Source organism: Anabrus simplex, chromosome 6 (genome assembly GCF_040414725.1).
Source record: "Anabrus simplex isolate iqAnaSimp1 chromosome 6, ASM4041472v1, whole genome shotgun sequence".
Classification (NCBI taxonomy): domain Eukaryota; kingdom Metazoa; phylum Arthropoda; class Insecta; order Orthoptera; family Tettigoniidae; genus Anabrus; species Anabrus simplex.
The window spans coordinates 271,362,826-271,484,721 of record NC_090270.1 but is presented as its reverse complement, the minus strand read 5'-3'; the positions used below and the strand labels follow the sequence as shown (position 1 = coordinate 271,484,721).

Below are 121,896 nucleotides of genomic sequence, written 5' to 3'. Positions count from 1 at the left end.
TTAACAGAACAAGCTATAAACTCCCACATTGGACTATGGAACTCCACATCAGGCCATTCACCACATTGTCAAATGAATATACTATCTGGGCATATCAAGGCACCGGTAGTCAAGAGAAACTTCTTAAGGCTACTCAGAAACTGTTTGGTGGATTGAGAGAGCCTATTGGGGAGCTTATTGGCTTATTGTGTGAATATTGTATTATTAAGATTATTTCCTAAGATATGTCTGTATTAGCCATATGCTAAATAAAGAGATACCCTTGATTAGTTGCAGGTACTTTGAATGGTATTCCATCCCTCATTTTCTTAGACACTCATTATTAAGACAATATACATTCCAAGATAAGCTTCTGGGCTGTCTTTATAAGGACAGGTATTTCAGGAAAGCAAACAAAAAGTTTAATAAAGTAAAATTTATAAGAGAAGAATAAAGTTGAGAACAATTTATTACACGTTAGTATTAGTATAAATTAATATTGAGATCTTTCTTACTCTAAGCAACTCAGCTAAATTAATAGTTTGTACTTATGAGGTATTCAAGGACTCATTTACATTCTTTAACTATGAGTGTTATTATGTGGATCTTTGTGTCCAGAAGACAGAAAGTCTGTTGGAAAGATAGTAACTGGCTGTGCTGATGTAGTCTTCATGGTGGGCTGTGCTGGTGTAGACTTCATGGTGGTCTGTGCTGACGTAGTCTTCATGGTGGTCTCTGTTGACGTAGTCTTCATGGTGGTCTCTGTTGACGTAGTCTTCATTGTGGTCTGTGCTGACGTAGTCTTCATGGTGGTCTCTGCTGACGTAGTGTTCATGGTGGGTTGTGTGACTCCTGGGAGGGGCACTGCTTTTGTTGGAGTGACAACACTGGAAAATGGCAGACATGAAGTTGTCATTGTCATATTCTGAGGTTCAGACATTGTTGTAGTGACTGGCTTGATGGTTGTAGTCGATGGTCTCTGTGTCGTGTTCATCTTACAAGGTTTGTAAGAAATTAGGACATCATCCAGGGCAATGGTCCCAAGTTTGTTGGAGTCATTAAATGAAGATATGAAGATGAGCTGAAACATATCAAAATTATTTTAGGATTCTGATGTGATCTCTAACAAAAGATATTAGAGAGGAAATATTTCATTTGAAGGAAGAATAGAGAAGACAAATATTTATTGAGATAACAAACTTGTAAAAAGGAAAATGTAAAAGTCTTGATGTCATCCTTAAATACCCTCCAGTTCTTGATTTTCGTTTGAAAGATTTTTCCATATTCTATATCCTGCTCTGTTATCACTGAACTATTGGCCATGCATGTTAATGCATTATGGCTATGGAGCAAAGCTCTGCATTCGAGAGGCAAGTGGGTATGAAACCCACCATCAACTGTCCTGAGAATGGTTTTCTGTGGTTTCCCACTTTCACTTCCAGGCAAATGTCGGAACAGTTCCTATTCATAGGCCACAGCCGATACCTTCTGCATCCTTACCCAGTTTCATTCACCATCATTCATTTCATCTTCACCAGCTCCTCAAATGAGGTTGGTGTTGGGAAGGGCATCGGCCCATAAAATCATGCCATATAATTTCATCTCACCTCATCCCTAGAAGCCATATCAAGAGACAAGACTAAACAGTAGACATACCCTATGTACATACATACTGTACGTACATACCTTGTTCTTTTATCATGCTCAGCCTTAAATCTTCATTGACTTCTTTCTGCCATCAAAGTTTGCCTTTGAGCACCCAAATTTTTCAGAATGTTCATCGTTAGCCTGTTGTCATTCATGCGGAGCACATGGCCAAAAAAAGTAAGCCTTCTTTTCCTAATGGCATTTGTTATCTTTCCCACTTTGTTATGCACATCATTGTTTCCTGTTCTTCCTTGCTCCTTTTGTTTTTGTTGTTCCTAAGATCTTTCCCCCACCTTTTGTTCTAGCTTCTCGCATTCTTGCTCTGAGGTCTTATTTTTCAAGCTCAGTGCTTCTGACCTATATCTAGTGTTATAGTAGAACGCAACCTCTTAGTTCGATTCCAGATGATAAGAAATTTCTACACAAGCTCCTTCTTACTATGCAACACGTACCGACACAGAGAGGTCTTATGGCGATGATGGGATAGAAAAGGTCAAGGAGTTGGAAGGAAGCGGCTGTGGCCTTAATTTAAGGTACATTACATTAAGGTACACTAGGCATTTGCCTAGTGTGAAAATGGGAAACTACCGAAAACCATCTTCCGGGCTGCCGACAGTGGGATTTGAAACCACTATCTCCTGGATGCAAGTTCACAGCTGCGTGCCCCTAAACGCATGGCCAACTCACCCGGTGATATGATTTTGGGTTGGGGTTTATCTGGAATTAGTGTCGTCAATTTCCTGACACCATTGTAACCATGACAACCAGTGTTCATCATCCATGTATTAGGTCAGAAGCGCCATCTATGCATTGCTATAAGAATGAAAACTCTTAGTTGCATGTTGTTTATACGTTGATATCAGAACGCAACCTCTTAGTTCGATTCTAGATGATTAGAAATTTCTACACAAGCTCCTTCTTACTAAGCAACACGCACTAATGTTGACAGAGGAAAAGTATTTGGATCTCGCATTGTACATGGCACAAAAATTGATTGGTTTGTTGCGTGATGAACATGCTGAAGAGATTTTGTTTCCAACTACCTACATCAGTGAACCAAGTACTGTATATTCAAGATTGAGCACATCACTCTGCTTATGATGACTACAAGTGAAATTCATGGACAAAACAGACATAGAGTAAAACCTGAGCCTCTGTGGATCAGGCGGCAGCGCGCTGGCCTCTCACTGCTGGGTTCCGTGGTTTAACACCTGCTCACTCCATGCAAGATTTGTGCTGGACAAAGCAGAGGCAGGATAAGTTTTCCTCTGGGTACTCCAGTTTTCCCTGTCATCTTTCATTCCAGCAACATTCTCCAATATCATTTCATCTGTCAGTCATTAATAATTGCCCCAAAGGAGTGCGACAGGCTTCGAAAGCCGGCACAATTCCTATCCTCACCACAAGATGCGGGCTTCCTTCATGCCATCCCTCACCCAGTCACTGACTGGAAAACCGGTTGTAGATTTTCTTTTCATAGTAAAACCTACATGGCGATGAAGATTATGCATATCAATTTGATCAAAGGTTTGTTCACCATGTTTAAAACCACCAGCGATACAGCAAACCTTACTCGCACTGGCATAGAAGACAAGAAATTTGTGGGTAATTTCTGACAAAAGAGTAGCATTACAAAAATGTTGGAAACTTTGGGCAAAGAAAAATTAAGAGTAAGGAAACAAGCTGTTTGACTGTGTGGTATGTTCAGAGCTGTCAGTGAAGAGATGGCATGGAATTACATTAGTATAAAAATAATCTTGAGTGGAGCTTTAAAATGTAGGAAAGATTGATCTGTTGCACACATATGGACCCAAAGTTGGTAATGGAAATTTTACAGTAGAACTGAACAAATGTGTCTACAGTGTAAAAACTGCATTTCTGTATTTTGACTTCTTGCACTATCTATGTTTCTTCTTAACAAACTAAGTTATGCAGCAGTGCAGGTTTTGCCACTTGATGTCATGAAAACTTTATACAATTGCTAGGAAAACTAGTGAAACCTGTAATTGAGCTTTTCTAAAAATACAGTTTCTTTAATAGAAACAGTCAATAATTAATATCTTCTGAAGTATTGCACCGAAGCATGAACTCTTTTTTTTTTTTTAATGCTCTGTAACTTATGCCATTTTCAGAACAACACAAATCTCAAAAATGAAAAATCTTACTTTAGGTCACTTTCCGCGCAACAGGCCATATATGAAGATAAAATTGGAATTCAAGAGGAAAAATTGGGGCAAATATTTTATAGGAAGAGGAATTAAGGATGGAAATAATTTATCAAGTGAAATGTTTGATAAATTTCCAAGTCCTTCAATTAAGAAGAGACAAGATAAATAACTTATAGGGAATCTAACCTAAATGTAGTTCAGTGATGAATGATGACTCATTGACACATTTACTGTGTTTCCACCTTCATTTTGATAACATATTTCTCCTCTCTACTGTTGTAGAGATATAAACCATCAGTCAAAGAACCCACTGACTTACAATATGCGGGCCAGCTCTTACCTTAAAAGGATCAGCGATTTCTAGTGGAACTTCAACAAGGTTCCACTTGTCATTAGGTTCACTCATTTCCCACAGATCGTAGACATCCTCTGTGCTGTACGACAGTTGCGTTACGTTGTCTAGGTATATCTGCGAGACCTTCAACATAGAATATGTATACTGAGGGAGGCCATGGTAATTTGGATGCATCTTTGCAATGATACACTAAAATTTCATCTGTTAATACAAAAATAAATGTTTAGCAGCCATTTAGGTTTTGTTCAAGGTTAATTTTGAGATAAGTACACATTTTCAGTTATGAAATAACCAGCATTTCACACCAGTGTGGCTCACTAGCTGCCAGCATCTTGGAGTGTTGTGGTGTCTTAAATTATGATCCTGCTGCCCCAATGAAGCAAAATGCTGGTCATTTCATGATTGAAATAGCCTCAAAGGCCTGAATATTTTCAATTTTTCTTATAAGACCTGAAATTAAATTACAGTTCCCTGCGCAGACTTAATTTTTGATTAAGGATATTGCCTAGCTTTCTTTACAATATTCCCCTACTAAAATACCAACTTTGATGCAAATCAAGGCTGTAAATTTGTCTGTACCAAGTGTGATTTTCACCTGAAGTATTCCATAATCTTATTTCAAGTTCAGGAGCACCTACTCAAATTCTGGCCCTAATATACAAATTACAAACACAATGCACACACTTCTGCAGTCCAACCACAGCATTACCACTGGTTATCGGACATGTTTCAACATACTCAAGTGCATGAGAGCAAAGGTCTTCAATGTTCTAAAGGCCCAAAATTATTCAATAATAACAATATTTTGTTTTGTATAGGTTTAATGTTACACTAACACATTGAAGGTTTTTGGCAACATAAGGATAGGAAAGGGCTAGAATTGAGAAGGTAGCAGCCATGGCCTTAATTAAGGTACAGCCCAAGCATTTGCCTGGTGTGAAAATGGGAAATTATGGAAAATGGATTTAAACCCACCATCTCCCAAATGCAAGCTCACAGCTACATGACCCTAACCAAACAGCAACTCGCTCAGTACGATAATGTAATAATAATGTAGAGGCCTACAGGGCATACAGAGGAGTGAGGTAGTTTGCCATTGCTTTCCTCACAGGGTCAGAAATTTCCATCACAGCACAACCTTTCATAAGGAACAGGTGCACTAATCATGCTCTGAATATCATTACTCAGCACCATCCATATCCCAGCAGCTTCCATATTGTCACAGCCATAGACTGATGACCAACTGAATTAGAGAATAGTTGTCATTGGCAAAATGGCCCTGTGGTTGGTCTAGTGAATATAATAGTTTGGGCTGGTGTGAAGTAAGGAATATATGAAACTGTGGACATAAAGTCAATATCAGAACCAAATATTTCTTAGTTCAGGCAGTTGCCACATGATGACATTGCAACATTGCGCAGCCTTGAACTCCATGTGGGATTTTCTCATGTGGCTATTCAATTGTGGTAATGCGGGAGGGGCTAATGCAAAACATTTCAAATGAGCTAAGAACACTTTTTATATAAATAAAGTGTAGATTTAACTATGTTGTGTGTTAAAGACACTATATTATGTATGGTACCCTTTTCTGCTTTTAAACCATGCCATATTATGTGAAATTTTCACCTATTATATCCCACCCAAAATTTTTGAAGTCATAAAGTCTGATACTGGTTGTATAGACAAGGAAATTTCCCACAGAATTCAGGCAGGTAGCAACTTTTACAAAATAGTTAAGACATAATATGGAACAAGAAAATACCAGCAAAATGTAACAGAGACTTATATGAAACCTATCATGTACCAATCCTGACCTATGGTTTCAAAACATGGACCACAAGAAATAAAGATGTTAGTAGAATCCAGGCAGCAGAAATAAGATTTGTCCATAGCATGATCGGTAAAACACGGAGAGACAGAGTCCGTGATGAGGAAATCCACAAGCAGGCTCAAGTTGTAAGACTGCAGGACAGAATAACAGTGCAGCGACTGAGATGGTATGGACATATGTGACGCATGGGAGATAACAGATTACCAAAACAAATGTATGATCTAAAACTTGAAGACAAGAGACCAAGAGGGCGACCAAGGCTCAGGTACGAGGACATGGTGAAGATTGACATTCAACAGCAAGGACATACTTTGGAAAGCATCAAAGAAGGAGAGAAGTTCAGAGACCGCAACTGGTGGAGAAGCCTTGTTTGCCAACCCATCGCTTAAGATGAACGACGTGGGATATGTATTGTGCCATTTCACCGTTCTATAGTTGCAGTATTAGGAACAAAAATGGCGTTCCAGCTATTAATGGATCAATATAAAAGCAATTAACAGCGGTACGAGCCGAAAAGATAATAATTTCAACCGGCAATCACGGAAAGAACCACTCTTAGAAGGCGGTGAGAAAGAATGACGAGAGCGGATTATTTAAACTGATTATTGAAAAAAGACTTCCATTAGAACAAAAACTCAATCCAGCACTGCATCGAAGAAAGGACGGAGTCGTGTAAAGAAACGAGTTACTTATCAAATTATATAATCAATTATTGAAGAAGAGATTAAATCCGCGAGCGCGCTCAACGTCAGCTGTAGGTTGACATATATACGTGAAACTATAGACCAGCTATAAAGAAACGTCAAGTTTGGTTCAGTACTACGTCACGGTTGGGCTCGGAAACATTATATTTTTGCCCGATACTGCACAACGTGGAGAGAGCGGAATTCAACTGGATATAAAGTGCAATTCTAAAAGCACATAAAATTTACATCTGTTCGGCAAGCAAGGCAGTTGACAATAAGAGGACATTTAGAGCTGTTATAATCAAATTAGACGGCCCAGAACACGTATATTCTCTTATCATTAGCACTACGAAACAGATTACAGCATGTATAAATTAACTAATGCCTTGTGTTATTCTGTCCCTGATGTAATGAAGACCACTATGATGTTCTAAGAGGCTGAGGCAGAGACTACTCCGGCTATGGTGGCGCTTCACGAGATTGATGACCCAGGAGGGTGGTAATCAGCTGAGAGGACGAGATGGACCCGATTACCTAAGCCGAACCATGGAGTGAGGCTTACCATTCCCGATGAACAACAGCGAGATGGGAGTCACTACCCAATAAGCAAAGTTAAGTCCCCTATGAGTCGTTTCATAAGTAGAAACCTTTATTCTTTTGGCTAAATGTGATAAGCTTTATGACATTGTGTGTGCGTAGTTAATATTCAAGTGTAGTTACAAGGAAGTAGGTATTCATCTGAAGTTACCGTTAATCCCATACATAGGTGTAAAATACCAGTGAATGCCGTTCGTAAGTTTATCAATATGGTGTTAGAGAAGTGATTGATATTTTTTAAACCGATGTCAGTGAAGTGTTAGAGTATTAAGTGGAAGTTAACATACATGCGTGATGGCTTTAACAAAATAACAAGCGTAGAAATCGTATTTAGGGAATGTTTACGACAAAATATAGTAGCACAGTTTAACGTTGTGATGTGCTGTTCTTTGATACTATGACAGTAATGATAATGGTTTTATATGTGTAGGTTATGGCACATATGCTGCGTATTTGATGAAACGAGTGCCTTGAGATGCACTAATATGAATACTACGTGATAATTGAAGTGATAAATGGTGAATGAAATAATGATATGAGTTGATAGTAGATTATGATGGTGATAGTTATTGTTATTTAGAAAGTTGGTCATAGTATTCTTCGAGAGATGATAGTATGTGTAAATTGCACATGCTAAGGTATATATTGAAACGTACTGTTTTCAATTGCTATATTTTATTTCCTAATATATAATATAGATTAGGATACGATCTCAATGCCATCAATATAGAATTAATTGAGTATATAGGATCATCAGAAGAGCCGAGAGGCCAATAACGTCAATATTTAGGCCTTCACTGACATATCTACGATTGTTTTCATGTATTCTCACATACGGCAACTTAATTTATGGTTTTATGGGAGCAGTTTGACATATCACTGGTAACTTAGTCTTTCATATATGGAGTTTAGATGAAGGTAGAGTCTTCTAATTTGTCAATTTTTCCACTTATGGTATCATTTGTTGGAAAGTTAGTTAAATACACTTGGCAATGCTACATTCAGCCACATACGCACTTTAATTGAATTTCAACCATGAATTAAAATAATAATTGAGTGATTTTAGCCACATAAGCCTTACGATAGAATTAATTTGAGATTACTTACGACTTAAAGTGGACTTGAATTTGCTTATATGGAGATCAATCCACATGAAATATGAAACATTATGAAAATTTGCAAACTCAAACTAGTGGAAATCCCTAATGAACAAACATTATTTTCTCACACGATTTTCCTACTGTGCATGGACATTGATGTGAAGTTTTCAGCCAAGTCATATGCATTTCTCTAGTCACATGTGAATTTAAGTCCAAATGATTGAATTTTTGGTAATTTTGAGGAGCAATCCAGCTCAATAAGGAAAGATTCCAGATCTTAATTAATTAATTAATTAATTAATTATTGGCTATCTTCACTGCATTTTCACATTCTTAATTGAAACCACAATTTGAAATACTGTATATAGTATGGAGTATAGTTTTGTTTTCACTTAAACCAATTGGATGCATCTGATTGTTACAACTATATTGAATAATTTTTCACTTAATTATGTATAATTTAATTTTTCCTTTCATTTAATTTTCACAGATATTACTTAATTACAATATAGTTTTTCGACAGGCCAGGATTAGCGTATCGATGAATGAGGCCTAATTTCCATTTATTTGTTAAAGGTTTTCCAAACCTGTTTTCTTTCAATGCCACATGATTACGGCACTTAGAGATGCTGATTGCGTATGAAACCAGCTACATTGTATAAGATAATTTCTCACGATACTCTACGTGATTTTCAAATCATACTTAGACTAATTTATCAATAAAAGCCGAGTAGTGAAAATATAAAAATTCTTTTAATGCCTACTTAGGATAAGAGCTAGATATAAGCCTATAATGACTCTATTTCTGATTGCGATTTCGATGATAACATGCACGAATTTCTTGAAATGCCGTTATAACCTGGATTTTGAGATAAAATTTCGGCAACATGTAAGTATGGTATCCGACTGATAGCGTGTTGGAGACGTCCTTCTACGTAGGTTGGAATTTACCATAGGCCATCGGTGTACTTTCTCACGCGGAACTCACAACCCAGCAATATTAGATAGATGGAATCGTTATTAAGAGCTAGTCTGGAACTCATGTATCCCCACCTGGACGCGGGAGCGGTGCAGTATGTATGTATGAATGTATGTAATGTATGTATGTATGTATGTATGTATGTATGTATGTATGAATCTTACTATATATAAAATGGATGTGTGTGTGTATGTATGTGTGTAAATGACACATCTCCTCCTAAACCACTGGAGCAATTTCAAGCAAACTTGGTACACGTATTACTTACTATTAGGAGATGAGCACTGTGGGGGTAAGCCATCCCTAGCGCCCTTAAGGGAGGGGGGTCGGTGGGGTTAGTTATAAAAATAATCGAGAATAGTGTCGAATTCATAGTTTTCGGGGTCGCTGAATTGAAAAGTAATACCCCAGAATTTTTTTAAGTCCTTTTAGGTGGGGAGTGAAGGTGGGGGGGGGGGGGGTGAGATATAGAAATAATTAAAAACAGTTTCGAATCCATAGATTTCAGGGTCTCTGAGATGAATAGTAATACTTCGGATTTTTTACATCCAAGTAGGGGGCAAAGGGGGTGAGGTATAAAAATAATCGAAAAGCTATATATACAAATCTTATCTTCTTCTTACTATATATAAAAATGGATGGATGTGCGAGCGTGGGTGTGTGTGTGTGTGTGTATAAATGACACATCTTCTCCTAAACCACTGGAGCAATTTCACCAAACTTGGTACACTTATCAATTAGTATCAGGAGACAAACCGCGTGGGGGTAAGACACCCCTAGCACCCTTATGGACAGGGGGCGAGGGGGGTGGTATAAAAATAATCTAGAATAGTATCGAATTCATAGTTTTCGTGGTCGCTGAAATGAATAGTGACACTCCAAATTTTTTAAAGTTCATGTTCAGCCCCCTTTGGGGTGAGGGTGAGGGGGGAGTGAGATATAAAAATTATCAAAAACATTGTCGAATCTACAGTTTTTGGGGTTACAGAGCTCAATGGTGACAATCCAGATTTTTTATCTCTGGATAACAGTCTCATTGACAGTTGAAATCCTGTACATCGTATCTATAGTGCGACGGCTAAATACATACAGTTATCACTTATTAATTTTTGACAGGATCAAATACTTCCCAGTCGATTTGAGCTTCCGTAAGGACAAAGTTTTACTCCAAAATTAAATAATTCAAAGCTTGAAATCAAACACATCCAAATAATTCTAAAACTACATTATGGATCGTAACATATCAATCTGCAAGTCAAAAAGTAATTCTATAAAAATTCACTTCATACATAACTAACTGGTAATGCAAATCTTAAAGGTAGGCTAAATATTCAGAAACTATCCGGGCAATGCCGGGTACTACAGCTAGTTAGGAATAAAAGAGGGTTGTTATAGGTGAGGAAATATGGTATCTTCCTAAGACAGGATCCTCTGATGGCTTCCTTTCTCATCACACCAATATATTTGACACTGAAAGATGTTCTAAAACTAAAACTCACCCTGAAGTAACTGCCATTCCCGTGCATCACGTACCGGAAGCGAAGACAGCCTTCTCTATCATCCTCTGTGACGTTATGCATGTTGACTGAAATAAAATAGCCCGGAGCCGAGCCCATGACCCTGGAAGAGCTCTGCATGTAGCCTTCTGTGAACAGTGAATCAGTTTCTATGTCAGTTAGTATCAGCTCTCTGCCAAGGACAATACACAGACCAATCATAAACAGGTTAGTGTTGTCAGTCAGATGAGAAAGAAGGAGAATGAACAGCTGCATGGATGGGAAAAAGTTAGAAGATATCCAGTGATGGGAAAAGTACAAAATTAAAGTAATTAGGCTCAATTACAGTTACCTGAGAAAAATCACTCCATTACAATTACCAATTACTTTTTTAAGAAATAATCAGAACAATTACTTCACAGAATGCAAGTCTTTAGGGAATTATTTGCATTTCTTTCACACTGGCTGGAATTATATCAAATTTTGCAAAGAAAATACATTATTCCAACACCATTTTGTTTTTTTCTAGCATAGAGACATTAAGTGACTATTGTTACTGGGTGAAACTAATCATACTTTCCCTCCCAAACAAAATTTGCATGTCACTTTCGTGTTTTCATTATTTTCAGGAGATGTATTCAAATAGGGGAATGAAAATGCCTTAAACCCTTCACTGTCACATGTTTATTTCAGCTCAGTTCTTGACCACGTAATCCCTGTGGGTGGGGATAGTAGAATAACATCTACAATATTTCCTACTTGCCGTAAGAGAGACAAAGGGCTTTCAACATGAGAGCTTGGGCTGGGGACTATGGTGCCACTAGGTGAGTCTGGTATTCCTTCCACTTACTCATGTCAATGCCCTCAGTCAATGATTGTTCTTTCCTGACCTCGATAGTATTAGGATTCTGAGGTCTAGGGAATCTTTCCTTTTCACACCCTTCATGACATAAAAATGTGTCAGTTTATCCATTTTAGTCATGGTATCACACCTAAATTTGAAATTCGTAGCGATCCCGAAAAATGGCCTTTCTCTTTCTTTTGCCGATACCTTCACTTGACAAAGTGTTGGCCCTCCTCCATTTTTCCTTCTTGTTAGTGTTAATAGAGGATGGTTGTCCAGTTGTACTTCCTCTTAAAGCAATAATCACCACCATCACCATCTTGACCACATAGTACACGATTAAATCTCAACCAGTAACCACGACAACCTGCGAGTAAGTGAATGAGTGCACATCATATCCTGGAATTATAACCTTGGCGCGATGCCTTACAAGTGCTGGGGCTCCAAAGATGCCAAGCTATCAACACGATGAATATCGATTAGTGGAATGTAACGATTATAATTTTATTTTCAGAAGTAAATTATGAGTAAATATTATATTTTGTCAAAAGTAACATTTACGGGTAAATATTACAAAAGAAATAGTAATGCAATTACTTTCACTCAATTACTTCCCAACTCTGAAAATATTAGGTAGAACCGTCATAGAAAATAGTCAATGCCGTGCAGAGATTGTTCACTGAGTCCAAAAGGGAGCAAATCCTTTCACCTTCAGGTATGACAACTCACATAGGAACCTCCCTCTGTGGATCAATGGTGAAGAATCAGCCACTGGATCAGAAGATCATAGATTTAACCTTTAATTAGTCGCTCACGGAGATTTCCTCCCGGCCGATTACATTTTGCACGGTACTGAACTTCCCAGTTGAACTGTGGGGCTCCCCATCCCTATACCATTCTCCTTGTTCATTTGGACTAGTCCTGTCAACATTTTGGCGTGACTGTGCATCCTGTGTACGAGTGTGGGATCATTGTTGTGATGAGTGACATCACCTGGACATTTCCTCCGTGTGCGATTAAGTAAATTACCTTATATTTTAGTGCATATATTTTTTATTTTGGAGGTCGATGACCTTGTTGTTTTATTCTTCTAAACTTATTTTAGAAATATATTATTTCATATTTCATATGATGTGATTATTGTAGGTAATGGCGAGTCTCACGAATTTAATATCATAAGATCATTTGACATAGTTAAGGTCTACAGTATTCTGCGTTTAGATCAAACAAACTGTGTTGAAATAACCTACTAGTACTTAAAAGGGTTTCTTTTAATTTTACTGAAGAATACTGCAAACAAACATGCCAAAACAACATCTCAAAGGATGAAAATGACACTCATTTTTAACCCGGAGGTTACATCCGTGCGTGACTAGTAACGTAATAATTTTCGCGCGATTAGACAAGGGTTAAACCCATCTGGGGGAGCATGGGTGCCCATACCTGGGGGCAAGAGGGGTCGCCCCCCGCCCCCAGCTCTCAGGGAAAGGCAAAAATCTAATGCAGTCAGGTGTTTTTCTTTCAAGAAAATTATTTCAAAGTCGGTATTACGTAGAAGTAGTAGTACCGCCCCTCACCCCCCCCATCAACAATCAGGGGATATTATGGGTGTTATTCTACCACCTTTCATGTTCCAAAATACTACATACCCCCAGGTCTAAGCCCCCCCTACAAACTGTCATATGGGCGCCCATGTGGGGGAGTAAGATCTCTGAAAGGTAGAAAAACATCCATCACTACTCCAAGTCCTGCGATATTGGCATGTAAATATCTTTGGTCACACATTTGGTGTTTAACTGACAAATTTTCTTAAAAGTTATTATTATTGTTACTCCAATGTGGTACTGAAATTACAATAAAATTCATACTAATAAATAAAAAGAATCTGTGAGTTTGCTTGCATGTAATGGTTAATCTCAGAAGCTACTGGACTGATTTTGACATTTCTTTCACCATTTAAAAGATAATATCACTCCAGGTAACATAAGCTATATATCATCCCAGAATATTATAGGTTTCACACAAGAACTTTGATTGAAGAAAAAATGGTATGGTAGCAATAATAAATCTCAATGTTTGTATGTTTGCCTGTCAGAGTTTCTTCACATAAAAACTACTTGATTGATGGAGCTCAAATTTGGAAACCTTATAGCTGATAACTTGACTTAACATACAGACTACCATACTTACTATCATGCTATCTTTTTAATTTCATTATCATCTTGAGTATTCCCAATATTTTATATGTGACAATATTTATACTTAATATAGATTTTTCAAGCTGAAGATGTTCCAAAATGGAATGAAACATGTTCTTGTAATGTTTAGCTAGAATTTAAGCATAAAAACTAGTTATTTACCGGGCAAGTTGGCCGTGCAGTTAGGGGTGCCCAACTGTGATCTTGCATCCGGGAGATAGTGAGTTCGAGCCCTGAAGATGGTTTTCCGTGGTTTCCCATTTTCACACTAGGCAAATGCTGGGGCTGTACCTTTGTTAAGGCCATGGCTGCTTCCTTCCCACTCCTAAGCTTTCCCTATCCCATCTTCGCTATAAGACCAGTCTGTGTTGATGCGACATAAAGCAAGTTAAAAAAATTAGTTATAAAAATAAAATAAGTATTGGACGGTGGGAAAAATCCTTTGACCTTAGTTGTTAAAGGTAATACGGGATAATAAAAATGAGATTTATAAGTTGTAAACTGTGGAAGGAGGGGCTGCCTGGTCGAGGCGGTAAAGCCGTGCTCGGTTCGCCCAGAAGGACGTGGGTTCGAATCCCCATCAGGAAGTCATAAAATTTAAGAAACAAGATTTCCACTTCCGGAGGTGCATATGGCCCTGAGGTTCACTCAGCCTACACCAAAAATGAGTACCAGGTTAATTCCTGGGGGTAAAGGCGGCCGGGCATAGAGCTAACCACTCTACCCCATCACGTGCCGAGTTTAACAATGGTGGAAGCCCTTACCTTCCACTCCTCCATGGCCTGTACAGAGGTGACTTTGCTTTGCTTTGCTAAACTGTGGAAGTAGTATAAAGAAAGAAATAGAATGAAGTAATTTAATAGATATGTACTTACCAGATATTATAATAGGAGTTGAATCATGGCTGAGAAATGATATAATGGATGCAGAAATTTTCTCACGGAACTGGAATGTTATCGTGGAGACAGGATAGGATTAGTGGAAGGTGGGACTATTCATTCTGGTGAAAGAAGAATTTGTAAGCTATGAAAAAGTTAAAGTTGACAAACATGAAATTCTAGGTGTAAGGCTCATCTCTAACTTGATGTTTTTAGAGTGTACAGATTTAGAAAGGGTAACACAGGCGCTGGTTCAGAATTATTTGATAAGATAAACAGCTATGTGGGAAACGATACAAAAAATGAACGTGATTGTAGCGGGTGATCTCAATTAACCAAATGTCAATTGGGGAGGTAATACAAATGAGAGGAAGCATGAACAACAAATGGCAAATAAGTTAATCTGAATCAGAAAGTGATGGAACATAATAGAGAGAAAAATATTCCAGATGTGGTTCTGATAAAACCAGTTGAGGTTTATAGAGAAACTGAAGTAATAGATGGTATTAGCATTCATGAATCTGTTTTTGCCATACTTCAAAATAAATGTGATAGAAAGGAAGGTCTTAAAAGTGGGACTGTTAGCCAGTACCATATGGCTAATAAGACAGGGGTGAGGGAATTTAAAAAAAAAGTAATTGTGATCAGTGGAAAACAGTAAATAAAAATGCAAACAGACTGGTAGATGCATTTAAAGCAATTGTTGAGGAATGTGTCAACAGGTATGTAAGAAATGGTAAAGAAAATACATAGAAGTTAGAAATTTTGTTTAGAATGTTTATAGGGAGGTATATTCAGCAAAATGAGATGGAATAGGGAGTGGTGATAAGGGCATAGGGATTTGGAAATCAAGTGGGGATGACATAAAAATAATCACTAATTTTAATTTTGGAGCGCACACACACACACACACACACACACACACACACACACACACACACACACACACACACACATACATACATACATACATACATACATACATATGAAGGTCGAGTCATAAGTCATGGCAACTATTCTTTTTCTCGCGAACAGGAGAAAACACGGAAAATCTAAGATATGCATTTGGAAACGTATGGTATGTACTTGTGTATGATGCCACTAGATAGTGTATGTAAACAACAGTGCCCCCAAATTCAGTGTGTGAGTGAAAGCATCACAAAATGGAAGTCAACAAGCAGGAGCAATGATCGTATATTAAAATCTCCAAAGTCAAGAAGCCATTACATGGACAATGGTTTGCTAACAAAGAGGACATCGTAACAGCACTTTGGAGAGAGATGTCACACATTAGCGATACATGTGCAGCAAATGGTATTCAGCGCCTGCCCCACCGCTGGCAACGCACAGTGGAAATCTTGGGTGAATATTTCGAAGGTCTGTAACCAGTGGAGACCATCCTGTCCTTTGTGCGTAGTCTTGTGTATTTGCTGTCTATACCATAATAAAACAAGGTTTACCAATGGCCTGTGTTCTGTCACTTTCCTACGAGAATCTCCTGAAGTCAGAATTTGTTTTCAGGCACTATGCATAAGTAAAATTGAATCTAGCAAAGAAGTCAGCTAAGGATAACATGATGGCAAGCATCATTGGCAGTGATACAAATTTTAGTGACCGAGCTCGATAGCTGCAGTCGCTTAAGTGTGGCCAGTCTCCAGTATTCGGGACATAGTGGGTTCGAACCCCACTGTCGGCAGCCCTGAAGATGTTTTTTTCCTGTGGTTTCCCATTTTCACACCAGGCAAATGCTGGGGCTGTACCGAGCTCGATAGCTGCAGTTGCTTAAGTGCGGCCAGTATCCAGTATTCGGGAGATAGTAGGTTCGAACCCCACTGTCGGCAGCCCTGAAGATGGTTTTCCGTGGTTTCCCATTTTCACACTAGGCAAATGCTGGGGCTGTACCTTAATTAAGGCCATGGCCACTTCCTTCCCACTCCTAGCCCTTTCCTGTCCCATCATCGCCGTAAGACCTATCAGTGTCAGTGCGACGTAAAACAACTAGCAAAAACAAAAAAAACAAAAAAAAAAAGCTGCGGCTGTACCTTAATTAAGGTCACGGCCACTTCCTTCCCACTCCTAGCCCCTTCCTGTGCCATCATCGCCATAAGAACTATCTGTGTCGGTGCGACGTAAAGAAACTTGCAAAAAAAAAAAAATTAGTGAAAATTGGAAGGGTATGTATGTATGTATGTATGTATGTATGTATGTATGTATGTATGTATGTATGTATGTATGCATGCATGCATGTATGTATGTATGTATGCATGCATGTATGTATGTATGTATGTATGTATGTATGTATGTATGTATGTATGTATGTATGTATGTATGTATGTATGTATGTATGTATGTATGTATGTATGTATGTATGTATGTATGTTATTGCTTCAAAATTTAAATTAGTGATATTTACAGCCATTTCTTCTCAGTTTTAACTGAGTTAATTTATAACTGTTAGGTTCTTCACTCTGTCGAAACTACTTTATGATAACAGATTTATACCTTCCGTTATTCTGTTATCATGTATTTTGTTTCTCAGGTAGTTCATAAATTTATTTGTTCATAAATTAGTTTCAACAGACTGATGAATCTAACAGTTATAAAACAAAAGTAAAATTCATGTATGAGTGATCATTAGACATGCAGTGTTAATGTCTGTACAAGAACAATGTGTAGATAGAGTTGGAATTCAAGTCTACAAATTGGGGAAAGTATTTGTTTATAGGAAGGAGAATTATGGTTTGAAATAATTTACCTAGGGAGATGTTTGACAAATTTCCAAGTTCTCTGGAAACATTTAAGAATAGACTAAGCAAATAACTGATAGGGAATTTGCCACCTGTGCAAAGGATTTTCTATCTGCAGATCAGTGATGAATTGGTTCACCTGAACTGTTCTGTCCACGCCACTTCCACACAGTCTTGCTGCCTTCATTCTTGAAGCCACATGTGTGCTGGTTAAAGTTACAATGCACATCATAAGGAAAGTCGGGTAGAGGTCTGTTGTTTTCACAGCCGTAGAGTTTATATACTCGACGTATGTCTCCCGCACTCAGACCATTCTTCTTCCAGATGGGGCCGATCACCACCCCATCCTGCTTCGCCTGGAGGGTGGGTGACACATAGTCCTGCACGGAGGAATAGTAATTTAGATATATCTTATACGCTCAATTTAAAAGAAACAATAAATACAGTTCTATTTCCCATATTTATTTAAAGATATACAGTAAAATTTTTCTCCTCTCAATGGTTCATTGGTGTAAAATTAGTTTTTCTCTTGATGACTTCTTTAGAGCAATACTATTTATTTATTTATTTATTTATTTATTTATTTATTTATTTATTTATTTATTTATTTATTTATTTAGAAGTGGCAAAGTTAAGGCACTTGGCCCTCTCTTGCACTTAACCACATTCTTTGTTATAGGTTAAATTATCTATTCTTACATATTAGGTGAGGAACTTTTAACTTACAATCTGCAGTGAAAAAGGGGGAATATGATAACATATTGACAAAATTCTGTAACTAGATGACAATTTAATAATGATGATTCTAACAATTTAAAAACAAACCAGTAAGTTATTATAACATAGTACCGTATGCACCAGTGATTCTAGAGTTAGTTATTGAACTAATGATCTATGTACCTTAGTGCATAGTATGAGTTAACCTAAATAGGCCTACTGAAGTACTACATCATTCTTGTTCACATTCACCCATGCATTCATACAATCTGGTTACACACTTAGGAGAAAATCACAGCAAGATCTTTTATAAGAGGCTAATGTCATTCAGTTTCTAACTCTCAATGAGAGAGAATTCTGTAGCCTAGCACCAGATGCATGGAATGAATGGTCACACGCTGGTGTACAATTTATGGGTATAAGGAGAAGGGAGCTTTTCTCTTTATGGTGTCACTTTAAGCTTTAAACTCCTTAAACCTGACCTATAAAACAAAGCCACCCCTCTGCCCCGTCACTGATTCCAGTCATAGCAATGAATACAGTACCCTTCCTAGAAGAGATAGCTAACTTTTGCTTACAGTAACAATATGTATTTCATTCCCTTCAAAAACATTTTTCAGTTCATATAGATGAGCCACAACAGACTGCCTATTTATATGGGCACAACATAGAACTTATGGAAAACCCTTGAGTTCATTCTCTAATATTCTACTAGTAGAACACACAGCTGGGACAGTGGTGTGTGATAAAGTGGTATTGGTGGTGATTACTGTTTTAAGAGGTAGTACAACTAGATAATGCCCTTGCTTGCAGGACCTAGAGTTTACAGTGCACTATGTCTTCTGGTATAGGCTAGAGCAATTTTGTTACTTTCATAGATCTGTCTCTGTCTTATCCTTGGTTTTGACAATATGAAAGTGACTGAGGTATGAGAGATGCTAGTAATGCCAATCCTTATGCAGTCAGTCCCTGCTATGAATGGTGTGAAAATGTTGCTCATAGGGTCGGTTGGTGCATGCATTTCAGTGGGCTTGGCAGACTGATATGTAATAGCTACTCTGGCTCAGTGAGGAAAGCAATGGGAAACTACCTCACTCCTCATTTCCCTAGTATGCTGCTTCAGTGATGCCTAGGCCATCTATGACAGCTGATGGCGGAGCTGTTGAGGATCCCACCAGCGGAATCGCTGACGGACTGAACATACATACACAACTAGATAACCATCCTCTATATAACACTAATCAGAGAGAAAGAAAGGTGTCCGACACTTCGAAAAATGAAGGTATCAGCCAAAGAAAGGCAAGGGCCATGAAGGGCATGAAAATGAAAGAATCCTTAGGATTTGCAAACCAAATACTGGTGGGGTTGGAAAAAAATAAAAGTTGACCAAGGGAGGTCAGATAGGACAGATGAAATTTAGGAGCCCGGCACAAGTAAATAGAAGCAATATCAGGACTCAACTAAGGGCCCCGTGATCACCAATCCACGCTACCAAGTTGAGAGGCCCTGGGGCCCCATTTAGTCGCCTCTTACAACAGGCAGGGGATACCGTGTGTGTTATTCTACCGCCCCACCCACATGGTGACAAATGTGGAGGAGGACTGGTACCCCACTGACGTGGCCTCACCTGCTATGCTGAACAATGGCCGTGTGTGTCGGAGGGGGAATGGAAATATCGGAAGGAACAGACAAGGAAAAGGGAAGGAATCGGCCGTGTCCTTAAGTTAGGTACCATCCCGGCATTTGCCTGGAGGAGAAGTGGAAAACCATGGGAAACCACTTCGAGAATGGCGGATGTGGGAATCGAATCCCCCCTCCCTCTACTCAGTTGACCTTCCGCGGCTGAGTAGACACCGTTCCAGCCCTCGTACCACTTTTCAAATTTAGGTGGCAGAGCCGGGAATCGAACCCGGGCCTCTGGGGTTGGAAGCTAATCACACTAACCACTACACCACAGAGGCGGCATCTTTTTAACCATAGGTGGACCAAGCTTCTTGTTCGTAACATGCTGGTCCAAGGGAGGGCTAAATAATGTCCACCATTATATTTTACCCATATGGTTGTATTTACAATATTTGCATAAGTTCTTTATTAAGTGAATTAAGTAATACATATTGTATAAAAAGAAACAAATACATAATTTAAATACACGGTTAATGAAAATCCACAGCCTGTAATACTTCAACAAATTCTTACAAATCATTTACATCTTCATTCAGATTCATCCTCCTAACTCACACACTCATAGCATATACAAATATACAAGTTGCATTTTCCACAAACAATGGTCGTTATTGCTAATTTGTTTAGTTTTTCCCTCTTAGTGCGACACTCTTTGCTACATGTATGGCACCTCCCTTTCCCTGATGGCTGCTGCTGATTCTACGTTGTTTTGGTGATCTTAGTCTTGAGGATGGCCTCCATTGACATTATGATGTAGTTCTGCAATCCAATTATGTTTGCAGGACGATGCTCCACATTTGGTTGTAACATGCGTTTATAACTTCAAATTTAAGAAAATCGTTACAAGTTGGACCAAGGGAGGGCTATTTTGTGACCACTTTGAAATCTAGTCCATATAATGATGTTTTCAACCAAAAACTTCGTTGTCTTTATTTAATCGTTAACTTTATACTATTTCTGACACAAAATGACAACACCATGGTCTGAATATGTTGTACACTATAATAGTAATAGTTTTAAAATAAAGTGTGGACATGAATTGACCCTCCCTTGGTCCACGTAGGGTTAATATTCTGTTGATTTAGTATTCATATTTAGTGGGTGAATATTTCACATTTCCTTTAGCATAGTCTTAGAATTCATAATATCTCATTCAGTTACTTTTATTATTACCGAACTCGATAGCTACAGTCGCTTTAAGTGCAGCCAGTATCCAGTATTAGGGAGATAGTGGGTTCGAACCCCACTGTCGGCAGCCCTGAAGATGGTTTTCCGTGGTTTCCCTTTTTTCACACCAGGTTGTACCTTACTTAAGGCCGTGGACTAGCTGTTTCCTATACCATCGTCGCCGTAAGACCTATCTGTGTCGGTGCGACGTAAGGCAGATTGTAAATATATATCTTATTCAGTTACTTTTATTATCGTATTATTTACCGTCGCTATTTTTATTTATCGTAAAATCTTTTCTAATACGTATTTTACTATGATACGTGGTATGACGGCCATGGGCCCCGCTGACAAGGTCGTAAATATTGTCTACAAGTAAGTGTAGTAAGACACACGCACACACTTAAGAGCTACCTAATTTATTTACTTTAATCCTTGCTCATAAATCTGTACGATGAATGGATACTTTAGGTAGTAAGTAATTAATTTTCCGAATTGCTTTGTAGTTCATATTGTGTTCTTTTTTTAAATTTTGTTCCTTGACTTTCGGATACATATTGTACCCAGAATGCATTCATCTTTGTAACTGTGTAGATGTCATTTTTAACATTAAAAAAATTGAATTAGTATTGTAACCTGTTTACAAATTTCTGTAAATTTTGTCAATCCTGACAATCTTGTATATCAAGAAAGCAAGAAAATAAGATAAAAATAAACAATGAAATTAAATTATTACAACACCAAAAGAAGGAATTTCTTTGTCCTCGAAGAAAAAGAATAAAGAGTATATCAACAAAATAAAAACTGACAATTAAATTTAATATTATTAGCTTCATGTACAAGTAATTTCTTTTACGGTTTCACGGAGTCTTTGAAGTGTGGAGTCGTTTCACGTGCTAGTAAATACACCGAAAGGAGGCTGGAGTATTTGTATACCTAGAGGACTGAGTCAGAATTGAACTGATAAACTTGAGCTCAGAAGGCCAGCGCTCTATCTTCTGAGCTACACAGCCTGGCCAATAAACAATTAGAGTTGTGTAACATTATAATTAAAAGGAATATTTCATAGAAATTGAACTGAATTTGTGAAAAGTAACTTAAGATATTCCCTTGCATGCGATGTAACACAACAACAACAACAACAACAAACAGTCAGAAATTCACTTAACATTCACAAAATATTCCATTACAAGTAGCGTGGCATGATAAAGTTCGAGGGAAAGTTTGATCCTGTTATAAAGTATCCTTAGTTGTGGAGATGTGAGGATTGGCATCAGGAAGGGCGTCCGGCAGAAAAAAGGGCCACATCCAGTTATTTAAATTTTTGGTGTAAAACCAATATGGTTGGTTTCTAAATTTTATTTCAGAGTGAATGTCATACGCTCCAGTATGATATGGTGCCAGTTTGGGGACCGAAAAATATCACGATTTGTTGAATGCTAACATAGAACGTGTTTAAAGTTGCAGACTGTACTAAAGAGCACAAATGTTTGCGAACTGACATGAGAAAACACACACATACAGAAAGAAGAAAAAACTGTCGTTCTTGTGTACGTTCAACAGAAGTGAAAAAATGCACTGTGCACGATGCAAAAGACGACTTCGCTTGGTTGACCAGAGTGCAGACCCCTGCTCCTCGATTTGGAGCAATAGCGCTGTCTCTCTCGTTCCCCACGCCTGTCTCGATCGCTCCGCCTGTCTCCCTCCGTAGCGCTCCAAATCCGAGTCGAGTTGAGCCGAGGTTAGCCGAGTAGCCCAGAGACGAAGCGTTAGTCCGAGCCGAGTGGGACCGATGCACTGTGCACAGGAACTCTGCGCCTCAGTTTGCACGCGTGAGATTTTGGGCGTTTGAGAGACCCTGCTGTAGAGTGAGGTTTTTTTTTCAATGACTGAATTTGATGGGAGACTAATTGCTACAAGCTATCTTGACAAGACTGGTGCGAAAGAACCAAGATTCGGAAATAATAACCCTGGTGTTGACTGGAAGAAATCCTATTTAAAGAGGCTATGTAATCAACTGAATGCGAGGTTGAGTGAAAGCATCAAGCTTGCGAATGTTGATGTGGATCAAGAATCAATAGCTGGTGAAATACTGGTAATGATGTTTTCAGTAAGCTTGTTAGATCGCTGGTTAAAACGTAGTACTGTATGACTGAATGAATGAAAGGGGCGACGAAAAAATTTGCAATGGCCTTTAGCGAACAGTTTCCCAAAACCGGCCCAAGTATCTTACAAACGGCTCGCGTAGACCAGAGGTTCTCAAACTATTGATGTTGCACCTCTCAGTCATGGCTAAAAGTGTCCGGCTCCATGGCTAAATGGTTAGCGTGCTGGCCTTTGGTCACAGGGGTCCCGGTTTCGATTCCCGACAGGGTCGGGAATTTTAACCATCATTGGTTTCCTAGCACGGGGGATGGGTGTATGTGTTGTCTTCATCATCACTTCATCCTCAGCACGACGCGCAGGTCACCTACGGGAGTCAAATCAAAAGATCTGCACCTGGCGAGCCGAACCCGTCCTGGGATATCCCGGCACTAAAAGCCATACGCCATTTAATTCTTTTTTCATGGCTAAAAGTTCAATGTACCCCCCACGAAAAAATCCCTAAATGATAGGTTTAAAAATATGAGTACTTGGCTAATTTTATTGACGCATTTTAAATTTATTATAAACCACTCTTTTAAATACACATCGTAAATAAGACGAAATTGTAAAATATTTATAACACATCACAAGAAATTTACGAGTTTGTGTTTGTATCAAGTATAATAAAGTAGCACAGGATACCCTGTTTGTATGAAAGTTTCACAAAATGCTAGAAAAAAAAAGGATGAAACATTTTCTATCTTAATCATGGAATTCAGACTTTGCGAACCTTCAAAATTTCAATGGGATGTGTCGTAGTCCTCGTGAAACTTTCAAACGGAGCGTGGCTCCATATACACATATTTAACTTCTTAATTATTTCCATATTGCAATTTTTCTTCAATTTTTCTCTGAAGGCTGCTCGTGTACCCCACTAAAAGTCTCAGGCGTACCCGCAGGGGTACGTGTACCAGAGTTTGAGAACAATTGGCGTAGACAATTTTGTGTGGATAGGAAACGGAAACCGTGGTAACCAGGCAACCAGTGTTCGTCATCTGCTTATACTAAGTCTTCGTCATCTTCTTCCTCAGCGCCATGCTTCAAACGCGTTTTCCTTGCCTCTGTCTAGCGTTTCGTCTAGGTCTCAGGAAAGCCCCTTACACCCGGTAACATCACCGAAGGTAGCAGACTTTTTCTCAAAATACGTATCTTACGCATATTTATGGCCATAAAATCGTAGCGGCCATTTTGTTGGTCGTAGAGTAGAACTTGACAGCCGGGACTATCTTGCGACATGGCATACGAATGTTGTGTGCTGGATCAGCTGCCATCTTGTTGGATGTATATTATTGTGCTACATATTTCTTTCGATTTATCGAAACTCTTTATCTCCCCTGTGGGTGGAGTTAAAGGATGCATGTAATAAGAAACTACTAAGAGGGGAACAGCTGACGCAAGTGTGATAGCAGGTATAACTTGAAAACAATATTATCTCACCCATGGAAAACAAACACAAGTATCGAGCTCGAATTATTATTACTTTACGATTGTTATTATTGTTATTACTTGTATGTATGGTTATGAAGTGATGTACATTCATTTAGTATTATTATTATTATTATTATTATTATTTACGAACCGTACCGTAGTCGAATGATCGTATTGTGTGTGAGGTTATGTCATGAAACTGTGTTGTACATAGACATTCATATCAGTTCCGTTAATGTAAATACCTGTAAATTAATATTATAATTTATTCTTACCTGTATATATAAATTGTAATCCATTATTGTGAAACACACTGTAACTTCCAGAATGGTATAGGCGCGAGAACGATTGAGCTTATTCTGTACATTGTATTCTGTGTATTATATACACTCTAGAATTTTCACGATGATATTTTTGTAATGTAACTTTCTAGAAGCTTGGTCAGGCACCTATATAAAGAGACGATCTTGACGGTGAAGTTAGTTACTGCTGAGTTATTGACAGAGAGTTGTTGTTTAGTAGAGTTATGGTGTAGCAAGTACTATACGCGAACCTTTTCTTGAGCCCTAAGCTCCCTAGTGCTGAATCGGTAGACCTCGGTTATCTTCGACATCCACATTGGCAACCTTTGAAACACAAACTATGAATCGCTTATTCATCGCTGTGCGACATCTGGCGTGCACTTTACAAAGTAGTACTGTTGTTGTTTACACAGCAAAGCCAATCTATATAATTCATGCTAGTAACCAAATTCGCATTGAGAAATGTTATATAATATTAAATAATGTATGTATGACACAATTGTTGACGTAAGATAATAAATGTTTAGAAAATTCATATCGATCGATCATATTATCGATTCAATTCAGATTTCATTTCCATCCAGTTGGCAGTATAACCGGAACCGGCAGCACTCCCTCCTTACTCCTCACCCCGTAAAAATCGGGCTCAAGAAAAATTTCGCGTATAGTATATATCCCGGGCTGACATGCAATATTTGCAGTCTCCATATTGAAATACGCAGTCATCTGTTTTCAACTGTGTTTCAAAGTTGTAACCTCTATGTGCTGTGTTATTCAGTTGTTTTTTAATAATGGCGGCTTTGTTGATATTCTCGAAGTGAAGTGTTTTGATACTATGATTAAGGTTATGTGCGTGTTAATTTGTGAATATATGTGAATAAAATTAATTGTACCAACTGACAGTATCTCGTGTGCATCTGTGTGGCTACGTTACAGTCAAAGAATCTGTACTCGTTTTTTCGTCTTCTAAGCCCAAAAACATATCCGTGATTTTATGCTTTTCAGCGTAGGGGAGAAATTGACATATATCTTCTTCTTATTCTTCTTCGCAAGTGACCTGCGTTTCTTTTTATCTTTCGCAAATGTAACTTCCTGACTTAGACCAGCTAAAACAGTTATAATTCATTTAAAGAAAAATAAACCGGTTCTCCTATCTCCCATTTAGCGATTTCCATATGAGGAGTACTAACCTTCGCATTATGGCCAACAGAAAATGTCTCAGTCTAAGTTAAGATTATGCCCTACCTTAGAAAAGGCGTACTCATCGTACATCATAATGGAGCGGTAGTCGAACTTCTCTCCCAGTGTGTTCACGGATTCAGGCTCTTGCTTCAAGAACGCCTCATAGAAATTTGGCACGATGTTATCCCAGTGAATGTAGATCCAGTCGTCGCGATCGGGCCTATTCATCTCGTGCCAGAAGCCCACCGCGTGTCCCAGCTCGTGAAGTACAATACCGAAGTACCAACAGCGTTCGCCCAGGGAGAGATATTGCACTCCGTCTCCAGAGTGTCCTACTGTAGACCAGCATGCACCACTGTCAACAAACAAGTACGGTATATTACTGTTAAAACTCTTTCACATGTCTTGGATAGTACTTCTATCAACACCCTCAACAGATCAACGCGGATACTAGTCAGTACCCCGGGATTCACTGTAAGAGGAAAAGAAAGAGAAACGCTACTTGGTAGTGGAGTGTGTTTGCTTGCCGTTCGTGTGTACAGATCTATTCAGCACGTCTCATCGAGAAATATGACATCCATACCACCATGTTTTCGATTTTGACAGTGAAATATTATGATAATGATATTAATAATAAACTATACTACAACACAGTGAATGAAACAGAGTGTCTGTATGCTAGAAAATGGCTCCGAACGACGGGAATGTCGGGACAACGAGTAGCCGAGAAATTTGATAGAAATATCCTCCACAAGAAAATGGGTCCAAAAATCGTGGCTGGTCAGTATAGGGAAGCGAAAAATTGATTGAATCAATGAGGAAAAGGCGATTCAAATTTTGTGGACATCTGTTAAGAATTGAGGAGGAGAGACTGACAAAACTGATTTTTTTAAACAGTTGACAGTAGACCTGAAGTTTCTGACAAATGACTCGGGGAGGTAAGAAATAATCTTGAGCGGTCTGGATTAAATTGGGAAGACATTCTAACTCGAACAAAGTATAGATCAGTGATCGAAAGCTTTAGAGGCTTCCATGACGAACAGAAATACTGAATAGGGGATGGGCAGAGGAAAGAAGACAGGCTGCCAGATAAAGGATGCAAAGATTTTGGGCTGCAAAAAAGGTAACTTGCGATTGTTGATCTCAAATGGCCGTTCACAATATAATAATAATAATAATAATAATAATAATAATAATAATAATAATAATAATAATAATAATAATAATAATAAAATTCTATGGTCACCTGATCAGGATGGATAACAATAGGCTAAGAAAGAAAATACTAAATCTCGCAGTATCTCTAAAAATCACAACAACTGGCTTACAGAAATGAACAAAGATCTTCAGGGAGTTGGTATAAATGAAGAAATCTTGCGTCCACCTCTGTGGTATAGTGGTTAGCGTGATTAGCTGCCACCCCCGGAGGCCCGGGTTCGATTCCCGGATCTGCCACGAAATTTGAAAAGTGCTACGAGGGCTGGAACGGGGTTCACTCAGCCTCGGGAGGTCAACGGAGTAGAAGTGGGTTCGATTTTCACCTCAGCCATCCTGGAAGTGGTATTCCGCAGTTTCCCACTTCTCCTCCAGGCAAATGCCGGGATGGTACCTAACTTAAGGCCCTGGCCGCATCCTTCCCTCTTTCTTCCAATCTCCCCATCCCCCTGCATGGCCCTTGTTCAGCATAGCAGGTGAGGCCGCCTGGGCGACGTACTGGTTATCCTCCCCAGTTGTATCCCCCGAACCAGAGTCTGAAGCTCCAGGTCACTGCCCTTGAGGCGGCAGATGTGGTATCCCTCGCTAAGTCCGAGGAATAAACCATTCTTGAGGGTAAACAGATAAAGAAGAAGAAGATCTTGCAAGACAGGAAAAAAAATTCAGAAATCTCATAAACAAACACAAATTTGCTGAACGACCTAAAAGACAAGCTACAGGATGGACGGAAGAACGCAAAAAGAAGCACAGGGAAAGGATGAAGACATTTTGGGAAGACAAGAAAAAACGTTGTACTAAATAAGTTCATACGCGCTCCTTAGTTGGGCATACCTAATCAATAGTAATAATAATAATAATAATAATAATAATAATAATAATAATAATAATATGAAGACCCGTGTGGGGATTTACCGGTTACCTCCATCGGGCGCGTCCCATTGGAATTGGGGAAGCTCGCTGGCTCTGCCGCAGCAGAGTCAGAGTGTAGTAGGAAAATAAAATACCACCGTGAAAAAAAATGGTCCCTTGCCAGGGTTACGGCGAAGACTGGTAAATGATCAGAAGCCAGAAAACATCTTGAGGCAACCTCTAGGGCTAACAACCCTAGTTGTAAAAGGATGGGTACCCGTCCAAAGCAAAGTCAAGTCAAAAAGCATGATGGCACAACATTTCTAGAAACATACCCCAGGGGGTAAATCTTCGGATAAATCCCTCGTCGTGAACGCCACGGCGCACGAGTCTCGTTCGGATTCTGGGGGAGACTCGACATCATGCAAGAGACGAGTCGGAACGTCTCGGTGTACCCCGAAGAGTCAAAAACTCAGGCCAAAATCTAAAACCTTTCTAGCAACTTTCAACATAAATTCACTTACACAAACTGGCAAGCTGAAAACCCTCACCAAAGCTCTTCACGAAAATCAGATATCCATAGTGGCCCTACAGGAAACAAGGTACCCAGATGAAGAGATTTTTGAATCCGAAGGCTACCGATTTTTCAAGAGCAAAGCGCAAAGAGGAATCCTCAATGCAGCTGTGATGCTTGGAACCGCGTTTGCTGTTAGAACCAAGATCCTTAAATCGGTTGCAAATTTCGAACCTGTGAATAACACAATTCACAATTAACAAAACACAATTAAATGCGCGAACAAAACCTACGCTCTAGTTAACGCACATGCTCCTACAAACGATAAGAACAAGTCTGATCCAGACGAAGTTGATAATTTCTGGGACCTACTGAATGAAAAATTAAACAAAATCCCCAAACACCATGTCAAGCTTCTTTTGGGTGACTTCAATGCCCAACTAGGTCGTGAACAGAAGTACAAGAAAGTTATAGGAAATTACCCTGCTCACAAAATAACCAATCCCAACGGCAAAAGACTGGTGTCCATTTGCGAAAATCACAACCTGCAGGTCATGTCGACCCACTTTCGCCATCTACCCAGAAAGCAAATGACTTGGCGTTCTCCCGTCCAAGCTCTCGGAGAGTTCCAAATTGATCATGTTGCAATCTCCAGGAGAAACAGCCCTGAGATTATGAATGTCAAGGTAAAGAAAGGCATCAATGTGGTCTCAGATCACTATATGTCTCTGATCAAATTCAAACCAATTCCTGCAAACACAAGGAAGACAACCAAACAGATCACACGCTTCGACAATGATAAACTTCGGCAAAGGGTCGAGGAGTTCCAGGAGAAGGCTAGACCAAATGACTGTGACTTTAACAACGCCAAAAGTCTCCTTGTTGAGGCCGCCAGGGACGTTGCAGAAATCAAGAGAAGCCAAAAGCATGCCTGGTGGAATAGTACCTGCGAATCAGTCCTCCAAGAAAGACTCAATGCGTGGAAACAGTACTACTCTACGAAATCAGAAAATGATTGGGAAACCTACAAAACCCAACGTGCCCAAGCAGCTAGGGTGTTCAGAACTGAGAAACGTAAATACGAAAAATCTCTCACTGAAAAGATAGAACAAAACTTTAGGAAGAATGAAAGCAGAGTGTACTACAGAGACTTCAAACGCAAACTCACTGGCTATAAACCACCATCTCTATGCTTTGAGCGAAAGGACGACACACTGGCGACATCAAATGAAGAAAATTGCAGCATTCTGGCCGATTACTTCAAGAATTTACTTAATTGCTCTAAACCGCAAAGCGCCATTGAGACCAAGGAACCCTTACTCAGGTACCCAGATTCCAGACCGCCCGACAGAGATGAAATCAAGCGCCACATTGCCCGTCTCAAAAATAACAAAGCGCCGGGGGAAGACTCAGTAGTAGCAGAACTATGGAAATATGCCCCGGAGGAATCACTTGATATCTTGCAAAAGCAAATAGAAGAAATTTGGAACAAGGGGACCCTACCCGAAGATTGGAAAATAGCTTTGATCCATCCATTACACAAAAAAGGCAGCATGAAGAATATCAACAACTACAGAGGAATATCTTTGCTACCCGTGGCTTACAAAATTCTATCACTTGCCATCCTGGAGCGTTTGGAAGCACAAGTCGAACATCAAATAGGTGAATACCAAGGAGGGTTCAGAAAAGGTCGCTCAACAGCTGAACAGATCCAAAATCTCAAAACGATCATCAGATATTGTACACTAAGGTCCAAGCAGTATGTGTCTGCCTGTGTGGACTTTAAGAAAGCGTACGACTCCATTGACCGGGAAGTCCTGCTAAACATCTTAAATGAATTTGGAGTTGATTTGAAACTGCTGGCATTAATTAGAGCCACTCTGACCGATACAAAATCCAAGGTGAAGTTCCACGGATGTCTCTCGCATTCCTTTGACATCAAAACAGGAGTCCGACAAGGTGATGGGCTATCCCCGATACTCTTCAACTGTGTTCTTGAAAAGATCATCAGAACCTGGCGGGTGAAAATACAGGAAACCAACTACAGTCCATTGAGAATAGGAACCAAATCCAAGGGGATCGCAACAGACTGCTTAGCATTTGCCGATGATATTGCTGTTCTCTCAAATGACATAGAAACCGCTAGAGCTCAAGTTGAAATTTTAAAGGTAATTGCCGAACAAACTGGTTTGCAGATATCGTTTGAGAAAACAGAAGTAATGCCTAACATCAAAGAGGCTCCACCAAAACTCCATACAAAATACGGGGACATCACCCGAGTAGACAAATTCAAATACCTGGGTGAGATCATCATGAAAAATGGACTGGACAAAGAAGCACTTCAGCAGCGAGTACGCAAACTGGAAATAGCCTACCAAACATCCCGCACAATCTACAACAAAAAATGCCTTTCCCAAAACACCAAGATACGTCACTATGAAACAGTTCTGAAGCCAGTAGTTCTATATGCAGCCGAAACCCTGTCTCTAAATGCCAACAAAGGACTCCTTGAAGAACTGGAGAAAAGAGAACGCAAAATTGTGAGAGGAATCTTGGGATCAAAGTACAGAAATGGAATCCAACAAAAGAGATCCAACATGGAAGTCTACAGCAAAACAGAGAAAATTACCGACACAATCAGAAAAAGACGGGCACGATTTTACGGCCATGTGAAGAGAATGGACGGAAGAAAGTTAACTAAGGAAATCTTTCACTTTTTGATTCAAACCCCAAAACTACAATTCCCTGGTTTAGAAATACCAAAGAAGACCTGCAAATGCTACATATCTCAGCTGAAGAGGCCCTTAACAGAGATCTCTTCCGCAAGAAAATATTGACGAACGGGCTAAACCGAGACGAGCAACCGAAGAGAAGACACGGTGCCCCTTGGACAGAGGAGCGTAAGCAGGCCCACTCACAAAGAATGAGGGAAATTTGGGCTCTAAAGAAGGCCAAGTTCAGTGTCAAATGCAAAAAGACTTAACGTGGTCCTTGATGGCCCCAGCGAGTTATATATATTCAACCCTCTACCCTTCCTGCCTTTGAAATGTGGCTCCGGCTTGAGACATCACAGGGTCGCTGACTGGGTACTACCCACAGAGACATCTTCGAATTATAATAAACTAACCTTAAATTAATTATACAGGAAGGATAAAAGAGAAGAAAATAAAATAATTAAATAAAAATCTGAATGAGAACCTTTACGAAATACAAATTTATTAAAAAGCTAAACTTTGGCAAAACAAACATTTCTGCACAATCAATAAACTCTTCGGACCAAATATAGTTTATAACCTTTGTCAACTCCGACTAATAATATCAACATCATGACTCATAAATCCAAATCTTCTCCCAAGACATTATTCAAATTTAATTTCTATTTCCTTTCATCTTATTTACCAACTCTACTCCAATACCTCAAAATTTAACTCACTTCCATTCAACTCATATTTGATTATCACCATATTTCAAAATTTCCATAATGAAAAAAAATATTATAATAATTTACCATCATACCTTTCGTTAATTAGTCAGAGTGACCTTTGAAATGTCAATATACAACCAAACTTCTTAATTCATTCTTTGAATAAATAAAAAAAATCGTATTCACTCTCCATACCTTCAAATTAATTCATTACTATATCATAAACCTTGCAATTACAATTTACTAAATATCAAATTATTTACTTGATTACTATCTTCATTTTAAATGTATGAGGCTATGTAAATTCATTAAGCACAACATCCGCCGTGTAATTCATGAACTCATCCTTTAATTAAATAAATTCATTAATTTCATCCTAATTTACTAAATTCGTGGTTATCATGTATTATAATTATTACCTCTAAAATTATAAATTTATCCAGTTACGTTTGGTAAGATCTGGTAATTTAACCAAAATTTTGTATGTCATTAAATTATTCATCTCAACAAAATTTATATAAAATAATCCCTATTATTATTTGAGTCCGAAATATTTTACTTATTCTTTCTCGATACCATCCTCCACTCATATAAATGCCGATAATATGGAACGCACGCACGAAATCGATAGTAGCCCTGACATAAATAAATTAAATTAATTTCACCGATTCATTCAAAATTAAAATATCCCGCATATGCTTAATTAGCTGTTTATCATGCACAAAACATTGCCTACCCTGTAGCAAGAACCCTACACTACAATGATGAATGCACCTTAACCTACACTGACTCTACAAACAATGGGATAAAGCCTCATTGTTACAAGTACATACAACCAACGTGAACTGAATTCAACATCACAAAAAAAATATAGCAACTGCAAAACAGAATTTGCATTGCCCACACACTGAAGAACATGTAACATGAACAAACACAACATAATTCAATCATATAGTCACAGGGAAAATCATTACTCACTGACTCGGCCGGACATCGAACTCCGACCCCCAGCATGGCATCATTACAGTGACCTATCATTACACTTGCCTCAATGATCTGTCACGAAGTCTACATATTATTATTTGATTTAATTGTGCTGTCCTAAGTTCCACAAAACAGAATTATCTTACGAATGACTGCAATATTTTGTTATTTATAAGACCCTACCACGGCTGCTATGGTTTCTCTAATACACAACGCGCCGACCCGGTCTGCTGTCTTATCTCGCGCCCCGACTCATTTCATTAAACACGGCATCTTAACTTGTCCGCACCCAATTAATATTCTCGCTCTCCGCTCTAAATGAAGCCATATGTTCCTCCACAATATCATGCGTATTCTTGCTTCCTGTGCGAACAGTAACTAATTTATATAACACTCCCAATACATCTTTATTTGTTCCATCTTTCACGTATATCATTTTACATTTCTCACTCATCATTTATCAGGAACACATATATCACAATGCCGGTATTTATACATATATGGCGCTGCACAATCTCATTGGTTCGACCCCTGCGGTTGGCATTTTGTGTCTTAGAGGCCTCTACTTCAACACTAGCTAACTATATCTCGGATAAAATTTTAGGATGACACTTATTCCCTACAGCACAATTTCTATTCATTGGTTAACAATACATGTTACTTACTGATGACATATATTTTCCAAATCCCACTGTAATGTGCCGGAAAAACCAGGGTTCGAATCTCTGGTCAGTGAAAATTTTCTTGACGAACTTTTCATGCGACATGCCAATCTATCTACTCCCTCTAACTAATACCTTACTGATGCCTCCTAAATCATTAAATATTTACACACACACACGCTAGTATTTACCAGAAGATCGCGCACTAAAGAAACCCATATTTCACACACGTACTAGAAGATCATTATTTACACACATTATTTCCTCGTTCGCGAAGACCATTTTAACACACGCTATAATATCACAATATCTACTCCCCCTAGGCATCAGTATAAAATTACCTAAAAATCTAACTATCCTTGCTACAGTACTAAAAGGAAAAATAAACGAATAATCATGCATTAATTTATTTACAAGTTAACAGCTAATCATGCACATGCTAGATATAATGAATCAGGGTACTTATCGATTCGGCGACGCTCCATACTCAGCTCCACGGCCTCATGGTTTCAGGTCGGCCCCATGATGTACTTAAGCCATCATACTGGCGGCATCAGGACCTGAACCAATACCATTCTTCATACCCATGGTCTTCATTCTTGTGGCTTTAACGAATTCACACGACTTCCATACCTCAAATCGGATTCACTTCCTAATACACTAAAACACATATAAAAACACAGATGTAATTAAACTATTCTAGCACATAAACACTTATTCACAATGATATTAAACACTTTGTCTCTGCTTTATTCCGCGAGTTTAGCACGTGGCACCGCAAAGCGTCCTCGCATCGATCTCGCTCCGATCCTATTTTCAGTTAATATTGTAAAATTTGCCTTCTTGAGATTAACCAGATTTTGGTCGTTATTGAATTGAATACATAGTCTATCGGACCCGTATTATGTTATCGACAACTAGTTAGTGGACTAGGAAATGCTCCAGATTAGGGTTCCTCGTGAACCACAACACGTTACGTCCGGCCCGTTCAAATTTCCGTAGCAGAGTCACTTTTCTGAGCGGCACGCGTCCTCGTCATGCACGCCAGATCTTGGATAGGGAGCTCGGGGAACCCCATCGACGATGATGTAACATCCCGTCACATATGCCCGTGATTATTTGTTCCAATAAATTGTTGCAAATATGCCGTCATTATTTATTGTTCTCAAAATAGTCCAATATTGTTTTTACAGTATCCCTTGGCGGATTTAATTATTTTCGGAGGTCACTTGTGCGGCACCCATCTTTAATTTACCCCCATCATTCCAAAACTTGCTGTGCTGCTATTCGCTGCCTGAAAGTGTTGCCAACTTAAAATTGGTGACCTTGAGCACACACATCTCATGGAATATTCCAGTATTTCCCATTTCATCATCAAATGACCCTGACACGTGGAACTTATCTTTGAACCAGGGCAAGCGAAATAGCGCCACACATCCGGCCTATACTGTAACTGTATTCATTCCCTTAGATGCCATATTTAAATTTATAATATTCTAAAGACAATGCTATGAGCCAATTGGATGCCGTTATGCATCACTAGACCAAGCGCCAAAAGTTGGTTGCGAGATAATCGCGTTTAAATTTGGTTCTATGTGTAAATTCGAGCGAACATAATTTTGCTAAATATGGTAATACTGGTGTTGTAGGATAGTAGATTGTACCTTCTCACCAAATTTCAACATTTTTATACTCGCACTGCATACATTTTCTTGAAGAAATGGCGCTTAGTCTACTGATGCAATTTAAGGTTTTTCTCAAGTACGAATAATGCATCACGATGCTACACCGATAACCCCTTACTGTTGAGTATCTACAGAGTAAAACTTCAAAAAACATGACGTGGCGGCTGCCATGATTAAAACCTGAATCTCCTACTGTCTGGAAAGGCCCGCTAAGTGCTTGATCCACCACGAGCCGCGCCACAACTCCGGTACATTATTCAAGTTTTAGATGAAGACATTCTAGATGGGAAGCTATTCTCTAAAGTCGTTGCTACAACGACTTACTGATTTGAGGAATTTCAACTTATCTGAGTCAAGTACATTGGTAAGACATGAGCCATTGTAGTCTGTACAATTTTTGAATTGATTTTCCTTCACGATAGGCCTATTATATTCTGAGACTAGGCCTACAGTATTGACGTAATACTTTTAAGCCTGTGGGTAAGTTTTGTTCTGCTTGAGACAGAAAATGTGATTCCAGTTATTTTCTCCCATAAATACACACAAATCACTGGACAGGTAATAAGATTGTTGCACTCAGTTCATTCAAACCTGAAATCAGGATCTCCATTAAATCCATGTACGTCATCCACGATGTCAGAATCTGCTTGAAGATTCTGGTAAAATTGTTTGGCATCAGCAGGTATTAGGTGCATCAGCAAACAAAAGTATCTTAGTTTGGCTTCAGAGATAGGTTTTCCCCTTTTGGCCACAGAGGTATTAATGCCTGGTGAAAGGGAACTCTACTTTCCCGTGGTCGTCCCTGTCTTGACTTATTTAGATTTACTTCCTGAGATTCACCATCATATTCTAGAGAATGATTTTCAGACGCAATCTTCTTAGCAAACTGCATTAATAGCATTGTCCGTCTTCTTACTTTTGGAAGTACTTGATACATCGCTGAACTTCGTCACTTGATAAACCACTCAATGTATCACCACGTAAAAATGTCAGCACTATCGAAAACGCGGGCTCCCTCGCTGTCATCCGCGCGCAATGTGAGGAATGTGGCGCTTGGTCTAATGATGCAAACAGGAACATCGCATAGCCTACTGATGCAATTTACATTTTTACTGATTCCCGCTTTGTCGCTTAGGTTTTCTGTTTACTAACAACTAACGGCCTCTTGTAAAGCATTGGGGATTTTTTTATAAATAGTTCAAGCCTTCCTCTACAAGATGGGGCTAAAATCTCAATTTTCGTCAAATGGCGCTTAGTCTACTGATGCATAACGGCATCCAATTGGGCTCAATATATATAATATGAATAAGGAGAAGAAGAAGCGTAAGCTCTTGTACTTGTATTTTCCGAGGTGATAGAGTTCTTGTCAGGTACACCTCCAACGGAGATGTTTGTACCTAATCGAACATATACCAGCCTTCTTGCTACCTAATCGAACATATACCAGCCTTCTTGCCAGTCTTAAATATGTGGCAGACCCGAGAATCTAATCTTAAACTGTTTTGGTCTTAAATTGCACGCTATTCACTTAATTTTGATAAATATTTCTTGAGAGTAAGTTACCAAAGTTAAGGTGCTCGGCATAAACGTTAAAATACGATACATTATAGGAGGTATGATTTTGGAATGTACTAACAATTAAATTAATACTACCTACTCATAACTATTGAATTCTACGTATAATTTCATAGCTGTCGAAACATTTCAAGTAGCGTGCATTTTACACTGAAAACAAAGTCAGACATTGCAGCAAGCACTGCTTAAAATAAATTATAGGTTGTAGGGAATGATTTCATATTGTTACAAATTGACCATACCTTTCAGGGTTGAAGAAAATAGACACATAGTCATCCTCTCCGGTCCATTCCTTGAAGCGGACACAGGTTTCTAGGTGATAGTGGTCCATGGCTCGCATCAGTATCTCGCACTGGGGGGACTTAGGGCAGCCTGGAAATAGAGACAAGTGTGACGTTAGCAGTATTAGCGATATTCCAGACGGGAAGGGAAACTACGTAGCTCGAAAGTCCGAGGATATGATACTGACGCTGGTAGAGCCCGTCCTCCCAAAAAGGATATCTTATCGCATGTTCTGAGGCAAGGCACTTGCTGTGGCCTTGCGCGGAAGAGGAGGTAGTACTGCCAACCGAAGAGAGTGAAATAAATTTGGAAAATTAATAAATTGTGCTTAGTCTGAAGTATGTTTACTTCATTCATTGACGTACGGTGACCCTGTAGACAGGTGAAGCACTGGATTCAAGTAACAAGTAACAAATAGGAAAATAAGAGCTTTTTCTAAAATACCCTTCATACAGAATATTCATACAATTTTAAAATATCATGTAGGAATGTACAAGTTCCAAATATAATTCTGCACTGTAATAATAATAATTCAGTTGAAATCTAAAGAAATGAGTTACGCACTGTAGTGCAATTATATTCCTATTAATTTTATATATTCGACTATTTATAGGGTCTACATTACTTTGAGAGTGTAAGGTAAGGGTGTATTCTGCCCGAAGGCAGGTCCGAACCTCCGCAGAGGTGTGCCTGAGCCGGAGTTTACGTACGGTAGGGTGGCCAGTTCCTTTCCGCTCCTTCATTCCCTTACCCCCCAACAACAGCGCGTGGCAACCCATCCAAGTCTTGATCACGCCCAATGTTGCTTAACTTCGGAGATCTCACGGGATCCGTTGGCTTTGAGAGTGTGGTATACCTTTATACTATTCTATATACCTAAACAGTTCTACCAGCACCGGAGCTTCTTCACTATGAGACAACCTCCTACTGCATGTCTCTAATTGTTCATTGCTGGTTATAGTACCATCGCAAACCGGGCACAAAGCAAAAGTTTCTTTTCCACAGGTTTTTGTTCTGAGCTCAACACTCGCAGGTGAAAATTTCTATGATTGTAACGTTCCTCCGTGTGGTGATAGACGAAGGAACTGCAGCTCCTCCAGACGATGCACGCTTCAGTACCAAAGGTAGCATGTATACTGAGGATTAAGAATGCTTTGCGGGCTTACAACTTATACTCCTATAGCTCCACTTCGTAACCTTAATAAACAATAACGTTAATGACTTTACGTCCAACTAACTACTTTTACTATTTTCGGAGACGCCGAAGTGCTGGAATTTAGTCCCGCAGGAGTTTTTACGTACCAATAAATCTATCGACATGAGGCTGACGTATTTGAGCACCTTCAAATACCACCGGACCGAGCCAGGATCGAACTTGCCAAGTTGTGGTCAGAAGGCCTACGCCTCAACCGTCTGAGTCACTCAGCCCAGATCTAACTTCTTTTTCTTATTCTTCCAGCAATTTTCCCACACCTGTGGGGTCGCGGGTGCGAACTGCGTCACACATGTGGATTTGGCCCTGTTTTACGGCCGGATGTCCTTCCTGAAGCCAACCTTATATGGAAGGATGTAATCACTTTTGCGTGGTATCGTGCGTTCCTCGCATTTGATATTTTATCAGACTTAATTTTCAAAATCTACACCCAGCAAAGTTGTGTAATGGAATGCGATTGGTAGTGAACATTTTGAAAAATTGTTTGATTGAAGCTACTGATTTAGCTAGCTGTGCCGCTGGAGAAGCGGTCTTAATACCAACAATCCCTGTGAGTCCTTCAGGTTTGCCTTTTGAGTTCAAACTAGCCAAATTCCCGGTAAGAGTCTGCTTTGGCATGACGATAAACAAAGCACAGTGTCAGACACTAGGCGTGGCTGGAGTTGATCTCAGTGGAACGTCGCCTTCATCTCGAGAGAGGACTTGTGGATCCAGGTGACTGTCCGTCTTAGATGGCAGTGGCAAGGTAGATTAATGGGTTCTTAAGACTACTTTTATCGGCTGGCAGACGGAGACAACTTTTGTTGAACTGCCTTGCAAAGTTGGCGTAGGAATCTTATAATTTTGTGTTTGTATTTCATCGTGGAGGCCCTTTTTACGTACATGTACTTCTTTTCTAAATTCTAAGTTCTAAATTCTCTCATGGTTCATGGTGTGGGTTACTATAGTCACGTTCTAGTTCATGAACAATGGGCAACGGCTGAGTGGCCTAATAAGTGGTCCTGAGAGTCGGGATACTAGCTGCTGCGGAATGGACGTGGGCATCTCGGATATATTCTGAGTCATGGCCTTCCTTGTACTCAGGCTGCTAGGTCTATACAATCCACCGGTGGTCCCTAACCCGTTAGAGGAGAGATCTTCTCTTGGACTATGAGTAAGTAGGTTAGCATCCTGCTTCATGAATGTACCGAGCTCAGAACACTTTAAGCAAGTCTCGGACCTATGGGAGTAACTTATTCACCGCTACACATGGGAGGGTAGGGGTACGAGATCCATAATAAACTATATCTTAACCGACTTCGAATTCAAGAAATCTGTTAGGAATGCACAGATTTATCGGGGATTTTTCGATGAAGAACACCATTGTCTGATATGTAGTGAACTAAGTATATCTAGGCCTAGGATAGAGAAAGTGAAATCTGTCTGCAAACGAATAAGGGTAGAAAATCTCCAAGACGAGGAATTTAGACAGAAGTACATGGATATAATTAGTGAGAAGTTCCGAACAGTGGACAGTAAGCAGGTACAGGATATAAAATGAGAATGCGTGGCATACAGGGATGCTGTAGTATCAACAGCTAGGGAATGGCTAGGAACAACTCTGTGTAATGATGGGAAAAGCGAACATTTTGGTGGAATGATCGAAGTGAGAGCAACTTGTAAACGTACAAAGAAGGCTTATCAGAAATGGCTCCAAACAAGGGCTGATGCAGACAGGGAATTGTACATAGAAGAAAGAAACAGAGGGAAACAAATAGTTGTTGAATACAATGGAAGTCGTGAAAAGATTTTGGTAATAACCTGGAAAGGCTAGATCAAGCAGCAGGGAAGCCTTTCTGGACAGTAGTAAAGAATCTTAGGAAGGGAGAGAAAAAGGAAATGAACAGTGTCTTGGGTAATTCAGGTAAACACATGATAGATCCCAGGGAATCATTGGACAGGTGGAGGGAATATTTTGAAAATCTTCTCAACGTAAAAGGAAATCTTCATGGTGGTGTCGCGAACAACGGTGCTCTTGGGGAGGAGGAAAACGATGTTGGTGAAATTACGCTTGAGGAAGTTGAAAGGATGGTAAATAAACTCCATTGTCATAAGGCAGCAGGAATAGATGAAATTAGACCTGAAATGGTGAAGTATAGTGGGAAGGCAGGGATGAAATGGCTTCATACAGTAGTGAGATTAGCATGGAGTTTTGGTAAGGTACCTTCAGATTGGACAAAAGCAGTAACTGCACCTATCTATAAGCAAGGGAACATGAAGGATTGCAACAATTTACGAGGTATATCACTGATTAGTATAGCGGGCAATGTATTCCCTGGGATCTTGCAAGGGAGGGTGAAATCAGTGATTGGGAAAAAGTTGGATGAAAATCAGTGTGGTTTCAGACCACGGAGGGGCTGTCAGGATCAGATTTTCAGCATGCGCCAGATAATTGAAAAATGCTACGAGAGGAATGGATGGCTGTGTTTATGTTTCGCAGGTCTAGAGAAAGCTTATGACAGGGTACCAAGGGAAAAGATCTTCACCATACTAGGGGACTATGGGATTAAGGGTAGATTACTAAAATCAATCAAAGGCATTTATGTTGACAATTGGGCTTCAGTGAGAATTGATGGTAGAATGAGTTCTTGTTTCAGGGTACTTACAGGGGGTTAGACAAGGCTGTAATCTTTCACCTTTGTTGTTCGTAGTTTACATGGATCATCTGCTGAAAGGTAAAACGTGGCAGGGAGGGATTCAGTTAGGTGGAAATGTAGTAAGCAGTTTGGCCTATGCTGACGACTTGGTCTTAATGGCAGACTGTGCCGAAAACCTGCAGTCTAATATCTTGGAACTTGAAAATAGGAGAAATGAGTATGGTATGACAATTATCCTTTTGAAGACTAAATTGATGTCAGTAGGTAAGAAATTTGGGAGAATTGAATGTCAGACTGGTGATACAAAGATGCATCAAGTAGTAAGTGATATTGAATCAAGGTGCAGTAAATCTAATGCAGTGAGCTCGCAGTTGCGATCAACAGTATTCTGTAAGAAGGAAGTCAGCTCCCGGACGAAACTATCCTTACATCGGTCTGTTTTCAGACCAACTTTGCTTTACGGGAGCGAAAGCTGGGTGGACTCAGGATATCTTATTCATAAATTAGAAGTAATAAACATGAAAGTAGCGAGAATGATTGCTGGTACAAACATGTGGAACATTGGCAGGAGGGTGGGTACTTGGAATGAAGTGATAAAGGCTAAGTTAGGAATGAACTCTATGGATGAAGTTGTACGCATTATCGGCTTCCGTAGTGGGGTCATGTGAGGCAAATGGAGGAGGATAGGTTACCTAGGAGAATAATGGACTCTGTTATGGAGGGTAAGGGAAGTAGTGGGAGACCAAGACGACGATGATTAGACTCGGTTTCTAACGATTTAAAGATAAGAGGTATAGAACTAAATGAGGCCACAGCATTAGTTGCAAATAGAATATTGTGGCAACATTTAGTAAATTCACAAAGGCTTGCAGACTGAACACTGAAAGGCATATCAGTCTATAATGATGATGTATGAATTTTTGTAATCTAAATTCTCTTGTAGGTGTCTATCTGTGGGTACTATTTTGTAAAAGAGAAGCGCGAGTGTGGACCCTCGTTCCCCTTTAAAACGTTTTGTTCTGGGACTAGGATTTTCAAAATTTAACTTAAATTTTCTTTCGACCGTAGTTCCCTCCTCCCCTTCCTAGTCATAGTGTAGCATAGGCTTTTTCCTTTGTGTCCTCGGGATTTCATGCCGCGTTAGGGTCTACATGTTGTTGTTAAATTATTTCTTGGGGATCATCAATGAGTTGTTCGGTATCTCTGTTCAACTTTTCTTGGCCTTTTCTAGATTTACATCCTGATCTTTTTCGACTATTCCTTCATTTGTGGACTTTTGTAGTATGAGCTTCGCTCCTGTTCACTTTTCTTGATCTAGTTTCTCCCCCTCTTTTGGTGCTGATAAGGGCAACAAGTGTTAGAACGGTACGTGACTACAAGCCGGGCTGAGTGTCTCAAACGGTTGAGGCGATGGCCTTCTGATTCCAACTTGGGAGGTTCGATCCTGGTTCAGACCGGTGGTATTGGGAGGTGCTCAAATATGTCAGTCTCCTGTCGGTAGTTTTACTGGCACGTAAAAGAACTCCTGAGGGACAAAGTTCCAGTAACTCGGTGTCCTCGAAAACCGTCAAAAGAACTATGGCATTATTATTATTATTATTATTATTATTATTATTATTATTATTATTATTATTATTATTATTATTAGCTGCCTATTTAGATCAGTGGTAGAGTGTCGGCCTGCGGATCCCAAGATAATGTATTCAAACCCGGCAGAGGTAGCCGGGTTTTTGAAGGGCGGAAGAAAGTCCATTCGACGATGTCGGGAAGTAAAAGATCTCTGGTGACACATTTTGGTGTTTACCCGACAAAATTAATTAAATCTCAACCATAGACGCCGAAGAGAGCTTCGGTTTACTCGATCTGCCATTTCTTAGGCCTAAAGTAAAACGGAACGTCGAAATTGACGAGCAGACAGCCAGATGGCTTCAAATTGAAATGTCTGCACACGGTAGCTGAGGCTATACGGTTATTGTTATTATTATTGTTATTATTATTATTATTGTTCGACTAATACTTGATGGCATCAAGGACGACACTGTAAATATTTGAAAAAATAACAAAATACATTGGTCTTTGTGCTCTGAGAGCACAACTTGTTAGACATATTGTATTCTACTGTAGAATTCTCTTGGTGAACACACTGAGGTCTTGCTCTCTTTCATATATTTTGATCCTCTGAACCAGCCAATTTTCACAAATTTCGGATTCAAAAAATTAAATAATAGTTTTGAACTTAGTTAGTTTTTTATTTTACTATATTTGAGTCCATACGTTCTCCTTCATATCTGTAAAAACTGTAATACAATTATTAAAAATTGATGGAAATAGTGGATTTAAATTGGTAGGTTTTCATTTTTTAAGTTCAACGTATACTCATAACTAATAAAATATGGATGCTATTGAGTTTATTTGGTTTAATATAAATTAACCGTTGAACCATTTCAAATGTTTTCTTTCTCTTTCATGCAGCTCCAAGGCCCGGCCGAATTTTTCTCCACCCAATGTGGACCATCGTAACATTATTGTGTTGTTCAACGCACCTTCAATCGCTATACATATTAAGAAGCGTCAAGGTGACGGCAGGAGATCTATAACGCACATATCATCTCTAAACCAATACTCACCAATACTATCCTCAATCCGAAACACCACGGCTCCTGCAGGCCATAGTTGGTCTCGATCTGCTACTGCAGTCTTAGTCTGAAACGGACACAGATATGATTAGATTAGCAAGATGCCTGCTGCAATTAGGTGCTGAAAGTTTCAGCCGTTTCCAGAGGAGAAATTTCCATCTGAAAGAGGAGAAATTATCATCAAGCGGTATTTGGACCTCAAGTGATCTAGTGGGTTACTACCTGTGACTACATGAATTTTCTGATGTAGGGAAGAAATCTGGTACAGGGCCAGCCGAAAATAAAAAAAATACACGTTTCTTAATAGAGATTAAACATACCATTTTTCACTTGTGTAACATGTTAAGTTTTTGAGATATACTGTATACATGCTCATTTTAAAATTTCACCCCCTTTTTAGTTCCCCTTAAGTGGAGTTTACGAAAACAAATCACCTATGTTTTTTATTTTACAGGAGATTCCAAATGCCAGTTTTTACGTCTGTAACATTTTACGTTTCTGAGATATACTGTAGATAGAGTCTTTCTAAAAATTCAACCCATTTGTCACTCCAGTTTAACCCCCATTAGTTGGATTTTCCAAAAAACAAAAAATACGTGTTTTTTACTTTTTAAAGGAGGTTCCAAATACCAATTTTCAGGTCTGTAATATCTTCAGTTTCTGCTGAGATATAAGTATCCTCATTAAAGGCATTCAACATCTTTTTCATCCTCTTTCACCTCTCCTAGTGGTTATTTTCCGAAAACAAAAAAGAATACGTGTTTCTTTATTTTTAAAGGAGATTCTAAATACCAATGTTTACATCTGTAAACATTTAAATTTTTGAGATATAGATATACTCATTTTAAAAATTCACCCCCCTTTTCACCCCGTTAGCGACGGAATATTCAAAAATCCTCCCTTAGCGAGCACCTACATTGTAACATAAATGTAACCTCAAAATTTCATTTCTTTATGTCCAGTAGTTTGGGCTCGGCGATGATGAATGTGTCAGTCAGGACATGTGATTTTATTTATATAGATATCTGGAATGTCTCACTTTCTCACAAGTCATGAGCCTTACAATTCCTTTGTGGATACACTTATTTTTCACATAAATATGCTTATGGCTGGGGTTCATGTGAAAACTTGCGTTACGGATGTGTAACTTCGCAACCGTTCAAGCTGTGATGTAAGATAATGGTAGATGGCCAGACAATGTTACCTAGCAACCGTTCAAGCTGGATGTAAGGTAATGGTAGATGGCCAGACAATGTTACCTAGCAACCGTTCAAGCTGTGATGTAAGGTAATGGTAGATGGCCAGACAATGTTACCTAGCAACCGTTCAAGCTGTGATGTAAGGTAATGGTAGATGGCCAGACAATGTTACCTAGCAATCGTTCAAGCTGTGATGTAAGGTAAGGGTAGATGGCCAGACAATGTTACCTAGCAACCGTTCAAGCTGTGATGTAAGGTAAGGGTAGATGGCCAGACAATGTTACCTAGCAACCGTTCAAGCTGTGATGTAAGGTAATGGTAGATGGCCAGACAATGTTACCTAGCAACCGTGCAGATGGTTGGTGATCATCTGAAATTAGCAGCCGTTGACAGATGGCCATGACTACAGATGTGTTTATGATCATTTGATTTTCTTTGTAGTTGTTTCGACTTGAAACCATTCCAAATTTTGAACTATGGTCTGAAATTATTTTCCTGTCTAACGTCTTTGCTTCCTGGATGTTGGACTTCTCTAGATACTTTTCACCTGTATAAATGGATAAATATTGTAGACAGAGATAGTTTTAAGGCACACACATCCCAGTGATGCCTTGTTTTTTTTATTTACATAAGACAAAACAGCCCTACAACGAAAGGTACTCCTTCCACCCCGTCAACATCCACGCGTACCAACCACCGTTTATTTTACGTGGGTCCTCCCCATCACATTACCACAGGCTTCAGGAGTACCTCTGGCTCAACCTCAAAGACATTACCGACCTACGGTCGTGCAAGTTGTACTTGCGCCTTGCAGTACGTACCCATGGCCAGTAGGTAGTAATGTTCGGTCTTTGAATGTTAAAAGCGTAGCGTAACAATTGTACGGACAATATCATTCCTATCGTTTGTTTCAAATGTGTTTACATTTTTATTTATATGCCAGGGAAGTCTACTGTAATCTAACTTTAAGTTCTCCAAAGGAAAATATGGCTCTTGAAAACGAACCCAGGAAAGATTAAAAATGATCGGTTTATGATAAGAATCAAGAACATATGAACAGTAAAATCAATTGGTCTCACCTCTTTTTACACCCCACCGCCGTTAAGTTGATTCCTCCCCCCCCCCCCGCCCAAAAAAATGAAGGCGTGTTTCTTTATGTTTAAAGGAGATTTCAGATACCATTGTTCACGTCTGTTACCTTCAGTTTTGAGATATAAGTATCCCCATAAAAAGAATTCACTTTTTTCACTTCCTTTCACACTCCCCCCCCCCTAAGTGAATTTTCCGGAAAAATACTTGTTTCTTTATTAGTAAAGGATCTTTTAAATACCAATTATCACGACTGTAACATCTTGATAAATGGAATTCCGCTCCATTTCACTCCCGCCCCCTAAGATGATTTTCCTTTTTAAAAGAGATCCAAATACGAATTTTAACGCTGTAACAACTTTAGTTTTTATTATATGTAAGTATCCTCATGCAATTAATTTTTCAATTCTTTCGCCCCCCCCCCCCCGAAATCAAAGGAATACGTGTTTCTTTACTTTTAAAGCAGATTCCAAATACCAAATTTCACGTCTGAAACATCTTTCTTCTCTGAGATAATAGTATCTTCATACAAATAACTCAAGTAATTTTTCAATTACCCCCCGTTTTTTATTGGATTTCCGAAAAAAATACATACACATTTCTTTGATTTTAAAGGAGATTCCAAATACTAATTTTCACGTCTGTAACATCTTCAGTTTTTGAGCTATCAGTATCCTAATAAAAAGAATTCAACCCCATTTTCGGTCATTTTACCCCCCACCCAAGTGGTTTTTCCGAAAATAAAAAATACATGTTTCTTTATTTTTAATAGAGATTAAACATACCATTTTTCACTTCTGTAACATTTTAGTTTTTGAGATATACTGTATACATGCTCATTTTAAAATTTCACTTATGTTACGGATGTGTAGAAACTGAAGATATTACAGACCTGAAAATTGGTATTTGGAATCTCCTTCAAAAATAAAAAACACGTATTTGTTTGTTTTTTGGAAAATCCAATTAATGGGGGTTAAACAGGAGTGACAAATGGGGTGAATTTTTAAAAAGACTCTATGTACAGTATATCTCAGAAACGTAAAATAAGACTTGTTCTTAGTAACAAAAGAACCTATAGATATAATGTTTGTTACGGGTCTTCTCAGGATTTTACCTACATGGGACGTGAATAATTTTTTGAAATTAAGTGTCATATAACATTCAATACGAGAAACGCACAAAATACCATGCACTCACTCTTTGTTTTGATCGACAGTATATAACCAATATTCGACTACCTGTGGAACAAGAAGACAACGGTGGCATTGATTAAGGAAGTTCGTGAAGATCTAGAGAAGTCCAACATCCAGGAAGCAAAGATGTTCGACAGGAAAATAATTTTAGACCATGGTTCAAAATTTAGAAGGGTTTCAAGTCGAAACAACTGCAAAGAAAATCAAATGATCATAAACATATCTGTAGTCATGGCCATCTGTCAACGGCTGCTAATCTCAGATGATCACCAACCATCTGCACGGTTGCTAGGTAACATTGTCTGGCCATCTACCATTACCTTACATCACAGCTTGAACGATTGCTAGGTAACATTGTCTGGCCATCTACCATTACCTTACATCACAGCTTGAACGATTGCTAGGTAACATTGTCTGGCCATCTACCATTACCTTACATCACAGCTTGAACGATTGCTAGGTAACATTGTCTGGCCATCTACCATTACCTTACATCACAGCTTGAACGATTGCTAGGTAACATTGTCTGGCCATCTACCATTACCTTACATCACAGCTTGAACGGTTGCTAAGTAACATTGTCTGGCCATCTACCATTACCTTACATCACAGCTTGAACGGTTGCTAGGTAACATTGTCTGGCCATCTACCATTACCTTACATCACAGCTTGAACGGTTGCTAGGTAACATTGTCTGGCCATCTACCATTACCTTACATCACAGCTTGAACGGTTGCTAGGTAACATTGTCTGGCCATCTACCATTACCTTACATCACAGCTTGAACGGTTGCTAGGTAACATTGTCTGGCCATCTACCATTACCTTACATCCAGCTTGAACGGTTGCTAGGTAACATTGTCTGGCCATCTACCATTACCTTACATCACAGCTTGAACGGTTGCTAGGTAACATTGTCTGGCCATCTACCATTACCTTACATCCAGCTTGAACGGTTGCTAGGTAACATTGTCTGGCCATCTACCATTACCTTACATCACGGCTTGAACGGTTGCGAAGTTACACATCCGTAACGCAAGTTTTCACATGAACCCCAGCCATAAGCATATTTATGTGAAAAATGAGTGTATCCACAAAGGAATGTTAAGGCTCATGACTTGTGAGAAAGTGAGACATTCCAGATATCTATATAAATAAAATCACATGTCCTGACTGACTCATTCATCATCGCCGAGCCCAAACTACTGGACATAAAGAAATGAAATTTTGAGGAAACATTTATACTATAATGTAGGTGCTCGCTAAGGGAGGATTTTTGGATATTCCGTCGCTAACGGGGTGAAAAGGGGGGTGAATTTTTAAAATGAGTATATCTATATCTGAAAACTTTAAAAGTTTACAGATGTAAACATTGGTATTTAGAATCTCCTTTAAAAATAAAGAAATACGTATTCATTTTTGTTTTCGAAAAATCCCACTAGGAGGGGTGAAAAAGGATGAAAAAGATGTTGAATGCCTTTAATGAGGATACTTATATCTCAGCAGAACCTGAAGATATTACAAAATTGGTATTAGGAATCTCCTTTAAAAATAAAAACGAATTTTTTGTTTTTTTGGAAAATCCAACTAATGGGAGTTAAACAGGAGTGTCAAATGGGTTGAATTTTTAGAAAGACTCTATCTACAGTAGGCCTATATCTCAGAAACGTAAAATGTTACAGACGTAAAAACTGATATTTGGAATCTCCTGTAAAATAAAAGAACATAGGTGATTTGCTTTCGTCAACTCCACTTAAGGGGAACTAAAAACTAAAAAGGGGTGAAATTTTAAAATGAGCATGTATACACTATATCTCAAAAACTTAACATGTTACACAAGTGAAAAATGGTATATTTAATCTCTATTAAAAATATAGAAACATGTATTTTTTATTTTCGGAAAAACCACTTGGGTGGTGGTAAAAATGACCGAAAAATGGGGTTGAATTATTTTTATTAGGATACTGATATTTTAAAACTGAAGATGTTACAGACGTGAAAATTTGTATTTGGAATCTCCTTTAAAAATAAAGAAATATGTACGTATTTTTTTTTCGGAAATCCAATTAAAAAGGGGGTATTGAAAATTACTTGAATTATCTCAGAAACGAAAGATGTTTCAGACGCCAAATTTGGTATTACCGAGCTCGATAGCTGCAGTCAGTTAAGTGCGGCCAGTATCCAGTATTCGGGAGATAGTAGGTTCGAACGCCACTGTCGGCAGTCCTAAAGATGGTTTTCCGTGGTTTCAGATTTTCACACCAGGCAAATGACGGTGGGATAGGGAAGGGCAAGGAGTGGGAAGGAAGCAGTCGTGGCCTTAATTAATTAATTAAGGTACAACCCCAGCATTTGTCTGGTGTGAAAATGGGAAACCACGGAAAACCATAATCAGGGCTGCAGACAGTGGGGTTCGAACCCACTATCTTCCGATGCAAGCTCATAGCTGCACGCCCCTAACCGCACGGCCACTTGTATTTTAGACAGCTGGGGTAATGGCTCCGGTTCCCCTCTGGGGCCGGCCGACCGCTGCCTTCAATGTGTTCCCAACCACTAGCCCGCTCTTGGTCCTACATTTACCAGTTTTACCATTTACCAAGAGACCAGAAATCCACGATTTGGTTCTGGTTACTGATTGGTTGTAAGCGATCACATGCTCACGCATGCGCACTAGAGTATATTGGGACTTGCTATTGTTCTTTAGAACCTTCATAGTCATTTCCATTTTCACTGATACGAACACGTATGATATTTTTCGCTCGTTGACTACTTCATTACATTTCTTGTTCAAGTTCCTGTATATTTTATGTTTTTCATCCCGTAATTGTTCGTGCTTACGTCATTAGTTAGTGATTTCTAAACGACTTCCGTTATCGGACCCTATTGTAGATTTTAAGATTTAATTTCACTACTATAATCATCTGTATTTATAGTAATTATTCTGATCATGTAAACTTCAGATACCGCAATTAAAGTGTTCGTTTGTGACAGTAGAAATAAATCACGTTAAGAGGAAAAGAATCGCCATGATCTGCATATCAAAATAATATGGAGTTTTGCAGATGTGATGAGGTAAGAACACGTCCATGAATTATTATCCTTAAAGGATTGGCTAAAATCTATTGATGTACATGTGAGGTAGTGGTGAGTAGTTAACTTCCAAAGAATCAAGGGTTAGCTGAATGTAGTGGATGAGGTGATCCACAGGATTTGGCGTATTCTCAACCGCAACACGCTCTATTACATATTTTATCCCCATAGGCCTACCAGAACACTAGGATCTGATTATTACCCTACTTCTGACTGGTAGACGTTAAATTATCACGCTTGCACATTGTTAGGAAGGTATTTCGGTATTATTCACAGAGAATTATTAAAATTATTATATATCTTCCCCTCCCCCTCAATTCTTGCAATCACCGCTCCATTGAGTGACCGTTCGCCATAGACAGAAGTGTGACGGGTTGTATCCTCTACATCTTACAATCACCCATACATTTATATTCCCCCTTTTCACCCCTGTGATCCTACTTCACTCCGGTGCTCATCGTCTAATAGACACGGGGATCCTCTCTTCCAACATTCATCGTCTAGAGCAGGGCCTCTCAAACGCTCAAAATCTCACGCGTGCAAATCGAGGCGCAAGAGCTCCGTGCACTGTGCATCGCTCCCGCTCGGCTCGACTCGGACCAACGCTTCGTCTCTGGGCTACTCGGCTAAGCTCGGCTCAACTCGGCTCGTATTTGGAACGCTACGGAGCAAGTGAGGAAGAGGGAGACAGGGAGAGCGAGCGAGACAGGCGTGGGGAAAGAGAGAGACAGCGCTATTGCTCCATATCGAGGAGTGGGGGCCTGCACTCTGGTCAACCAAGCGAAGTCGTCTTTTGCACCGTGCACAGTGCATGCACCGAGCGCATGCACCATGAGAGGCCCTGGTCTAGAGTACACAGTTAACCATACCATACTGTATTTGTTACCCCATGATCCCGTCAATTCTCATCACATTCAAGTCCACTTTATACTTTATGTGTTAAAAGGAAAATTGTTCTTTTACCTTGGAATTTCTTTCCAGATATCCGTGTTCAAGCCTGGCATATTTATTTTCACGTACCCATTATTCACATAAATTAAACTGAAAATGTTTTTCTGATAGGCATACCTTGCAATTTCATTTTACAGTTCCGTGTTTTCCTTTATTGTTCGAAAGTCTGCCGAGCTCATTCAAGGTATTTGTTTTTCTGCTTTATTAGAGTCAAAATTTAAAATGATAATCGTATTTTCATTACGGGATTTTTGGCTGTCAATACTAATGTGAGTTAAACACTCTTTGTGCCCTGACCTACCCTTCAGTTGTGATATAACATGTTTCCTCTCTCTCCTTCTGTCCTTATGTACTCCGAGATGAACTAAAATGAACAAACACTTTAAAGAAGCCAATTTTTCTATTATAAATAATTATTTCAGCTTTAATGTACCACGGCTCGAATTTTCTTAAACAAATATATAGTGTACATAACACTCAACCCTCATGACAGTGGCATCTTGCTGTCAAAATCCTGGTATTGAGATCTACTGTTAAACGTAGGTAAGTCTATAAAGAAGGAAGCACAGATCATAACAATTAAATAAGAGGATTTGAATATGATCGTAGTGGATGCACTGCGAACTTCTACCTAGTGCTAGACTTGAGAACTATTAGGAGAGAGACACTAAATCATTTGCACCATAGTAGCTAAGTAAGTAAATATCTCCTAGTTATTACTTAAGAAGAACTTCTACAGTAACGTACTCATGTATCCACAGTCGAGTAAATACGATACAAATGAAATAATTAAATAACTCTTTGAATACGACGATAATAATACATATTTAAATTACTTCGGAATGAATAACGTGAATTCCAAGTGTACATAAGTGCGCATGCGTGAGCATGTGATCGCTTACAACCAATCAGAAACTAGAACCAAATCTTAGATTTATGGTCTGTTGAAAAATGAAGGGCCAAGGGCGGGCTAGTGGTTGGGCGACCCCAGAGGATAAGCCAGAGCCATTACCCCTGCTGTCTAAAATACAGGGAGGACTCTATGTCGGTTTGTTAAAAAGTAGGACGTTGACCCCTGCTACGCGGGTTGCCTACATCACAAGCGCCATTTTTACTGAATGCAGTAACCCTTGAACAACTTCCCTTACTCATATCGTATTTCTTCTGAACCATTTCCTTGACATTGTACATTTTCAGAATTCCTTAATTCATGCTTTCTCATCCGCCTTATTTAAGATATTTGCTTCTAAGTTTCTGAAGCCATCCATGTCACCGCCATGACACCTTGAACCCTTTAAGGTCCTTCGACGGATTCCTACCTTCCTTAAATATCAGCAAATCGGCATGAGATCTTTCCCTTGGGTCGTCTGTAGGTTCTTCGTCACTTGCTTAGATAAGAGGCGAGTTTCAGTAAATTAAACAATTTTCTACAAATTAAAATAAATTGATGCTTTATTTATCATCTGCGATGAAGTCGAAGAAACTTGTGATATGTTACCAACTTTAAAAACGAACTCAGTCTTGTCCGTAAAAAAATATAATAACTACTAGCCACTGTACCCGTGCTTCGCTACGGTATTCTACGTTGTATACGGACATCGACGTAAATACTGTGCGTGCAGTAAATTAGATTATTTTAAAATTGCATGTATCTTAGCCTTATCCGAGAAATAGCACGGGGAGGTCCCCATACGTTGTTTCCAATGTAAAGTGTGGGTTGCGGAGTTGTGATCATAACGGCAGGCTCATTTGCCTACTGCCATTCAAAATCGAGCTGGCAAGATTACATTATAATTGCAGGCCCCATTGTCTACTACGCGGTCACAATTGATTTTGGGAGTTTTAGCTACAATGGCAGACAAATTACAGTTGAGGAGTTTTTATTATAATAGCAGGCAACTTCCCTACTACCAGTCAAAATTGACTTGTGCAGTTATCATTATAATGGCAGGCCCTTTTTCCTGCTGCCAGCCAGCTTACTGCCAGTCAAACAGAATTAGTGAGTTTCCATGCAAATAGCAGGCCACTATGCCTAATGCTAGTCAAATTTTATATTGGAACATTTGTTTATAATGGCGGGCACCCTGGCCTAGAGCCAAACACAATAGGGTAGGGGACGTTTGAACAAAACTGCATGCTCCCTTGCCTTCTGCAAGACAAATCGAGAAGTGAATTATTCGTTACAATGGTAGGCCCTCCTTACTAATACCAGTTACACAGGAGTTGGAGAAGGACACCATTCCTACTACCAGTGAAGGTGTAGGGAGTACTGATTACAATAGAAGACACACCCTTTCTCGATCGCTACAAATCGACATCAATGAATATACACTGACTGAGCAAATGTCATGGGATAGCGGAGCACTGATGCGCAGGTGTGTTGTCTGCGCACCACACGTCCCCTGTGCCAGCGGCTCTTGTATAGGAGACCTTGTGAGCAGTGGCTGTGCATGTGACAGGTGTAACATGGAACGTCGTCGTGCGATGACACCGTTCGAACGGGGTGTGGTGGTCGGTGCCCGACGGATGGGAAGTGCGATTTCGGAAGTGGTGCGGGAATTCGGCTTCACGCGATCAACCGTGTCCAGGGTGTATCGTGGATGGTTGAATGTGGGTGTCACCGTCCACGACGAACGACCGGCCGTTCAGCCACCTTCGATGACCGTAACCGGCGACACCTGAGACGGATTGTCAATAGTGACAGACGGGCAACCGTGCAACAAATCACGGCTCAATTCAACACAGGCCGTGCTAGACACGTCTCCCAGTCGACAATCCATAGGAACATGGGTTCTATGGGGTATGGGAGCCGGCGCCGCACACGGGTGCCACTGTGAACCCAATGTCATCGGGCACAACGACGCGCATTTGTCGCCAGTCACCAGGGATGGACACTGGAACAATGGCATAACGTGATATGGTAGGACGAATCACGATTTCAACTGCACCATGCCGATGGGAGGCACCGTGTATGGCGCAGACCACATGAAGCGATGGATCCCGCCTGCCTCGAAGGTGTGGTCCAGGGCGCTGGTGTCTCTGTTATGGTCTGGGGTGCATTTTTCTGGTATGGAATGGGCCTCCTAGTTGTTCTAGAAGAGACTCCGAATGGTACACGGTATGTTGAGCTGCTCGGAGACCATCTCCACCCATTTCTGGCCTTCCAGCGCCCAGACGGTTCTGCGGGGTTTCAAGATGATAACGCGCCGCCACTTCGCTCCCACGTCACCCGGGAATGGTTCCAGGAACATGCAGCGGAGGTCGAACGACTGCCATGGTCACTCAGGAGCCCAGATATGAACCCTATAGAGCATATCTGGGATGTCCTGGAACGCAGGCTCCGTGCCATGGATCCTGCACCCACGAACAGACCAGCATTGGCGCAGCTCTGCAAACGATTTGGTGTCAGCTGCGTCCAGAGGACTAGCAGGGACTTGTCGACGCACTTCCACGGTGTCTTACTGCAGTTCGTAGGGTCAGAGGAGGCCCCACTGGCTATTAGGTGACTATCACATGACATTTACCAAGTCAGTGTATATAGATGGATATACGAAAGTATATGCATGTTTACAATGTTGCAGACCTTCATTTACAGATTAACTGCTGATAAACGGTACGTCATATCGACAAAGGATTGTACCGTAAGGCGCAGTATTTAGCGATCCAAATGGCTCGTCCTATGATATTTTCTTGCATCTCATCTATTCATGGGTCAGTTTGAGTCAGAAACGTTGAATAGGTTGAAATTTGTGTAAGATTACCTTACATTGCATTACATTTCGGATAATTATGTGACATAGCATTTGGCTCACATATGGGTACTGGGTTGGCCAATGTTCGTGTAGAGTTTGATCATACTATCTTTCCTGTAAGTGATTGAAAGTATGAATTATATAGGTAAAAGGTCCAAATTTACTTAAAATCGAGAAATAGAGACGAAACTAACGTATAAGTGATTCAGATACGACAAAAGTCATAAGACCAAGGTTGCAGATGACTCCTAATTCAACAAAGATTGTGCCATCCGTTATGTGATAGGACTTCCCGTTTATCCCACGAAATACCTCGAAACAGAGGTCTGCACCATCATTAAAATTGCCTCCATATTTCGATATTCTTCGGGGATAAAAAATGAAAAATTTAAAGATCTTGGAAGTTTTTCGTCCGTTACAGGCTGAGACGTATAATTTTGCCAAATTTCAATTTTCATGCTCGCCTGGCAGATTATGCTGCAATCTGGATTTTGGGTGAGGGGGTGAAAATTAGGACTTTCAGGAAATTAAACCAAAAAATATGCAGATGATCATTATTACCCCTCAAAAGGGTATCTGTACGAAAATTTCACCAAAATAATCAATGTACAGGCACACACAGTCGTTACGATTTTATTTATATAGATAGATAAGGAATCTGCTCCACGTACAACACCTTTTGGCTAAGTCCGCTGGACTTAACCTGAAAAACCAACCGTTCATGATATCTCACTTAGTAATCCTCCTGTCGAAAAATTCACATGTGAAAAAGTTTTAGAAATGGATTTCCATTAAGGATTGTAGATTTCTATTAACTTCGGATGTGCATATTTTGAGGAAGTGCAAAATCATGGTTCCGGTTTCGGATAAACCTCCAGTAAATTTAGGTATTCAGAAATAATATTGGCCCTAAAACCTAACCAAGGACAGGTGGATTCTAAATATCAAGTTTGGTAGAAATATATTCAGTAGTTTCCAAGTTATAAAAACTCATACAATCAAACCGACAAACAGACACCAAAGTTAAGAAATATGCAGATGGTCATTATTACAACTGAAACGGGTAACTGTACGGAAATTCCGCCAAAATAGTCAATGTACAGACAGACGGTCGTTACGATTATATTTATATAGATGACACCCCCTCGTGTGTGCTTCTACAATTGTAGGGGATTAACCTTGGTTACCCTCTTCAATTGAAGATCCTCTTCGTGGTGGGGGGGACTAGTAGCTCCTTTCTTGCGATGCCGAGTGAAGCCCTGTTGGGTAACCATTCGGTATACAAGGAGGAGGAAGCTAAAGCACCACCCAACCCTAAGGTGTAACGCGACCCGTGCCGATGGGGTGCATGGCACATGGGAGATGTGTCCTGAACGGAGCCTTCGAGATACTTGGCGCCCTCTCGAAGTAAGTAGCCTTACCCGGGTATGCGGGGCTCTGCCTGGGCGGACATATATTTCCCTAGCTCCTCGTGGGACCTAAATGAGTACTGTAGCTACCCATAAACCGGAGAGCTCTTCTGGGGCCTCCGAGAGAAACACCAGTTCAACAACCGATGGGGACTCTTCGGAGATACCCTCGGATAGTACGACCTCGACAGTAAGAGAGCTCACTCTAGAGGTGGGCAATCTACTAGTCCAGAAGAAGAAGAAGAAACAGCGCTCCGGCGCTGAGAAGAGGAGGTACAAGAAGGCCTTAAAGGCCCGGGAGCAGGCCAAAGATGGCCAAACTCCTGGAGCTGAGAGGCCTTCTACTGCCATGACAGCGACGACTGTGGGTGGATCCAATGGGCACAAGAGGCGGGACCCTGAAAAGGGCTCTGCTTCTAGGGCACAGAGGACTCCACCCACCAAGACACCAGTGGGGAAACGACTTCTGTCGGGGGCAACCCCAGAAGAAGATCGGCCGACCCACAAAAAACCCAAGGTGGAGTATGCTAGGATAGCTAAAGCTGGGATCAGGATGGCCATTGTACCTGTAGGATATCCTGACCAGCAGCTAACCGAGAAACAAGTAGAATCTGTGGAGGAGGCTATCACCGATCTGATAGACGGGCTTCCAGAGCAGGGGCCCATTAAGCCTCAGTTCCTGGATTGCTATCTGTCGAGAGGTGCGGCCGTCATTATCGCAGAGAATGATGAGACTGTAGCATGGCTTTCTAGTCTTGTTACAGGTCTACAACCGTGGGAAGGAGCCAGGCTCACAATTGTGGGCATGGATAAACTCCTTTCCTATAAGAGAGTCATGGTCTGGATACCAGGACAACCAAAGGACAATAACGTCCTTTTGGGAAGAATGGCACGCCAGAACCATGGCTTAAATCCCAACAGCTGGAGGGTCTATGACCGCAAGGAGGAGAAGAGAGGTGTCCGACTTGTGGTCAGCATGGACTCCAGAGATGTGGAGAAAGTGGTGGGGAAGAAGATCTTCTGCGGGGTGCATGTTGCTACCTTCACCTTGGTGGAGGGCAAGCGTGACAAGCAGAGGACCAACCCCACCACAGACAACACTGAGATTAGCAGGGGCGAAGAGCGGGAGCCCGGACAGGAACCGGGGCCAGCCAAGCCTCAAGATTCATCGCGGGAGACGGAGCAGCACGTTCCGGAGACCGCATAAGGTAAAGTATTGCATGAAAGTAAGGAATGATTACTTTCATACAGGCAAACATACAACATTGTATAGCGGCCTCCAGGGTACTTATTAGAAGTATCCAGAAAGGCAGGTTTTCGGTCACCCTGATACAAAAACCCTGGCTTAGACAGGGGCGTATCATGGGACTAAGATGTGCAGGCTTCACTCTATTCAGTGGAATAGCAGAGGAAAAGCCTAGAGCATGTATACTAGTTAAGGATCATAACGCTTGGGCTATACCAGGCTTCATTACTAGAGACCTTGTAGCAGTTCTAGTGAGATATGAAGAGGGCGGACAGCCAAGAGATCTGGTTGTCTGTTCTGCATATTTCCCAGGAGACTCTGAATCTCCACCCCCGCCGGAGGAGTTCAAGAGACTGGTGATATATTGTAAGAAACAAGGTCTAAACCTTATAGTAGGATGCGACGCCAATGCTCATCACAGCATTTGGGGAAGCAAACACACAAACCGAAGGGGAGAGCATTTCATAGAATTTCTATGTACAACTGATCTTGAGATCATGAACATAGGTGATACCCCTACCTTCATCAATAACAGGAGTGAGGGGATCATAGATCTTACCCTGGGTTCCATGGGAATTATACAGGAATTTAAAGACTGGAAAGTTTCTTTAGAACCTTCCTTGTCAGACCACAGACACATTGTGTTTCATATAGAGGGCTCCTTCGAGATCCCACCTTATAGAAACCATAGACGAACCAACTGGACGTCTTTTAGGGAGGACGTGAGGAGGGGACTGGAAGGAGGACCCTCAAATATAATTAAGAACAAAGAGGAGCTGGAGCTTAGTGTGAGCTTTCTCACACAAATACTGGTTACCTCTTATGAATTAAACTGCCCAGTTGTTAAGGCAAAAAGAGCAACAGGAAGTTTCAAGTGGAATAGTTATCTTGAACACCTGAGGAGAAACACACGAAGGCTCTGGAATAAATACAGGGAACTTCAGGATCAAGAAAGCCTAGATTCTTATAAAGAATCACAAAGAAGGTATGTTCAGAAGTCAAAAAGGCTTCTAGGAAATCTTGGAGACAGTTTTGTGACTCCATTGAAAGTCAACATGAAGCGGCAAGGCTTCATAAAATTCTAACCTTGGATGGAAGGGCAAGGCTGGGCTCACTGGAGTCACCTTCGGGCGGATACACATCCACAGAGAGGCAGACCCTAAACCTACTGCTTGATGCCCACTTTCCAGGTTCAGCAGTCACAAATAGTGAAGTAGAATCGAGCGGATCCTTCAGACCCGATAGAAGTGGCTGGAAGGAAGCCGCAGAGATTGTTACCCACAGAAGGGTGAAGTGGGCATTAGAATCTTTTGCCCCTTACAAAAGCCCAGGAATGGATGGGATCTTCCCGGCGCTTCTTCAGGAAGCGGGTGAGGTCCTTATACCATACCTGGTCAGAATTTTTAGAGCCTGTCTCACTATGGGGTACGTGTACTCCTTGTGGCGTCAGGCGAAGGTAGTATATATACCTAAACCCGGAAGGTCTTCATATACTAGACCTAAGGATTATAGACCCATCAGTCTAACGTCTTTTCTTCTTAAGACCTTGGAAAGACTAGTGGATAGACATATCAGGGAGAAAGTTTTAAGAGACTGTCCCCTGCATCCTCATCAGCATGCATATCAACCAGGGAAGTCGGTTGAGACGGCACTACACCAGCTAGTTTCTAGGCTGGAGAGTGCCTTGGATCAGCAGCAACTTGCTATGGTTGTATTCCTAGATATAGAAGGGGCCTTTAACTACACATCTTTGGGCTCCATAGAACTTAGTCTAGAGAGAAGAGGAGTGAGCAGGATGCTCATAAAATGGATTATGGCCTCGCTGCAGGGCCGTCAAGTTCTGTTTACCCTCAACGCAGTTATGTTGAGAGCTAATATAGACAGGGGGTGTCCACAGGGAGGAGTATTATCACCAACATTATGGTGTCTGGTAGTGGATGAACTACTTACCAGGTTAAATGTTGGAGGAATTTACGCCCAAGGCTATGCAGATGACATTAGCCTGATGGCGGTTGGAAATTTCCCCAGTACGGTCTCAGAGCTCGTACAGAGCTCCCTACGTAGGGTGGAAAGATGGTGCCACGACACGGACTTGTCGGTTAATCCCGACAAGACGGAGCTCGTGGTATTTACCAGGAGGAAGAGGCTAGACGGACTGTCAGAGCCTTTCCTATTTGGGAAAAAATTAGTTAAGACAACCTCAGTTAAGTACCTAGGGGTAATCCTTGAGGCAAGACTGAGCTGGAAGAAACACATAGACCATAAGGTGGATAAGGCTCGCAAGATTATGTGGGCCTGTCGCAGGGCCGTTGGAAAGACTTGGGGCCTAGGACCTAGGGTGGTCCAGTGGCTCTATATTTCTATTGTACGGCCCACGATCACCTATGCATCTTTAGTCTGGTGGCCAGGATCGGAGAGTAAAACTGTGACCACCAAGTTAAACAGTGTCCAAAGACTTGCGTGTCTAGGAATAACAGGGGCACTGGATACTACACCATTATGTGCAATGGAGGCCATCCTAGGTCTTCCCCCCTTACATCTATATGTTAAGGAAATAGCGGGAATGAGTGCCTACCGCCTTTGGTCACTCGGAGGATGGTCCTTCAAGAATCCGAATAGAGGTCATGCCTCTATTCTCACAAGGCTTCACCAGACTTGCCCTATGACAATGATGATTGGGGACCTGATGAAGCCTAGCTTTAATTTGAACTATAAATTCACAGTGGTGATACCCACAAGGGAGGAGTGGGCCGCGGATGCTGGGGCCCGTCTTAGGTCTGGGGGCTGTACATGGTACACAGATGGCTCGCGGACAGAGACGGGCACAGGCGCCGGGGTCTGGGGGCCTAAGACAAGGCTCTCCCTACCTATGGGTAAATACGCTACTGTTTTCCAGGCCGAAGTATATGCAATACTGGCCTGTGCTGTATATATATGGAAAATGCCTGGACACAGAAGATGTATCACTATTTGCAGCGATAGCCAGGCAGCGTTAAAAGCACTATGTGCAGTTAAAACAACATCAAAAATGGTATGGGAATGCCAAAGGATGTTAGATCAGCTGTGTGAATTTAGCTCAGTTACCCTATTATGGGTCCCTGGGCACACAGGTATCAGTGGAAATGAAGAAGCTGACAAACTAGCGAAACAAGGCTCAAAAGGTCCTTTTATAGGACCAGAGCCCTTCCTGGGAATGTCACTCCGAAGCGTGAAACTGGTAATATCCCAGTGGACAAACCAGTCTCACTTAGACATTTGGAAGAGGTTAACTATAGCAAGGCAGGCACGTGAACTTATCAAAGGGCCTAGCCAAAGTTATAAAAAGGTCCTGATAAATTTGAATAGGACCAGAATGCGAATGGTAGTTGGACTGTTGACAGGCCACAATACCTTACAGAGACACCTACACATCATGAAAATCAGTCAGGATCCGATGTGTAGAAGATGCGGTAGGGAGGAGGAGACCTCCGCGCATGTGTTATGTCAGTGTGAGGCTCTTGCAAGCACTAGACATCGATACCTTGGCTCACATTTCGTGAGCCTGGAAGACATCAGGAATGCCAACATCCGGACACTGGTATCCTTTATAGGAGCACTAGGTCTGGACTAGGCAAACCCGTTTAAGGGACACAAAGGGTCTTCACAGACCTACGTGTGGAGCCCTGCGAAGGCAGGGTTCACCCATTCTTTATCTATCTATCTATCTATATAGATGACAGATATGCATGGACACGTTTGTAAGTGCAAACCTTAATTTCGAGATTTACTGCTCCTACACGGTACATCATACCAACAAACGGTTTGCACCCTCAGACGTCCCTTTTATCGCTCTACATGTTTGGTGTTAAAACATTTTCTCGTATCTCACATATTTGTGGGTTCGATTGAGTTACGATATTTGAATGGGATGAAATTTGGGTACATTTTCATCATTTTACATTATTTTTCACATACTTATGTGGAAGCTAGAATCATGAAATTGGGTTCGCATATAGCCATTGGTCATGCCAATGTGCGTGCCAAATTCGATGGCTCTATGTGTGTCAATCTAAGTAACAAAGGTGTTAAAAGCACAAAATTTACGAACAATCGAAATATACAGAAAAATCTACCCTATAGCGGAGAGAGAGGGAGACGACAAAATGTCACAGAACCAAAGTTGTAGATCACTAGAAATTGAACGGAGATCGTGCCATCCGTTTTGTGATAGGACTTACCCTTTAGCCGCGAAATACCTCGAAAGGAAGGTCTGTACCGACCTTAAATTGCCTATCTTTCGATATTCTTAGGCATAAAAAGTGAAATATTTAATGATCTTGGAACTTTTCCGTAGGTTGTCGTCTAAAACGTATAATTTTGCTTAATTTGGATTTTTCAGCTCGTGTGGCAGATTGTGAGGTAATCTTGATTTTGGGCGAGGGGGGTAAAATTTAGGGTTTCCAGGAAGCTATAGCTAAAAAATATGCAGATGATCATTATTACCCCTTAAACGGAAAGCTGTACGAAAATTTCGCCAAAATAGTCAATGCACAGACACACGGTCGTTACGATATTATTTATGTAGATACAGTAGATAAGGAATCTGCTCCACGTATAACACCTTTTGGGCTGTGTCCGCTAGACATAGCCTGGAGAAACCGGCCTTTCATGTTATCTCCCTTATTAATCCTCCAGTTGAAAAATGCACATGAGAAAAAGAAATTAGAATTGGATTTCCAAAAAGTTTGATCGATTTCCAGTCAGGTTGGTCTTGTACTTTATATATTGTGGGAGAGTAAAAATCACTATTTCGGTCCCCCATAAACCCCCAGTCCATTCCGGGAATTTGAAATGGTATAGACCTTAAAACCTACCCTTGGACAGGTGGATGCTAAATATAAAGTTTGGTTCAAATATCTTCAGTAGTTTTCAAGTTGTAAGAAATACGCTTTACGCGCACCCGCTCTTGCGTTAAGTCCGCTGGGACTTGTACCGAAAAACGGTCCGTTAATGATATCTCCGTTATTAATCCTGGTATCGAAATGATGCACATGAGAAAGAAAAGTTTAAAAATTAATTTCCATTAAGGCAGGTAGATTTCCATTATGTTTGGTTGTGTATATTTCGAGGGAGTGCAAAGTCACGGTTTCGGTTTCGTATAAACCCCCAATGAGTTCAGGGATTTCGAAACAATAGTTGCCTTAAACCTACCCAAGGACAGAGGGATTCTAAATATGAAGTTTGGTGGTAATATATCCAGTAGGTTTCAAGTTATAGAAAGACAGACAAACAGACAAATAGACAAACAGACGAACAAACGAACAAACAAACTAACTAACAGACGCCAAAGAAACCTACCCTTGGGCAGATGGATGCTATATATAAAGTTTGGTTCAAATATCTTCCGTAGTTTTCAAGTTGTAAGAAATACGCTTTACACGCACCCGCTCTTGCGTTAAGTCCGCTGGGACTTGTACCGAAAAACGGTCCGTTAATGATATCTTCCTTATTAATCCTGTTATCGAAATGGTGTACATGAGAAAGAAAGGTTTACAAATTAATTTTCATTAAGGCAGGTAGATTTCCATTAAGTTTGCTTTTGTATATTTTGAGGGAGCGCAAAATCACGGTTTCGGTTTCGTATAAACCCCCAATCAGTTCGGGGATTTAGAAACGATAGTTGCGCTAAAACCTACCCAAGGACAGGTGGATTCTAAATATGAAGTTTGGTGGAAATATATCCAGTAGTTTTCAAGTTATAGAATGTCAGACAAACAGACAAACAGGCAAAGGGACAAACAGGCAAACAGACAAACCGACAAACAGACAAACAGACACCAAAGCTAAAAATTATGCAGATGGTCATTATTACAACTGAAACGGGTAACTGTACGGAAATTTCGCCAAAATAGTCAATGTACAGACACACGGTCGTTACGATTTTATTTATATAGATAACGATGATGAGAGAAGCTGGCTTTGGAGACCTTAATTCAATTGCCTAAGGGGCATCCTCACTAGAAATCGCCGTCTTAATTTAAGAATGAAATAAATAATGTCTGGAGATCCCTAAGATCGGTTTCCACGTGAAAATACATGTACCACCATAATGATTCGTGATGTTCCATCCCCCTTAACACGAGCTCTGGACTCTTGGTATAATTAAGGCAGTCTAATCGGTATGTGTCACACAGTGGTTGTACGGCATGGACCCTTAATTGAATCGATGTGACGTGCGACTATGTCATGGACCGACATCTAATTTAATGATTTACGTTAAAGTCATTGTGGATGATGACCGCAAGGAAAATGATACTGTAATGGCAGATGGCCCTAATCTAAGTCACTGAAATTGATGACCCTATGACCATCAAACTTCTAATCTGAAGGCTGAACACAATTAACTTACAGTAGTTGATGACCAACGTTTCCATATTAATAAATCCCCAGCACATATGATGCTCAACGAAACAAAATAAAAGCAACAACAACAACAACAAAAACAACCGCTCACATCCCTTGTGGCAGTCAAGTCCCTTGCCATCGGCATGTCCCCTTAATCGTTACTTTAGTAAATTGAAATTTTCCAGCAAATAAAACTAAGATTTCCAGAATACATTTTCAAGTTAGTCACTTGGTTTTAAGCTAATTCTCAAAATACGATTCCACTGAATTTAATAAATTAATAAATGTAGTAATCTCATAGTCCTAATTAACAACATTATCTATCCCGGACGAATGGTTTCTTTAAACTCCCTAACCGTTTAATGATATTTTGTTATCTTGCGGACCTGTTTACTAGAACATTCCTTTGACGAAAATATTGATCTAATATTGTTTATGCTCAAAGTTTTTTTTCACCGCAGCTAAAAAGCGGAATAAATTGTCATAATTACCAGTACCATTTATTTATTTCATGACGTCACTCATCAAGTTTACATTATAACACTAATAATCATTAAGAAACTAGCTTGGATAATCCTAATCTTACAGTACATCCTATAATCTGCATAAATTATAAACAGCGCAAAATAAAACAACCCATGTCAAATCGCTCATAACGCCTACGGTTATCCTTTGGACTAATTCCGGCACCTCCTTCGATATGACTCCAGGTCGATGAGACTCAAGTGCCGTAATACATCTCACCCAACTCTAGGGTGGATGGACTACTGGACCCTACGTGCTCCACAAGCACGACCTCATATCACAAGAACATACATTTTTGCCTTGGAAACCAACAACAGCACAACGCAATCATCCATCACGAACTCTATGGATTGACAGCTATCGTAACATTCAAATAAAATAATCGCAAAACTTTGTACAACTCTCAACAACACCAAACAACATCACTACCGATTCTCAAATATTGACATTCCTGAAAATGTTTTTTTCAACATAACGTACCGTCGTGTCATTTCCGTCACTTCGATAATGAATTCAAATCTCTGTTTAGACGACTCTCTTCTAAAATAATGAAATTTGATCCCAAACATTTACTACACATGACAAATCTCAGTTACAGTTTCTTTCAAACAATAAGCTGTTTCGACCACACGGCAGCAAGCTTAATAACGGGAACACGACCCTTCTTCGCTATCTCTTAACAAAACAAACACACACACACATTATCTTGACCTTATCAAATGAAAACCTCGCCTCGATGGCAACTCGCATGAAATTTAATTCTTGTCTAACACAGAATATGCAAAGAAATTTAATTGAAAACGTCACTTGAAATATTCTTACCCATCATGGTCCTACAGTTTCACGTGGATTCCTAATTATGGACTGAAAATGTTCCCATGTCATTAAACTACACAAAAATAAATCCTCGGGTTGCATACAATGAAAATCACGGCATAAAGTCTAATCAACATTACAGGATTTCAACAATCTGATCCACATTCCTTCCCATCTTTGCAAGAACTTATGCCACTTGCTATCACAAGTTCTCTACACGACAATAATATGGAATATCTTTCTTGGGTGACCCACTATGTTGTTACATAAAACACTCTGTGACAACTAACCATCTCTCCTCGCATATCTGAGATTGACAACACAATATTTCCAGACCGAAACGCACAACTCGACTTACGAATATTTTTACCGTTATTTATCTCTCATCAATTCTACACAGACCTTAACAGACGTCTGGAATAGAACTCCCTTTAACAAAAATGACACCGTCTCGCCTCGTAACTTCCATTGCCAAATTTTACAGCGCCGAACACACGATGGTATGCCTTCCGCACCAGCTGACCTTCTATCATTTACTCGCTCTAAATAGTAAACCACGGATTACACATACAGGAACTTCATCTTTCCACTGAACAGAATTTTATGATAAATTAATGTCTTACCTTTGGGAAACGAGAAATACAGAAAATAAACGCACGAAAATTATATTTTGCTCTAGACATTATATTCGTTTTTACAGCCAACAAATCTACTACTATACACCACTTCACACGCTAGTTTCACGACTTTCCGATTATCCAAGAATCATAAAAAGTAACGTTTTGTCACATTCCTCTGACATTTTCACGAAATAAAAGCGTGACCAAAATGCGTCACAGATGCACACAATAAAATGCTGACGTCATGAAATAAATAAATGCACTTTATAACAAAGCTGATCATGAGATGACACATAGTTGCTTAGTTTACTAGCGGTGTTGATGATAAGCATTTAATAGTTTCTCTTAACCAACTGAGTTGTTAAATTACCTGATAAGTTAGGCACTATATTTTGGTCGATGTAACAGAGTTTAAACGAACAGACGCGTCTTTCAACAATTTTCCTTCTGGGGTCATTTAGAGGTCAAAAGTCTTTACCATTAACAACCAAATTGTTTCACTTTGGATTTTCTGACGTTTACTAGGGCAGTTTCGTCGCCAATTTTTCTTAAAATGTAGTTTTATTAGAAAATTACTTCCTTCGTATCCCTGCACATTGTCCGACTTGTTGGCTGAATGGTCAGCGTACTGGCCTTCGGTTCAGAGGGTCCCGGGTTCGATTCCCGGCCGGGTCGGGGATTTTAATCGCTTCTGATTAATTCTTCTGGCTCGTGGACTGGGTGTTTGTGTCCGTCCCAACACTCTCCTCTTCATATTCAGACAACACACTACACTACCAACCGCCACAGAAACACGCAATAGTGATCACATCCCTCCATATAGGGTTGGCGTCAGGAAGGGCATCCGGCCGTAAAACAGGGCCAAATCCACATGTGCGATGCAGTTCGCACCCGCGACCCCACAAGTGTGGGAAAAGCGGTAGGAAAAGAAGAAGAAAAGAAGAAGAAGTATCCCTGCACATTCTACACGTGCGGTGACGTAATTTCTCTAGCGTGAGAATGAGAATCAACACCTGTTCCTCAGGTGCCGTTTCTGGTCAGAGATAAAAACTGCACCTAGAGCTCATGACTAGTAATTTATATGAGATCTCATGTAATGAATTTAGGACTCTGGCTCCTTATGACTCAAAGGTCATGGGTTCAACCTTCTACTCAGCTGTTCCTATTGGCTGCTCTGCACCTGTGACTTCCTAGGTACTCTATCACTGAAAGTTATACTCATTTACTACTTCGTATTCAGTAAAATTCTCTGCCCTACTGGGATTCGAACTCCAGCGCTCAGCATCTGTACTTCAGTGCGTTACCTCAAGACCGTACATCACTGTCGGACATTGTAGTTGAGATACTGTGCGATGAAGTTCTAAAGAGATGGGAGCTGAAAAGATCCATTCAATCCAGTGTGAGTATCATGAATTTGATTTAGTAGGCGTAATGTAGTAAAAATATATCCGCCTGTGTGGTGTAGTGGTTAAAGTGATTGGCTGCCACTTCCGGAGGCTCTGCTACGAAATTGAAATATGGTATGAGGGCTGGAACAGGGTCCAGTCAGCCTGAGGTCAACTGTTTTGAGGAGGGGGCGGGCGTAAGTTCGAGTCCCACCTAAGCCATCCTCGAAGTAGTTCTCCGTGGTTTCCCACTTCTCCTCCAGGCAAATGCCCATATGGTACCTAACTTAAGGCCACGGACGCGCTTCCTTGTCTATCCATTCCACTCGTCCCATCCCTCCTCAAGACCCCTGTTCAGCATAGCAGGTGAGGCCGCCTGGGCGAGGTTCTGGTATTCCTCCCCAGTTTTATCTCTCCGACCCACAGTGACGCCCCAGGACACAGCCCTTGAGTCATAGACGTGGGATCCCTCGCTGGGTCCGAGGAGAAAAACAAATCTTGGAGGATAAACGGATTGAGAAAGAAAGAAGGCGCAATGTAGTAAAAGTATAAAAGTAATGAATGTATAGACTTAAACAAGGATGAGTTATTTACTATAGAGAAAAATCTCCACCGTACTGGGATTCGAACTCCAGTGTTTGGCATCCACAATGCAGTGCGTTATCCCCAGAATTCACATCACTATCGAACGTTGGTAGTGAGATGCTGCGTAATGGAGTTCAGAGGAGAAGGGAGCCAAAATTTGATTAACGCCCTTTTTTATTTGTTTACGTCACCCCGACACAGTCAGGTCTTATGGTGACGATGGGATATGAATGGTCTAGGAGTGGGAAGGAAGCGGCCGTGGCCTTAATTATGGTAGAGCCCCAGCATTTGCCTGGTGTGAACATGTGAAACCACGGAAAACTATCTTCAGAGCTGCCGACAGCGGGGTTCGAAGCCACTATCTTCCTGATGCAAGCTCACAGCTGTGCGGCCCTAACCGCCCAGCCGACTTGCCCGGTAGGGAGCTAAAATGAAATCCAATCGCGCTGATAAGTGGAAGTATAAGGGCGGGCTAGTTGATGGGAACGGGCCGATGACCGTCGATGTTAGGCTCCTTAAAACAACAAGCAAGTTGTTGGGAACACGTCAAAGGCAACTGTCGTCCGACCCCAGCTGTCTTAGATGCAGGGAGGTCTCTACGCCGTTGACTCCTATTCTGCGGGTTGCCTACTTCCCAGGCGCATGTTTCACTTTCAGTCCAATCCTTGAACGCAGTCTTTTACTCGTATCGTATTTCTTCCTAGTCCGCCTCTGTGGTGTAGTGGTTAGTGTGATTAGCTGCCACCCCCGAAGGCCCGGGTTTGATTCCCGGCTCTGCCACGAAATTTGAAAAGGGCTACGAGGGCTGGAACGGGGTCCACTCACCCTCGGGAGGTCAACTGAGTAGAGGTGGGTTCGATTCCCACCTCAGCCATCCTTGAAGTGGTTTTCCGTGGTGTCCCACTTATCCTCCAGGCAAATGCCGGGATGATACCTAACTTCAGGCCACGGCCGCTTCCTTGTCTATCCGTTCCCATCTTCCCATTCCCTCGCAAGGCCCCTATTCAGCATAGCAGGTGAGGCCGCCTCGAAGAGGTACTGGTAATCCTTCCCAGCTGTATCCCCCGACACAATGTCTCACGCTCCAGAACACTGCCCTTGAGGCGGTAGAGCTGGGATCCCTCGCTAAGTCCGAGGGAAAAACCAACCCTGGAGGGTTGAGGAATTTTCATTATGATAGCAGGTCCCCTTGCCTACTGCCAGTCGCAATCGAGTAGGCCATTTTTCATTATAATGACATAAAGATAATAATTAAAAGAGTCAACAGGTTCGAAGAAAAGAACAAAAGAAGACAATACACCAAGGCTAATTCCAACTAAAGTAAGATAATGACGTTAGTATTCCTGTTAAAAAAACAATATTAACCGACTGGAATGTCACGGATAAAGGCAACAGGTATATCTACCATGCATAATTCCGGGCAGCTACTTCCAGCGTGTAAGTTCAACCCTTAAAACTCAGTATTTACGAGGAGTGCTAAAGTCCTTAGTTCGAAACGTTACTGATGTGTTACAGGCTTACGTCCCTTTACTGAACGCTCAAACACTAGTAATTACATGGCCTAAGCTATCACATTTGCTGTACAGCATTTGCGTGCCACAGATTATAAAACAAAGTGAAAAACATGTTTTTATCAATTTCGATGGGATAAGACTATACAGAATGGAGGTGAATTGACAGTCTGTAATTGGTCCTAACCTATCACATTTTCTATGACACCACAACCGCCTTTTTATGTCTAAAGAAATTGGCCTCTTGGGCCAGTAGGGTACGCAGTTCTCTACCGACAGCTATAGGAGTGGCTATGGTTTGTACAGTACAGGAACATTTCATAAAAATGACTGAAGTATTGGACTGCGCTCTACATGACATGGTAATGTTTTAATGATGAAAATATTTCTTGGCACACAAAGTAGAGGTCCTCACAACGAAAAACGTAAAATTAAGCAATTTCCTCAATTGTGCCGAAAGTTGAAGGGCTAAAGGGCCTGGAAAGATTCCAAATTGTGAGTCTTGGATAGCTCTATCAAACTTTAAAAAAAACTTCGAAAATCAGTTCCCGCCTAAATGTAGTTACGGAAAAACAGCCTCAAATCGCTTGGTTTTTTACTAGCTTTGTTTTTATTCAAACCCTAGACAAATTTATTTATTTATATAATTATTTCTTTAATGTGCTTCTTGGTTTAATACCCTCAGGCGTTTTATTTAATTTTTGAAAAATGTTCACACCGAGTGTAGTTATAAGGGCTTAATTGAAACTCTACATTGACTCACATTAGCGTTCGTAGTGGTAGTAAAAGGCAAACTGCAAAATGCAACATTTCGAAAATCACTTCCGCCTAAATGCAGTTTCGGGAAAACAGTCTAAAATCGCTTCGTTCTTTAATCGTTTTCTTTTTTTAAAAACCCTAGCCAAATTAATTTATTTATATTATTTCTGGAATGTGTTTATTGGTTTAATACCCTCCAGCGTTTTCCTTTTACATTTTTGAAAAATGTTCAAACCGAGTGTAGTTATAAGTAGAGCCCGGATTCTTATGCATTAATAGGTTAGAATGCAAAATTCCTGGAGCGAGTAGCATGTATAGTCTACCTTCACAACGACAATGCTGTGGGGTTTGCATAAATATTAGGGGTACGGTCCATCAGAACCCCTGTAATTTATGTTACTCTTGCTACAGTACGGAAGAGCGGGTGGCCGTCACTTCATACTAACCAAATTAGTTTGCAGTCTAACCGGTTATTGCATAAAAATCCGGGCTATCCGGGCTTTAGTTATAAGGGCTTAAGTGAGACTCTGCATTGACTCACATTAGTGTTCGTAGTGATAGAAAAAGGCAAACTGCTACTATAGTCGACCGGATAACGATGATTAAGAAAAGGATTGTAATGTTTAGGAATAAATAAAGAATGTATTCTCATACTTTATTATATTTTATTTACGTAAAACGTAGGTCCTATTCCTAGGATGTTTTCAGCATTGAGTTGTTTGCCTGAAGGGCTAAAACTGCGGATTTTTGAGATGGGCCTCACTGTCACTTGCACCGTTTCTGCATTGTGCGGAGAAGTCTATATCGGGTTAACTGCGCAAAAAATTGCTGTAATATATTGCCTGAGATAGGACTAAGAAACATTAAACTCCTAGCTGGTTGCATATGTTCGGGAGAAAATGGGGCAGCTGTACCACCCAGTATATAGATTGGTTCAGGAGGACCTAGCCGTAGTCTGATGCGTCAACGTTCCAAGGTTTTCAAACTATGTTACAGGTGTGTGATTTTTTATTAAAAGAAGAAATTATAGTACTCACGGTAGTAAGAGGTGTGATGTCACCCTCCAAGAAGCTCTCGTTGTAGAGTCCCTTGTCCGTGCCGTTAATCGCAGGTGGGAAAGGCCCTGCGGACACGACCACCACCAGTAGCGCCACTGTCGGTATCATGCTATCTGTCCACCATGGTTCCCTACATCTGCTTATAAGTCAGCACTTTATTAAAACATGGCCACTCTCACCATTGTTCTGGGAATCAATCAGGCCGCAGACTTAATCTCTCACCTCATTTGTAAACATGGGCACTTCGCAATAGTTCCGTGTGCCCTCATAAATATCTAGCCATCTTAGAGACCGCATCGTCGACAGTGCTTTGGGCTTCACTGCGTACCCAAAACTTAACCAAGGTGCCCCAAAAGAAATATCCATTACCCCCACTTCCCATTTCTCAATCCACGCAATCATATATCAATTCTGATGAAAAGAACGATAAAAATCGCATTTATCTTACGGGTCATTGACCTTCATTTCAGGCGGAATATCGAGCATCTAACGATGTGGTATGTTTTGAATTATATTACTTCTTACTGTCGTACCCGTTATAATAATAATAATAATAATAATAATAATAATAATAATAATAATAATAATAATAATAATAATAATAATAATAATAATAATAATAATAATAATAATAATAATAATAATAATAATAATAATAATAATAATAATAATATATGATACATATAAATATAATATATTATTATTATTATTATTATTATTATTATTATTATTATTATTATTATTATTATTGTACCGGGCGGTACACCCCTTCGCCCCTATTTTAAATCTTGCGCCAATAAATCCTCCCCTACAGGAGAAACTTTGAACTTTAAACTGGATTAACTCAGTAGTTTCTCAGAAGATGTCACTACAGTAAAATTTTGTGATTACCAAGTTGTCAGTACTGTGTGGATTTCAACGTGTTTTGTTTTCTATTGATCAAGAAGTGTGGACATTCTCTTATAGATGTCTCTACCAAAAACTATGACCATGCACTCTGGTGCGAAGTAAACGAAACTTATTTGAAGAAATTTTGTATTCATAAGTTTTCTCTTTACAAAATTTCGTTCCTTCATTTGTGGGTTGGCAGTATTAATCTTTTCTTTCCGCCAGTTTTGAATTTAGCCAATCATAAATTTCTGTAATTAATTTTTTGACCAATCGTGTCTTTCTTCTTCAATTTATGTGAGCCAATAAACGCCTGTGGGTGTGTCTTATTTATTCATGAAAGGTCTCGAATCTTCCACGAGGGTATAAAAACTGCTGATTTTCTTGTCTCTCGGCCACTTCAACAACATCAAGGTTAGTATATGGAAGTGTAGCAGGGGGCGGGTAGCGCCTCCTCCTTCGGGCAGCAGCTCTTCAACAAGGTAATGGCCGTTTAACATCTTTATTTCTTGCTAGCTCAGCAGTTTAACCCGCGGGGTAGGTCCGAAACCTTTAATATGTAACCTATATCTTGAAACGTGTAAAATTCTTTCATCTTTGTAAAACTTCATATATCTTTAACTGTAATTCGGGGATAGAGAGTGCTTTACCCTCTCGAGTTCCCCTTCATTTTTGATTGGAGGTGACTACGTTTTCATAATCGATTTTATTCTCTTCCTTAACGTGTTAAAAATATTTCTTGTACGAGTCACCTCCCTAGCTTGGGAATAGCCCCTGTGTCATCGGCCTAGTGCCTCTTAGGTTTTAAAATGTGTATTGGGGAGTGCTAATTCACGCCTCCTGTCCCTTTTGCATTTAGGGCCATTTAAATTAACCTATTATTTTTCTTTTAAGGCCCTGCAGGCTGGGTACGAGATACCCCTGTTTAATTCTTGTAAGTTGTGCCTTGATGGCAAGTGATGGTAAAGTATGGTATTGCTTTGAATAGGCTTGAAAGATTGAGAGCGGGGCAGCTCTTTCTAGTGTTTTGAAAGGTGCCTCTAGGAGGCTTGACATTACTAGGTGGGAGAAAGTGCTCCATGTAATTAGGGGTTTTCTGCCCTTTGGTAATTTGTGGTTGTGAGCTGAGAGCTCAGGAATTATAAAACTTGGGGCTCGAAGCCCAGAATTTGTAAAGACCCCGGAAACTTGGGCTTTCTTTTGTAAATTATACCTGATTAGTGGATAGTGGTTGAGTTGTTGTTATTTGTTTAAATTCTATGTGAAATTTGTTAATTTTTTCTATTTGTGAAAATATAACCTTTATTGAAATTTTAATTCATCTTTCGGACTTGTAGTTAGACCCATTCCAGCCCGCACCTTCTTTCACCTCTGCCTTCCACGGGTATCTCCGTAACAATTATTATTATTATTATTATTATTATTATTATTATTGTTATTATTATTATTATTATTATTGAAAACCTTGAAGTATGCCAAGCCTATTTACTGTAATATTTATTGCAGACTTTGGGATTAGTTTTTGAAGGTCCTCCGTGTTCTGTGAAAGAGATGGCCTTGGTCTGTATTATTATTTGTGACCTTCTACTATATTAGTTTTGCCCTTTAGGCGTACATCATTATGGTATAAACCCCTTTGCTTGGCCCATTACATGTGCCCCTGGCACAATATCGATACCAATGGGTTTGATAGACCTCAATGGTGTTTACGTAATCACGTTGGCGTTGATCACTTCCCTTGAGGGCAAGATGACATTAGGAGACACGTGGCAGAATGTAAAATGTGACATCGTCACTGTGGGATCATTAAGTTTCTCAGTGACTGCGCTGTTTAGGTCGCATAGCCAACAGCTTGTATTCGGGAGAGAGTGGGTTCGAACCCCACTATCGGCAGCGCTGAAGATGGTTTTCGGTGGTTTCCGATTCTCACTTCAGGTACAGACTGGAGCTGTACCTTAATGAAGGCCACGGTCCATTCCTCCCCTCTCCTAGGACTTTCCTATCCAATCGTCGCTGAAAGACATATCTGTTTCGGTACGACGTAAAGCAAATTATAAAAAGAGAAGTTTCTCAGTGTTGTGAACTCTAACGATAGACCATTGGATATGGAGGATTCTGGTTGTAGTTTAGCAACAAATTTGTCTTAATAGAAGCGATTGACTTTTCTAGAGATATTGAATATTTATATAACGATAGTTCTGGTAAATTTTAGATGCCAGTTCAACTGTTTCAGTTCGAGCAGCACATAAACGCCGAGTCTAATTCAAAACAAGAAAATTCAAAGCACTTAAAAGAATACTACCAAATAATTTCGAAATTTTAACAATGTGACACTTCTGTCGAGCAATAATTGTCGAAAGCCCCTTTCCGATTTGGCTGAGAAAATAGTTCGCAAATTGGTTCCAATGATTCTCAGTGGCATAAAAAAAAACGAAACCCCATGGCGCAACAGCCCCGAAGGGCCTTGGCCTATCAAGAGAACACTGCTCAGCCTGAAGGCCTGCAAACTATGAGGTGTGGTGTGGTCAGCACGACGAATCCTCTCGGCCGTTATTCTTGGTTCTCTAGACCGGGGTCGCCACCTTACTGTCAGATAGCTCCTCAATTGTAGTCACGTAGGCTAAGTGGACCTCAGTGGCATAACCTAAACGTAATGAAATGAAATAACCGTTCAAATACTGCCAATTTCTTGACAGAAGTTTATGGATACAAAGATCGTCCGGGAGTTAATTCAATAAATATCGAAATTAAGAAAATATTACAATGTGCAACAGTTGAAGCAATACTTCATCAGTGGAATTACATTGAATGTGTTGCGTAAAGAACCGGCTGGGCAAAAAAATAAAAATCTGGACAGGAAAATATTAACGATAGAACTGACAAATCACTCGTTTCTGAGATACTAAAAACAACCTGTTATTCAGTTTCCCTTTGGAAAAATCAAATGAGCATAAAATGATCAATAAAATGTATGACGCATGAAATTTTGCTGGCTGTGATGTGAAATAATGATGCACAGCCATGACATACAGATCTACGACCTGTGCAGCTCTTACGGTACTGTTTCTAGGTAACATCACGTCACGCATTTTGTTAGACAACCTTTTTTCTTGCCATTTGCTTTACGTCGCACTGACATAAATAGGTCTTATGGCGACGATGGGATAGGAAAGGCCTAGGACTTGGAAGGAAGCGGCCGTGGCCTTAATTAAGGTACATCCCCGTATTTGCCTGGTGTGAAAATGGGAAACCACGGAAAACTACCTTCAGGGCTGCCGACAGTGGGGTTCGAACCCACAATCTCCCGATTACTGGATACTGGCCGCACTTAGACAACTTTTCATATGACCTCCAACTCTAATATCGTCCCCTACCAGGAAGCGCGCCATAAGTTCAGTTCTATGAAGCACCCGCCAAGACGTTAGACTACACGAAGATAGCACCGAGTCTTCCAGGTTCGTCATTTATGTCTTCTAAACCGGTTGCGACTGCTGCGAGCAAAGTCGCAAAGAGTAAAAGCTCGAAGGGGGGACCACCCCACCTTCGACCACAAAGAAGTCTGTGCCGGCTGGGACTCCTACGCCAGCGCATCGGGGGGGGGGCAGACTAAGTCTCCCCATATCAATAGAGAGGTCGGCGAAAGCCGTTCCCTCGCCCGCAGAGGCGGATCGTCGACCAGGGCTGGGAAAATATTTCCCAGTCCGTCTAAACTATAAAAGAAGGTGGAGAAACGAAGCGCCCTTACCAGGCGCTCCCGCACTTTTCCTGCGAAGGGGAAATCATGCCCTCCATCTGGAGGGTGTGAATCAGCGCCAGCAGGTACACCTGCTCCTAAACCTGCGCGCTCACATCGTACGACGAAGTCCCTCCCCCAAAATAAGTCGATGTCCTGGGCGTCAGTCCCACCGTCTGCTGATGACGAGATGGCGTCGAGTTGCCATCTACATCTACGGATGTAAATGTTGGTATCGATATCTCTCCTTTAGTCCACACTATGGCACTGTTACAGTGGAATTGATGACAAACATCTTGCTGAGCTGCGCCAGCTCATTAGTGAGTTCGCGGCAAATAAAGTCTGCATTCAGGAAACCAATCTCAGACCAGGTCATCATACGATCTTGAGAAATTTCAGATTATACTTGACAGAACGATATTATGCTTACCGGGCCTCCGGTGGCGTTGGTATTTTTGCTCGTTCTGATACTTATAGTTTCTACCTCCATTCCTCTTACTGGGTAATTTTAACGCCCATCACCCTATATGGGGCTCTTATACGACTTTCCCCAGGGGAAGGAATTTGGAAATATTACTGAGAGAGCTAGATTTTGAATACAGGTGAACCAACTCATTTCAGCGTACGTTACGGCACATACTCTCGCATAGACCTTAGCGTATGCAGCCGAGAGCTGGTTCCTCTGCTTCGGTGGAATGTACACGCTGATCTCTATCACAGTGACTACTTCCCTATTATTCTTACTTTGTCGAAACAAAAATCTACCGAAGCTCCTCCTCGATGGACTTTTTTTTTTTCTTTTTGCTAGTTGCTTTACGTCGCACCGACTCAGATAGGTCTTATGGCGACGATGGGACAGGATAGGGCTAGGAGTGGGAAGGAATAGGCCGTGGCCTTAATTAAGGTATTAAGGTACAGCCCCAGAATTTGCCTGGTGTGAAAATGGAAAACCACGGAAAACCATTTTCAGGGCTGCCGATAGTGGGGTTCGAACCTACTATCTCCCGAATACTGGATACTGGCCGCAATTAAGCGATTGCAGCTATCGAGCTCGGTCGATGGACTTTTAAACGTGGTGAATGACCAAAGTTCACAGCACTCGCTACATTTACAGACGCAACTGGCCGGAGCGTAGACGGCGATGTAACTTACATAACACAAGTTATTCTTGCTTCTGCTGAGGAGTCCATTCCATAGTTTTCAGGCACTCCACGCCGAAAACTCGTTCCTTAGTGGAATGAAGAAATTGGAGCAACTATCAAAGAATGCCGTCGCGCTCATAAACGATATGGTAGGCAGCCTACTGTGGCCAACTTGGTAACATTTAAAAACTCCGCGCTATGGTGAGAGTTCTTATTCGACAAGGTAAGAAAGCTTCGTTGGAGAGATATGTGTCGTCAATGACGTCACATAGACCGTCATCTCAAGTGTGGACTAAAGTTCGACGTTTTTCGGGTATACAATGACCATATTTAGTACCTGGAATTGCCATTGCAGGCAATATCGTCACAGATTCACCTTCTATTGCTAATCATCTACCCAGTCATTTCGCGGATGTTTCTAGTTTCAGGAATTACCAGAATCACCACCGTGATTTCTTAGCTCTGAAGCGGGAGGCAAAACATTATTAACTCAGTTTTGCCACTCAAGCTTCAGAGGACTATAACGTGCCCTTGGCGATTTGCAAGGACACGGCTCCCGGATCAGATAATGTCCACAAACAGGTGTTGAAACACCTCAGTGAGGATAGTATTTTATATCTCCTTCGTATGTTCAACGGAAGCTGGGTAGAGGGTGAGTTTCCATCATAGTGACGAGAGAGCATAGTAATTCCTGTCCTCAAGCCTGACAAAAATACTAAATATGTAGGAAGTTACAGACCTATCTGTCTTACAGACTGCTTGTGTAAGCTTTTTGAGCGGATGGTTAATCGCCGACTTGTGTGGTGCCTGGAGAAAAGAGGACTTTTGTCCGAATACCAATGTGGTTTCCGAGCCCTCGCTCGACCACTCACCACTTGATATGCCTGGAGAGTTCTATCCAGGACGCTTTTCTCCGAAAACAGCATTTGGTGGCTGTTTTCTTTGACTTAGGTAAGGCCTATGACACCACATGGCGATACGGCATCCTTTCAGTCCTGTATCAATGGAATTTCCGAGGTAACTTGCCGGTATTTATTGCGAAATTTTTGTTCCTCAGCCTATTTCTGTCCGAGTAGGAAGGGCATACTCCCAATACCACGTTCAGGAAAAGGGAGTCCCACAAGGATCGGTTCTTAGTGTCATTCTGTTCTTGATTGCCATAAGTGGTATTGTCGCTGGTGCTGGTTCAGCAATAATACCGTTGTTATATGGGGACGATTTTTCTCTGCATTATAGCTCACAAAATATGGCCATCGCTGAGCGACAGTTACAGCAAGCAATTAGAAAAGTGGAACAGTGGACCTTAGAACACGGCTTTCGGTTTCCAACTGCAAAGATCTATATTGTACACTTCTGCCGGAAGCGCGCTCTTCACTCCCATCCTGAGCTCGACTTAGGGAATGTTGCTCTTCCGGTAGTTGACACTTACCGTTTTCTTGGGCTCCTTTTCGATGCGGCAGTTAAAAGCGAAATGCGCTAAGAAACTTAATATCTTGAAGTTTCTTAGCGGCATTACTTGGGGGGGGGGGGGGGAAGGGCAGACCGCACGGTGTTCCTATGATTTTATAGGACATATATTTTATCAAGGTTAGACTATGAAAGTGCAGCATATGGATCAGCAAGGCAAGGCGTCCTAGCCAAAATGAATAGCATTCACCACAGCGGGGTTAGGTTGGCAACGCGACCTTTTCGTACAAGCCTCATTGCTAGCCTGCTCGCTGAATCTGGTGTGCCGCCTATACACCTGAGGCGTCAGCAAATGATTCTGTCCTATGCTGATAATTTTCACCCCAGCTATCCTTGCATATTCCAGAATTGAAACCGTCGACTATACGCTGCATACCCTCGAGCAATGCCGCCGGTTGGAATAAGCTTGGATAGTAGTCACGGATTATTTGATGTACCTTCGGTTCCTTGTCTTGTCAGCCGACCAAGTAGGGTACTTCCTTGGATAGTACAACGACCTGAAATCATTCTAGAATTATATACCGGACCAAAGGAAAACACGGACCCATCATTTATCGGAGACACTTCTTGTCGGTTGTTGGCAGGTACCCTGATTCGGTCGCTGTTTTCACGGATAGTTCGAGGACAGAACTGGGAGTAGGCTGTGCGTTTGTTGTTGACAATAACAGGTTTCTTTTTCCTCTATCAAAAATCTGCAGTGTGTACACAGCAGAGCTCTATGCTATCTGTGAAGCTCTGCGGTACACACTGTCCGATGAGCACCGGCAATTTCTGTTGTGTACCGACTCCTTGAAAGCGCACCCTCTGGTGCAGCGGATCCAGGACCTGCTGGCCGGGTGTTCGGATGCTGACACCGGAATAACGTTTATGTGGCTCCCTAGCCACGTGGGTGTATAGGGAAACGAGTTAGCTGACAAGACTGAAAAGGAGGCTGTTACTTGCCCTCGTTGCCTTACAGGGTACCTGCCAGTGACATTCGCTCTCAGCAGAGACATCTGGTTATGTCCCATTGGGAGATGGAGTGGTAGGCCACCGCTCTCCCAATTAAGCTGAGAGCGATGAAATAAACTACGAAGGTACGGAAGACTTCGCTTCGGGCTTCTCGGCTGTGGTATTTTGTCGTCTTCGGATTGGCCATGGCATGGAAACGCACTCCTACCTACTGAAGGGTGAACGTCCCCGCGGTGTGTACTTGCGGCGGTCATCCAACCGTGGTTCACATCCTTACGGAGTGCGTGGACCTGGCCGATCTGCGCCGTGGTCTACAACTCCCGAACGCCATTTCCCTCATCCTACGAGATGGCGAGCAGTCAGCAGACCTCGCCATCCGTCTTATGAAGGATAATGGCCTTTTTATCGTATTCAATAATGTATTTTGTATTAGAGTATTTCTTACCGGGCGAGTTGGCCGTGCGCGTAGAGGCGCGCGGTTGTGAGCTTGCATCCGGGAGATAGTAGGTTCGAATCCCACTATCGGCAGCCCTGAAGATGGTTTTCCGTGGTTTCCCATTTTCACACCAGGCAAATGCTGGGGCTGTACCTTACTTAAGGCCACGGCCGCTTCCTTCCATCTCCTAGGCCTTTCCCATCCCATCGTCGCCATAAGACCTATCTGTGTCGGTGCGACGTAAAGCCCCTAGCAAAAAAAAAAAAAAGAGTATTTCTTTTACTACGCTTTTATCACATTGACTCTATTTTAGTTCGTGTTTGCGTATTTTAATGTGTTATTTTAACTTATAATTTGAATGATATATATCTCTGTACTTCAAGACAATGCCTTATTCCATTATAATCGATATTTTCTATAATTTTAGTAGAAAATAAGGCATTGCGAATTAGATTCACTGATTATTTTAATCTCATAATTATTTATTTTAAATTCTAATCAGTGGATAATTTTAAAAGTTTAATTATCGTATCGTTTCGTTGCATCTCGTACCATTAGGGGCCGATGACCTAGCTGACAGGCCCTTTAAACAACAATCATCATCATCAGTTTTATTTTGCCCGCCCGGTATTTATGTGCCCGGTGAGAAAGTCGTAAATATTATCTACAAGAGAGTGTTATAAGACACACACATACCTTAATTTAACCACTTTAATTCTTGCTCATAAATCCTTGCGGAGAACGGGTACTTTAGCCAGTATGAAGTACTAGTGGTAGTGCTGTCGGATACAGTTCCCAGCATTTATTGTCCGCATGTCACAAGAAATTTAAAGTCCTCGCTCTCACTTTGCTTGCACTTTTGGTCATAGGTTACAGGCTCATGTTCCGTGTCATATACACCGTCCCTTGTTGACGTCAAGCCACATAATTCAATCTGTTATTGCAGAGCGTGCAACAGTGGTCTAAGATCCAAGTACGTGCTTCTGCGCGGGGTGAGCCAACCGTATCACCTACCGTACACTCGGCGGAGAATACAAAACATTATGGCCAGGCTGGATTTTGATGGACTGAAAATATTTGCAAAACGACGGCAAAAATCCAGTAAAAAGGTCCGAAAATTCTAAAAAATGGCAAATTATAAATTAAATTTGACAATAAATTTAGTAATCGAGTCGGCTCTGTGGTGTAGAGGTTAGTGTGATTAGCTGCCACCCTCGGAGGCAGGGTTCGATTCCCGGTTCTGCCACGAAATTTAAATCTTGGTACGAGGACTGGAACGAGGGCCGGTCATCCTTGTGAGGTCAACTGAGTAGAGGAGGGTTCGATTCCCACCTCAGCCATCCTCAAAGTGGGTTTTCCGTGATTTCCCACTTCTCCTCCAGATAAATGCGGGGATTGTACCTAACCACGACCGCTTCCTTCCCTCTTCCTGGTCTGTCCCTTCCAATTTCCCCCACCCACACACAAGCCCCCTGTTCAACGCCACCTGGGAGACGTACTGATCCTCCTCCCCAGTTGTATCCCCGACCAAAAGTCCCACGCTCCGGGATACTGCCCTTGAGGCGGTAGAGGTGGGATCCCTCGCTGAGTCTGCGGGAAAATTCAACCCTGGACCGTAAACAGATTAAGAAAGGAAGAAAGAAAGAAAGAAAGAAAGAAAGAAAGAAAGAAAGAAATGCACTAATCGAGTTGGTATAGCCTATATTTATGTTATAGACATTGAGGGCTTTTGCCATATCAAGAAAACAAGGTGAAATTCTTTACGTTTCTCAGAGACCTTTGTTCAAAATCTCATCTATTCACGAGTAAGAGTTCTCTCTTGGAATGTGGATATTTTCAAGAAGTAGAGAAGAAAGTTTCTGCAGCCCTCAGATTGACAAAGCGTTGTGAAGATTCTCAAGTCTCCGTATTCAGCCTCACTTAAAGTTGCGATAATATCCAATACTATACACATAAATGCTTCAAAATCCTCAAACATGTAAGAAAATAACACAAAAATTCCATAAAATGATGAACTAATGAAGTATAATTTTAGAAAATGACATAAAACTACAAAATGGTAGCATTTCTACAATTTGGGAACTATGATAAGCAGTTCTGTACAAGTTAGCAATGTCTGTTGTGAACCAATTAAAAGAAGATGGCATGTCATAAAAATCCTAGCCTCATTATGACTGGCTGATTTAAATTTTTATAGGTTGCTAGTAAGTATATTTACCACGTGGGGTACTGGAAAAAAATGTTCGTCTACCCTTCGTCTACATTTGTTAATTAGTCTGTTGACAGTACAAGTGAAATTTGCGAGCTCGCAGCTGCACGCCCCTAACCGCACGGCCAACTCGCCCGGTAAATAAATAAATAAATAAATAAATAAATAAATAAATAAATAAATAAATAAATAAATAAGATGAAGGGATACTGGGCTAAGGAAAAAGCTCACTAGAGTTAAAAACCACGTGATCCAATGGGCCTCAACGAAACAAGAAAAATAAATAAAAAGTGGCCTTATCAACCTACTTCCCAGATCAGTAGCGCTCTTTGGTAAAAATGTGTAGGCTACAACATTTTTTAAAATCGCACTTCACGGCCACTTGAATCGTTACACTTCCGAGTGCGGTACATATGTTTACCACTTGAACTTCACGTGTGATATACAGTGTTGAAAGTTGTCATCTGAGCAAAGTGGAACATATATATACACCAGTGTTCATTCCTGGAAAAAAAAATCCTAAATGAACTCTGGTAAAAAACTTACAATCCCATATCTCATAAGTAAACAATGTATTGACTCAGATTTTGGTGAAAGCCAAAACAATACGTCCCACTGACATGATATTTAACAAAATAAGTAATATTTTTTGTTCCCCAGATGATACTGTTCTGCTTACAACAAGTGATGAAGATCGAACACAGTGCTGCAGCAGGTCTGCGTTTAAGTACGAAAAGGACCAAGGTAATGGTCACAAGCAGACATGTCATTCAACCTGTTAACTTGACAGTAGCTGGCACATCACTGCAGCAAGTCCAAGCCTTTGAGTATCTCGGCAGTATACTTGATCACAGATTGAACAATGCCGTTGAAATTAGGTCCCGGATTGAACAAATAAGGACTGAATTCAAGAGAATGTGCATACTTCTCTGTAATAGCGATTTTAAGATCAAGTTCCATCTCCGTTTACTCCGGTGTTATATATTTTCTCTCTTATTTGGTACCGAGACGTCGGCCTCTCACCGCTGGATACCGTGGTTCAAATCCCGGTGACTCCATGTGAGATTTGTGCTGGACAAAGCGGAGGCGGGACAGGTTTTTCTCCGGGTATTCCGGTTTTCCCTGTCATCTTCCATTCCAGCAACACTCTCCATACTCATTTCATAGCATTTATCACTCATTAATAAATCACCTTGGGAGTGGCGACCCCATTGTAATAACAGCCTATATATGTTTCATTCATTACATCCCTGACCCGGTCAATGACTGGAAAACAGGTTGTAGGTTTTCATTTTCATTGGTGCCGAGACTTGCACCCTACCCAGAGAACACCACATAAACACTTCAATCCTTGAAGATGTGAGCTATCGACGCCTGCTCAGGATATCATGGATTGACAAAATACGTAACACTGAAGTTCTCCAACGCCTGAACAAAGAGCTAGAGGTCATACATAACATCAAACAGACGAAACTTGAGTACTTTGACCATATCATTCGAAATGATAAATGTAGACCCCTTCAGCTTTTCTTACAAGGTACAATTGAAGGAAGGAGAAGTAGGGGAAAAAAGAGAATATCTTGACTTCGAAATCTACGAGAGTGGTATGGGCTCAGTATCACAACTCTTTTCCGAGCGAGTTGCTGAGAACAAGAACCAGATCGCCCTGATGACAGCCGACATCCAATGAAGATATGGTACAAGAAGAAAAAAGAAGAGAAAGAAGGAGAAGAAGAAATATTTTTCCTTACAAATGGTTAAACTGTCAGCTCATCTGTCGATCAGTGGTAGAATGTCAAGCTGTTCGACTCCTTGGCTGAATGGTCAGCGTACTGGCCTTCTGTTCAAAGGGTCCCGGGTTCGATTCCCGGTAGGGTCAGGATTTTTAACCATCATTGGTTGATTTCTCTGGCATGGGGGCTGGGTGCATGTGCTGTCTTCATCATCATTTCATCCTCATCACGACACGCAGGTCGCCTACGGGAGTCAAAACAAGTCCTCGGACACTCCTATAAACATGGGTTTAAACCCGGCAGATGTAGTCGGATTTTGAACGATGTAACAAAGACAATTCGACTCTCCATGTCGTACGATGGCAGCGTGTAAAGTATCTTTGTAATATCCCAATGTAACTAGAATACTAACAGGTAGGCCATTCCGAGGAGCTACGCTACCATTGGCTGGTGCGCGTGACGTCACCCTGAGGATAGTGCTACCGCCCGATTCAATACATTATGTGTTAAAGGGTACTGTTAGCTGAATGCTTCTTTGAGTTAATCTTGTTAGGTATTTTAATTACACTCCACTTTGTCATGGATCTTTAGAGGGTAAAACATTTATCATTTAAAATTAATAAGAAAGCATGGCGCCTCAAATCTGTAGCTGTAATGATACACATATACTCACAGCGGCGATTGCGTAGTTGAGAAAAACAACATTTTATGAACGAAGTACTCGAGCTAATAAGTATATACATGAAGTAAACACTGAATTCAGCACTTTTTAACTTAATATAAAGGGCAATTAGTATCCAACTTATTACAGTTAATTCACAGCTTCAAAGGAAAGATACGAGTTATATGACATGTAGGTTACACGAAATGCAGTAATTTAAGAATATTTTGTTACACATCTAGTCTCATATTCTATTGTAGATTTGTCTGAAATGATGATAATGCTACCCAGAGAAGAGTTTTCTTCACAGCATTCTTTCGTAAAATGTCCATATATCTTTTCTGGTCCTTCTAATCCTAATGAATGTTTTTTGTTCTCACATACAGTGATATTATTTTGCTGTGAATTTCAGTGAATTATGTGGACCTAAAATCACTTCATCAGGTGAAACGTAACACACGACTATCTAATTTCATTTCGTCGAAGTTGATAACTGCTATCTTCTCCAAGTGCTTAAGTGTTTTTACCTTTAGCTTTAATGAGATCGAGAATCTGTGTCAGAATTCCAGATTTAAACCAAAAAATGATTGGCCCAATTTTGAAAGGTTGAGTGACAAGGTAAAGGATATCTCTATTTTCGCAAATAAACATATGCCAACGGAGAGAGAACTCTCAAGGTAAGGGCATCTGAAATGTCGTGGAGGCCACACCTCACACTGTTTTCTTTTTTTTACAAGTTGCTTTATGTCGCACCGATACAGATAGGTCTTATTGCGACGATTGGACAGGAAATGGTTGGGAGTGGGAAGGAAGTTTGCTATTTGCTTTACGTCGCACCGACATAGATATGTCTTATGGCGACGATGGGATAGAAAAGGCCTAGGAATTGGAAGGAAGTGGCCGTGGCCTTAATTAAGGTACAGCCCCGGCATTTGCCTGGTGTGAAAATGGGAAACCACGGAAAACCATCTTCAGGGCTGCCGACAGTGGGACTCGAACCCACTATCTCCAGATTACTGGATACTGGCCGCACTTAAGCGGCTGCAGCTATCGAGCTCAATGGGAAGGAAGTGGCCGTGGCCTTAATTAAGGTACAGCCCCAGCATTTGCCTGGTGTGAAAATGGGGAAACCACGGGAAACCATCTTCAGTGTTGCCGATAGTGGGGTTCGAACCCACTATCTCCAGAATACTGGATACTGACCGCACTTAAGCGACTGCAGTTATCGAGCTCGGGTTTTTTTGTTAACAGGGACCAAATTTGGCCCGGAGAAAAACATTAAGACCGGACACGCTTCAGCTCACTACGTGCTTCTTGTTTTGAATTGTTTGGAGATCGTTTCGTAAAGGGCTCAGCGTATTTCGTAACTTGGGACTTGTTCAGGACCATAAATTATTTCCTTAATGACGAATTTTCTATCTTCAGTTTCTGTTTTCAGCCAATTGATTTCTTCTTTGGTATTGCCAGCTACCTCGAGAATCGTGTCTGTACTCGTTGACTGGTGAAGTTCTGTAGAAAGTAATCTAGACTCATAATTTCTGAATAGCCTACGAGTAGAAAATCTTAGAGAGAAGGAAGTATAGTAAGAGGAATGGCCTATGATCGTCATCATTTCTTGTGCTTGGAGTATCGATGTCATTTTCATGCCAGTTGGGAATATTTTGGAAGAGTACAGCATCTACCTTCAATTTCCTTTTTTAATGGCAAGCCCAGCAGTTCGCTTTTTAAGTCCCGTTCATAGTTATGAGGGAGGAAATGTGCGGAACAATTTCAAGCCGCGTTAGGGCGGATTTAATCAGCTCTTTGACACCATAACATCCATTTAGCTCATAAATATTTTTTTTGACAGCCGTGATAAATTATATTCTCAGTTTTATAGGCCATAATTTTACACTCTGCAACAGCGCACTTAATTCTGCTTTTACTAATTTTACTACCTCTTTGCACTATATAACAGCACGTATTCTAAACTTCACTCACACACTGTATTAATTTACTTTATAGACCTAAACACGCAATAAACAATTAAACAGCTGACCGGAGACTGCTTACTTATGTTACCGCTTGGAACACACGGTAGAAGTGTCCTCACAGTGACGTCACTAGATACGAGAACAGTTAGCGCGGGGAAGCGATTCTGGCACCCCCTTGTAATATCCAATCATTCACGATTGATCTGCACTAATGGCTGTCGACAAGGTGGCAGATTTCCCATCGTTTGTTTTCCCAGTCTTTTTCTTAAATTATTTCAAAGAAGTTGGAAGTTTATCAATCAATCAATCAATCAATCAATCAATCAATCAATCAATCAATCAATCAATCAATCAATCAATCAATCAATCAATCAATCAATCAATCAATCAATCAATCAATCAATCAATCAATCAATCAATCAATCAATCAATCAATCAATCAATCAATCACCACTGATCTGCATTTAGGGCAGTCGTCCAGGTGGCAGATTTCCTATGTGTCGTTTACCTATTCTTTCTTAAATAATTGCAAAGAATTTAGAAATGTATTGAACATCTCCTTTGGTAAATTATTCCAATCCCTAATTCGTCTTCCTATTAACGAATATTTGCCACAATTCGTCCTCTTGAATTCCAACATTATCTTCGTATTATGACATTTCCTACCTTTAAAATCTCCGTTCAAACTTATCCGTCTACTGATGTAATTCCAAGCTATCTGTCCGCTGATAGCTCGGAACATCTCGGTTAGTCGAACAGTTCGTCTAATTCCCAAGCTTTTCCAGCCCAGCACTTTCGTAACAAGACCTTTTTTGTCGGAAATCGCCCAGAATAAATCATCCTGGTTTTTTGTATCTTTTCCATTTCTTGTATCATGCACTCCTAGTGAGGGTTCCATTCACAGGAAGTGTACTCTATTTGGTGTCTTACCAGTGACTTATATGCCCTCTCGTTTACATTTTTACTGCAAACCGAAATTACCCTCGTAACCATATTAAGAGACCAGTAATCTTTATTTAAAGATCGTTAATATGTTTACCCCAATGAATATCTTTCCTTATGTTAACATCAAAGTACTTACAGTGTAAATACAGGCTGTGATGTATGGAGTGAAGGATGGCCAGACACTGTTACCTAGCAACTGTGCAGGCTAAGTCTTATGGCTGGTCATCATCAATGACAGCTGCCTCTGTGGTCCGGGTCCCAAGATAGCGGGTTTAAACCCGGCAGAAGTAGGTGTCATTTTGAAGGGCAGAAAAATTTTCATTCCACACTCTATGACGTACGATGTCGGCATGTAAAAGTTTTCTGGTAACACGTTTTGTGTTTACATGACAAAATTCTATTAAACTCAGCCATAGATGCCCAAGAGAGGTTCAGTTTACTCTACTGTCTAGTAGGCCTAGAGCAAAATGGAAGGTCGAAATTGATGAGCAGACCGTCAGATGTCGTCATTTTTCTTTCTTAATCTGTTTACCTTCCAAGGTTGACTTTTCCCTCGGACTCAGCGAGGGATCCCACCTCTATCGCCTGAAGGGTAGTGACCTGGAGCGTGAGACTTTGGGTCGGGGGATACAACTGGGAGTAGGACCAGTGCCTCACCCAGGCGGCCTCACCTGTTATGCTGAACAAGGATCTTGTGGGGGATGGGAAGATTGGAAAGGATAGACAAAGAAGAGGGAAGGAAGCGGCTGTGGCCTTAAGTTAGGTACCATCCCGGCATTTGCCTGGAGGAGAAGTGGGAAACCACGGAAAACCACTTCCAGGATGGCTGAGGTGGGAATCGAACCCACCTCTACTCATTTGACCTTCCGAGGGTGAGTGGACCCCGTTCCAGCCCTCCTAACACTTTTCAATTATCGTGGTAGAGCCGGGAATCGAATCCAGACCTCCGGAGGTGGCAGATAATCATACTAACCACTAAACCACAGAGGTGGTCTATTTTAGCTAATTAACGCAAATAAATGTCGCAATAAATTTTACGGTGCAGTCTAGTTACAACTCCAAAAGCAAAATCGGGCGTGGTCAGTATATGGGTAGGTCATCGTCCAGTACTACCAATAGTATTAAGGAATTTACTGTGTCAGCCATACCACCTCGAAGGGGTGACGACCCTTGCAACACGCACATACACTAAAACACACCCCCATGCACAAATACGAATACATAAATCACACTTTACCTAGAAATAACTACCAAACCTTCACAGATAAAAACACAAATATAGGGCCGACAGAGGGACGCCAAGGGCGCACCGGCATCGGTACCACTCAAACAGCATATCTGTTCGGAGATGGGTGCACATACGAATAATCAGGGCAAGAGTTCTTTGCAACGATATAGTAAAATGTCGATTTCTTTTGCTTTACATCGCTCCGACACAGATAGGTCTTATGACGACAATGGGATAGGAAAGGGCTAGGAATGGAAAGGAAGCGGCCGTGGCCTTAATTAAGGTACAGCCCCAGAATTTGCCTGGTGTGAAATTGGGAAACCATGGAAAGTTATCTTCAGGGCTGCCGACAGTGGGATTCGAACCCACTATCCCCCGAATTCAAGCTGATAGCTGCCGCGACCCAAACCACCCGGCCAGCTCGCTAGATGAATGACGAAATCGTTAATAAGATATCAACATTGCAACATCGCGTCATGTTTTACGCCGGACGTTTCTACGCTAGTAAACGCCCCTCCGCCGGAGACACGTCTTCATGTCAAGAACTCGTTCTGTATTAGTTTCCTTGTAACTGGAATGGAATGGTTTGCTCTATCGGCCACATTTGCTCCGAAAAATGAGCTTTGTTATCATTATTGGTTGGGGCTTAGTGAATCTCAACGCCACGTGTAACTCCAAAAGTGGAAATTTTATTTCTAAATTTTTCGACTTCCTTGTGGATAATCGCAGCCATGGCTTTCCGGGTGACACCAGCACGCCTTTATCGCTTCAGTTTCGCAGACCATCTCGGTCACGCATGGATAACATTATATCTTCGTTAGAATTAGATTTGATCCGCCTCTGTGGTGTAGTGGTTAATGTGATTAGCTGCCACCCCTCGGAAGCTCGGGTTCGATTCCCGGCACTACCTCGAAATTTGAAAAGTGGTATGAGGACTGAAACGAGGTTTACTCAACCTCGGGAGGTCAACTGAGTAGAAGGGGGGGGGGGAAGAGTTCGATTCCCACCTCAGCCATCCTTGAAGTGGTTTTCCGTGGTTTCCCACTTCTTCTCCATGCAAATGCCGGGATAGTACCTAATTGAAAGCCACGGCCGCTTCCTTCCCTCTTCCTTGCCTACCCTTTCCAATCTTTCCATCCCCGACAAGGCTCCTGTTCAGCATGGCAGGTAAGGGTACCTGGGCGTGGTACTGGTCCTCTTTCCCAGTTGTATCCCCGATCAAATGTCCCACGCTCCAGGACACTACCGCTGAGGCGGTAGAGGTGGGATTCATCGCTGAGTCCGAGGGAAAAACCAATCCTGCACGGTAAACGAATTAAATAATAATAATAATAATAATAATAATAATAATAATAATAATAATAATAATAATAATAATAATAATAATAATAAACCGAGCTCGATAGCTGCAGTCGCTTAAGTGCGGCCAGTATCAAGTAATCGGGAGATAGTAGGTTCGAGACCCACTGTCGGCAGCCCTGAAAATGGTTTCCCGTGGTTTCCCATTCTCATAGTAGGCAAATGCAGGGGCTGTACTTTAATTAAGGCCACGGCCGCTTCCTTCCACTTCCTAGGCCATACCTATCCCATCGTCGCCAAAAGACTTATCTGTGTTGGTGCGACGTAAAGCAAATAGCAAAAAAACAACCTTTCATTTCTTGTCTAATATATGTTTCTGAGCTCGTTTAAGCTTCAAAATTTGTTCAAAACTTTTACATTACCTATATTTACTGTATCTGATACTCGTGTAAGCAAAAACGTGATTCCACCCAAACTTTCATTAGAAATAAGAAAACATTTGCAGTGACACACCATTCCAGGTAAGCTTTTTTGGACGGAAAAAATAGGTAAGCATTTTAGTGATAAATATTTCGACTTCCTAATCTGAAATTGAACCCACAGGTGAACCGACCACGCCTTTATCACCTCACGTTGGCAGACCCTCTTGGTCACACATGGATTACATTATTCGTCAGAAATAGATTTGTCGTTGGAGTGCAATATTTTTGCATTCTACGATCATAATCCTGCAGGCCGTAAGAAACCTAACAACACAACTACAGTATTTTTTAAGGCGAGGGCTGGTGTCAATACACCGAATAACTTAGTGCCTTACTCGAGCCATAATTTGGAAGTTGTGCCAGTTTTGCACGCACATTATTGCACGACCTACCAGGGGAGACCAATCTGCTCTCAACAGACCATAAAGCGTATAGGAGAGAACTGCTATTGGGGCCTGTCTCCGTAGGTCAACGGCTCCGTAAACCTTGGCCTCCCCCTGGAAGATTTACGTACTCAAAGTAACTCTTGAACAAGTTTTGTGTTCCTTCAGACTCCTTTATCTTCGATCTCCTTCGGAGAACTGTTTTTCTGTTTATCCAATGCTTACAGTTGTTTATGAGAATGTATCAGTATGAGAGAAATGAGATGAGCAGATAACAGCACAACATTTCTTAATTGGAACCTCTTTTTCACCGGTGAGTAATTCCTTTTCTCTAGTGGTAAGAACGCAAAACGTTTTAAAGAAGGACATTTCTTGAAATACGATGAAATGCTTCAATTCACAGTGCATAAATAAGTAAACCTTGAAATGTACTATTTCCCCTCTTCCATTGCTAGAGTAAAAATACGAGGGCTGTACATCAAGAAGCTGCGGTAGCAGGAGACAGGCCATGCGCAAATAGGATATGGGAGAGGTCAAGTGGCGCTGTTGTCAATGCGTAATGTGCATCCAGTTGGGAGTGGTGTTGCTGTGTGGCGTTGAAGTGAAGAGTGTTGCTTTCACCGTTCTAAAGCACGTTTACAAAAGGCACTGAACCCCAGTTACCTCAGCGCTTCTGGGGTAAATAACTTTGTATAAAGCTAGAAAAACTGCGAACATCTAAGCCAGGCCAAGTACAGCTATCTCGACAATTCGCTCGCACTACCTCAGTTCATCTTCTCCAGCGAGCTGGGTTTCCTTGCCGGCGCGAAAGAGAGCTACCCCGAGCGAAATGTAAGCCGCTTGAGTGACGCATGCACTTGAAGCTTCCTTGTCCTGGGAGCGAGGCGGGGCTGTCGGCCCTCCCCCGACAGCAATTTACAGCGACAGGCCAGCTAACTTAGATAAAGGATGTTACTTTTTATACTTGATACTCGAAGTGATCAGCGCCACACACTAGAGACTACAAGAAAAATATCAACATGGTAACAGTATAACAACTTGCACATCGTCTTGCTAATAAAACTAAAGCCAGTTTATGAAATCAATTGTAATATAGAAGAATATATTTTATTTTTGGATTTCGGAATATGTATAGTTCTTTTTGGCAATTCATTGATGGCACCTGTAGAATATGTTTTCTGAAAGCCGCGGAAAAATATTTAGGTTGCCCAGTATGAACACAGAGTTAAGCGCGAAGTAAAAGAATTTTGTATTTGGTTGTCTGCGATGGTGGTATATTGTGAATTTTTTGTAGTGTTTATGTTGGATTATAGGTGAAGGTTTCGCGAGTTCTGTAGCATTCTTCATTAATATAACATATGTTATACGTCCCGACGAATATGTTCCCTCGTTTGTCGTTGACGGGCGTACACTTAGTAAGCGAGTAAGGTAAAGGTGTATTCTGCCCGAAGCAGGTCCGAACCTCCGCAGAGGTGTGCCTGGGCCGGAGTTTACGTGCGGTAGGGTGGCCAGTTCCTTTCCGCTCCTCCATTCCCTTACCCCTACCAACAGCGCGTGACAACCCATCCAAATCTTTACCACGCCCAATGTTGCTTAACTTCGGAGATCTCACGGGATCCGGTATTTCAGCACGGCTACGGCCGTTGGCTATTAAGCGAGTAAAACTATAAAACTTCGGCGTCGGTAAAATTCCAGTTAAATTTTGATGATTTAGTTTAAGGTAGGCCTTTCAAGTTAAAACAAATAGTCGCCCAGTTAAATTTTGATGATTTAGTTTAAGGTAGGCCTTTCAAGTTAAAACAAATAGTCGCAGTGTATTTTTGTGAAAACCGTGACTGTACTATCATGAAGCGTCACCGGGTTAAACTGTAAGTATATTGTTAAAAATATGCTATAGATTAAGTTATGATGAAATCACTACCGTAAATATCAATTTGGAAATATGTGCGAATGTGTAGTTGAAAATATTCTTGAAAGACCTCTCTCTCTCTCTCTCGATGATGATGATGATGATGATGCTTGTTGTTCAAAGGGGCCTAACATCGAAGGTCATCGGTCCAAGACCTTCCTCAGGTAGACCTCTCCACGAAAAATGCAGCCATCTATAATGGTTATGTTGACTTTACAGAGTGTAGTGGGGGCTACAAGTGCTTATATTAAGAAAACATTTTTGCAGCTGGGGTAAGGAATGTGTTCACCGCACGCTACTGACAAAAGGTGATCAGCGTTCGTGGATTAAAATCGAGGTTGCCCGTGGCAAATATGCGTCAGAATGTTATCAAAAAATACGTGAACCCTGTGGCGAGAATGCTTTACCGTACAGGATGGTTGCACGATGGGTCAAGGCGTTTCGGAGTGAGACCGCTGATTTGCACCGCACAGGTCGGACGTCCGATCCTCATTGACATTGTGACCATCGATGGACTGCCCGGGAATTATCCGTAGAGGAAGGTTGCAGTCACCAAACGGTGTGGCGCATTCTTAAAATGAGGAAAATTGCTTCCCGTTGGGTTCCACAACACCTCACCGACGTACAGAAATGGCACCTCTATGCACTGGCTGGCGTCCACTTGGACAGATACCGCAAGAAAGGAGACGGATTTCTGCAGCGTATTGTCGCCATTGATGAGACGTGGGCACGAACCTGAATTAAAGCGTCACTCGAATGAATGGCGTCACCCAGGTTCGCCACGTCCACAGAAGTTTCGACAGGAATCCAGTCTGGCGAAGCTTATGCTGACTTTGGCATACGACTACGGGGGTGTTATTCTCACGCATGCTGTGCCTGTGGGACTACTATTGGCGATTTCTGGAGCAACATATGCGTCCAGCTATGCGGCGCAAATATCCACGTTTAATACGAGATGATCGCCCTATCGTGTTGCCTGTCATTTCGGAAATAACGCCAAGCTCTTACTGCAACAATGGCATTGGGAGTTCTGGAACACCCTCCGTACTCACCGGACATGAGTCCTTGTTGAAGGGACGCCTCCGAGGCCGCCGATTTCCTGACATGGCATCTGTACTCAGGGTAGAAGGCGCTCCGCAATATATACAGCATCATCTAAATCTCCTAGAACCTTGGTTAATTCAGTGGAAAATAATAGTAAATACCACTAAGACCAAAGCAATTTACTTCACTAGAAGATACAACCATCACATACATACATACATACATACTGTACCAAGAACCGCCATCGATCTGGAACATAATTTAATTCAGCGCGTGGTACTGCGACGTAAACAAACTCACAGCTGGAACTTGTGTTGAGAAAGCGAGTAACTACGTCACGAGCTCCACGCAAGGAACTGACCTTGCTGCGTCGCACCGATAACGTGTACAGCGCGTGATTATATAGAAAGGAATGGAACATATGTTAACGATATTGTTATCCAGATACGCTATCAAATAATGGAATACGCCATTTTGTAGCCATCATTTAAAAGTAAACGTATCCAAATTTCAAGTAAATCGGCCCAGGGATTTACGAGTATTTCCGCATCAAAGGAGATCAATTCTGCCACGAGGAGACTGAATCAGACTCGTCAGAATGGTATAAAAGAACAGCGATTCGCCAAGTAAAAATCAGTTCTTAACTCGCAGCTGAAGGAACAACACGATGTTGTACGCAAGTAACTACGCCGAGGTTCGAACATAGGCGCCGCGAGTGAGGTTCGCCAGTAATAACTCTGCCGTAATTGTCGTCAAAAGACTTGTATTCAAAGTACTACTTTTGGACTTAGAAATTTTTCGAAAATTAAAATACGAACTTAGTCTTCAGGAACTACTAGGTGTATATCGAGAACGTGTGACAATAACTTAAACTGTGGAATAATGTATTTTAACTTTCGGCTCAGTCGAAATTGAGTGTGTACAACTTGTACTCACACCAGATTTATTTTTAACTTGAAACATTTGTAATTTAAGAGCATGTGGGTATTAACGCAATTTTCCAATGAAACACATAAATACGTAGTCTGTCAAAGAAAATAACGCAATAAAAGGATTCGTTTTCGTCGCGGGTTTACAAGACAATGCCACATTAGACGATTTCTTCTTCATAACACTCTAACTATTTGAACGTACAAACATTCATGAGTTTAGAACACTTCCACTGTTATAAAAAGACCTTATCTTCGTGTGTCATACCAATGATTATATTAGAACGGTGTTTTTTCTCTGAACAGTTATCCCGATAAATGAGCTTTCGTAATTTTGCTGCCTGTTTTAAGAACAGTGAATAAGTGCACATAACAAAATAGCGTACATACTTTTATTAATAGGACACTACTAAGCAATCATAGTTAGTTGAACTTTCTCGTGTTCGCTACACTACACAGTGACGCGTGAAATCCTGGCGAGTGCCTATTTCTTGTAATTATCATATCTGCCTGCCGCTACACAAGCTGAACCTCGAGTCGACGTGGGACGTGTCAACGAGGGAATGGACCGTGGAGCGTGGTGCTATGGTGATGACTTCACGACATCTGCTGCCTATGGTAACAACTTGCTGTTCGCTGCTCCATTCCAGTCCTGAGTTGCAGTAAAAACAGGTGATATGAAGTGCGTTTCAAACCACTTTTGAAACAAGTGCATAAAATTCCATAAAAACTAACTTTCTTCTTGCCAAGTGGAATAGTAAAATCAGTGACTTCGTTTAGTGGCTTTACGAACAATTATTACAACACTCATTGGAAACTAGACTTTTACTAAATTATAGTTTGCGTTATTTTCGAAGTGTTAAATTATCCATACTTATAAAAACTTTTAGGAAGAAACTCACAAACTTTTAATGTGAAAGAGCATTTATTTTAAAGTGAAGGAATATATAGTATTATTTGAAAAGACTGTAGGAAACAAGTGAAATTTATTGTTTAGAAAGACTGTAGGAAATATAATTTTGATATTTTGAAATTGAATTTGATCTCCAAGCGAAAGACACTCATTTCAATTAATTTATGGTGACTAAAATTATTTTCAGAACATCAAGGTAAACACAAATCTTTTGCGGATATCACCTTATTAAATAAGGAAAACATCAAGATGAATTTTATTTATTTTTGAATTACGAATATTTCGTAAAATAACTTGCTTTAATGTTTAAATAATTTGACAACGAAACAAATATTTCGTCGAAAGGATCAGGAATAATAGGAAACATTGCCCATAATTTCATGGTAATGAATAAATTGTGTTTTAAGCCCAATAGTTTGCTCTGCATAAGCATCTCTGTACCTGCTCCATAAGAGCCGTCCACCCCTAAGTGAAGATTCTCATGCCCAGATCCCTGATCATTTCCCGGTACAAGACAGACAGACAGACAGACAGACAGACAGACAGACAGACAGACAGACAGACAGACAGACAGACAGACAGACAGACAGACAGACAGACAGACAGACAGACAGACAGACAGACATTACGGAAAATTAAAAAGTGCATTTCCTTGTTACTGTGGACATTGCCCATACAGAAATAGAATTCTTTTAAAATTCTGGGCAATGTACAGACACAACTCCTATTGATAGATAGATTGGACGTACAAGCAAAGAGTAAACAAGCAAGCAAGAAGTGTACAAGATAGCTAGCAAGCAAGAAAGGAAAGATGGTAGGAATAAGCAAACAATGAAGCAATCAATGGAAGAGAAACAAGAAGGTAATCTGGTGTCTAATGGGAATATATGCAAATAACTGATTGGGGATCGAAACAGTAACTCTGATATATTATCCAAACCGGTAGCACAGTACTGCAGTATGCACAAGACTTGAAGGAAGAACTGGTTGAAGTTCCAGGGACTTTTGGGAGAACTATTTCTGTTAAACAGGATTTTACATTTGGAAATGAATCCTTCATATTAAATATTCTGTCAAGTTTGCAACTTGATCGAGAGCTCGAGTAGTGAAATACGAAGATACATTAAAGTGGCAAACGTAGCAGGATCCGACTATGATGCCATTACATTTCTCTATCTCCATTTGCAAAACAGTCATAAGGTGAAATTCATATCCAGAAAGTATAGACAAGTGATTTTTTTCTTGGTAGTGAACTAACAAGTAGGAGAGGATAGGATGGGAAAGAGCTAGAACTAAGAAGGAAGTGGCCGTGACCATAATACAGGTTAGGCACCGAACTGATGTAGATCGATAGACGCATAGACAGAAAGATATACAGATAATTATAAAGACGGATAGATAGATAGATAGAAAGGTAGACCGTTAGCTGTATAGATGGATAGATAGGCGGATATAATGAAAGACAGATAGATATATAGATAGATAGATAGATAGATAGATAGACGGACAGATAGATAGATAGATAGATAGATAGATAGATAGGTGGATAGTTAGGGAGACAGATAGATAGGCAGGTAGATAGATAGATAGATAGATAGATAGATAGATAGATAGATAGATAGATAGATAGATAGATAGATAGATAGATAGATAGATAGATAGATAGATAGATGGTTTATTTTAACTGGAAAAGTTAGGGACGCGTGTCCTTCTCTTACACTTCACTGGTGAATACAATAAATAACATCAAATCAAAATATTAAAAAAGAGACAAACAAGTCACTATGCTATCTTACTGTACATAAAATTTACATTACATTACACAATATAAATGAACATTTCACTTCTTAGGTACAATAATATAATATCTACGAAGAAATTAAAATAAATTGAATTACAACAGCAATGATAATAATAATAATAATAATAATAATAATAATAATAATAATAATAATAATAATAATAATAATAATAATAATAATAATAATAATAATAATAATCTAGACAGCCTTCCTTCAGTTTCGACATTCCGATTGAGTTGCTCTCTAGTAACGGGAGTGTTATTCTAGTTGACACGGATATTATGACTGAAGTTAATTTAATTTTTTGACGGGTGATATTTTGCCACGAGAGATCACAGAATGGCATGGTCTGCTGATGATTTCTGATGCTTTAACAATGTACATCTACTCTGTTAATCGACTACAACAGACAAGATCGAACCAGCAAAGTTGGGACCATGATTGAACCGTGCGGTAAATCCAGAGGTTTCTCGATCGTTTAATGATACGTTAGCAGACGATGAATGGAAATGTATGAAGTTGAAAGCAGTCCCAAATACACTTAACTTCGTTCGCTAATATAGCTGAGAGTCCTATTTTTCTTCTTCTGCCACATTTCCAGTTTCTGGGATATGGAGCTCAGAGAATTAGATAATGCCAAGCATTATTCGATCTCTCAAGGCAGTATTAATGCACCTTTATATTTCCTCTTATACATAAACGATGTGGGTAAAGAATGGGAATCATAGAAAAGGCTTTTCGCAGATGATTTTATACTGTAGAGGGTAATAAATAAGTTATAGTACTTTAAGCGACTGCAGAAAGCCCTCGATAATATTGTGAGAAGGACAGTAGACAATTATATGATTGTAAAGAGGGTGAAAAGTCAGGCTGTGAGTTTTATTAAGAGGAAAAGTCTTCATTTTTAATTACTGTGTTGATGTTTGAACCTACATCATGGGTATCATAGTAAGTACCAACATGTTAATATAAGGGAAGATCTTCATTGTGGGAAACACAGTAATGTAAACGAAGGTTACAGATATCTTCACAGGGTATTTAGGATATTTAAGGGTTGTACAAACGATGTAAACGAAAGGGCGTATACATCTCTGGTAATACCCCAGTCAGGGTATGGTTCACTGCATTATGCTGGGATCAACGCGTGGGCTATTACTAGACTTAAGTTACCCCCTTTTCGATGGTTGGTTTAGTGAACGTTAAACCTTAAGATATTTGAGCTGCAGCCAATAGCCAACGAAGAAGCCTACTGTGTTGTCAAGGCTGCTTCACAAGCTACTGCCCTGGCCTCTGATACACCTGATCAGTGGAGATGGTAGCCTAAGGCTTAGAAAGTTCTTAGCAAAAGTCCGGCTTTGTGGCTAAATGAATAGAATGCTTGCCTTTGGTACAATGATCCCGGTTCAATTCTCAGAATCAACCCCCTCATACTGTTAATTCCCCTGGATTGGGGACTGGGTGTTTGTGACGTCTCCACCATTCATTTCATCCTCATTAGGTCACCGCCAAGCCTATACAGATGCCATGCACCATTATTATTATTATTATTATTATTATTATTATTATTATTATTATTATTATTATTATTATTATTATTATTATTATTATTATTATTATTATTAAATAATAGTTTTGTATTTTACAGAATTACCAGCGGCCGTACCAATCGTTCACTGGTTTATTTGTTTATTAGCTCGGGAGATCAGTGGTAGTACCCGGCCACTGATCACAGATCCGATTCCAATCAACAAAAGACAACACTAAACCTGAAAGAGAGCATTTTATTTTATCAGATCAACCTATAAAAAGAAAACTATATTACTCCTGTAATAACAGCCGTTCAGTGTCTTCCTACAAGAATATAGAAGTAAACGGGAGTGAAATACCAGCAATCTGTTGGCCTATCTATGAATGTGTATATACGATGAGGAACGTTTGGTTGTTAATTAGCAGTGACGATCTGATGGAGCGAAGCCTAGCTCAGGCTATCGGACATACAGCAGCAGGCCACGCGAGGTGGGTCGAGAGGAGAGGGTCGCAAGGTCTGGGCTGAAAGATCTGTCTGCAATGCCTTGTTCTCAGAAATACGTGCGACGTTTTCTCTCATTGCTTTCCAGTTTTGTAAATGGAACAATATGCTGGATGCTTACATTATAATGTGCTATAGATTTCCATCGTACTCATTTGAGGTTTGGGCTTCACCGATAGCCTTGGTAGCCCTCAGTATACGCCGCAGGTATCGTTCCAGTGTGTGAAATCCTCACTACGATCACCTGATTCGAGAAGTATACCGTAGATCCAAAGGAAAACAGCACGATTTGTTCTGGGTGATTTCATACAAACGAGTAGTGTTAATAAAATGTTACAGTCTTCGGGCTAGGTAGATTTGGGGTGTAAGGCAACAAGCTGTATGTTCCGGGCTGTCGGTGGCGAGATTGCTTGGAATGACATTAGTAGACAAATAAACTTCAGCGGAGTTTTTAAAAGTAGAAGAGGTCATAATATGAAGATAAAGCTGGAATTCAAAAGGACTAATTGGGGCAAATATTCGTTCACAACAAGAGGAATTAAGGATTAGAATAATTCTCCAATTTGTTAAATTTCCAACTTCTTTGAAATTATTTAAGAAAGAACTGGATAAATAATATTGATGCGGAATCTGTCACCTAAGCTTTAACCCTAGTGTTTATGGTGCACTATGTCTTCTGGTATGGGCTAGAGAAATTCTGTTACTTTCATTGATCTGTCGTCGTCTTATCCTACATGAAAGTGACTGATGTATGATTGATTCTAGTGATGCCATTCCTTACGCAGCCAGTCTCTGTTACGAATCGTGTGAAAATGTAACTCATAGGGTGGGTTGGTGCATGCATTTCAGTGGGCTTGGCAGACTGATATGTAATAGCAACGTCTGGCTCAGTGAGGAAAGCAACGGGAAACTATCTCACTCCCCATTTCCCTAGTACACCTCTTCAGTTATGCCTAGGACATCTATGACAGTTGATGGTGGAACTGTTGAGGATCCAACCAGCCTTCGGCCTGAGGACTGAACATACAACCTGTCACCTGTGCGGCAGCCCTGTTTGTTGCTGATCCATTTACACCGAGGTTATACGGATATTTTTCAAATTTAGAACAATTTTCAAATTTTCAGCTGACCTCTTCATGAAGTTAAGGCAGTGATATTGACCATTGGTAGCTTGTATGATCAACAAGGTTGTAAATGGTAGTTCTTGGTGAAACTGACAACCTGAATTTTCACCCCTTTTACCCTCATAGCATTGTCTACTCAGCATCCCACAACTTTGTCAACGAAACAAATGTAACGATACCATCTGTAGGCCTAACACTCTGCCACCACGGGGTCACAAGCTGTACTAATTTTACTGCATCGAGACGATATCTAATTCAATAGAAAAGGGTGGAGGAATAATAATAATAATAATAATAATAATAATAATAATAATAATAATAATAATAATAATAATAATAATAATAATATTATAATATATTATATTATTATAATAATATATAATAATAATAATAATAATTATAATTATTATTATTATTATTATTAATTATATAATTATATATTATATAATTATTATTATTATTATTATTATTATTATTATTATTATTATTATTATTATTATTATTATTATTATTATTATTATTATACCGGCTGGTACACCTCTACGCCGCTCATTTGAATTTTCCGCCTTAAAGTACTCCTCTACAGGAGAACCTGTAAACTTAAAACTGGATCTACTTAAACCTTTCCTCTGAAGATGTCACTGTGTGAATTTCAACTTGTTTTTGTTTACTATTTATCAAGAAGTGTAGACATTCTCTCATAGATGTCTCTACTAAAAAACTATGATCATGCACCCTGGTGCGAAATGAAGGAACTTGCTTGAAGAAATTTTGTACTCATAAGTTTTTTTATTACTAAATTTTCTTCTTTCATTTGTGGGTTGGCAATATTAATATTTTCTTTCCGCCAGTTTTGAAGTTAGCCAATCAATTATTTCTGTAATTAATTTTCGGCCAATCCCGTATTTTTCTTCGATTTTGTGTGTACCTTTTGATATTAACCAATAAAACTCCGTGGGTGTGTCTTAATTATTCATTAAAGGTCTCGAATCTTCCCCGAGGGTATAAAAACTGCTAATTTTCTTGCCTCTCGGCCACTTCATCAACATCTAACTTAGTGTATGGACGTGTAGCAGGAGGCGGGAAGCGCCTCTTTCTTCAGGCAGCAGTTCTTCAGTAAGGTAATGGCCGCTTAACACCTTTATTTCTTGCTAGCTCAGCAGTTTAACCCGCGGGAAGCTCCAAAACCTTTACTATGTAACCTATCTCTATAAACATGTAAATTTCTTCCAGTTTATGTAAAAACTTCATATATCTTTAACTGTAAACCGGGGATAGAAAGTGCTTTACCCTCTCGAGCTCCCCTTCATTGTGATTTGAGGTGACTACGCTTTCGTAACCGATTTTCTACCCTTCCTTCATGTGTTAAATTTATTCAGTATACGAGTCACCTCCATAGTTTGGGAATAGCCCCTGTTTCATCGGCCTAGTGCCTCTTAGGTTTTAAGAAGTTTCATGTAGGAGTGCAAATTCACGCCTCCATTCATTTTTGCATTTTGGGCCATTTACTTATCCTATTATTTTTCTACTAAGGCCCAGTAGGCTGGGCTCAAGATACTCCCGTTTCATTTTGTGTAAGTTGTGCCTTGATGGCAATTTAGTGTAAAGCCTGGTATTGCCTTTAATAGGCTTGGAAAACTGAGAGCGGGTCAGCTCTTTTAAGTATTTGGATATGTGCCTCTAGGAGGCTTGACATTGCTCAGTGGGAGCAAGTACTCCATGTTATTAGGGGGTTTTCTGCCCTTTGGTAAATATGTGTTTGTGAGCTGAGAGCTCAGAAATTGTAAAACTTGGGGCTTGAAGTACATATTGTTAAATGGTCTCTAAATCTTGGCTTTTCCTGGTCTTGTACCTGATTGTCGGTTATTTGTTGACTTGTTTTTATTTGTTAAATTTTTAAATTCTATGTAAAAATTGTTAAGTTTTGCTATTTTCGAAAATACAACCTTTAATGAAATTTTAATTCATATCTCGGCTTTGTAGTTAGACCCATTCACACCGACACCTTCTTTCACCTCTGCTGTTCCACAGATACTTCGGAACAACAACAACAACAACAACAACAACAACAATAATAATAATAATAATAATAATAATAATAATAATAATAATAATAATAATAATAATAATAATAATAATAATAATAATAATAATAATAATAATCTTTCTTAACCCGTTTACCTCCGGGGTTGGTTTATCTCTCGGACTCAGTAAGTGATCCCATCTCTACCACCTCCAGGGTGTCCTGGACCATGAGACTTTGGGTCGGGCTATACAATTGGGAAGGATGACCAGTACCTCGCCCAGGTGGTCTCATCTGCTATGCTGAACAGGGGCTTTGTAGAGGAATGGAAGATTGGAAAGGACGGGCAAGGAAGAGGGAAGGAAGCGTCCGTGACCTTAATTTAGGTGCCATCCCAGCATTTTCCTGGAAGAGAAGTGGGAACCACGAAAACCACTTCTAGGATGGCTGAGGTGGGAATCGAAACCGTCTCTACTCAGTGGACCTCCCAAGGCCGAGTGGACCGCGTTCCAGCCCTCGTACCAGTTTTCAAATTTCGCGGCAGAGCCAGGAATCGAACCCGGGCCTCCGGGGGTGGTAGCTAAGCACACTAACCACTACACCATAGAGGCGGAACAACAAGAAGAACTCACAGCAGAATTGATTGAGTTATTTGCTTGATGTCTTCCAATATTGGGATAATTCACTAATAATAATAATAATAATAATAATAATAATAATAATAATAATAATAATAATAATAATAATAATAATAATAATAATAATAATAATAATAATAATAATGAGAAAACTTCATAAAATGCATCTAAACTTTACTCCAAATCTCATACGAGAAAACCCGTTACGTAGAAAGATCTCCATACTTAGACAAACAACTCAGTGTGGTAACATCCCTCAGGTAAATACTTTCAAACATTCAGGAGAAATCATCCAACCATACGTATTAAATCGTGAGGCAACAAAAATTGAATTTCTAAATTACAAAAAGCTTACAGAGTAACATGTAACAGGTAGGCCCTACAACAAAAATAAATATCTCGGAACGCTAAATGAAAACCCTATAACATGGTAATTGAGGCTGAAGCGTTATATGCATCAGAAACACTGATCGTTGGAGGCAGATCATTAAGTAATTTTTTTTAATTGCAAGAAAGGGAAGTCCTTATTATAACATTTGTTCAGTACGAACAGGAGTGAAGAGAGAAGTCTCCGGAATTATACTAGAATTATGAGAATATATCAGAAATTATTAGAAAAGGACAGTTGATATTTTATGGCTATGTTCAAAGAATGGATAATGGAAGACTTAATAAAAGGATAATCGAAACTGAAAAGGACCTTAAAGAAAGCAACGTAACAGCCAAAATTACAGGCGAAGATATAGCTTTAGGATGTTGTTGAATACCCATAATTTTGCTGAAAAATCCCAGATGACAATCAACACTGCATGGACAGAAGAATGGAAGAAAAATCATAGCGAAAGAATGAAGAGTTGCTGGAAAGAGAAGAAAGCAAATTCATCTTTTAAATAAGTTCGATCTCTCTCCTTAGTTGGGCATAACGTTGTGAAACGAAAATAATGTTTTTGGCTTTAGGTCCCACTAACTACCTTTAAGGTTTTCGGAGGAACTAAGGTACCGGAATATTGTCCTGCAGGAATTTGAGCACCTTCAAATACACCGGAGTGAGTCGGCGTCGAACCCTCACCTTGACCTCAGAAAGCTAGCGGTCCACCGAAAACCGTAAAAGTGATTAGTAGGACGCATACCTGTAACATTACATACACCTCAATAATCCAGTGTAGTAGGAGGTACAGTACTGCACTACTTCACAAGAAACATCGAGATAAATATGAACGCACTGCCACGGGCGGAAGAGAAGCTCTTCGTGGACCAGGTCCAGAAATTTACCCCATGAACTGTATTAGCTTATAACAAAAATCCCTCAAAATCTGGCCGGGCGCCTTGGTGGTGAGAAGCTGGTGACTTCACACCTGCTAAGCTCCAAGTACTGCACCGTGAGGTCGCTGCACTCTTCTTTGTTTACAAGATCGAGCTCTCCTCTAATCACCTCACGACTCCATCAATTCTTCTCACGTCCTTTCAACTCTAGCTCGTGCTACTTTAAGGAGGGAACTGTCACTTACCGAGAGCTAACCACCTTCACTTTTGACGACCAGTAGTCCGTTCATACCTCGGCCGATCCTCCGGAGTCCAAGGCATATTATTCCTCTGCTAAACTCAATGACGGGTCTTCCGTTCTCAAGATAGAAGGTTTTTTAATGTTAAAAAACTTCTTAGTAGACAAAGTAGGGGTCGCCATACTACGAAAAACTTAAAATTAAGCGATTTCCTCTGTTTCGGCGCGACGTGAAGCAACTTGTAAAGATGGATTTTATGGCGACAATGGGATAGGAAAGGGCTAAGAGTGGGAAGGAAGTGGCCGTGACCTTCATGAAGGTCCAGCCTGACGTGGAAAAGGAAAACCAGGAAAAACCAGAAAAACCATCTTCAGGAATGCCTAGCGTGGGGTTCGAACTCACTGTCTCCGGAATGCAAGCTCACAGCTGTGTGACCCTAACCGTACAGCCACTTGTTCGGTTATAGAAGATTCGATCTCGGTTCAGCTCAATGGTATTTGAGACTATTAACCCATTGACATAGGTTCATTTTACTTGAAAGGGTATCGTAGAAAGCGATTATTAATTTACATTTTAAGTCCTGAAAGCTTCCAACAATGCCGGATATACACTTTATATTCCTATCTTCAGTTGAATTCTTAGTGCCATGATGCACTTCTCTATGTTAACAATCCTAAGAGAAGGGAATTTGTGTTCGAATCCAGAGAATGCCGGCAGCTTCAATTCTGTTTAACTCCTTTTGTCTCACAAAGAGGATCATCACGAAAAATTGTTCAACACTTTATCAGTTATTTTTGTGTCGCTGTCTTCTCCAACATGAAGGAAAATTTGAATATTCGTTCCTATTATTTCCTATTTAAGACATCTAGCTTGATAGCGTTTATTATTATTATTATTATTATTATTATTATTATTATTATTATTATTATTATTATTATTATTATTATTTGGGTCATCACTCTATAGATTGCTTTGGTGCAGCTTTCCATGCCACCCTATCCTGTGATAACTTTTCCATTTCTACATAACTAGCCTACTGCATCTAATCTAATCTGTTTATCATATTCATACCTTGATCTAGCCCTGCCATTTTTACCATCTACACATCTCCCAAAAACCAGCTGGATAAGCCCTGGGTTGCTTAAGATGCGTCCAACCATTGTATTTTTTCTTCTGATCAAATTTCGCCAAATCTATCTCCACTCACCAATTCGATTCAGTATATCTTCATTCGTTATTCGATCTCCCATCTCACCTTGAGCATTATTCTGTAACACCACATTTCAAAATCTTCTATTATTTTTCTTTCAGTGCAAGATATTGTCCATGATTCACTTCCGTACAATGCCACGCTCCAGAAGGAAGTCTTCAGAAACATCTTTCTAATTCCTGTATAGGTGTTGAAAGTTAGCAAGCTTATTTTATTTACTTGTGCTAGTCTGCATTTTATGTCCTCCTTATTTCTGAAATCGTTAGTCATTCTACTACCGAAGTAACAATATTCATCTACTTCCTTTAAGACTTCATTTCCTGATCGAATATTTCCGGCAGCACCCGTTGGGGTTCGACTACAGTCCATTACTTTTGTTTTGGATTTATTCATTTTCATCTTGTACTCTTTCTCCAAGACTGTGTCCATACCATCCAGAAATACTTCTTCTGCAGATTCAGATAAAATAGCAAAATCATAGGGAAATCTCGGAGTTCTAATTTCCTCTCACTGTATTGCGATTCCGTTTCCAAATTCCTACACCGCCTGAATATTTTTACAAAAATAAATAAAACGATGTGAACAGTTCAACTTGTTTATTACTGCTAATTACACTGACTGACAGAGCAAATGCAACACCAAGAAGGAGTGGTTCGAAAGGGATGAAAGTTGGGGAAAAAACAGAGACGGCACGGACGAATAATTGATGTTTATTTCAAACCGATATGCAGGTTACACAATGCGCACGGCATCGACTCAGTAGGATGTAGGACCACCGCGAGCGGCGATGCACGCAGAAACACGTCGAGGTACAGAGTCAATAAGAGTGCGGATGGTGTCCTGAGGGACGGTTCTCCATTCTCTGTCAACCATTTGCCACAGTTGGTCGTCCGTACGAGGCTGGGGCAGAGTTTGCAAACGGCGTCCAATGAGATCCCACACGTGTTCGATTGGTGAGAGATCCGGAGAGTACCCTGGCCACGGAAGCATCTGTACACCTCGTAGAGCCTGTTGGGAGATGCGAGCAGTGTGTGGGCGGGCATTATCCTGCTGAAACAGAGCATTGGGCAGCCCCTGAAGGTACGGGAGTGCCACCGGCCGCAGCACATGCTGCACGTAGCGGTGGGCATTTAACGTGCCTTGAATACGCACTAGAGGTGACGTGGAATCATACGCAATAGCGCCCCAAACCATGATGCCGCGTTGTCTAGCGGTAGGGCGCTCCACAGTTACTGCCGGATTTGACCTTTCTCCACGCCGACGCCACACTCGTCTGCGGTGACTATCACTGACAGAACAGAAGCGTGACTCATCGGAGAACACGACGTTCTTTCATTCCCTCATCCAAGTCGCTCTAGCCCGGCACCATGCCAGGCGTGCACGTCTATGCTGTGGAGTCAATGGTAGTCTTCTGAGCGGACGCCGGGAGTGCAGGCCTCCTTCAACCAATCGACGGGAAATTGTTCTGGTCGATATTGGAACTGCCAGTGTGTCTTGCACATGCTGAAGAATGGCGGTTGACGTGGCGTGCGGGGCTGCCACCGCTTGGCGGCGGATGCGCCGATCCTCGCGTGCTGATGTCACTCGGGCTGCGCCTGGACCCCTCGCACGTACCACATGTCCCTGCGCCAACCATCTTCGCCACAGTCGCTGCACCGTGGACACATCCCTATGGGTATCGGCTGCGATTTGACGAAGCGACCAACCTGCCCTTCTCAGCCCGATCACCATACCCCTCGTAAAGTCATCTGTCTGCTGGAAATGCCTCCGTTGACGGCGGCCTGGCATTCTAAGCTATACACGTGTCCTGTGGCACACGACAACACGTTCTACAATGACTGTCGGCTGAGAAATCACGGTACGAAGTGGGCCATTCGCCAACGCCGTGTCCCATTTATCGTTCGCTTCGTGCGCAGCACAGCGGCGCATTTCACATCATGAGCATACCTCAGTGACGTCAGTCTACCCTGCAATTGGCATAAAGTTCTGACCACTCCTTCTTGGTGTTGCATTTGCTCTGTCAGTCAGTGTACTTACACGATCGACTGTTTACGAAAATAACTCCAGCGGCTCTACTACGTCCAACTTATCATATCCTTACTATAGAACCTTCGCGACCGTTTCGAAAGCAGCTATCATCTAGAAGTATTTTTGAAGAATAACTGTTACCGTGAGCTCACAATTACGCCCACATAATAGTTATTCATTCTTACAGAAGCCATGATAAAGGAAAATTAATGAATCATTTGAGAATCAACAAATTACCAAAGTGAGTTAGGAGTGATTTCGTATAACTTTAGAGTGTAAAATAACAATTTATTATTATTATTATGATTATTATTATTATTATTATTATTGCTATTATCGTTGATTTTCCAATGGAGGAAAACTATTTTGCATTGCATATTAGGGTTATAGTTAACAATTTCCTAAGATTCACTACTGATAAAACATTGTTCGATTCCCGGCCGGGTCGGGGATTCTAATCGCTTCTGATTAATTCTTCTGGCGTGGGGACTGAGTGTATGTGTCCGTCGCAACACTTTCCTCATCATATTCAGACAACATACCACACTACCAACCACCACAGAACAATGCAATAGTGATTACATCCCTCCAGATAGGGTTGGCGTCAGGAAGGGCATCTTGCCGTAAAACAGGGCTAAATCCACACGCGTGACGCAGTTCGCACCCGCGACCCCGCAGGTGTGGGAAAAACGGTAGAAAAAGAAGAAGAAGAAGACTACTGATAAAACATTATAGTGAAAGCTTATATTAAAAATGAGATGAATGAAAGTTAGAATATCAGAATAGCAATATAGTTTTTTGAACACATGATACAGAGGTTTTCCCAGTTCATTGTCACAGTAATTCAAGTGATAGTTTATAGTATGTCTTCCTTTTTATAATACAGGACGTTCAAAAAACAGGTGAGGTACAGTTCTAGGGGATGCACAAATGCATTAATCATTATCTAGGATATTGACCATAAAATCGCTGGAAATATGACTTAAATTTACTATGGCTGGATAATATTTGAGTAAGTAAGTGCGAGGGACGTACTATATTGTTTTACACTTTATTTTTTGTACGTTCGGGTATGGTTCACATTTCACTTTTGAAGGTGGTGACGGGTAGCTAGTGCCTTGTTCCACTGTTTGGTAGCTGCACACGTACAGGGGCGAACGAATGCGCTCGTCATAGCCATTTCATAAATACAGTGTCAGCGCAGGAGCAGACAGCATGGAAAACAACCGTCAGGGACAGCGCTATACGATTTGGTTCCTATGGAAAGAAGGCGTTACCACTGCAGAAATTCATCGGCGCTTGGTGGCAGTCTGTGGAGAACACAGAAAACAGTTAAAACTGGGTGGAAGGTTGGAAAACAGGGCGCACATCAGTGGACAATGGAACCAATTCCGAAAGGAATGTGACAGTGCCAACACCAGCCAACATTGTCCGGGTCGAACAGGCCATCCAAGGAAACAAATGCATCAGATTTACGGAAATGGAGACGTCCGCGGCAATTAGCCGAAACACCGTGGAGCGGATCGTGCACGGCTATTTACAGTTGGGGAAGGTGTCATTCACGTGGGTGCATAGACTCCTGTCTGAAGACGAAAAGCAGAGGCGTGTGGACGTGTGCAGAGAACTTTTGCAACGCCGACTTCATGGTTAGGCTTGTGACTGGTGATGAGACATGACTCCATTACCATGAGCCACAAACTAAACAACAATCGATGTAATGGAAACATAGTCCACGGTGCTGCAACACCCACCATACTCTCCCGACTTTTCACCAAGTGATTATCACTTGTTCGGGAACATGAAGAAACCTCTGTGTGGTCGCCGTTTTGCGGATTTTGCAGAACTGGACACAGCTGTCAAGACAGGGGTACGCAGCACTCCAAACGAATGGTTTCTGGAAGATCTGGACAGACTGACACATCAATGGCAAAAGTGCATACAGTTACAAGGAGATTATGTTGAGAAGGTGGACTTAACAACTGATGTGTAATGTACTTCATTTGGGAAGAAAAAATTTAAGTATGAAACAATACATTACGCCCTTTATACAAAGTTAGGCACAAATATTTTACACTTAATTCGATGCTGAATGAAGATTTCTCTCGTAACGGGTCCTTTCAATGTTGTGGTCCAGATTCTATTCCACTGAGGAGATAGGATATTTATGCACTGGCCCAGCAAAGTTCACGACAGGAGTGACGCAGGATGACTCTTGATAATGAACATCATAGAAGATGCTGGAAATGGCCTCATCTGAAGAAATGAAAAACTGAGGATCCAAAAGACTTCACTCTACCTCACTGAGAAACCACCGGCAGAACATAACACGAGAAGGTTCGGCTGGAGGCTTTAACGCATGAACAGTAAATTTGTAATGATACAGATGCAGGTCCGTTTTGATAATGTTTCGGCACGACGACCTCTTAATTCCCACTTGTAGAGGTAAACGGAGTTGAGATTTCGTCGGACTTCGGCCCAGGCTTTCCATCACTCGAGCATTTTTTTCTGGTGTTCAAACTCTTTTCGGATAGTAACGTCTTTTATTCGCTACAGAGCCCGTTTCACACTATTTTGCCACTAAGTTTTTCATTGCAGACTTTGCTGGAGTTTTTTTCTTCCAAAACACTTCTAACCTTAAATTCTTGGACAAACATTTCCGCACAGGTTTTCCTCGAATCGTGCTTCGCATAACACTCGAAAATGAACACGCGCTGTTTTATTGTGAGAACCACTTTGTGTTGCATTCGACTGATCACTAAACACATTGCTCCTCTCACTCACCATCACGTAATTACACAGCGACGCACGCGAAGACATGTGACAGCAAGCGATTGGTGCATCAAAATCACTGTTTACAGCATTTCCTGTGATGGGCAGTTCTCCCGTTCATTAACAAGGGGCAATTCCACGCCAGACTTATAAATATTGTTCAGGTCAGATATTCTTTTTGCTCACCCTGTATATCAAGATTCGTTTATCTATTTATTGCATTTTAACCACTTCCAGAGAAAATATTGTCTATTAGAATAAAGCAGTTATAGTGGTCATAATTAAACATTCATTATAAATAGTTATGTAATAAAAAGCCGGGTTGAGTGGTTCAAATGGTATAGTGTGGCCTTCTGATTCATATGGTGGAGCGGGGGTGGTTCGATCCCGGCTCAGTCCACTAGTATTTGAAGGTGCTCAAATAAACCAGCCTCATCTCGGTAGATTTACGGACACGTAAAAAAGAATCCTGCGGGTCGAAATTCCGGCATATCGGCATCTCCAAAAACCGCAAAACTAGTTAGTGAAACATAAATACAGTAGCATACGGTAATTTATTATTATGTAATAAACAATAACGCGAGATTAATCCCCCGGTATCTTCTACTTGGAATAAGAGTGAGGAAAGTCGAATGATGACATTTTCATATTATTTCCTCTTCATTGTTTTGTAGACGTTCTATGCATGATGATTATATCAACCCATTTTTTATATCATGCGCTTTGGATTTATTTGGATTTATCGTCATCAATTTTCCGACACCACTGTAACTATGGCAACCAGTCTTTGTCTGCGTGTACCAGGTCAGTAGCGCCACCTTCTCAGCGTGCGCATGCTTCCTGTAATTAAGATTTGAGAAATGGCGGTGGTGATTATTCTTTTAAGACGAAATACAATAGGGCAACCGTCCTCTATTAACATTAATAAGAGAGGAAACAATGGAAGGTGTCCAACAATTCGAAAAATGAAGGTATCCACCAAAGAAAGTCAAGGACCACGAAGGGTGTGAAAATAAATAACACCCTAGGATTCGCAAATCTAATAATATCGTCGTGGTCATAAAGGGATAAGAGTTGACCAAGGGAGGTCGGATAAGATAGATGCAAGTGAGGAGTCTGGCACAAGTAAGTGGATGCAATTCCACGGCTCGGCTAAGGGTCTCGTGGTCGCTAAATTACGCTCCCAACTTATGACCCCTGAGGCTCCTTTCAGTCGCCTCTTACGACAGGTGGGTGATACCGTGTGTGTTATTCCACGACCCTCACCCACAAGTCGATAAGGCTTGAGAAAATCTTGTGTCAAGTGAAACCGGTTCTACTCCTCAGTACAAAATTAAAAAGCCTCGAACTCGCCAAAAATGAACCCAGGACCTTGGAATAAGAGTGAGGCACACTATGTTTACACCACAGGGCTGACTATTGATTATTATTATTATTATTATTATTATTATTATTATTATTATTATTATTATTATTATTATTATTATTATTATTATTAATCATAGTATATGTATTTACGAGGTTCAGAATATCTTTAATATTCTCACAATTCGCCATCCCCACCATTATTTTGTGGATACACTGATGTACCTTTCGAGTTATCGGAACTATCTTCCCTGTGGGTGGAGTCGAAGGATGCATTATTTGTACCCCCGGCATGTCGTAATAGGCTACTAAGAGGCAAACAACCTAAGAATATGTACGCGTTCTCTCGTCTTTTAAGCCAAAAAGCATGTCCATGATCTTCCTTTTACCGTGTATCAAAAAATTTGCCAGGACCTCTCGAGTTTCCAAACACGTCGTCCGAGCCTATGACATAGGCCTCCCTGCACACACCAGTGCATGACGGGCAGCTACTTCGTTACCATGGTAACGCCATTCGTCACACTTGGCTATTCACTTATGGAAATCCCGTGCCTCCTTTTGGTGGCTTGTAAATAACGTGCAGTCAAACAAAGAAGACCTGAAACAGGCTGTTGTTTGTTACCGTTCGAGGCGTAGTCGTCACTGGAATTGTCCCTCGTAAACAACAAGATGCTGCTGGGAGAGGACAAACAGAATAACATTTCGACTCACAATAGTGGCAAAAATAACGTCTATTTTTCTTTTCCATAATATTGGCTATACGTCGCTCCGACACAGATAAGTCTTAATGGCGACGATGGAACAGAAAGGGGCGGAGTGGGAAGAGAGCGGTCTTGGTCTTAATTAAGGCACAGTCCCAGCATTTGCCTGGTGTGAATATGGGAAACCACGGAAAGCCATCTTCAGCGCACTTACGCATTGCAGCTATCGAGCTCGGTCTGACTTCTCTATTCTTCTTATCCTTTTAATTCTTCTATCCTAGGGAGTCACGGTTCTTGAGTTCCAACTGACGAGCCTAGTAGCACGCTATGGGCGAAACACGCGGCCCAATAACCCAAAAGTTTTGATCTGTGGTCCTGATCCGTAATTGGAACTTATTTACTTTCTAATAATAATAATAATAATAATAATAATAATAATAATAATAATAATAATAATAATAATAATAATAATAAGCCGCCTCTGAGGTGTAGTGGTTAGCGTGATTAGCTGCCATCCCCGGAGGTCCGGGTTCGATTCCCGGCTCTGCCACGAAATTTGAAAAGTGGTACGAGGGCTGGAACGGGGTCCACTCAGCCTCGGGAGGTCAACTGAGTAGAGGTGGGTTCGATTCCCACCTCAGCCATCCTGGAAGTGGTTTTCCGTGGTTTCCCACTTCACCTTCAGGCGAATGCCGGGATGGTACCTAACTTAAGGCCACAGCCGCTTCCTTCCCTCATCCTTGCCTATCCCTTCCAATATTCCCATCCCCCTACAAGGCCCCTGTTCACCATAGCAGGTGAGGCCGCCTGGGCGATGTACTGGTCATACTTCCCAGTTGTATCCTCCGACCAAGAGTCTGAAGCTCCAGGACACTGCCCTTGAGGCGGTAGAGGTGGGATCCCTCGCTGAGTCCGAGGGAAAAGCCGAACCTGGAGGGTAAACAGATGATGATGATGATGATGATGATGATGATGATGATAATAATAATAATAAGAAGAAGAAGAAGAAGAAGCCGCCTCTGTGGTGTAGTGGTTAGCGTGATTAGCTGCGGTAGAAGAAATCAATGTGCTGAAAGAAGTAACGTTAGGAACAGGCTTACATATCCTTGAAAAAATACGGAAGTAATTTCAAACATCAAAGATAACAGGACCCAACAATACCAGGTTGTCCACCAGCACGTTGCGATCCAGTTTTATGCATCCTTTCACATTTACTACAATTCTGAAAGACATCGCCCCCTCTCTAAACCGACGCCACTATTAATTCATGATGGGTACCTCGAATGAACTCGTAAAACGAGTAAAGATACGCAGAACACCTACTTTAAAACAGGAGGTGTACGCACAGGCCGGGAGAACGGTACTGTATAGGCTGGGAAGTGGGCGTCTCAGTAGCTCAGATGACAAGGGGGCAGGGAGATATGTGAAAGTGGACAGTGCTCGAGGTAGGAGGTTCGAATACCACATAAGTTTTTCTTTAAACAGCCAGTTGCCTGGAATGAGATAAGGTTACATACTTTATAGCTTCCAAGGACTGATTTGTTTATTTGACCCTGTAAAAGACCGTATATATCGTTGCATTGGGTATGGTGTTGGGTTGGACGAGGATGGGAAGATAATGGTCTGTGGCCAGTTAGCTACGTCGTACATGTTCCAAGCTTCGTAGACCACAGGTAGGGAAAAATATGCCCCATTGGAACGATAACAACATACAATGGCAGGTATGTAGCTGCGCGAACTCCCCTTCTCCGAAGCAATTCACAACACAAAGTTTATTCACTGCACCGAGATGTATTCCAGCGACGAGTATATGTAAAAGCTAGACAGAATGCACAACGCCTGTACCAAGAAGCTATCCGGATAGACGAAAACCGACGGGCATGACATTTCGGAGTGTGGAAAAACGCCTGCGGGATAGTGCGTCGCTGAGAAGGACACGCCCTGTTCGAGATCATCCCGTGACGTCTGCTGACGATGAAAAGGTCGTGTTTGACGCTATCCGGCGTCTCTTACTACCACACGGACCGTTGCACAGGAGACGATCATCAGCCGAGCGTCTGTTATGCGGATATTGCACACCCACCGATTTCACACGTACCTTCAGCACTTACACCAGGAGCTCCATGGTCATGATTTCGATGCCCGGGTGGCTTTCTATCAATGGATCCTACAGCATGTGGACACTGATCCTGTTTTTCTAGCGACTCTCTTATTTAAGGACGAAGCACGATTCTACAACAATGGAACCGTTAATCGCTTTAATATGCATTACTGGGGTGTGGATAATCTCCATTGGGTGCGACAGACAGCTTTTCAGGTACAGTGGATGTGAATGGATGTTGTGGAATCATGGGTGATCACGCCATCGGTCCCCATTTCTTTGAGGGCTATCTCACCAGCCGTCGCTATCTGCGGTTTGTCCAGGATGAACTACCACCGTGTTTGGAGGAACATGTACCACTCCTTGACCTCTGCAGGATGTGGTTTCGACATGACGGAGCTCCATCGCACGTGGGGGTGGTCGTCCCGGAACCATGTCCATGCGACGTATCCTGATAAATGGGTAGGAAGGTGAGGACCTGTCCCCTGGCCCACCAGATCACCCGACCTTATGCCCCTGTATTTTTTCAGTGGGTCCATGTAAAACAACTGGTGTATGCTCAGGAGCCGGCCAGTCCTTGTCACCTTAGAGAGCTCATCACCGAGGCATTCCGATCCGTTTCACCAGAGATGTTGCAACGGGCCAGGCGGTCCTTGCAACATCGCGCACAGCTTTGTGTCGACCACGTAGGTCGTCAGCTCGAGCAGGTGCTGTCACATGTTTCCTAGCCTCTACCAACCCAGCTCCATACCAATGGTCAGGGCCAAATAAACAAATCTGTCTGTGAAAAATACCAGTATTAAGTATACAACCTTGCCAAATCCCAGGCAACGGACTTAAAAAAGTACTTGCCTGGGACTAAACTTTCTAACCCTCGAGCACTGTCAACTATCACACATACTACCGCGTGCTAGCCATGTGAGCTACTGCGACACTTGACCTACGCCGCCCACTCCCCTGCCTATACTGGCCACAGACCATCATCTCCACAGCCTCGTACATCCCAACACCATACCCAATGCAATGACACATACCGTCTTTTACAGGGTCAAATAAACAAATTAGTCCTTGGAAGCTATCAAGTATGCAACTTACCACGTCCCAGGCAGCTGTCAGTTAAAAAATGTTAGCTGGGATTCGAACCACCTACCTTCAGCACTGTCCACTAACACATATCTCCCCGCCCGCTTGTCATGTGAGCTACTGCGACACTTGACGTACAGTGTCCGGTCTGTGGATCCACCACCTGTTTTAAATTACGTGTTCTGTGTATCTGTACTCGTTTCACGGGTTCATTCGAGAATTAATAGTGGCACTCACGATCCCTGCTGTCTTCTAGTCCGTAAACACACATCTCGTTATATTAGCCCGGTTTAGCGAGAGGGAACGATGTCTTTCAGAATTGTAGTCAGTGTGAAGGGATTCATAAAACTGGATTGTAAGGGGCTGGTGGACCACCCGGTGTACCAAATATGGAACATTAAACCGTGTGCATAAATTTAAATACCTTGGTGAGATGCAATCAAACGGACTATATACAGAAGCCTTAGCGGTCAGAGAAATAATAAAAATTGGAGTTGGTTTTAGAAAGTTCCCGGAACATAACAGCGGGTGCTTTTCTATAAATACCAACGTTTATCATTACAACATTGTGGAACACTGTTATAAAGCCGTTATCACTCTATGCGTTAGAATGCATTGTCCTTTCTAGAAAATGTGCGCTCGCTCAGTTAGACCAAAGGGAGAGAAAGATTCTCCCACAACATACTTGGCCCAAACTACGAAAACGCAATCTACATAAGAAAATCCAGACAAGAAATTTATTCTAGGACTACAGAATATCAGGGACACAATGCGCAAAATCAGAGCTTGTTTCTACGGTCACCTACGACGATGGACGACTCTCGGTGGACAAAACGCATTTTTGACAATTTTGGCTCAAAACCATAAATAACAATTCCCTGGTACGTTAATGTCCAGAAATATGTTCGATAAATAGATCTACCGAACGAGTTGGTCGTGTAGTCAGGTTCGCGCAGCTGTTAGCTTGTATTCGGGAGATAGTGGCTTCGAACTCCACTGTCGGAAGTCCTGAAGATGTTTTTCCGTGGTTTCCCATTTTCACATCATAAAATGTTGTGGCTGTACCTTACTTAAGGCCAAGGCCACTTCCTCTCTACTCCTAGCCCTTTATTATCCATTCGTCGTCGTAAGATACATCTGTGTCCGTGCGATGTACAGCATAAATAAATAAATAAATAAATAAATAAATAAATGGAATAGGTCTACAACCAGAAGACGCGCACAAGCGAGACCTTTACAGAACAGGCATCGTGACGTTTGGGACTTTTCGAGGTGAGAAATGGACAACAGGGGAAAGTGTCTGGATGAACGCCTTACTCAACACAGCGATCTAATGGAAATTTACTAGATCAGACAGAAATTGAATAAACACCAGAATGTGGAGTATAATGAAACTTATCGTTGTCCCTAGTTGACTAATTAGCGAAAAATAATAATTATGGTCTCCCACGTCCGCCTCTGTGGTGTAGTGGTTAGTGTGATTAGCTGCCACCTCCAGAGGCCCGGGTTCGATTCCCGGCTCTGCCATGAAATTTGAAAAGTGGTACGAGGGCTGGAACGGAGTCCACTCAGCCTCGGGAGGTCAACTGAGAAGAGGTGGGTTCTGTTCCCACCTCAGCCGTCCTGGAAGTGGTTTTCCGTGGTTTCCCACTTCTCCTCCAGGCAAATGCCGGGATGGTACCTAATTTAAGGCCACGGCCGATTCCTTCCCTCTTCCTTGTCTATCCCTTCCAATAATCCCATCTCCCCGCAAGGCCCCTGTTCATCATAGCAGGTGAGGCCGCGTGGGCGAGATTCTGGTAATTCTCCCCAGTTGTATCCCCCGACCCGATGTCTGAAGCTCCAGGACACTGCGCTTGAGGCGGTGGAGGTGGGATCCCTCGCTGAGTCCGAGGAAAAACTGACCCTGGAGAGTAAACAGATTAAAAGAGAGAGAGATGGTCTCCCACTAGTTAGGTCACGTCTGGTTTATGCTGGAGGTGGGGGGGGGGGGGTTCCTCTGTTACCTTGCACAACGACCAGTTCGTTGTATTGTAATTACTCCACTTTGGTCTCCTTGTATAACTCAACCTTTAGTGATAGATGACAACAAGAAAATTCCGTTCCTTCCCTGAAGGGGGAGGCGGGCTACTCTCTGGCCAAGAGAGTTGTGAGGTTTGAAGATTTGATGGATATGGGAGGAGATTAAGTAGAAGTGATAGGAGTTGGAAGTTGCGTTGGTTGGACCCTTTTCTAAGTTCTTTATTGATTCTTTGATGAGTGCATACACAAGAGATACAAGTATATCCACGTATAAATTAACACATTTTCTCATAGCTTTACAAAATAAATGAAAAAATATCTTGATTGTTGATAATAGTACACAATGGTCTTACGCACAAATTCTTGTTAATAGAAGAATAAACAACCTCACTGTCCTCCCACAATTCATAAATTGTACAGAATATTGTTCTCTGTTTGAAAATAAGATACTTAGATCTACAACTACTGGAGTGTCTTACATTTTTTTATCAGAGTAAACGAAATTAAACCTGTCTATCTTTCCACAATTGATAAGCAGAACAGAAAAAGAATTTTGTTGGTTTGGTTGAACATAACATAATATACACAGATATTCAATAGATGGACATACTTACATATTTGTTTAATGGTAGAATAAACAACAGTCCACCTCTGTGGTGAAGTTGCAGTAGAAATGGATCTGCCACACCCCGCAGGCCTGAGTTCGATTCACGGCTCTATCACCAAGTTTGAGAAGTGCTACGAAGGCTGAAACTGGGTCCACTCAACCTCGGGAGGTCAATTGAGTAGAAGGGGGTTCGATTCTCATCTCAGGAATCCTTGAAGTGGTTTTCCGTGGTTTCCCACTTCTTCTCCAGGCAAATTCCGTGATGGTACCTAACTTAAGGCCACGGCCGCGTTATCCCCTCTTCCTTGTTCATCCCTTCCGATCTTCTCATCCCCAGCAAGGAGCCTGTTCAGCATAGCAGGTGAGGCCGTCTGGGCGAGGAACTGGTCCTCTTTCCCGGTTTCATGCCCGACCCGAAGTCTCACGCTCCAGGACACTGCCCGTGAGGCGGTAGAGGTGGGATCCCTCGCTGAGTCTGAGGGGAAAGCAAACCCTGGAAGGTAAACGGGTTAGGAAAGGGAGAAAGAAAGAAAGAAAGAAAGAAAGAAAGAAAGAAAGAAAGAAAGAAGAATAAACAAAATTGAATCTATCTTTTCACAATTGTTAAGTTAGACAAAAAATTATCGTTTTGGTTGAAAATAACATAACACTGTACATAGGCTACAGATCTACAGCTGCTAGACTAGTTTCACAAAAGTGACTTTTTCTAATAAACAAAATATAATTCAGTCATGTTATTATTATTATTATTATTATTATTATTATTATTATTATTATTATTATTATTATTATTATTATTATTATTATTTTACTGCCGCTTTGCCCCATTCCTTGTGGGGTGGCGGTTTTGAACTATGTCGCACATGTGGATATGAACCTGTTTTACGGCCGGATGTCCCTTCTGACGCCAACCCTATTGAGTGTTTCTATGCTGGTTGTTAGTGTAGCGTGATGTCTAAATATGAAGAAAGAGCGAGAGTCTCCCACCCGGTATGTGCGCCTTTAAATGACAAGTGTAGAGTTAAGAGCACTGTTATGATCTCTGAGTGAGGAGTAATCCACCCGGCATCTTCGTAGCCTAGCATGCCACCTTCACAAGGTAAGTGTTTAACAGTTTCAACTCCTTTACGATATTCAAAACAACACAATAAGGATTCACAGCGTTTCCGATCTTGTATACATGTCCCTTTAGTCTACAGTGAGGAGATTCGTTGCCTATTTAAGATTTCTACTGCTCAGATGAAATACTTTTTGAGCCCTATTTTCATTTGGCTCTTGCATACTTGCACCCTTCTGTTGATCTCCAGTACTTTATCATCTATTCTTTGACCTTTGCCTTAAATGGTCTGCTAACTAAGTAGTACTCTATTACCTTCGTTTAAGTTGGTGAAATATTGAGAATTCCCGGTGAAGTGCGGCTTGTAAAATAGTATTCGAAGAGAAGTAGTTTTAATATAGTAATTTGTATGCAGGTGAGAATAGCACATGATTTTGCCAGAGGCCAACATTAATATTCGCTCCAGTAATTAAGGGACATCCGGTGAGATGACGAACGTTTCCTCTGGCTACTTCTTGGTCAGGTTCTTCAGGCTTTACTGGTCTAGAGGCGCGAATAGTAGCAGCTTGTCCCATAGATCTGGGCTCTATTCTCCCAATTTAATCTCTTTTTTGCTCTCACAGTGGATAAACGTTTGTGTGTCAGTCTCCAGAACTGAAGTTCGCAGGTTGAAATCTGGCGGAGGTAGTCAGATTTTTGAAGGGCGCTGAAAAGTCCATTTGATACTCCATAATATTTCACAAATCTTAATGTACATTAAATATGTACACACAAAATAAGAGTTTTGTTTGTACCTTGCTCAGAATTTAAAAAGAATGGTATATTTTATATCTGTACAGTACGGGCATCACCCCAAAATGGCTGGACAGAATTTAATGAAAATCTGCGTGTAAAGTCCGGAAATGATGCAATATTATATAGCTTAAAAATAATTGTATTCGCACTGAGTGAAAATGGTAGTTTAGGGGAAACCCTAAAATTTAATTCTCAAATGTCTATGTCATTAGTGGCCCTATCGATAAATACTTCATAACGAAAGTTATTAGAATTAAATTTCCGATCATTTATGCCTTATATATTATTACTGTACCGGCTATGATAACTGAGAAATTCATGAATTTCGATTTTTGTTGCTAAGTCCATATCACCGCCGAGCCACGAGGAAATGGATAAACAGAATTTGACGAAAATCGGTATGTTAAGTCGAGGAATAAGGCACTACAGTCTAGGTTATAAATAATTTATACAAGCTGCATGAAATGGTAGTTTAGGGGAAGAGGCCTAAAATTTAATTTTAAAATACCTATGTTTTTGGTCCTATCGAAAATAAGTAGCCTACATAAGAAAAGTTATAGAGAATACAATTTCCGGTCATTTATGTCATAATACAGTTTTACCGTACCGACTTTTATAAGATAATTCATGATTTAAGATTTTTGTTTTTTACTCCATATCAATGCCGAACACTGCTAACATGGAAATACAGTTCAATCGTGTTAACTGGTGATGGTTTTTATCATGATTGTCTTAAGGTGTAAACTCGCGTGGTCAATGGTCCATATCGACAAGAAAAAATTGTGAAAATGATTATAAAAATGAGAAAAAATCGTAAAGGAGCGCTCTTTAAGAATAACGATCGCTTGAAAGATGAGACAAGATGGAGTAATGAGAGAACGAAGACATCTCTTTACGTTAGATACCCTTATATCACAAATTCGGAACAAAACTAAATGTGAAGGCCTGCAATATGGAAAGCTCACAAAATTGATCAACAATAACAATACATTGACCATTGTTTGTTGTAATGTTCATTGTCTCTTCTGCTGCCATTCATCTCCGGTAGATGGGATTACTACTGCGTGCCGAGTAAAACAGCCTACGTGAATATTGGCGGGGAATAATTGGGGAGTTAGATAACTTTCTATTTTTTAGTATTCTATTCCTCTGGTTCATTATTTTTGTGATAACTAAACTCACTGGTTCATCATAGTATTCCAGCTATTCAATCCCTCCTCTGAGGCGCTGATTGGAATGAGCAGTGTGCGAATTTAACGGAATGCGGCAGAGAAGTATTCACGGCTGTCGTTGGCCTGCACAGGCACGTCAGCTAATTTGGGTATAAATCTGCTTTTTAT

At 40.9% G+C, this 121,896-nt stretch overlaps 1 protein-coding gene across 1 annotated transcript; it reads right to left on the bottom strand.

The window, feature by feature from the left end:
- Positions 1 to 559: 559 nt before the first annotated feature.
- LOC136875973 (meprin A subunit beta-like) lies at positions 560 to 71,483 on the bottom strand. The gene is made up of 8 exons (XM_067149588.2): positions 71,355 to 71,483; positions 43,796 to 43,871; positions 37,280 to 37,409; positions 26,193 to 26,484; positions 17,645 to 17,885; positions 10,842 to 10,987; positions 4,135 to 4,272; positions 560 to 1,060 (listed from the first exon to the last, which is right to left on the bottom strand). The coding sequence occupies exons 1-8, from the start codon at positions 71,481 to 71,483 to the stop codon at positions 560 to 562; spliced, it is 1,653 nt and encodes a 550-aa protein (XP_067005689.2).
- Positions 71,484 to 121,896: the final 50,413 nt, after the last annotated feature.

Excerpts from the sequence above, each read along its gene's own strand:
- LOC136875973 (XM_067149588.2), bottom strand. The coding sequence starts at position 71,483 with ATGATACCGACAGTGGCGCTACTGGTGGTGGTCGTGTCCGCAGGGCCT. Across the intron at positions 10,988-17,644 it reads GCGTGGACAGAACAGTTCAG|AAGGCTACATGCAGAGCTCT; the intron begins GTGAACCAATTC and ends CACTGTTCACAG. Across the intron at positions 1,061-4,134 it reads AAATCGCTGATCCTTTTAAG|CTCATCTTCATATCTTCATT; the intron begins GTAAGAGCTGGC and ends GATATGTTTCAG.